This window comes from Physella acuta, unplaced genomic scaffold (genome assembly GCF_028476545.2).
Source record: "Physella acuta isolate Inbredline_101_S28 unplaced genomic scaffold, ASM2847654v3 ptg000257l, whole genome shotgun sequence".
NCBI lineage: Eukaryota > Metazoa > Mollusca > Gastropoda > Physidae > Physella > Physella acuta.
The window spans coordinates 175,769-317,907 of record NW_026731776.1 but is presented as its reverse complement, the minus strand read 5'-3'; the positions used below and the strand labels follow the sequence as shown (position 1 = coordinate 317,907).

At 36.6% G+C, this 142,139-nt stretch overlaps 13 protein-coding genes across 29 annotated transcripts in view; 9 read left to right on the top strand and 4 right to left on the bottom strand.

Annotated features, from left to right (window-relative positions):
- LOC131938821 (cilia- and flagella-associated protein 221) overlaps positions 1–808 on the top strand; it is a 21,126-nt gene extending 20,318 nt beyond the window's left edge. For both annotated transcript variants that reach the window (XM_059297019.1, XM_059297018.1), the window contains one exon: positions 1–808. This exon is cut by the window's left edge and continues 52 nt beyond it. In XM_059297019.1, coding sequence (XP_059153002.1) covers positions 1–51 — 51 coding nt within the window. In that variant the 3' untranslated portion in view covers positions 52–808.
- Positions 809–2,853: 2,045 nt separating this feature from the next.
- LOC131938759 (reelin domain-containing protein 1-like) lies at positions 2,854–8,316 on the top strand. The gene is made up of 3 exons (XM_059296910.1): positions 2,854–3,203; positions 6,195–6,426; positions 7,417–8,316. The coding sequence occupies exons 1-3, from the start codon at positions 3,017–3,019 to the stop codon at positions 7,610–7,612; spliced, it is 615 nt and encodes a 204-aa protein (XP_059152893.1). The 5' UTR covers positions 2,854–3,016; the 3' UTR covers positions 7,613–8,316.
- Positions 8,317–12,698: 4,382 nt separating this feature from the next.
- LOC131938788 (zonadhesin) lies at positions 12,699–18,198 on the top strand. Its single transcript, XM_059296976.1, has 5 exons — positions 12,699–12,922; positions 13,954–14,079; positions 15,166–15,287; positions 17,692–18,107; positions 18,187–18,198. Exons 1-5 carry the CDS (start codon positions 12,699–12,701, stop codon positions 18,196–18,198), a joined length of 900 nt encoding a protein of 299 aa, XP_059152959.1.
- LOC131938816 (adhesion G-protein coupled receptor D1) lies at positions 18,172–36,060 on the top strand. 2 transcript variants are annotated; one of them, XM_059297013.1, is made up of 20 exons: positions 18,172–18,242; positions 18,818–18,976; positions 19,305–19,373; positions 19,672–19,777; positions 19,851–19,964; positions 21,584–21,650; positions 23,424–23,538; positions 23,960–24,006; positions 27,379–27,559; positions 27,871–27,974; positions 28,125–28,227; positions 28,540–28,693; positions 29,020–29,086; positions 29,286–29,352; positions 30,875–30,954; positions 31,926–32,052; positions 32,746–32,787; positions 34,854–34,973; positions 35,320–35,437; positions 35,861–36,060. In XM_059297013.1, exons 1-19 carry the CDS (start codon positions 18,207–18,209, stop codon positions 35,410–35,412), a joined length of 1,851 nt encoding a protein of 616 aa, XP_059152996.1. In that variant the 5' UTR covers positions 18,172–18,206; the 3' UTR covers positions 35,413–35,437; positions 35,861–36,060. The 2 variants fall into 2 exon arrangements, with proteins under 2 accessions (XP_059152996.1, XP_059152995.1); XM_059297012.1 differs by having other exon boundaries at positions 35,796–36,060.
- Positions 36,061–36,376: 316 nt separating this feature from the next.
- On the bottom strand, positions 36,377–51,820 carry LOC131938834 (uncharacterized). Of its 6 annotated transcripts, none has more exons than XM_059297045.1 (4): positions 51,609–51,820; positions 49,836–50,118; positions 45,930–46,528; positions 36,377–36,608 (listed from the first exon to the last, which is right to left on the bottom strand). In XM_059297045.1, exons 2-4 carry the CDS (start codon positions 49,932–49,934, stop codon positions 36,605–36,607), a joined length of 702 nt encoding a protein of 233 aa, XP_059153028.1. In that variant the 5' UTR covers positions 49,935–50,118; positions 51,609–51,820; the 3' UTR covers positions 36,377–36,604. The 6 variants fall into 6 exon arrangements, with proteins under 6 accessions (XP_059153028.1, XP_059153032.1, XP_059153034.1 ...); XM_059297049.1 differs by having other exon boundaries at positions 49,836–50,072; XM_059297051.1 differs by having other exon boundaries at positions 49,836–49,980.
- A 20,112-nt stretch (positions 51,821–71,932) lies between these two features.
- LOC131938808 (retinol dehydrogenase 14-like) lies at positions 71,933–82,862 on the top strand. Of its 3 annotated transcripts, none has more exons than XM_059297000.1 (7): positions 71,933–72,008; positions 79,811–79,978; positions 80,144–80,383; positions 80,516–80,611; positions 80,812–80,997; positions 81,275–81,384; positions 81,592–82,862. In XM_059297000.1, the coding sequence occupies exons 1-7, from the start codon at positions 71,969–71,971 to the stop codon at positions 81,784–81,786; spliced, it is 1,035 nt and encodes a 344-aa protein (XP_059152983.1). In that variant the 5' UTR covers positions 71,933–71,968; the 3' UTR covers positions 81,787–82,862. The 3 variants fall into 3 exon arrangements, with proteins under 3 accessions (XP_059152983.1, XP_059152985.1, XP_059152984.1); XM_059297002.1 differs by lacking the exon at positions 71,933–72,008 and adding an exon at positions 72,191–72,216; XM_059297001.1 differs by lacking the exon at positions 71,933–72,008 and adding an exon at positions 72,306–72,328.
- On the top strand, positions 73,678–78,345 carry LOC131938807 (uncharacterized). The gene is made up of 4 exons (XM_059296999.1): positions 73,678–75,524; positions 75,655–75,819; positions 75,903–76,062; positions 76,214–78,345. The coding sequence occupies exons 1-4, from the start codon at positions 73,792–73,794 to the stop codon at positions 77,126–77,128; spliced, it is 2,973 nt and encodes a 990-aa protein (XP_059152982.1). The 5' UTR covers positions 73,678–73,791; the 3' UTR covers positions 77,129–78,345.
- A 570-nt stretch (positions 82,863–83,432) lies between the features above and the next one.
- On the bottom strand, positions 83,433–88,260 carry LOC131938823 (CCR4-NOT transcription complex subunit 9). The gene is made up of 9 exons (XM_059297022.1): positions 87,981–88,260; positions 86,571–86,680; positions 86,114–86,234; positions 85,831–85,918; positions 85,644–85,750; positions 85,384–85,479; positions 85,188–85,286; positions 84,975–85,066; positions 83,433–84,874 (listed from the first exon to the last, which is right to left on the bottom strand). Exons 1-9 carry the CDS (start codon positions 88,014–88,016, stop codon positions 84,715–84,717), a joined length of 909 nt encoding a protein of 302 aa, XP_059153005.1. The 5' UTR covers positions 88,017–88,260; the 3' UTR covers positions 83,433–84,714.
- A 1,467-nt stretch (positions 88,261–89,727) lies between these two features.
- Positions 89,728–102,843, top strand: LOC131938761 (autophagy-related protein 9A). Of its 3 annotated transcripts, none has more exons than XM_059296913.1 (21): positions 89,728–89,746; positions 92,214–92,395; positions 93,364–93,472; positions 94,052–94,195; positions 94,450–94,585; positions 95,259–95,361; positions 95,575–95,674; positions 95,888–95,937; positions 96,162–96,246; positions 96,384–96,483; positions 96,665–96,705; positions 96,794–96,856; positions 97,057–97,131; positions 97,405–97,517; positions 97,664–97,704; positions 97,818–97,952; positions 98,063–98,242; positions 98,524–98,613; positions 98,756–98,822; positions 99,151–99,245; positions 99,632–102,843. In XM_059296913.1, exons 2-21 carry the CDS (start codon positions 92,233–92,235, stop codon positions 100,412–100,414), a joined length of 2,673 nt encoding a protein of 890 aa, XP_059152896.1. In that variant the 5' UTR covers positions 89,728–89,746; positions 92,214–92,232; the 3' UTR covers positions 100,415–102,843. The 3 variants fall into 3 exon arrangements, with proteins under 3 accessions (XP_059152896.1, XP_059152898.1, XP_059152897.1); XM_059296915.1 differs by lacking the exon at positions 89,728–89,746 and adding an exon at positions 90,003–90,069; XM_059296914.1 differs by lacking the exon at positions 89,728–89,746 and adding an exon at positions 90,019–90,106.
- Positions 102,844–103,066: 223 nt separating this feature from the next.
- LOC131938763 (putative proline iminopeptidase) lies at positions 103,067–113,162 on the bottom strand. Of its 2 annotated transcripts, none has more exons than XM_059296917.1 (8): positions 113,045–113,162; positions 107,567–107,721; positions 107,303–107,426; positions 105,718–105,893; positions 105,391–105,478; positions 104,898–105,088; positions 103,731–103,875; positions 103,067–103,551 (listed from the first exon to the last, which is right to left on the bottom strand). In XM_059296917.1, exons 2-8 carry the CDS (start codon positions 107,710–107,712, stop codon positions 103,441–103,443), a joined length of 981 nt encoding a protein of 326 aa, XP_059152900.1. In that variant the 5' UTR covers positions 107,713–107,721; positions 113,045–113,162; the 3' UTR covers positions 103,067–103,440. The 2 variants fall into 2 exon arrangements, with proteins under 2 accessions (XP_059152900.1, XP_059152899.1); XM_059296916.1 differs by having other exon boundaries at positions 107,567–107,735; positions 113,045–113,156.
- Positions 113,163–114,192: 1,030 nt separating this feature from the next.
- On the top strand, positions 114,193–119,954 carry LOC131938802 (ATP synthase subunit beta, mitochondrial). The gene is made up of 10 exons (XM_059296991.1): positions 114,193–114,350; positions 116,599–116,778; positions 116,879–117,053; positions 117,142–117,263; positions 117,430–117,614; positions 117,751–117,909; positions 118,071–118,193; positions 118,302–118,514; positions 119,211–119,412; positions 119,584–119,954. The coding sequence occupies exons 1-10, from the start codon at positions 114,236–114,238 to the stop codon at positions 119,679–119,681; spliced, it is 1,572 nt and encodes a 523-aa protein (XP_059152974.1). The 5' UTR covers positions 114,193–114,235; the 3' UTR covers positions 119,682–119,954.
- A 3,094-nt stretch (positions 119,955–123,048) lies between these two features.
- Positions 123,049–129,290, top strand: LOC131938824 (uncharacterized). Of its 4 annotated transcripts, none has more exons than XM_059297024.1 (8): positions 123,049–123,130; positions 124,484–125,347; positions 126,646–126,830; positions 127,419–127,525; positions 128,053–128,140; positions 128,677–128,790; positions 128,884–129,022; positions 129,103–129,290. In XM_059297024.1, exons 2-8 carry the CDS (start codon positions 124,485–124,487, stop codon positions 129,284–129,286), a joined length of 1,680 nt encoding a protein of 559 aa, XP_059153007.1. In that variant the 5' UTR covers positions 123,049–123,130; position 124,484; the 3' UTR covers positions 129,287–129,290. The 4 variants fall into 4 exon arrangements, with proteins under 4 accessions (XP_059153007.1, XP_059153006.1, XP_059153009.1 ...); XM_059297023.1 differs by lacking the exon at positions 123,049–123,130 and adding an exon at positions 123,456–123,477; XM_059297026.1 differs by lacking the exon at positions 123,049–123,130 and adding an exon at positions 123,509–123,537.
- Positions 129,291–130,314: 1,024 nt separating this feature from the next.
- Positions 130,315–140,941, bottom strand: LOC131938803 (protein FAM117B). Of its 2 annotated transcripts, XM_059296993.1 has the most exons (9): positions 140,779–140,941; positions 140,123–140,456; positions 138,488–138,651; positions 137,990–138,076; positions 137,603–137,827; positions 137,425–137,502; positions 137,001–137,226; positions 134,932–135,031; positions 130,315–134,443 (listed from the first exon to the last, which is right to left on the bottom strand). In XM_059296993.1, exons 2-9 carry the CDS (start codon positions 140,436–140,438, stop codon positions 134,263–134,265), a joined length of 1,377 nt encoding a protein of 458 aa, XP_059152976.1. In that variant the 5' UTR covers positions 140,439–140,456; positions 140,779–140,941; the 3' UTR covers positions 130,315–134,262. The 2 variants fall into 2 exon arrangements, with proteins under 2 accessions (XP_059152976.1, XP_059152975.1); XM_059296992.1 differs by having other exon boundaries at positions 140,123–140,941.
- Between the last annotated feature and the right edge of the window lie 1,198 nt (positions 140,942–142,139).

The following is a 142,139-nucleotide window of genomic DNA, read 5'->3' as shown; positions in this document are numbered from 1 at the left end:
CTGAGAACAAAGATACAAGCTAAGTTAGAGGCCATTAGTGCTAAAGTTTGATTGATTGAAAGCTAATGCCTAATGTACAGTTGTAAAAAATGTTCAAGTTTAGGAGATCTCAAAATAAAACAACAGATGAGTGACCTTGTCACACAACAGACCATCATATGGGGCCCTACTGGGTGGAGTTCTGCTTGCATCATCATCTAGGGTTCATTGATTATAGGAAAACATTAACAAGTTATTAACTGTTATTTCATTCTATTACAGTGACATTTTGTATGGATTTTTGTTTATGTTACATTTTTTTCTTCAAAGATTTACTAGTTTCAACTCAACCCATGTTTTTTTTTTAAACTTTTAGCTATAGAAAAATCTCACCTAAAAAGTGGTGAAAAATTGGTGTCATTGTTTACATAATATATATAAAATGACAACATTAATTTGCAAAAATAATTTGATCTATGAACTCTGAAATGTTTTTGTAAACAAAGAAAATATAATTTATATTTATAAGCACTTAAGCCAAAAAATATATTTGCCATATTTTACACATTTTTCAGAAAATTTTTTTTTTTTATTGACGTGTGTCTTTATACGTTGTCTTCTTGTTCGTGTGTCTTTGCTGTCTCATCTGTGATATTTCATGATTGTCTTTCATTATTTTTAAACAAAGTACCATCTTTCATGCATTATTGCTCATTTTCAGGCAAAAAGTAGCAAATAATTTTTGTTATAAAAGTCATGTGTAAGTACTGCTGCAGTGAAAAAGTGAAACATCTTCAAGTTTTATTAAATGTACTTTCTTATCATAAAATCTCTGTTTTTTATTCATTTTTTTATTTATACAGTCAATGTTGCTTCTAGTATCTTCTTACTGAATCGTTCCTGGAATAACAAATTGAGATTTTTGGGTTAGCTTGTTGGCTCTACTATCAGACCCACCATATCGTCCATAATACTACATGACCATACTATAGTCTGAGTTTCTTCCAGGCATCTCTTCGGGGGAACTTATATAGAAAACATATACTTTTACCAGTGTCCGCCCACCCCACCCGGAAAATGTTGACCCCCCCCCCCCCGATAATATCAATTGCCCCCTCCCCTTAAAAATGTTGACTGCCCCCCCCCCCCCCGCGAAAAGGGTCTGGAAGAAACACTGACTATAGTTAGTGAGATTGTGTGTGCTGAGTTTCTTCCAGGCATCTCTTCAGGGGGGCTCTGCCCCCCCCCCCCCCCGAAGAAAGTCAACCCCCCCCCCCCCCCCCCCCCGAACGAGATGGAATTTATATAGTAAACATACACTTTTACTAGTGTCCGCCCCCCCCCGAAAAATGTTTGCCGATATAGTCTAGGAGTCTTATCTATTGCTGTAAAAGAGTTAGCCTGTAGAGTTTGTATTATGACCCAATCTATGTCAGCCTATAGTCTGTATTATGACCCAATCTATGTCAGCCTATAGTTTGTATTATGACCCAATCTATGTCAGCCTATAGTTTGTATTATGACCCAATCTATTGCTGTAAAAGTGTTAGCCTGTAGAGTTTGTATTATGACCCAATCTATTGCTGTAAAATGTTGCTAGTCCTACAGGGTCTGTTTGTATTATGACCCAATCTATTGCTGTAAAATGTTGCTAGTCCTACAGGGTCTGTTTGTATTATGACCCAATATTTTGCTGTAAAATGTTGCTAGACCTACAGGGTCTGCTCGTGTGGTGGTCCCAGCGCCATCTTGGTCTCCAGATAGTGTTGACGGTGTTGGAGGCGGGAGGATCCCATTTGGACTGACAACTTCCGTGTCACGTGATGGATTGGTCCCCAAACAAAGCCCGCGGCAACAACAGTGAACCGTTTGATTGAAAGCTTTCGATTGGATGGCGTCAATACAAGGCTGCCCAACGCTCTCCAAATTAAATTTCATTTATCTGTCGGTATTGTGGGGGAGGGGGTACACACCCACCTTAGCATTGGCTACCAAGAAAAAAAGTTGAAACTACAATTTCTGGTGTGCTACCTTAAAACCAGTTCATACAAAAACAAATACATATAAGCGAATAAATTCGGCAATGTTCGGTGAAACCGTAACAAAATATTGAAGTGAAGTTGTTCCATTTTTTTTTAAATATCACAAACAACATGTGTGTATGGGGGGGGGAGAGATCAGTGACTCAAGATTGTAGGAACGATTCAGACTCTGAAATCACATGTTCAAGTAAACTTTATTTAGCCCGAGGGGGAGGGGGAGCTCAGTAAATTTGTGTATATTTGACAACAGCCTAGGGAAAGTAGGGAACGGCCTTATGACGTAATTTGTGATTGGGTGGGGGTAAATAATTTTTAAGGAGAGATTATTTCTAAAATCGTTGTGGGCTCACCTGTAGGTGCTAAAGCAAAGCCCCCCCCCCCACACACACACGTATTATACTCCTTGTTAAAGTATTCTATAAATAATGTTGTCACCGTTGGATTATAAAATAAAACAAAATTCACGTGGAATTAAAATGTTTTTAAAATTTATTTGTGCATATTTCTACGTTTGTTGAAGATTGGGAAGTCCATTTGATAGAAATGAACCCAATTTGTGCTCAGCCACCAATGTTTATCGTCAAGTCTTGTAAATAATTCCTAGAGTTTGACATCTAATGGGGGGGGGGGGCGTCTTCCTGGACTGGTTGTTGGCGCCCAGGGCTAACCATGTGATCCTGGCTCATGACAGAGAGGGGAGCGACATTTGGCTCGTCACCCACGGCCTCAGGGAAATGTTCACCTCCAACTTTCGTAAGGGCGGGGGCTGGGGGGAGGGGCTGCAACTTACAGGGGGAAGATGTCTGACGTCACATACCTCCAGATCCTACCGTCTCAGTAAGATCAGTTAGCCGACCAGGCGTTACATTTGAGTTCAACCAGCAGCCATCGTTTCCTGACTTCCTGCTAGCGGCCTGCTTGTTGTGCCGGGGAGACATTCGATTGTCTGACACCAGCCCAGTTTATCAACCTAACCCAGTGGAACTATCCTCTCCATGGATCTGCCTGTCTTCGTCGTGTCTTTGTGTCTTGTCTTTCGTGTCTCGTCTTTCCCGACGGGCGGTCCGTTGTCTGCATGCAGTCACCTGATGCCCGTACACATAGACGGGGAGCTGCAGGAGGGCGCCCCGCCCTACGTGCTCATTCTCAACGACACAACATACGGGTCACACCCGCTCAAGTGTGAGTACTAGTTTACACGTTTTAAAAATGAAGTTTTGCTTTGACCTTTAAGGTTAACACAAACTGTATTAACTAACCCAAATCCTACCTTATGAGTAGGTGTTTGTTTTTTTCTTAACTAACATTAATTGAACACAATATTAGTGAACTATTGTAAGCCAACGGTGTTCGTTAAGATTGGAGCAGTTCTTTACTTAGTTTTGACGACTTCAACAAACTTGCTGTTTGATACGTCTTTTAAACACAATGTAGGCCTAGTTTCCCCAGAAACTCTATTTCACTATCATTATAAAAACAAGACTTTAATATTTATTTATCCGGAGGAAAAGTCTGAAAGAAACACTAGCATCCCTGTGTCCTCAGCCACTTGCACCAATTACAAAAGAAATATTTTGATCTTCAGCCGGTCATGTCATTAGATCCCGTACGTTCTGTTGGGTGGAAAAAATGTAATGGCTTTTACTTTCATCAAACGGGTTAGACTCTTGAAGGATCATTTAAGTATTTTTACTTTCTCGTATTTACGAAGTATAGAGAAAGTCTTGTAATCGTGCAAAAAAAAAAAATCGAGATTTTTGCAAATCTCGACGTTTTAGGGCTACCTGAGTCGGAAAAACATAGTTTTGCAATCTTGTCCGTATGTCTGTGTGTATGTGTGTCTGTGTGTGTGTGTGTGTGTGTGTGTGTGTGTGTGTGTAAACACGATAACTTGAGTACCGTTACAGCTAGGTTGATAAAATTTTATATAAAAGTATTATATCAAAATCGTAGATCCGTATCAACTTTTGAGCGATTTCCGATAACCGGATGTGGAACTTTTTCTACTTTGAGTTTTTCAAAATTATTTGAGATTATTTCAGATAGAAAAATGAAATTTCACATGTAAGTAAAAGTTCTAATTCTCTGCCTTTTATCAAATTTTGAATAATTTCCGTCGACCGGAAGTAGTAATTTACGCTATTTCCGATTTCTAAAAAAAAAACGCATGTGAGTTTATAAAGTACTTAAAATATCCAGCACTATTGTGCACATTTTATTTGGTGTGCAATTCTTTTTTTTTACGAGATTCTATTCTATTCTATTATAAAAAGTTTAAGTAATTAAAAATGGATTTAAAATATTGTCTATGTCCCGAGTTGCCATCCCCCGTAGTGTTATATTAGAATATTTGAGAAAGTTTAGGGGAGATCACTCCCGGTTTATCAAAAATGCGAATGTGTTAAAAAAATTATTTAAAAAAACAACAACAACATGATTTTGCATGGGAATCGTTGTTTTCTTTTGTACAAATTCGATAATTTGTTTAGTCATAATCCAGTTGCGCCATAGGGGTGGCAACTGGGGTGCTACCCCACCAACATTAGGGGGTAAGATTTAGGGGTGACATCAAACTGAAGAAACTCGTAAAACAGAAAAATGTTTTATCCAGTTAAAATAATAAAGGTCAAGCCTGCCCGCGTCTTCTATGCACAAGCTATGGTAGTGGTCTGCCTCGAAAGCTCTATTTTTGTAGAGCTGATTGGCAGAAGTGTTTACACGTCTGACTTGATGCTAAGACACCCGACCTAGAGACGCATTTGTCATAATCACCACAATATCTTTTTAACGGCTTTTTGTCCTTCTCGTAGCCACATTGTGTAAACAAACGGCCTTAGCCATGTCGTTTGAAAAATACTTACATAAAGAGAAGTGGGGGGGGGGGGTCTCTAGAACTAAAATATACAGGGGGGGGGGGGGAAGATGGTCTAATTAAAAAATATATTAAATTACAGTTTCTCTAGCATTTAAGATACGCCAGTGTAGTATGTGAAAGTCAATAGTAAAAATATTTTTTTTCAAGTTCTCTTTCACCTGTTGCATATTTGTTTAGTAAATATTTAGTTTAAAATTGTTTTTATTTCTATACTTTTGAAAGCAAAAGGCTACCCGTAAGTAGAAAAAAAAACAGCAGTGTCCGTGTAAACTAGATCTGTATGGTTGGGTCTCTCTCGGCCTATCTAACATACGCCATAAAAAAAAAAAAGTTTTTCTACAACAGCCCTAACGCTGACACCAACGATGAGAAGACAACTGGGTGACCTTGTCTGCAACACAAGCAACATGTAAACACGGCGGTGATACACTCTATAAACAACTCAATGTATTTTAATTATTGGATCCCGAAGATAACTGAATGGAACCGAATTTTTGAAACATAAAATGTGTATATGACAGGGGAAAAGACTCGTAAATACTGAATGTATTGACAGTAGTTTCCCATCATTGCCGTCATAACCTTATGACCTAATTACTGCTCTTGATGACGATAGAGGGTAATTTTATTTCTTTCCCATAGCCATCCAGAGTCTTGGCAACGTTTTTATGGCAGTTAGACAACCTAGTCTTGTTTTATGGCCAAAGTTATTTCATTCAGTTGCTGTATGACTACGACTAGTTCTGTTGTGAAGAATTCCAAAATAAATACTCAGGAAATAGAATTATCGTTTGGAGATCTGTCACATGTCAGCCGGGTTCCCGGGATGGTTTGGTGCCAATAGATCCTGGTGGACAGGTCACTCCATTAGCTTCAGGGTCCCCACCCTCTTTCCAATATGTGCAACAGTAAACAGTTTCATTAGTTGCTTGTTGAGAAGTTAAGTGAATGTTTTGATTAGGTAAGCTCCCGTGTCACCGTAGGCATTTGTGGCTGTAAAGTTCAGATTCTCTAACACAACATGTGTACGCAGAGGCGTAGCGACCCTTCATGGCTCCCGGGGACAAACTTTCGATTGCACCCTCACCCCCCTCGAACTTTTGATTTGCACCCCCACCCCCTCAAACTTTCGATTTGTTTTTCCAACCCATTTTGGAGCCCCCCCCCCCCTAAGTTCGGCGCCGGGGCACATATGTCCCCCCCCCCTCGCTACGCCTCTGCGTGTACTGCAACAGACAAATCCGATATATCACCCATCAAGTCTACACCTCCCATAAACCACCTGTTTTCCTCCCCAGTGACTGTGTCGGCCATTGGCCCAAGTGCCCGCGACTTTATGGCCTTCATGCTGCAGGCCCGGTCAGAGTTTGGCCAGACGGCTGGCCACTTCGCTGAGGTCCCGATGGCCTCCAAGACGATGACGTGCTATGGCGATGACGACACACTGACCCACACAGCCGCCTTCATCAGGCCATCCATGGAGGTCACGTGGTACCCGCCTCCCAAAAATATCGGGAAAATTTCTATCACGTGAGCTAAAAGATATATACGATTTAATATTATATTTACAGTATGTCTGTGTATATTATTCTGTGTACGTTATATCTCTATTGCCAGTGTTGTGTGTGCATTAAGTCTCTATTGCCAGTGTTCTGTGTGCATTAAGTTTCTATTGCCACTGTTGTGTGTGCATTAAGTCTCTATTGCCACTGTTGTGTGTGCATTAAGTCTCTATTGCCACTGTTGTGTGTGCATTAAGTCTCTATTGCCACTGTTGTGTGTGCATTAAGTCTCTATTGCCACTGTTGTGTGTGCATTAAGTCTCTATTGCCACTGTTGTGTGTGCATTAAGTCTCTATTGCCACTGTTGTGTGTGCATTAAGTCTCTATTGCCACTGTTGTGTGTGCATTAAGTTTCTATTGCCACTGTTGTGTGTGCATTAAGTCTCTATTGCCAGTGTTGTGTGTGCATTAAGTCTCTATTGCCAGTGCTCTGTGTGACCAGTATCTGTGTAGCATCTGTAACAAACGAGATCTTTTTCTAACCTAACATACGAGTCCAACTGCCAATCGCTTTAGTTCCATATAATTTTCAACTACTACAACACTGTGCTATTGCACTAACCTTCTATACCGTATCACCTGTTGAAACTTCCTAAGCCAGTGCCTAAAGCTCCTTACACTTTTAAGTAAGATACCTACCCCCACTATTACACTCATCAAGTTAGCTTGATTACACCAACTATGTAAGCTTGATTACACTAACTATGTAAGCTTGATTACAGCACCTATGTAAGCTTGATTACAGCACCTATGTAAGCTTGATAACACCACATATGTAAGCTTGATTACACCAACTATGTAAGCTTGATCACACCAACTATGTAAGCTTGATTACACCAACTATGTAAGCTTGATTACACCAACTATGTAAGCTTGATTACACCAACTATGTAAGCTTGATTACAACAACTATTAAGCTTGATTACAACAACTATGTAAGCTTCTCTCTATTACCAGCGGCTCCATAGCGGTGTCCAAGGCGAAGTTCTGGGCAGTAGAGTCGGCAGCGATTCACGGAACTGGGAAGATGGACTTGTCCGGCGCTCCTTCAAGGCCGGGGGGTGGCAACGGAAGTCCCGGACTGGCCGGGCACGTGACCGGATGGACGCTGCTAGCTGTCGTCCTGGCAACCAAATTTTTTAAACTGTTTTAAAATTTCACAAACACCAAAACTCCGGCACTTTTAGTTAGTTTTTTCTGAACTTTTCTGCTAAAACAACACTATATTTTCAGAGGGAAGAATGAAGAAAAGAAGCGAAATAATTTTCACACGTTTTACGCGAGTCATGATTAGCTGTTGAAGATACTGGCGACTACCTATATTTTTAAACAAGACAATGTAAACAATCTATGCATGTACACATCAGTTATTCCTAAAGATTTAGTTTAAAAATGCGATTTTATTTAACTTGCAAAATTGTCAGAAAATTTTCCTGAATGAAAAAAATATTGTAATCGTGTTGTTGGGTTTTTTGTTTGTTTTATTTTAGTTAATTTTGTGTGTACCGTGTACGTTCATGTTTTATGTAACCTTATAATGTATAAAATACGACTATCAATAAATTATTTTTGTAGAGTTGTCTCTCATTATTCCTTGGTGCTCTGCCGTTTTTCAAAGGTGATCTATTTTTAGTACATGGACATATTTTTCTGTCATTTAAATGACGCGTTACATTTCGCTGATTTGTCGTCAAATTGTCCATGTGATCGCAATGTATTTCTAAATGTAACTTTAACGTATGTTATTGTATGTTTTTATGTGCCCAAAACTATAACAACGATAAATTCTTCGAAACTTTTGTCATTTTTTAAAAATATTGTGTAAATTTCTTAATCTGTTACAAGAAATAAAATAACTATGCAATTTAAAGTGTGTTTATGCTTGAAAGAAATTGCACAGCACGGAAATAGAAATTATATGAAAGGGTTGTTACACGACTGTATTGGGGGCTAAAAAGCTAAAGTTTAAATCATGGTAGATCTATTTTCTTGGTATTCTCGTGGTAAACTCGTGTTATTTTTGTGGTGTTCTCGTGGTATTCTCGTGGGTTTATTAAATTTATTTTTAACTTGCCAAACAATGGAAAAGTCCATGTTGACTCTAGCCATATCTCGTGTTTACTCAAGATTTCTCGCGAGATCTCATTTATAACTGTAATGTGGTGGGCGCAATAAAAAAACAGTTGTCCTTCCAGTGACTCTCCAGGATACGGGCGTCACGTGGGTTTCACATGGCTTTCCTCGCTGACGCTAAAAGCTAAGCATCAAACTGTTTGTGTAGTTCAACCGTTGCCCAGTCACTCAATCCGTACTCACCTGTTCAATGTCCGCCAGTGATCGATATGTTACAGGGCAGGTGAGTTCCGGGATGTAAGGTGGTGGAACCAGTTTGACCACACATGATATACATTTGTTGCACCAAACTGACCACGCAGGATATAAAGCGGTTGAACCAAACTGACCACATCAGGATATAAATTTGTTGCACCAAACTGACCACAAGGATATAAAGCGAGTGCACTAGACTGACCACACAAAGGATATAAAACTATGGAACCAGATTGATCTCATAGGTCAAGGTAAAATCTTCAAATGTGTATTTTCTGTGTCTTAAAGCTCATTAGCATTAATTATAGATTAATTAGTTAATGAAAGAACTAATTAGCGTGTTACCTTCATTAAAGTATGCGTGAAGTCGTGCTGTACTTTACAGAGTTATATTTCCATTAATCTACGCATCACATAGTCGACAGCTTTTTGTTTTGTAGAGATTTTTACTTTATACGAAGCATAGTGGAAGTATTAATGTAATTGTACGAAAAAAACTTTTCTTAACCCGGTCGGACTAGAAGTGCCGTCCCCACTTCTGTTTGGTTAGAATATGCGAGAATGTTTAGGGGAGATCACTCCCGCTTTATTTTTAACTAATACGTTGAAACGGTTATTTTTATTACAAGCTATTATTTAATTCGCCACGTCTGTTTGTTTGTGGGGTTGTGGCAAATCTTGTAACTTAATTTTGACCCACTTCTAATGCAGCGATTTCGTTCAAACTTTCAAGATATTTTCCACTTCGATAACAAGTCAATTTTTTAATTTAATTAGTTTTTTAATTAGTCATTACAAATTAATTAAACAGTTTCGAAACTAAGGAAAGATAAAGCAATAAAGTCACTGCTTTCACAGGGCAGATTAACATCTTTTAGATATCGCGAAATACTGATGGTGTTTTGAAGCGAATAATACTTCTAGAGAATAGATGAGGTGAGACTCTGACGTTTTTGTGATGGAGCCACATCATGTCGTCATGGAGAAACTTTGCATTTCTTCTCTACTAAACATTCCATTTCCTACAGCACGATAACGAATATTTGATCATAAACAAGGCACCAATTACAAAGCACATCCATCACGCGTTTATCGTTCTCCTATGTCGAAGTCGGAGCTTTACAAGTAGAAAAAAATGCCGATAACTAAATACCGAAAGTTGACAAACGCGATACCCTGACAGTCCTCTCAGTGGTTGCTAGAGTCCCAGCCTCCCAGTCAGTCGCTGCTCTTCACAGCACAAATGCCGTACATAAAAAATTAAAACTAAATTTTCCGGATAAAGAAATATTTTTTGTTGGTTGTGATTTCCAAAATTGCTACTTTTATACATCTTTTCCTTCACTCTATTCATGCAGCGTTGGTAGTTTTCTTCTGTTGGCTGTTTTCGGACAGTCGGCTGTACAGGGTTTCAGGACAGTCGGCTGTACAGGGTTTCAGGACAATCGGCTGTACAGGGTTTCAGGACAGTCGGCTGTACAGGGTTTCAGGACAGTCGGCTGTACAGGGTTTAATGTAAGGTAGGAGAGTAGTGTATAGGAGCTTAAAGAACAGAAGAGTTGTAATGTGTAAGGGAATGGGACTTACCGTGTAAGGTTAATACAGCAGGGAGCTTAATGTGTGGTGGGAGCTTAATGGTTAGATTGGTGAGTCATTGAACTGCGAGAGCTTAATGTTTAGACTGGTGAGTAATTGAACTGCGAGAGCTTAATGTTCTGCTGGAGTTAAAACTACACTCCGATTTCAGAGATCGAATAAAGTCTAGTAAATTACACTGCAGTGTTAGTACATTACACTGGAGTGTTAGTACATTACACTAGAGTGTTAGTACCTTACACTGGAGTGTTAGTACATTTCATTGGAGTTTTAGTACATTACACTGGAGTGTTAGTACATTACACTGGAGTGTTAGCACATTACACTAGAGTTTTAGTACATTACACTGGAGTGTTAGTACATTACACTGGAGTGTTAGCACATTACACTGGAGTGTTATTACATTACATTGGAGTGTTAGTACATTACATTGGAGTGTTAGTACCTTACACTGGAGTGCTAGTACATTACATTGCAGTGCTAGTACATTACACTGGAGTGTTTGTACATTACACTTTTGTGTCGGGAGTTCTTGTTGGGAGTTTTTTGACGGGGGCCTCTCTGACGGGGGCCTGAACTGTTTTGTCAGGAGCCATGTTGGCGCTAGACGAGTGTGGGGAGCCACATTTAGGCTCATCATTTGTCTCTCCTGCCACATGTGGCTCATTATTTTTTCATTAGACCCTGGGATATGACCAACCTTTTTTTATTCCACGGGAGGTAATCTAGAGATAGGCAACCTCATGTCAGTTAATGCCCTTGTTATATTTTAACTACGGGAACATTTGTCAAGTTTCCCTGCCGTATGTTTGTAAAATCAAACATTTGTGTGGATTATTCTCTGATTTTCTCTCCTCAATAGAAGTCACGCACTTTTGGCGTCACGACGCTCTGAGCTATGAGAAAACAAAACAACACGTATTTTCTCGAAATAATATTCCAAATTTTAACATTAGATTTGAGAGCTATTGACGTGTTTTCCAGTCAAAGTTCTGAGACGAAACAGTCTTCATTGAATTAGGGCCCTTGTTTGAATACAAAGCCCACCACAGCACAATGCCACTGAATCAAGCATTGTTGGGTTTTGTTCTCTGTTCCATGGCCTTCAACTAAATACTTTGTTTAGTGTGGTCAGGGTGGGGAGACGGGGGGAGGCATGTATGATATTTGATCACGTGAATAATTGATGTCGGCCTGCACGTGAATCTGCGGCCGCCATCTTGCCTGGCCAAACATGGGAGCTGCTCAAGTCGGTGTTCAAATTTACACAAGCGAAACTGGAGAGTGGTGACACAATTTACACAAAACTTTAGACTGGTGACACAATTTACATAAAACTTTAGACTTGTGAAACAATTTACACAAAACTTTAGACTGGTGACACAATTTACATAAAACTTTAGACTTGTGAAACAATTTACACAAAACTTTAGACTGGTGACACAATGTATACACAACTTAACACTGGAATCAGCATTTACACAAATTTAGATTAATGACACCATTTACATAAAACTTTAGACTGGTGACACAATGTAGACACAACTTAAGACTGGAATCACCATTTACACAAATTTAGATTAATGACACCATTTACAGAAAACTTTACACTGGTGACTCGATTTACACAAAACTTAACACTGGTGACTCGATTTACACACACTTTACACTGGTGACACCATTTACACAAAAGTTTACACTGGTGACTCGATTTACACAAAACTTTACACTGGTGACATCATTTGAACAAAACTTTAGACTGGTGACACAATTTACACAAAACTTTAGACTGGTGACACAATTTACACAAAACTTTAGACTGGTGACACAATTTACACAAAACTTTAGACTGGTGACACAATTTGCACAAAACTTTAGACTGGTGACAAAATTAACGACAATCATGGTTTATAGTGACCTTCAAGTTTAGCCTCAACTCCTGCATGTACCACTTAACCTTGAGACAAATGTCACCCTCCGTCCATGTTCTGTCACCGTGCCTACAGTTACCATTCTCATCAGCCATTTATGTTAATTAGTAAATTAAAATTAATGTTAATTAGTAAATTAAAAACTCACTTTGCAGATATGTACTCTTTTCTTTTAGAGGAAATCGTCTGATAAGATGACGTCATGGCTGAGGATGTTTGTGCTGGTCACGTGGTCAACTTCCTGTTTGACTTCCGGTAAGACTCAACGGTTGCCATGTCCGTGTGTACACGTTACACAACACTTATGTTGTCCACCAATATGTGTACCATTCATTTAGTAAATGGTGATACAGACCAGTACTTGTGTCCACTCATGTGTAAACCATGACGTCATACCATGACCGACTCTTGTGTCCTGCAGCTTGTGACGTCACCTCCCAGTGGTTCCCTGCAGGCGATGACCTGTGTCTGGCACTGTCCACGGACCTGGGACAGGTGCCTGTAGCCTGGCCCCAGGCACGCCACGTCTGCTCCACGCTGCAGCCTCGCTCTGACCTAGGCTCGTTTCCTTCTGCTGAACATGACGACATCCTGGCCTTCAGAATGACGTAAGTGTTACGTCAGAGTGTTTCGTTATGCTAGGCCCTGTACTGACTAGTATTATTTTTACCTCAGACATGATTTACTGCGTCAGTTTGCCTTGCCATCAGAGCTTCTTCCAGGCATCTTAGTAAACATACACTTTAACCAGTGTTTCTTCCAGACTTTTTTCTCCGGGGGGGGGGGGGGGGGGGGCACTTGAAGTTTTCGGGGGGGGGGGGGGGGGCGGTAAACTTTCTTCGGGGGGGGGGGCGGAGAATGTTAAAAGTATATATTTTCTATGTAAATTATATAAATTTCAGATCGTTCGGGGGGGGGGGGGCGGTAAAATTTTTTCGAAGAGATTCCTGGAAGAGACTCTAACTTTAACTAGCGTCACCCCCCCCCCCCCCCCCCCGAAAAAATGTTGACCGCCTCCCCCCCCCCCCCCCCCCCCGAAAATATCAAGTGCCCCCCCCCTCCCCCGAAAATATCAAGTGCACCCCCCCCCCCCCCGGAGAAAAGGGTCTGGAAGAAACACTGCTTGCCATGTTCGCTTTAGTATTACAATTTTCATCATCGGCTTGTGAAGACTGACACACGATTTACAATAGTAATACTTCTTTCTGTACATGTACTTTCACTCATTGAAGATGGTTTACTTATACATAATACAAAACGTCTATTTTATATTTAATCCTGGACATTTAAATTTGTGATGGTGATTTAATGGTATACTATGGTGAGAAGAAAACATATGAAATTTTCTTTTTCGGTTGGATGGGTAACAATGTTTCCCAGACTATTTTCTCCATGCGGGAACTTGAGATTTTCGGGGGGGGGGGGGGGGGGGGGGGCGTGGGCGGACACTTAAAGGTATATATTTTCTATATAAATTTCATTTCATTCGGAGGTGGGGGTTTGATTTAACGAGCTTACTATCAACTGATAGTGTAACAACATTAGGTTTTAAATACCAGATAAATGCACAGAAAAATGGTTTGATATGCAATCATGTTTGTAATAACATATTAAACTGAAAATTAATTCTTTCTTACAGACCACATACGTCGTACTGGGTAGGTCTGGCAGCATTTGATGGATCAATTGTCAATATGACCTGGTTAGATGGGTCAATAGAAGGTCAAGGGTCAAAGTTTATTTTATCTTCGGAGTTATCTCCCAGGTATTTCATGTGGTCGTTTCCCTTGTTTTTTGCTTTCATGTAAAATTTATAAAATCGTCATCCTGGTTACAGGAGAGTGACTTGCATGTACCTGTCTAGGTTAGTTAAACCTGTATGTACCTGTCGACCTTTAGTTTAACCTGTATGTACCTGTCTACTTTAGTTTAACCTGTATGTACCTGTCGACCTTTAGTTTAACCTGTATGTACCTGTCTACATAAGTTAAACCTGTATGTACCTGTCTTCTTTAGTTAAACCTGTATGTACCTGTCTACTTTAGTTAAACCTGTATGTGCCTGTCTACTTTAGTTAAACCTGTATGTACCTGTCTTCTTTAGTTAAACCTGTATGTACCTGTCTATTTTAGTTAAACCTGTATGTACCTGTCTTCATTAGTTAAACCTGTATGTACCTGTCTACTTTAGTTACACCTGTATGTACCTGTCTACTTTAGTTAAACCTGTATGTACCTGTCTATTTTAGTTAAACCTGTATGTACCTGTCTACTTTAGTTAAACCTGTATGTACCTGTCTTCATTAGTTAAACCTGTATGTACCTTTCTTCTTTAGTTAAACCTGTATGCACCAGTATACATTAGTTAAACCTGTATGTGCCTTCTACTTTAGTTAAACCTGTATGCACCTGTCTACATTAGTTAAACCTGTATGTACCTGTCTACATTAGTTAAACCTATATGTACCTGTCTATTTTAGTTAAACCTGTATGTACCTGTCTTCATTAGTTAAACCTGTATGTACCTGTCTACTTTAGTTAAACCTGTATGTGCCTGTCTACTTTAGTTAAACCTATATGTACCTGTCTATTTTAGCTAAACCTGTATGTACCTGTCTACTTTAGTTAAACCTGTATGTACCTGTCTTCATTAGTTAAACCTGTATGTACCTGTCTTATTTAGTTAAACCTGTATGCACCTGTATACATTAGTTAAACCTGTATGTGCCTGTCTACTTTAGTTAAACCTGTATGCACCTGTCTACATTAGTTAAACCTGTATGTACCTGTCTTCATTAGTTAAACCTGTATGTACCTGTCTACTCTGGTTGAACCAACACGTTTGTCTCCAGCCAAGATCAGCTGTGTGGTCACGTGACCCTACAGACCTACGCCCTCCATTACGAGCTGACCTGGACCCTGGACACGTGTGAGCTCCAACTGCCCTACATCTGCAGCACCCACCCAACCTCCCGTGAGTAGCTGACCTCATAAGTTAGTTCACAACACAAATTCTGTCGGTTTGTTTCGTTCACTTGATCCTTAAACATGTTTACATCGTTCCACTTTTTATTTCCTAGGCGCACGTGAAAAATGTAAACAGCTCAGTCGCGCGCATGCAAGCGGCGCATCGAGACACGCAGAAATGGCAGCTAAAGCAAGGGAAGCAACGCTGTCACTTCTCGCTGGCCTGCTTCACACGCCTAGCGTTAACACTGCCAGAGTTGCGCACCAGAAGCCTGCAACAGCTAGCGTTGCACACCATGAACATGCAGCAACCAAAATTGCACACCAGGAACATACAGCAAATTTTCATGCAAATCCTGGCCTTGAGCAAAGATTAGGCTCTAAAAGGCCATTGACCAGAGCGCGTTCACTGTTGGGTAGCTTAAACTTTAAGCTGCTGAGTCCGGCGAAGCTGCGCAACAAAACACATCCAGACCATTGGCATCACAGTGGCAGGTCTCCTACACACGGTTATAACTTTAATTCACACGAGAAATACTACACACAATCAATGTCACACCATCCACCTCATACAACACACCACATACCCCACACGCCACACCATCCACCCCACACAACACACCACCCACCCCACACAACACACCACCCACCCCACACAACACACCACCCACCCCACATATCCCACCACACAACACACCACCCAATTCACACATCCCGGCACACACCCCATACAACACACCACATACCACACACACCACACCATCCACCCCACACATACCACATACCCCATAAATTCAACCCCACACCCCACACAAGCCACCCCACACCCCACACAGCCCATCACACACCCCACATAACCCTTCCCACACCCCACACAAGCCACCCCACACCCAACACAAGCCACCCCACACCCCACATAACCCTTCCCACACCCCACACAAGCCAAACACGAAAGCCTGGCCTCCGTCGATCACGTGACCGCCGAGAGTCAGGTCACCCTGGCCCCAAGAGCCACGAATCGGACGACAACTCCTCCAAGGAAAACGAGCACAAGGGGAGTTTAACGCCCTTAGTGACAGCTAGATCAGGTACTGGCCGTCCATAAACAGCTAGATTAGGTACTGGCCGTCCATAGATAGCTAGATCAGGTACTGGCCGTCCATAGATAGCTAGATCAGGTACTGGCCGTCCATAGATAGTCTGGCCGTCCATAGATAGCTAGATCAAGTACTGGCCGTCCATAGATAGCTAGATCAGGTACTGGCCGTCCATAGATAGCTAGATCAGGTACTGGCCGTCCATAGATAGCTAGATCAGGTACTGGCCGTCCATAGATAGCTAGATCAGGTACTGGCCGTCCATAGATAGTCTGGCCGTCCATAGATAGCTAGATCAAGTACTGGCCGTCCATAGATAGCTAGATCAGGTACTGGCCGTCCATAGATAGTCTGGCCGTCCATAGATAGCTAGATCAGGTACTGGCCGTCCATAGATAGCTAGATCAGGTACTGGCCGTCCATAGATAGCTAGATCAGGTACTGGCCGTCCATAGATAACTAGATCAGGTACTGGCCGTCCATAGATAGCTAGATCAGGTACTGGCCGTCTATAGATAGCTAGATCAGGTACTGGCAGTCCATAGATAGCTAGATCAGGTACTGGCAGTCCATAGACAGCTAGATCAGGTACTGGCCGTCCATAGATAACTAGATCAGGTACTGGCCGTCCATAGATAGCTAGATCAGGTACTGGCAGTCCATAGATAGCTAGATCAGGTACTGGCAGTCCATAGATAGCTAGATCAGGTACTGGCAGTCCATAGACAGCTAGATCAGGTACTGGCCGTCCATAAACATTATAGATAGATCAGTCATTGGCCGTCTATACAGGTAGACCTGATGGCAAGACAACTGGCCGTCTATGTAGTTTGTGCAGTTGACTAAGTACAAGAAGAGCTGGACTGCTAACCCGTAAGTCTCGAGTTCGAATCCGGTTTCAAATCAGTAGACCGTCCCTGAGTTCACCCAACTCTGATGGGTACCTAACTCATGTTAGGGAAAGTAAAGGCGGCTGGGCATAGTGCTGACCACACTATCTCTTCATACGCCGAGGTCACAGAAACAAGTGAACTCTACTTCACTTGCCCCATAGACCGTCAGGTTTGAAAGGGAAACTTAACTTCAGTACAAGAAGATTGTTTCAACAAAGAAGCTTTTAAAGATCCTAGTTTTGTAAACAAAGCGATAAGCCATCTAATCTGGACTTACATACATCTATACTTGTTTATTTTTGTTCTTTTTACTTTCATACTTTTTCTGCTAGCTCCTTCCTTTCATCTGACTATCCATTTTATGGAGTAACCCATTCCTCCCCCCCCCCCTCTCCGTGCCCCTCCCTCTACTCTTGTGTAGATGGCACACCTCACGCAGGGGAGACGACGTCAGGTCACGTGGGTGTCACTGCTGGGAGTCACGGGCATGTCACAGTCCAGCAGACGTCACCTTCAAGTCAAGCGACGGCCACACCAAGTCAAGTGACGGCCACACCAAGTCAAGTGACGGCCACACCAAGTCAAGTGACGGCCACACCAAGTCAAGTGACGGCCACACCAAGTCAAGTGACGGCCACACCAAGTCAAGTGACGGCCACACCAAGTCAAGTGACGGCCACACCAAGTCAAGTGACTGCCACACCAAGTCAAGTGACTGCCACACCAAGTCAAGCGACGGCCACACCAAGTCAAGCGACGGCCACACCAAGTCAAGTGACTGACACGTCAAGTCACGTGACTGCCACACCAAGTCAAGCGACGGCCACACCAAGTCAAGTGACTCACACGTCAAGTCAAGCGACGGCCACACCAAGTCAAGTTACTACCACATCAAGTCAAGTGACTGCCACGTTAGGTCCGACAGTGACGCAAGAGATGACGTCACCAACACTTTCCAGCGACATTGTCCAGGTACCCGCTGTGTGGTCACATGTCAAGTTCTTGGTGTGTGGCACTATGCTGTCACTATGCTGTCACTATCATGTCACTATGCTGTCACTATGCTGACACTATGCTGTCACTATGCTGTCACTATGCTGTCACTATGCTGTCACTATGCTGGCACTATGCTGTCACTATGCTGTCGCTATGCTGGCACTATGCTGGCACTATGCTGACACTATGCTGGCACTATGCTGGCACTATGCTGGCACTATGTTGTCACTATCATGTCACTATGCTGTCACTATGTTGTCACTATGCTGTTACTATGCTGTCACTATGTTGTCACTATGCTGTCACTATGCTGTCACTATGTTGTCACTATGCTGTCACTATGCTGTCACTATGTTGTCACTATGCTGTCACTATGCTGTTACTATGCTGTCACTATGCTGTCACTATGCTGGTTTTGTTGTCACTATGCTGTCACTATGCTGGCACTATGCTGGCACTATGCTGACACTATGTTAGCATTATGCTGTCACTTGCTTCTTTATATTCAAGTTTGTCTCATTTGTGACGTCACTCCATTTGATTACGTGCAGTGCATTACGACATCGCAGTGTATGATCTCATCTTCTAATATGACGTCACTGAGTCATGAACAGGAAGTGGACATGATGACGTCATCTGCATTTCTTTTAGACGAAATGTCCAACTTCGTCTCGACGAGATCTCACATGAACTTAACCAACTTACTAACGGTAAATTTAACCAACTTAACCAACTTACTAACGGTAAACTTAAACAACTTACTAACGGTAAACTTAACCAACTTAACTAACTTACTAACGGTTAACTTAACCAACCTTACCAACTTACTAACGGTAAACTTAACCAACTTAATCAACTTACTAACGGTTAAGTTAACCAAATTACTAACGGTAAATTCCACCAACTTACTAACAGTGAATCAACTTAACTAGTCTACTTTTATAAGTGACCAATCAACTAAAGCGACGTCTAATATAAATATTTCTTATAAAATTTAAACAACCAATCAAATTATTTTTTTTAAATTTCCCCGACCAGAACTTTGCTCAGATCATTGACGTCACCCTACAGGTGTGTATTGTCAACAGCAGTGCTTGTACACAGCAGGTTAGTGTGTTCTCTGTGTGTGTTATGTGTATGTTGTATGTGATTCGTGTGCTATGTGTTTGAGTGCTTATTTCCGTGTGAGTTCTGATTATTCTTTGTGTCGTGTGTGAGTTCCATCTATGTCTATGTGTTTACTTTGTCTATTCTATGAGTTTTGTGTGTGTTGATCGTGTTCAATTTATGTGTCCTGTGTGTGTTGTGTGTCCTATGTGTACTGTGTCTGTGTGCTCAACGTGTCCTGTGTCTATGTGTGTACCATACCTCAGCACCACGGGTAACCAACACCACCTGCCCACAGCAAACTCTGAGGATGATATCCAGGGCTGAACGATTCCTTGACGGCGTCATGAAGGTCAAGGGTGCTGACATACAACAGGACTTCTCGCTGACTCTAGACAACATTGGTAGGTCAAACCTTATCACAAATGTGTTGACACTCAACTTCTGTTCGCTGACTCTAGACAACATCTTTTCCAGATATTTTCGTCACCCAGTCTGTGTATGGAGAGGTGGCAGGCAGGAAGTTGGTGCTGAAGACTGGCACAGTTTCCATCGAGGACATTTCAGTAGAGGACGGTACCAACACATCAGGTCAGTTGGTGTGTAGAGTTACGTCATCAACACATCAGGTCGGTTGGTGTGTTGTTGGCAGAGTTACATCATCAACACATCAGGTCAGTTGGTGTGTAGAGTTACGTCATCAACACATCAGGTAAGTCGGTGTGTAGAGTTACGTCATCAACACATCAGGTCAGTTGGTGTGTAGAGTTACGTCAGCAACACATCAGGTTAGTTGGTGTGTAGAGTTACGTCAGCAACACATCAGGTCAGTTGGTGTGTAGAGTTACGTCATCAACACATCAGGTCAGTTGGTGTGTAGTACGTCAGCAACACATCAGGTTAGTTGGTGTGTAGAGTTACGTCATCAACACATCAGGTCAGTTGGTGTGTAGAGTTACGTCATCAACACATCAGGTCAGTTCGTGTTGTTGGCAGAGTTACGTCATCAACACATCAGGTGTGTTGGTGTGTCTTGCTATACTTGGTTAAGTTAAACTGTTGACTTGAATTAACGACGTGACGACTTCAATTAACGACGTGACGACTTCAATTAACGACGTGACGACTTCAATTAACGACGTGACGACTTCAATTAACGACGTGACGACTTCAATTAACGACGTGACGACTTCAATTAACGACGTGACGACTTCAATTAACGACGTGACGACTTCAATTAACGACGTGACGACTTCAATTAACGACGTGACGACTTCAATTAACGACGTGACGACTTCAATTAACGACGTGACGACTTCAATTAACGACGTGACGACTTCAATTAACGACGTGACGACTTCAATTAACGACGTGACGACTTCAATTAACGACGTGACGACTTCAATTAACGACGTGACGACTTCAATTAACGACGTGACGACTTCAATTAACGACGTGACGACTTCAATTAACGACGTGACGACTTCAATTAACGACGTGACGACTTCAATTAACGACGTGACGACTTCAATTAACGACGTGACGACTTCAATTAACGACGTGACGACTTCAATTAACGACGTGACGACTTCAATTAACGACGTGACGACTTCAATTAACGACGTGACGACTTCAATTAACGACGTGACGACTTCAATTAACGACGTGACGACTTCAATTAACGACGTGACGACTTCAATTAACGACGTGACGACTTCAATTAACGACGTGACGACTTCAATTAACGACGTGACGACTTCAATTAACGACGTGACGACTTCAATTAACGACGTGACGACTTCAATTAACGACGTGACGACTTCAATTAACGACGTGACGACTTCAATTAACGACGTGACGACTTCAATTAACGACGTGACGACTTCAATTAACGACGTGACGACTTCAATTAACGACGTGACGACTTCAATTAACGACGTGACGACTTCAATTAACGACGTGACGACTTCAATTAACGACGTGACGACTTCAATTAACGACGTGACGACTTCAATTAACGACGTGACGACTTCAATTAACGACGTGACGACTTCAATTAACGACGTGACGACTTCAATTAACGACGTGACGACTTCAATTAACGACGTGACGACTTCAATTAACGACGTGACGACTTCAATTAACGACGTGACGACTTCAATTAACGACGTGACGACTTGAATTAACGACGTGACGACTTTCCCATCCAGCTCCTGCCGTCGTCTCTGCTGTGATTTTAAACCTGCCCAGAACCAGCGTCTGGCTGTCACGTGATGGGTGAGTACACAACGTCTGTCACGTGATGTGTGAGTACACAAGATCTGTCACGTGATGGGTGAGTACACAAGATCTGTCACGTGATGGGTGAGTACACAACAGCTGGCTGTCACGTGATGGGTGAGTACACAACAGCTGGTTGTCACGTGATGGGTGAGTACACAAGATCTTTCACGTGATGGGTGAGTACACAAGATCTGTCACGTGATGGGTGAGTACACAACAGCTGGTTGTCACGTGATGGGTGAGAACACAAGATCTGTCACGTGATGGGTGAGTACACAACAGCTGGCTGTCACGTGATGTGTGAGTACACAAGATCTTTCACGTGATGGGTGAGTACACAAGATCTGTCACGTGATGGGTGAGTACACAACAGCTGGTTGTCACGTGATGGGTGAGTACACAAGATCTGTCACGTGATGGGTGAGTACACAACGTCTGTCACGTGATGGGTGAGTACACAAGATCTGTCACGTGATGGGTGAGTACACAAGATCTGTCACGTGATGGGTGAGTACACAACAGCTGGTTGTCACGTGATGGGTGAGTACACAAGATCTGTCACGTGATGGGTGAGTACACAAGATCTGTCACGTGATGTGTGAGTACACAAGATCTGTCACGTGATGGGTGAGTACACAAGATCTGTCACGTGATGGGTGAGTACACAACAGCTGGCTGTCACGTGATGGGTGAGTACACAACAGCTGGTTGTCACGTGATGGGTGAGTACACAACAGCTGGTTGTCACGTGATGGGTGAGTACACAAGATCTTTCACGTGATGGGTGAGTACACAAGATCTGTCACGTGATGGGTGAGTACACAACAGCTGGTTGTCACGTGATGGGTGAGTACACAAGATCTGTCACGTGATGGGTGAGTACACAACAGCTGGCTGTCACGTGATGTGTGAGTACACAAGATCTTTCACGTGATGGGTGAGTACACAAGATCTTTCACGTGATGGGTGAGTACACAACAGCTGGTTGTCACGTGATGGGTGAGTACACAAGATCTGTCACGTGATGGGTGAGTACACAACGTCTGTCACGTGATGGGTGAGTACACAAGATCTGTCACGTGATGGGTGAGTACACAAGATCTGTCACGTGATGGGTGAGTACACAACAGCTGGTTGTCACGTGATGGGTGAGTACACAAGATCTGTCACGTGATGGGTGAGTACACAAGATCTGTCACGTGATGGGTGAGTACACAAGATCTGTCACGTGATGGGTGAGTACACAACATCTGTCACGTGATGGGTGAGTACACAAGATCTGTCACGTGATGGGTGAGTACACAAGATCTGTCACGTGATGGGTTAGTACACAAGATCTGTCACGTAATGGGTGAGTACACAAGATCTGTCACGTGATGGGTGAGTACACAAGATCTGTCACGTGATGGGTGAGTAAACAAGATCTGTCACGTGATGGGTGAGTACACAAGATCTGTCACGTGATGGGTGAGTGCACAAGATCTGTCACGTGATGGGTGAGTACACAAGATCTGTCACGTGATGGGTGAGTACACAAGATCTGTCACGTGATGGGTGAGTACAAAACAGACACATTCTGTGAAGGTTTAGTACACACCTGTGACAATTTCTGGAGTTTTATAATAGTTGGCGTTATTGTTAACGGGAGCCTAATTAAATGGCTGTATAGCACCATTGTACTACGTCACCTACTTGTATTAACTTAACAGTTGACACTGTGTTAAAACTCACGTTTCTCCCCCCCCCCCCTCCCCCCCCCCCCCCCAGCGGTGAGCTAGAGGAAGCGTCACTGGTCAGTCGGGTCCTGTCCCTCTCAGCCTGTGTGGACCAGACCAAGGCCAGCATCTCACACAACTTCTCTCTGATGGCATCGGCGGACAACGTGAGTACTTCACCTCTCTCAGTTACACCTGCACACACATACATGATGGGAGAATCATACAGTTACACCTGCACACACATACATGATGGGAGAATCATACAGTTACACCTGCACACATACATGATGTGAGAATCATGCAGTTACACGTACACACACATAAATGATGGGATAATCATGCAGTTACACGTACACACATACATGGTTGGAAAATCAAATATGTTACGTAACAATACATACAGTGACCAGTTTTAAATTAAAATAAATTTGTTTCAAACTTTTTTATAAAGAAAAATATCATTTAAAGGCTCGATATTTTTCTAGAAATGTCATTTGAGTTCATGTATCGTGATGACACATGTCATCAAATGTCGAATCCTTGTGATGAGTCATCATACGTTGAACCAAGTTTTTTTCTCCCCAGTTCCAACGGCTGGAACCTGTGTGTGGCTTTCAAACAGACAACAAAAGGTATCACGTGATAAGGGTCATGGTGTGGTCAGTTAGCACATGACAGGGGTCATGTTGTGGTCAGTTAGCACATGACAGGGGTCAGTTAGTTAGCCCGTAGCCGATTGGCGATTTGTGTCCAGTTAATTACTAATTTGGTGGACATTTGTCTCAGTATGTTACACCTGTGACCTACTTAGGTCGAGTCAGGTTCCATTTTTATTTTGACATTGTATAATACCTTATATGGAATGATTGTGCAACTCCTGGGGATTTTCCACTGTCGTATTAAGGGTGTCTAAGACTAAGAAATTTTCCATTAAGATCTGATTGAATGATTCTGATCATATGACCCTCCCAACCAATGGCTACATGAGTTGAGGATGACCTCCCCTGTGGCAGAAGTCTTTAATTGTTGTCAATACGCCTGACAGAAGAAGGAAACAGACAGTGTATCATGTTAACTCACTGAAAAAGTATTATGATAATTGTAACAATGTTCATTCCACAGCTAAAATTACTTTACCTGTATGTTCAAATGTTTCTGATGATGTGATACATGATAAATTGAAACCCCCAAAATTGGTAAATTCTTCCTTTTTAGATAATTTGAATGTCCACCTTATGCATTTGTCCACAGAGGAAAGCCATAGATTGTCTCAGTTATTTGAGACATTTCCCTCTATTTTTGGGGATGTCCCCAAAGAAGCGAAGGTTCCACCTCATGATGTAGACGTAGGTGACGCAAAACCCATTAAACAACACCCCTATAGAGTTAACCCGGAAAAAGCTGCTTTGATAAAAGATGAAATTGATTATATGCTCAAGAATGATATCATTGAGCCCAGTTTCAGCAGCTGGAGTTCCCCATGTCTCCTAGTACCGAAAGACGGTGGATCTTTCAGGTTTGTGACCGACTTTAGGAAGGTAAATGCGCTCACCAAAGCTGATTCCTATCCTTTACCTCGAATAGAAGACGTTATTGATAAAGTTGGTCAGGCTAAGATAATTTCCAAAATTGATTTACTTTCAGGATACTGGCAAATCCCCTTATCTGACCGTGCAAAAGAAATATCTTCCTTTGTAACCCCTGATGGTTTTTATAGATACAAACGTATGCCTTTTGGTATGCGCAATGCTGGTCAAACTTTCCAGAGGGTCATTAACTCTGTCATTGCTGACATAAACCAATGTGAGGCCTACATAGATGATATAGTTGTATTTTCTAATACTTTTGAAGAACATATTGTTCAGTTGACTAACCTTTTTAGAAAATTATCTGAAGTGAATTTTACTGTAAACTTACATAAAAGTAATTTCTGTAAAGGTTCAATTACCTATTTGGGTTATCAAGTGGGAACGAACCAAGTTCGGCCCATTGAAGCTAAAGTAGATGCTATTGTAAGGTTACCTCCTCCCAAAAATTGTAAAGAAATCAAAAAGTTCCTTGGGATGGCTGGTTACTATAGGCGGTTCTGTCAAAACTTTTCAGCTATTGCTGAACCTCTTACTGCATTATTGAAAAAGGGTGTTGAGTTCGAATGGTCAGATAAATGTCAAGAAGCTTTTTTAACCATTAAGTCATTTTTATCTAATGCTCCTGTTATGGCGGCCCCAGATTTCAGCAAGCCCTTTAAACTTGCCATTGATGCTAGCAACTTAGCCATTGGCTCAGTCCTATTTCAAGAAGACAACATGGGAATTGACCATCCCATTGCTTTTTTTTCCAGGAAGTTAAATGAGAACCAAAAGAATTACTCTACTATTGAAAAAGAGGCTTTAGCTTTGGTTTTGTCATTACAACATTTTGAAGTCTATGTCTCTTCTTCAACCAATCCGGTCAGAGTGTTTTCTGACCATGATCCCCTGAAATTTACCTCTAAGTTAGGACAGACAAATCAAAGAATATTGAGATGGTGCTTATATTTCCAAAATTTTAATCTGGAAATTTCACACATTAAGGGTAGTGATAATGTTGTGGCTGATTGTTTGTCAAGGATGTAAAATCTTATTGTACACATTGATCATGTGACATGTTTTGTGGTTCATTGGGGCCATACTCAAGTGTTGTGTTTTAACATGGAAATGAGTGGTATGATTTTTGATTTTTTCAAAATTCCTTTCCTGTTGAATATTTTGTTTATTTTCAGGTGAACCTTAATTAAAGGTGGTTTTTGATTATATGTAATCTTTTATAATAATATGTCTCATATGACTCAGTTGATATTGTAGCTAGTCATTGAAATAAAGGTCTTACCCTGGCGGGTTTACCACTTTAATATCCACATGGAAATATTGTAATACCCTTTTCTGAGGGATTTTGATGTATAATTACTTTTTGAAGGGTTACTCCCCTTTCGCCAATTGTAAAAGGTTGAGTTACTTCCCTTTTATGTTCAGGGATATTTTCATCTGGTATTAAGATTTTGATTGACTACATTTGTAAAACATTTTTTTTATTTCATTGCCAGATTGGTTCCTTATGTATGCTTTTGTGGAACCTATCTGTCACTTCCAAAAAGGGAGGGGATGTGACCTACTTAGGTCGAGTCAGGTTCCATTTTTATTTTGACATTGTATAATACCTTATATGGAATGATTGTGCAACTCCTGGGGATTTTCCACTGTCGTATTAAGGGTGTCTAAGACTAAGAAATTTTCCATTAAGATCTGATTGAATGATTCTGATCATATGACCCTCCCAACCAATGGCTACATGAGTTGAGGATGACCTCCCCTGTGGCAGAAGTCTTTAATTGCCCCGCACACCCGCCACACGTGGCAGTTTTACCTTGATCAAGAGTCTACCTGGAACAAACGGTCCATTACGACCAAGCCGTCCATATTGTCCGGCAATAGATTCTGACCATTTGAACGTGAGAGAACTTGAGTCCTGTGTGTGCCTTGCTTTCTTAAGTTGATTTAGTCTTCTAGTATAATATTACTTGTCGCCAAGTAATTCTTGAAGCTATAGCAGTGTTGTGTGGCCTGTGGCTAGTTTTTACAGTGGTGAAATCTGTGATAGTGTTTTTTCTTACATTTTGTAAGTTGGGTTTTGATATTTTATACATTAAATATTTTATCTAGTTTAACTTTGTGTTCTGCCACAACTGTGTTCGCTTATTAAAGGTTGTATGCAGATTGGATGAGTGTTAATTTCAATAGTATCACTAGTTTTCCCTAGACATCGAATTCGAGCCCTAGTGTGCCGTTGTGTTAGTGTTCATCCATTTAGGCCGTAAGGCATTTGCATATAACCCCGAAAAAAGAATCCGGGGACGTTCTCCTTCTATCTGGCTGATAGATAGGTAAACGTTACACACCCAATAGTTATTGGTAAAGGAAATCAAACTTGAAGGTCTATTTATAGATTAGGTTTTTATGATGTTTCAGCCGAGACATCTGGGATACTTTTGGCTGTCGTCTGCTGAACCACACAGGTGACGCTGTCCAGACGACAGGATGTCACGTGGTACCAGACGGGAACAACTGCAGCCAGCCATCTCACGCGGTGGACTGTCAGTGCAACCACACGACCAACTTCGCCATCTTGATGCAGATCGTAGACTTCCAGGTAAGGCCAGAGCCATATTTCATGAAGGATTTAATTGAGTAGAATCCCTTTCTCTTTCTGCCCTGTCTGATTCACTGTCTGCCCTCTCCCATTCACTGTCTCACCTATCCCATTCACTATCTGCCCTATCCCATTCACCATCTGCCCTATCCCATTCACCATCTGCCCTATCCCACTCACCATCTGCCCTATCCCACTCACCACCATCTGCCCTATCCCATTCACCATCTGCCCTATCCCATTCACCATCTGTCCTATCCCACTCACCATCTGCCCTATCCCACTCACCATCTGCCCTATCCCATTGACAGCTGAGTGTGAGTGACGAGCTAGTGCTCAGCATCATCACCTACATAGGTTGTGGTGTGACCTTGGTGACCCAGGTCATGGCTATAACAGTTTTTACCTGCATCCGGTAAGTAGTCGGAAATATTTCTAACAACAACTATTATCATCCACATATCTACCTACCCAAAAGACGTAAACTGTCACCCCTATCCCAGGTCACTGAGTAAACTGTCACCCCTATCCCAGGTCACTGAGTAAACTGTCACCCCTATCCCAGGTCACTGAACTCGGAGCGCGTGTGTGTCCATAGAAACCTGTGTATCTCCATCATGGCCGCCCAGCTGACCTTCATATGCGGGATCAAGGCCGTCAGCAACAAGGTAGGTCCTAGACTGTTCCCTAGCAACAAGGTAGGTTCTAGACTGTTCCCTAGCAACAAGGAATTAGGTCGATGTCTAAAGGACTACAGCTAATATGATTGGAATCAATGCAGCTATTACTACAATCAATATGAATCAATATGACTGAATCAATATGACTGAATCAATATGACTGCAATCAATATGACTAAATCAATATAACTAAATCAATATGACTGAATCAATATGACTGAATCAATATGACTGAAGCACTATGAGTGAGCAGTATGAGCGAGATAGATGCAACTGATCCACATGACTGTGCCCCCACAGCTGCAGTGCGCCATTGTGGCTCTGTGCCTGCACTACTTCTACACGGCCTCCTTCGTCTGGATGCTGGTGGAGGGCATTCACCTCTACAACCAGGTCGTCACTGTCTTCGGCACCGAGAGGTCAAGGACGGTCTACTACATCGTCTTCGGCTGGGGTAACCTTTGCTCTATCACGTGATGGGGTAACCTTTACTGTCACGTGATGGGGTGACCTCAGTTACGTGATGGGGTTACATATTGTCACGTGGCGTGGTAACCTCTTCTACGTGGCTGGTAAACTTTGTCACGTGATGGGGAGGCATTTTGTCTGTCACTTGGTAGCACCTATGTATATATATATATATATATTAACATTTAGTTGTTATATTATGATGCGATGTCTTTTGAATTTAAAATATTGTGTAGTTTTATTATGAAGATGAATGATGACTGGACCTATTGTAACTTGTAAAGACATCGAAAGTTCTGGTTTGTTGTGCAGGTGTCCCTGTAATATTGGTGGCCATATCAGCTGCTGTTGACTGGGAGGGCTATGGCACGGCCTACAGGTAAGTCTTTCCTTTGGCCACATACAGGCATCAGATCTTTTATTGTACACCTGATTCACATACCTTTGTTCAATATCTGCTAAGAATAGTTTTTTAACATTAAATATTTCTTGTTATTGTTCGAGTCCATTATTTGTATCACTGTGTGTTTCTCTTGCTAACCCAACCCTCCCCCTCCCCCTCCCCCTTGTTGTACCAGCTGTTGGCTGTCTGTGCAGCGGTCAACTATCTGGGCCTTTGTCAGCCCCGCCATCGCTGTGATTATTGTAAGTATAAAGTTTACCACAGGATTATTGTAAGTAGTGAGTTGACCACAGGATTATTGTAAGTAGTGAGTTGACCACAGGATTATTGTAAGTAGTGAGTTGACCACAGGATTATTGTAAGTAGTGAGTTGACCACAGGATTATTGTAAGTAGTGAGTTGACCACAACATTATTGTAAGTATAAAGTTGACCACAGGATTATTGTAAGTAGTGAGTTGACCACAGGATTATTGTAAGTAGTGAGTTGACCACAGGATTATTGTAAGTAGTGAGTTGACCACAACATTATTGTAAGTAGTGAGTTGACCACAGGATTATTGTAAGTAGTGAGTTGACCACAGGATTATTGTAAGTATAAAGTAGACCACAGGATTATTGTAAGTATAAAGTTGACCACAACATTATTGTAAGTAGTGAGTTGACCACAGGATTATTGTAAGTAGTGAGTTGACCACAACATTATTGTAAGTATAAAGTTGACCACAGGATTATTGTAAGTAGTGAGTTGACCACAGGATTATTGTAAGTAGTGAGTTGACCACAGGATTATTGTAAGTAGTGAGTTGACCACAACATTATTGTAAGTAGTGAGTTGACCACAGGATTATTGTAAGTAGTGAGTTGACCACAGGATTATTGTAAGTATAAAGTAGACCACAGGATTATTGTAAGTATAAAGTTGACCACAACATTATTGTAAGTAGTGAGTTGACCACAGGATTATTGTAAGTAGTGAGTAGACCACAGGATTATTGTAAGTATAAAGTTGACCACAGGATTATTGTAAGTAGTGAGTTGACCACAGGATTATTGTAAGTAGCAAGTTGACCACAGGATTATTGTAAGTATAAAGTTGACCACAGGATTATTGTAAGTAGTGAGTTGACCACAGGATTATTGTAAGTAGTGAGTTGACCACAGGATTATTGTAAGTAGTGAGTAGACCACAGGATTATTGTAAGTATAAAGTTGACCACAGGATTATTGTAAGTAGAAAGTTGACCACAGGATTATTGTAAGTATAAAGTTGACCACAGGATTATTGTAAGTATAAAGTTGACCACAGGATTATTGTAAGTAGTCAGTTGACTACAGGATTATTGTAAGTAGTCAGTTGACTACAGGATTATTGTAAGTAGTGAGTTGACCACAGGATTATTGTAATTAGTGAGTAGACCACAGGATTATTGTAAGTAGTGAGTTAAAAAATGCAAGTAGTAAAACACATGTCACCACTGACAAAAGGACATGTCACCACTGACAAAAGGACATGTCACCATTGACAAAAGGACATATCACCCCTAACAAAAGGACATGTCACCACTGACAAACGGACATATCACCACTGACAAAAGGACATGTCACCACTGACAAAAGGACATCACCACTGACAAAAGGACATGTCACCACTGACAAAAGGACATCACCACTGACAAAAGGACATGTCACCACTGACAAAAGGACATCACCACTGACAAAAGGACATGTCACCACTGACAAAAGGACATGTCACCACTGACAGGTGAACCTTGTCATCCTGGTCCTGGTACTGAGGATTGTCGTCAACTCGTCCACCAAACACGAAGATTTGAATCACATCAAGTAGGTGCTGTTAGTCTGCCCAGTACATGTCACTGTTGTACGTAACTTATTACGGTTCGCAAATTACCAAATCCACTCGTTGATTCTCTCACTTTAACGATTCTTTACCCGCCCTAAAAAATACTGAATTTGCCACTAGATGGCGCTAGACATTTAATATTACCAACACTAAAGTCCCCTTTAACACCACTCAACACACACATAGTGTGTGGTTAATACTCAGTATGTCACATAGCCATATGGTGATGTTGTCGTCTTTATCCATATGGTGATGTTGTCGTCTTTAGCCATATGGTGATGTTGTCGTCTTTAGCCCTATGGTGATGTGGTCGTCTTTAGCCCTATGGTGATGTTGTCGTCTTTAGCCCTATGGTGATGTTGTCGTCTTTAGCCCTATGGTGATGTTGTCGTCTTTAGCCATATGGTGATGTTGTCGTCTTTAGTAGCCATATGGTGATGTGGTCGTCTTTAGCCCTATGGTGATGTTGTCGTCTTTAGCCATATGGTGATGTTGTCGTCTTTAGCCATATGGTGATGTTGTCGTCTTTAGCCATATGGTGATGTTGTCGTCGTTAGTAGCCATATGGTGATGTTGTCGTCTTTAGCCATATGGTGATGTTGTCGTATTTAGCCATATGGTGATGATGTCGTCTTTAGCCATATGGTGATGTTGTCGTCTTTAGTAGCCATATGGTGATGTTGTCGTCGTTAGCCATATGGTGATGTTGTCGTATTTAGCCCTATGGTGATGTTGTCATCTTTAGCCATATGGTGATGTTGTCATCTTTAGCCATATGGTAATGTTGTCATCTTTAGCCATATGGTGATGTTGTCATCTTTAGCCATATGGTAATGTTGTGAATGATAGAGGATCATGTGTACGAGTCTCCTATATAATTCTGCTCTCACACCTCACCCCACCCACCCCGTGTTTCCTCCACTATGGACTGTGCACGTGCTGCACCCACCAGAGCCGGCATCAAGGCCAGCCTCTTCCTGACACCTCTGCTAGGGTTAACTTGGACATTCGGCATCGTCGCTGTCAACAAACAACTCGTCGCTTTCCAGTACATCTTCGCCATCCTCAACTCTTTACAGGTTCAAATTTACATCTTCGCCATCCTCAACTCTTTGCAGGTTCAAATTTACATCTTCGCCATCCTCAACTCTTTACAGGTTCAAATTTACATCTTCGCCATCCTCAACTCTTTACAGGTTCAAATTTACATCTTCGCCATCCTCAACTCTTTACAGGTTCAAATTTACATCTTCGCCATCCTCAACTCTTTACAGGTTCAAATTTACATCTTCGCCATCCTCAACTCTTTACAGGTCAAAATTTACATCTTCGCCATCCTCAACTCTTTACAGGTTCAAATTTACATCTTCGCCATCCTCAACTCTTTACAGGTCCAAATTTACATCTTCCATCCTCAACTCTTTACAGGTCAAAATTTACATCTTCACCATCCTCAACTCTTTACAGGTTCAAATTTACATCTTCGCCATCCTCAACTCTTTTCAGGTTCTAATTTACATCTTCGCCATCCTCAACTCTTAACGGTTCAAATTTACATCTTCCATCCTCAACTCTTTATAGGTTCAAATTTACAGTACAGCTTCCTATTTCCTTTACACTTTCATTTAAAGCATATCTTCTTGATCCGAACCTTTTAAAAAGTTACCCCCAACTTTACTGACATAAACGCTGTTTGCTGCTTTCCAGACAAACACACACACAATTTGTTACTGTCAATGTTATACACACTTAAACTTTGTTTTCATTTACAGGGATTTTTCATCTTCTTTTTCCATTGCGCTTTAAATTCAGAGGTAAGCCATTAAAATCTTGAAGGGGAAGGGGGGGGGGGGGGGATTGAGCAGCTTTTCGTGCTGTTCTTGTATTTGTATTTGTCTCATTTAAATTTGGCCTGGACTTCTTACAATTTATCTGGCACAAAAAATTTGTCTTCAGTATTTCTCGCAGCTCCAAGGCTTGTAGCAAAATGGCGTGTTCTAGAGAACTAGTTAAATCAAATTCTCCACTTATTGCTTTTTTTTTAAACGGCTCAGATCTAAGAAAAAAAGTCTTCCGACGTACAATATATTAATGTGTTAATTTCTTATGTGAGTGCATTATTTAGGGATTGTATGTGCACAGTGGCGTAGCGAGGTCGGGTGTCCAAATTTTCGATTTGCACCCCCCCCCCCCCCGGCTCAAGTTTTTTTTTTTTGCCTTGGTGTCACCCCCTAAATGGTGTCACCCGGTACGGTCCGCACCCCCCCCCCCCCGCCTCGCTACGTGTGCACACGTATTTCCGTATTTACATTTGTTTACTACTGTTTGTTTACTTGAGTGTTTCCATTGTATTGATGTGCATTAGCATTAGGATGTAATTTGGTGTACACAGTCGTGCAGTGGCGATAATTAAACAGCAAACATTGCACGCTTTGTGCACGAGCTTCTGGCCTGTCTGATAATTTCATTAGACCCGCCCCGCCTTTCTTCCATTCCATCGCGAGATTAGCATACGACAGCCTACATCTGCTGAGGTCGTTGTGACACACATGTTGTTCTGGGCGTGTTCAAAAAAATTGTTTCTGGACGTTTTTTACACTCTAAGGCATTACACTGTGATGTTGTTCCCAATGGTAGGCCGAAATGTTGTGTAGGCCGAATTGATTTCTAGGCCGAATTGATTTCTAGGCCGAATTGATTTCTAGGCTGAATCGATTTTTAGGCCGAATTGATTTCTAGGCCGAATTGATTTCTAGGCCGAATTGATTTCTAGGCCGAATCGATTTCTAGGCTGAATTGATTTCTAGTCCGAATTGATTTCTAGGCCGAATCGATTTCTAGGCCGAATTGATTTCTTGGCCGAATTGATTTCTAGGCCGAATTGATTTCTAGGCCGATTCGATTTCTAGGCCGAATTGATTTCTAGGCCGAATTGATTTCTAGGCCGAATTGATTTCTTCCGAAATGTTAAGTAGGTGTAGTCCTAAATGCTTTAAATGCCGGAATATTTTGTATTTTGGTGTCTTTAAACCTGTATTTAACTGACGATTGTTCTAATGTCATGAACCCTGTATTACCTGACTATTGTCATGAACCCTGTATTACCTGACTATTGTCATGAACCCTGTATTACCTGACTATTGTCGTCGTGAACCCTGTATTACTTGACTATTGTCGTCGTGAACCCTGTATTACCTGACTATTGTCATGAACCCTGTATGACCTGACTATTGACATGAACCCAGTATTACCTGACTATTGTCATGAACCCTGTATGACCTGTCTATTGACATGAACCCAGTATTACCTGACTATTATTGTCATGAACCCTGTATTACCTGACTATTATTGTCATGAACCCTGTATCACCTGACTCGTCATGAACCCTGTATGACCTGACTCGTCATGAACCCTGTATGACCTGACTATTGTCATGAACCCTGTATGACCTGACTATTGACATGAACCCAGTATTACCTGACTATTATTGTCATGAACCCTGTATGACCTGACTCGTCATGAACCCTGTATGACCTGACTCGTCATGAACCCTGTATTACCTGACTATTGTCATGAACCCTGTATTACCTGACTATTGTCATGAACCCTGTATTACCTGACTCGTCATGAACCCTGTATTACCTGACTATTGTCATGAACCCTGTATTACCTGACTATTGTCATGAACCCTGTATGACCTGACTATTGCCACGAACCCTGTATGACCTGACTATTGTCATGAACCCTGTATGACCTGCCTATTGTCATGAACCCTGTATGACCTGACTATTGTCATGAACCCTGCTGACTATTGTCATGAACCCTGTATGACCTGACTATTGTCATGAACCCTGTATGACCTGCCTACCGTATCGAACAGGTCCGACAGTCCATCAAGAGACTCCGGAAGAGGCGGGCGCTGCTCAATGAAGAGTTCCGCTCGTCCGTGTCCACCCAAGGTCGCCCGTCCGTGTCCACCCAAGGTCGCCCATCCTCTGGTGTAAGTGGCTAAATATATCTGTGACGTCAGGCCACGTGAGCCTCACGTGATCTGACAGCCCTGGCTATCATGGAATATTAGTTTACCTGCTGTCATTTCCCGTTATGCCAATCTTGTGATGTCTCTTGACGTTTTGTGATGTTTGTTGACGTCTATTTTTGCCTAGTTGTCTAATGTCAGTGGTTGGTTTCTAATGTCAGTGATTGGTGTCTAATGTTAGTGGTTGGTGTCTAGTGTCAGTGGTTTGTGTCTAATGTTAGTGGTTTGTATCTAATGTCAGTGGTTGGTGTCTATTGTCAGTGGTTGATCTCTAATGTCAGTGATTTGTGTCATCTTTGTATCACAGGATTCGCGGTCGTCTGATATGACTCCAGTTACGTTCGTCCAAAATTTGGTGAAAAAACACAACAAAGTCGGCAGCTCGTTAAAAGACTGTTAGACAGGTGCATCACTGGGAGGAACAGGTAACTGAATTTTTACACTTAGACAAACAAATTAAAACGGTGACAAGCTTCAATAAACGGATGGGGTCAAAGGTTGACCCTCAACGACTTTAACATTTTTTTTTAAACTGTAACGGGAAATACGTTACGTCTCCACCGAAAGACTTTTTTGACGGGAGCCAGTTTGTCCGAATCACATTTTTCAGAGGCTTTACTGTTAGAGGCCCTTTTGATGGGACTAATTTGACTATGGACCGTTTCAGTAGGGTACAGTGCTTATACGCCGTTTGAGCTAATGTGCATAAGTACTAAGTACTTCCAGAGCTGGTCTGGTACCTTCATGTATTTATCTTTTTTTAAAAATGTGTCTACTCTTTAGAAAGCTAATTACAGACCATGTATGGGAAAGTTTTCCAGAAAATCTGTGTGGTGAAACTTTTCCAGAGATTTTGTGTGGCGGAAAGTTTTCCAGAAACTTTGTGTGGGGGAAAGTTTTCCAGAAACTTTGTGTGGAGGAAAGTTTTCCAGAAACTTTGTGTGGGGGAAAGTTCGCCTGAGACTTTGTGTGGGGAAGGGATGTGTGGGTGTGGACCACGTGACCATGCGGAGAGCCAGCACGTGGAAGCCCACGAAACGTGAACTGTTCCATACAAGGTTCCAAGATGTGCCATACAAGGTTCTAAGATGTGCAGGAGTTGTATTTGTGCACTGGATGTTTACACTTGAGACTCATAACAAAATGTCTTCTTTGTGTGCAATAAATGGTGGATCACATTCTTTGTTTTCTTTTAGTGTCGACGGGTTTTGGTGCACTAATAACACATTGTATTTATATATATATATATATATATATATATATATATATATATATATATATATATATATATATATATATATATATATATAGTAAACAGCCGACGTGAATAATTTGAAAAATATTAAAGCCATTAAATCAGTTCCAGTTCTATAAAGTCAATTTTAATAGATTTCTTTTTTCATCACAAGAATTATGAATGAAATAACTAGTCCAGTTAAATGTGAACATATTTTGAAACAATTTCACTCCCCCATTGCATTAGCAACCCCTCCCTGACTGTACCGTAAAGCCATCCGAAAAAGAAAATTCTCTACTTTGGACCACCAATATTTCTTGCTTGGTTGCTCCATAGACGGGCAGGCTGCTAGCACTCAGCTGAAAGGTAAAGGCAAAGGTTAATTTAACAAACCTAACACAACATAAACCTAACACAACATAAACCTAACACAAAATAAATCTAACACAACATGAAAATACTAACATAACATGAACACACTAACACAACATGAAAATACTAACATAACATGAAAACACTAACACAACATGAAAACACAAACACAACATGAAAATACAAACATAACATGAAAATACTAACACAACATGAAAACACAAACACAACATGAAAATACTAACATAACATGAAAATACTAACACAACATGAAAATACAAACATAACATGAAAGTACTAACACAACATGAAAACACAAACACAACATAAAAATACTAACACAACATGAAAACACAAACACAACATGAAAACACAAACACAACATGAAAATACTAACACAACATGAAAACACAACATGAAAATACTAGCATAACATAAACATACTAACACAACATGAAAACACTAACACAACATGAAAACACTAACACAACATGAAAATACTAAAATCACATGAAAATACTAACATAACATGAAAACACAAACACAACATGATAACACTAACACAACATGAAAACACAAACACAACATGATAACACTAACATAACATGAAAACACTAACACAACAGGAAAATACTAACACAACATGAAAATACTAAAATAACATAAAATATTATAGTACACATCGGGCCTAGATTCAATTACCAACACAACATTAAAACTAAAAACAATTTAGTCTAAATCTAAAAAAAATTAATTTACAATGAGGACTAAACTAAAATCAATTTAGTCTACTATGAAAGCAAAAATAAAACAAAAAACATATGTAAGGGGATTTGGCATCCAATATGTGCAGACATGTATGGAAGGGGATTTGACATCCAATATGAATAGACATGTATGGAAGTAGATTTGACATCCAATATGTGCAGACATGTATGTTGGGGGATTTGACATCTAATATGTGCAGACATATGTATGGAAGGGGATTTGACATCCAATATGAATAGACATGTATGGAAGGAGATTTGACATCCAATATGTGCAGACATATGTATGTTGGGGGATTTGACATCTAATATGTGCAGACATATGTATGGAAGAAGATTTGACATCCAATATGTGCAGACATATGTATGTATGTTGGGGGATTTGACATCTAATATGTGCAGACATATGTATGGAAGGGGATTTGACATCCAATATGAATAGACATGTATGGAAGGAGATTTGACATCCAATATGTGCAGACATATGTATGGAAGGAGATTTGACATCCAATATGTGCAGACATATGTATGGAAGGAGATTTGACATCCAATATGTGAAGACTCCTCGTGGAGTATAGGAGGTCCTATACTCCACTAGGAGTAAAGAAGTCAGTAAGTCATATGCTGGCATGGAAGGGATTTGACATACGTGAAGTCGTGTGTATGGTGGTGCTATGACATCCTGTATGTGAAATTACATTGCCATATAAAGAAATGGCAGTTTACAAAAAACACTAGCCATCGGTACCCGTAACACGGGCTATTCTGGTGAATTTTAGCTCTCTGCTCTTTACATACATATAGGCTGATAGGCTGCCCAGTTTTTTCTTATAAATATTTAACTCCGGGGAGTGGCACTTAAAACTTTCCGGTGAAGGGAGGGGGGGGGTAGCGGATACTGGTTTTTCTATATTTATGTTTAGATCTATATATTTTAATTAAATAGTTCATTTCTTCATTGGTAACCATCAATTATAGAAAATATTAAACTTGTTTGAGAAATATATTTTATATTTATTTTATAAAAAATGTACTGGTCAAAACGCAATGTGCTTTACTACACGTTGAACGATATTACTGGCAAAGCAAAGAAATAACTAAATAGCTAAACAAATCGACACATTTAAAATAGAAACTTAAAATTAAGAGATTTAAGTGATGTCGTTAAAAACCCGAGTTTTCAATGGTAGTTATGTTGTTTTTGTCTTTTAAAAACACCTATTACGGCTGAGCATGGGTCTGACCACACAATCGCTTCATATGCTGAGAAGACAGAAACAGGTGAACACTACTTCACCTGCCACGTGTACCGCCAAGTCCCGATAGGCAACTTTATCATTCACATCAAAAAAAAATATTTAAGATTAACGTAGTGTGTCTCGAACTCGTACCACCTGCATGGTAACTATTACACTGTCATCTCAGCTATTTAGGCACGAGAGCGTAAATGGTGAATAAATGGGATATTTAGGAAACCTAAGTTACGCGAATACGCCCTATTATTTCAAATGAAATTAGTCAATTCCATAGCTAAGCAAACAAAGATTTATATAAAATAATCAAGGCCTGAAATAGTTTAGTATAGAAACTCATTATCGGCGTACGTCTTGATAAGTAGATCTAAATCAAATTTGAATGAAATAGTTCATTTCTTTATATTTGAAATTGGAAGATGACGCCATTAGTTTTGTGTATTTTCCTTCGTGTGACGTCATTATTTCTTACGTTCTTGTCACGACAATAAATGCTTTAGTTAGAAATCTGATTTACATTCGAATATGCCTTACTTTTATTTTCCTTCTTTGAATAAAATCTAGTTTATATACTTATACCGTCCACCATATTATTTTCAACAATAGTCCGTATTTTTAAGTTCTCCATTTATCGCTGAACAGGCTGACGACGTTGCCAAAAATATTGCGGACAGAGAGAGAGAGAGAAGTGAGCACATGGGCTTTTATATATTAGGATAAACTTAAAAAATGTATAGGTTGTTAAAATGTGTTAGATATTTTATGAGCGAACAATGCTGTTATTTTTTTTTTTAAACTAGTTTTTTTATTTAATTTATTTTTATTTTCAGTGAATTTTAAAAGTTTATGATAAAGTCGTTTTTATTATCTGTTTACTTTCTACTTGTTAGTGATTCCTTCTTAATTGTCCACATACGACTAATATATAGTTGCTTTAGCTTGCGATCTTTTAAAGTCCATTATCTCCCCCTTCTTAGTTTGTGGTCGACTCTCCCACAAGAAACTGACCAACCGTGACCCACACTTCACTGTCGTCGGCCATCTGACCGAGCGATCGCTAGATTTTTTTCTTGTTACCTTTTTATTTTATTTCTGAGTCATTTAATATTTTACTTGAATTATACGGACTCACCTAATGTCTAATAAGATTTAAAAATAGATATGCTTGCATTGTCATCGGAAAATAATGTTTCCGGACAGCTTGAACGAAATCACAGGTTATTGTGTATAGAAATCATATATTTTTACTTTCTATTATACAAATTATAGAGGAAGTGTTACAATTTTGCAAAAAAATCGAAATCGAGATTTGTCAAAATCTCGACGTTTCGGAAATACAAAATGTAGCAATTTTGTCTGTATGTCTGTCTGTGAACAGTACACGATGACTTAAGTATTATTTCAATTTTGTTAAGTATATTTAATATATAAGTAGATCTATTTCTCAAATGTGTAGTTCTCTATCTATAACTCAAGTACCGTTAAGTAAGGGGGACAAAATTTCATTTATAAATATTAAATAGAATACGCATGTATCTATCAAACAATGTCCAATAGATTTGAAAAGCTGGTTCCAAATTTTTGTTGCTAAAAAGCATATTTTTCCACCAAAATTGAATAGTTTATAACATTTGTGTAATAAGTACAAAATAACTTCCGTTTTCATTAAGCTTAGAAAGAGGAGTCAAAGAAATAATTAGGCCTACTTGTAATATAATAGTAATTTAACAAACACTTTTATTTTTAATTTGGATTAGTAGAGTGGGTGTGTTGTGGAGATTAGGGATGTCATATTATATTATTTGATTTTAAATACAATACTACTCTTTACACCATAGATCAATACTGTGTATTTTTATCACGGAAAACAATTGTTCTGACTTTTATTGTTTTACTCTCCTTGGCCATTCCGGTTGACTTCAATGAGAGGTTGTGGGCAGTTTTTGAAAATATTTGAATTGATAAAATAAATCTAAACGGCTTTTAAACGACTTATATTCGATAAAAATGATTGTAATCGATGGTTCCCACATGGTTGCTAAACCGAAAAGACTCGAGTTCGAACCCTCGGGCAGATGAGACTCGTTAGCTGGGGACAGCCACTCTTCTAGCAGAGACAACTCCAAAATCAAACTGCTGCTGCCTTGTAGTTTGTTCTTGGTTGGACAAAGGCTATGGAAGCAAATCCAAAAAAAAAGAAAAGCAGGCTGAAATCGGAGTCAATGGCCTCAATGGCGCAAAACCAGTTGACACGTAATCCTTAATTGTGATGGAAGCATGGTCGAGTCGGCAAAGCTCATGGTTGATAAATTCGAAAAAAAAGTGTTGAGTTCAACCCTCTGGCAGATAAGGCTCGATCCCTCCCAACACTAAAAATTAAGAACGAAGAAGAAGAAGAAGATGGTTCCCAAACGGCTTTAATTTTTACAAGTCTAACTATAATTTTATCGTTTGCCATATTTAAAAATATTTTTCAAATATTTATATGCTTACATAGACTTTTCATGCCTATTAACGGAAGTGGTACTCTAATATCGTGGAAATACGATAACTTGAAAACAGTTTCATTTAGGTAAACGAAATTTCAGATACAAGTATTAAATTTAATAAACGTTTCCCTTTCAAACATGACGGTCTATGGGGTAAATGAAGTAGAGTTCACTTGTTTCTGTGACCTCTGCATATGAAGAAATATTTTTAATTAATTAATTCAATTTAATACTTGTTTTATTTTCAATTTTTCAGTGACTTCCGATCTATGGAAGTTGTACTTTAGTTGTGGTATCTAAAATATCGATAATACAAGTACCATTTCAGGTAGATGGACGAAATTTCATACAAAGGTTAAAGATCTTATTCACTGGTTTCTTTCAAATTTGGAGAGATTTCCGGTGACAGGAAGTATTCAATAACGGTAACAACAGTAGCCATGGAGGCCTTTTTTTTCACAGTGGCCGTTTAAAAAAAAAAACCCGTAATAACAGCATTGTGATAAAAAGCAAAGGAGTAGTAAACACATAGCAGTAACATAGCATTCAAAGATTTGGAATAAAGAAATAATATTACATAGCTATAGTACAAAATGAGGTAGAATGATAATATAATAGATGAATGGGAAATGTAGCAAAGAGTCAGTTAAGGAGGTCATTAAATAGTTGTTGTTTTGGTTTAGTTTAGAATATATTTTCAGATATTATAGATAGTTTTATTTTAATACTGAGATTGTTCCACAAATTACAACCAGAGTAGTCGAGGCTAGGCTTTTGGAAAAAAACGTTGTATACGGGATAGGTAAGCTAAGACGACGATTTAATTTTGTGTTTAAAATAAACCGGGAGTGATCTCCCCTAAACTTTCTCGAATATTCTTATCTATATATATAATTCTCTTCTGGGAGCCGTTAGAAAACAAGCTGCAAGCGCGCCTTTGCAGTCCCCTCTCTTCCTCTCTATCGCTCCCCCCCACCCCCCCACCCCCCCCCCCCCACCACCACCCCTACATGGCCTGGTGAGTTGTAGTTCACTCTAAATGTTTACATTTTACAATCATAGAGCCGGGTTTGGTGACGGCTATTAGGGGCAGATAATTTAGTTTGAAACGATTTTAAAATTAGAGGAGGTAACTAAGAGGAGGCTGCTTTCACGGGGGGGGGGGGTAGTGTTTTAAAGCACGTATTTTCAGTGGTAGCATTGGTACTGTCGAATTCACAAATTATGAATTACTGAAAAGTAGAACAAAAAACAACTAAATAGCGGCGTATGATATGCCGCGGGTCGGCTCGTATAAAATAACAGGGGATGGGAACTCGGGCTATAGACATGATTTTTAATCCATTTTAACACGTTTTTATTAACTCAGCTTCGCGTGTGTTTGTTGTTAAAATTGACATCGAAAATTAGCCCACTTCTGATTGCTCAATAGATCTGAAATTTGGCATGTAGGCTACTTTTGCCTAACAATTTCAGATGCAATCATAAAAACTAGCAATTAGAGACCGTAATTAGCTTAATTTAATTACGCCCCAAGGACCATAAAATTGAGGACATGATTTCTAAAGATACCGACAAGACTGGAGGCCTATTGACACAGTTACTTCGGCCCCAATCGATGTGAGCGCGCTGGCCGTGATCGTATAGTGGTTAGTACTTCGCGTTGTGGCCGCGACAACCCAGGTTCGAATCCTGGTCGCTCAAGATTTTTTTAGTCCGTGTATTTATAAACACTTAGTCAAGTCATACTTAATCAAGTCATTAGATATAGTAGAAAATAAACTATATAAAAAACTTTTTTAAAAACCACGTTTTTCATGTGTAGCAACGGACTAAAAAGGAGAAAATAAAATACTTAAAAAAAACTTTTTAAAAAACCACGTTTTTCTTGTGGACTAAAAAGTAGAAAATAAATTTTCATACATTTGATGACAAAAAACGTGGGTCGGGCAGATGGGTCGGGAAATTTGATGGTGAACGTACCCACGTTTTTTAAATACTTAAAGTTTTAAAAATAGAATAAAATCTCGTAGAAAAAAGATTGCACACCAAGTGAACGCCAAATAAAAAAGTGCATAATAGCGCGCAATATTATTAGTACTTTAAAGATTTACATTAGTTTTTTGAGAAATCGGAAGTAGCGTAAATTAGTACTTCCGGGCAACGGAAATTACTCAAAATTTGACAGAAGGTAGAGAATTAGATCTTATACTTACATGTGAAATTTCATTTATCTATCTGACAATAGTACTCAAGTTATAGGCTTTTGAAAAATTCAAAGTAGAAAAAGTACCACTTCCGGTTATCGGAAATCGCTCAAAAGTTGATACGGTTCTACGATTTTGATAAAATACTTATATATGAAATTTCATCAACCTAGCTGTAACGGTACTCAAGTTATCGTGTTTACACACGGACAGACACACACACACAGAGACATACGGACAGAATTGCAAAGCCCAGTTTTTCAGACTGGATTACGCATAAAAACCTCTTAATTTTGATAAATCTAGATTGATAATTTTTGCCCGATTAAAATAAGTCCTCTATACTTCGGATGTGATGAAGGACTGAGGTGTAATACGGTGAAAATTGTTAAAATTTCAATTGATTTTTGTGCACGATTACAATACTTTCTCTATACTTCGTATATACGAGAAAGTAAAAATAGGTTTGATAAGAAGTAGAATTTAACGTTATTTCCCTTTTATCAAAAATAATATGAACGTATTTTTATTACAAACTTTTATTTAACTTACTGTCTATGTCTATCTGTCGTCAGTCTAGATCGGAACAGCCGAGCGAAATTTCAGGCACTTCTAACTGACAGATTCGGTTTTAAGTTGGCACGTGGGTCAAAACATGAAGACAATGCGATCTGACATTAAATTTGACTTAATTGTGTCTAATTAATTTTTTATGAATTTAATAAAATTCTGTACAAATTAGTAGGCAGTCGTATCCAACTATTCCGCACTATTATAAGCGTGGGTCTATTCCTAAATATTTGTAGAGGTATCCAATAGATAATAAAGTGACCCACGCTTTTCTTTATAGATTTTAAATAGTAGTGTTTAATTTATTTTCTACTTTTTAGTGCATTATTACATAAAAGCTTGTTATTAAAACGTTTTTTATGATTTTTTTTTAGGCCTAGGGTTCTTTATTGGCGGAGTGTTGCTAGAAAAATCTGAAAGGGGAAAGCAGATTTTATTGTTTGGAAAAGTAAAACAGATATTATTGTTTAGAAGGGTAATGCAGATATTATTGATAGCAAGTAGACAAAACTGCCAACAATAAAGTTTTTTTAGCCGCCGATACCCCCACCCGCCCCCTCCACCCTCAGCCCCCTGTTTTACTGGTCAAATGAGTTGAACAGATATCGCCATAGTGTCTGACTTATGATACCATGCATGACAATATATTTAAAATTATGTGGGGGGGGGGCAGGGGGGGGGACATATGTTCCCGGACGCCAAAATGGGTTGGAAAAAGTAATCGAAAGTTTGAGGAGGGTGGAAATCAAAAGTTTGTGGGGGGTGCAAATCGAAAGCTTTAGGGGGGGGGGTGCAAATCAAAAGATTGAGGGGGGATGCAAATCAAAAGTTTGAGGGGGGTGCAAATCGAAAGTTTGAGGGGAGGGGGTGCAAATCGAAAGCTTGTCCCCGGGCACCGGGAAGGGTCTCTACGCCTCTGCGCATACTTACAAGATCTCAGTGTGCTGATCACAGGGAGACTGTTTATGTATTTTTGGAACCTCTGATTTGTTTTACAAAAGTGCATTTTATTTATTGGTGTAACCTGGTCCTTCTAGGTGCGGAATACGGTAAAGATACTTACAATTGATTTCGTAGCTTACCTTCCACGTATTAAGCTTCAGCTCTCTACACTGTCACACGATGGATGGGGAGAATGTTAAAACGCGGATTTTTATAAAATAGACAAAAAATATAATAGTAAGGGATGGAGCTTAAAACTAGTTTGGCGCCCCCACAGGTCGACTTCAGGTGCGGCTATCCCGCCCACCCACCATCACCATTTCCAAATACACATTCATTTGAAAAAGGGTTGTTGTTTTTTTTTTCTCAAATTCATATTTACTAGTAGAGTTACGATTTTTTTTTAAACACATTTAGAGGAAAAGTTATTTCTTTATTTCAATTACGCGTTCAAAAAGTCAGATTATTCCGAATTGTCTCTTATTGGAAAAAAATAGGTTATAGTGAAAAATAAATGTATCCTAAATTACCATTCTTGGGAAAATTTAAAGAGAAGATAAGATTGTCTTCATAGTTTGTTCGATTTCCCAGTTAAATAGTTTAAAAAAGAATTGTTCTATTTGACAAGCTAAAAAAGATTTGGTCTTTTGCCTAGTTTAAAAAGATTTGGTCTGCTTGGCTAGTTTAAAAATTATTTGATCTGTTTGCTTAGTTTAAAAATATGTGATCTCATTGCCTAGTTTAAAAAAAAATTGGTCTGTTTGCCTAGTTTAAAAATATATGGTCATTTAGCCTAGTTTAAAAAGATTTGGTCTGCTTGGCTAGTTTAAAAATTATTTGATCTGTTTGCTTAGTTTAAAAATATTTGATCTCATTGCCTAGTTTAAAAAAAAAGTTGGTCTGTTTGCCTAGTTTTTAAAAAGTTGGTCTGTTTGCCTAGTTTTTAAAAAGTTGGTCTGTTTGCCTAGTTTTTAAAAAGTTGGTCTGTTTGCCTAGTTTAAAAAGCTATTGTTTCCCGGAACAGATCCGGCCTAAATGTCGCCGAGTCAGACAGAGACGAGACAAGACGATGGTATTTACCTTTGCACTAACTGGTTCATATCATCCTCATAGCCGCCAGACCAGAAGCGTTTCTCTAACTGGCCACTGACGTCGTTGACTGGTGGTGGTAGGAAAGGGTTAGGGTTCGAATCTCGGACTGGACTGTTGACGGGAAGAAGGAGAATCCTCTTCCCCATATTCTGGCAGCCACCGTAGCCGTTACAGAAGAGTTTTTTAAATCTTGTCGGCAACTCCGCGTCCGACCCGTCTCTCCATGTGACGTCATCGCCCAGTTCTGAAGGGATTTCGCTAATCCTCTTGCCGCCGTTGTTACAACCGTAAGAGTTACAAAATGGACGTTTGCTGACTTTCGGGTGCTGTAACCGCTTTCTTACTTCTGCTGCATTCTTTTGGCGCCTTCTGCCCCTAAATCGACCGCCACAACCTGAGAATCCGTTGCAAAAAACTCGCTTGTCTTCCCGTAGAGCGCCGCTGTCTTGTAGACTGCCGTCTGCATCGGAGAGGAATTTGCCCTGGAGAATGGCCTCAAGGCGGTGCTGGCTGGCCTGGGGTAGGTCATCGAGTCTGGCCGGGTGGCTGGTCCGTTGTTTCACGTCCTCGTCTGTGGTCAGGTGCAGCTGAAAGGTTAAGTCAAATAACTGTCAGTGGACACGGGCAGCTAAATGTTTAAATTAAAATAACCGTCAATAGACAGGGGCAGCTAAAAGTTTAAATACTGTCACTGGACAAGTGCAGCTGAAAGGTTAAATCAAATAACTGTCAGTGGACAGGGGCAGCTAAAATTATAAATAACTGTCAATAGACAGGGGCAGCTAAATGTTGAAATAACTGTCAATGGATATGGGCAGCTAAAGGTTTAAATCCAATAACTGTCAGTTGCTAAAGCTTAGCAAAAAAAGGTCTGTCTTTAAAAAAAAATATTGAAATCGTATATACAAGCTTATAAGCTTGACTCCCGCAGTAAGAAAACAGCGTCAGATTTCAGCTTAAGCTCATCACAAACATTTGTTGCTAATGTCATGAATCGATGTAGCCTACTACATATATAAAGCAGTTTCCTACTCTTTTTTTCTGGCACTGGTACCGGTTGCTGGACCTGAAGCCTCGGCAGGGGTCCCGTGAATAGAGTACACTGAAATATGCCGAGCGGCCTCTAAGTCCTAGAGTAGGGCGGGGGTGGGGTGGTGACCGTGAGTGTCCACCGCATAATAAAATTTACCCAAAAACTGACCGCGAGTGACCAACACATCAAATATATCCAAAACTGACCGCGACTGACCAACATATCAAATCTATCCAAAACTGACCGCGACTGACCAACACATCAAATCTATCCAAAACTGACCGCGAGTGACCGCCGCATTATCAAATCTATCCAAAACTGACCGCGACTGACCAAAACATTATCAAATCTATCCAAAACTGACCGCGAGTGACCGCAGCATTATCAAATCTTTCAAAAACTGACCGCGACTGACCAACACATCAAATCTATCCAAAACTGACCGCTAGTGACTACCGCCTCTGAGAAGCCTATATAAATTTAAAAAGTTACCCACAACATCCAGTACAATTTGAGGAGGTCGAAGACTGAAGCCAAGCAATACTCTAAAAAAAACAATGTCGCATTTGTGTCGATAAATTCCGTGTTACAAGGTAACATTTTTAAAAGCTTGCACCAAAATAATTTGTTCGGCTGTGTTGTATTACTCTGGACTGTGAGATTACAACAATGTCCATTCAACAATCTATTTAACGCTTCTGTAGGTCTAAGACCAGTATTTAATCAATTTGTTTCAATCTGTTAGATGTACTATAAAAAGCTTTCAAGATCGGTGAATATTGTATAATTTTTCCACCAATTAATTCAGTTTGTCTAACAAGACCTACAGATAGACTTATCCAGCCTAAAGATGGAACAATTATTTATCTACGGGTTTATTTTCTTACTATTTTTGTATTCTACATAATATAACCTGTCAGTATTTTTTCATTGAAAATCGGTTTCAAAAAATTAATTAATTAAGGATCACGGGGGTAGGTCAGATAGAGTTTATCTGATTCCGTGACCTTGACATCCGGGGGTAAAGTGGGATATGCTAGCTTACCCAGTCGCCTTTGCTTACCTTAAGTTATGTACCCACCTGGGCTGGGTGAACACGCCCCCCCCCCCATTCACACATTCTTAATGTCTTAGCGAGTCGTGTAGTGTAGTGGGGACAGTGGCAGCAGGGACCTTAGGCCAACTTAGCATGTTTATCATAAATTTGAAATATTTAAAAATAGATTTATACTCATTTAATTGTATTGTTTATTTATTTAACGCTTTATTTGTTTGTAACGAGCAGAAACAGTGCAATATATCAAACACATGCACGTTTTACCATTAGAAGCTTTGATTTAACTAATTTGATTCATTCGTCATGGTTAAATTAGCGCGCAAGTTTTTAACGATGCGATTTTCAATTCATTATAGCAAAACCTAAGAACCACAGAAAATGTAGTATATGCAGTAAATAGGAGCAATAAAATGATTATACTTAGATATAATAATGCATTATTATTTAAATAATTTTTAATGAAAGTGTAAATTGCTCATAAAATTGTATTAATGAAATTGAGTTGTATATAAATATTACTTTTATTAATGTTAGCAGTATTTAAAAAACCGGAGCACTTATATATATGAGTTGAATAGAGTGTGTTGGCTTTTTATAGTGAGATAGGCCTACAATATTTTCAATTTTTTCCTATACACAATAGAGCACATCAGTACTCAGACACGGTCACCAAACGCAAGAATTAAAATTTATTACCAACTGAACTCCATTTCAAAACGTGTATGTGCGACCCACGCAGATATTTATTGTATGCGCGACCCACGCCTGAATGTATTGTTATAGTTGCATTATTATGTTTAAAGATCATCATTTTTACATAAAAGCTTGTTGTTAAAACGTTTTTTGTGAATTTTTTACAAGCTTTTATTACAAGCTTTTATTTAACTCAATGTCTCTGTCTAGATCGAAACGCCCGAGCGAAATTTCAGGCACTTCTAACTAACAAATTCGTCTCAAAGTTGGCACGTGGGTCAAGAAATGAAGGAAAAGCAATCTTACATTCAATTTGACTTAACTGTTTTTTTTTAATTAATTAAATTAATTATTATTTTTATGAATTAATTAAAATTTTGTCTAAATTAGTAGGCAGTCATACCCAACTATATACACGCGTTATCAAGTGTATTAGGTGCGCAATGGTTTTTAGCCATAAACTCATTGTAAATTTTTAAAATGTAAAATACTGAAAAAAATCATTAAAAAGTTTTAATAACAAGCTTTTATGTAATAATGCACTAAAAAGTAGAAAATAAATAAATGTCTAAAATATATAATAATACACTACTATTTAAATAACTATAAAGAAAAGCGTGGGTCGCTTCCTAAATTAGTAAAAGTATCCAGTGGATAAATGCTTTTCTTTATAGTTATATAAATAGTAGTGTATTATTACATATTTTAAGAAATTTATTTATTTTAGTGCATTTCTACATAAAAGCTAGTTATTAAAACGTTTTTTTATAAATTATTTTTATATTTGTGACGCATATGTAGAAACGTTTTTATATGTACTTTTTTATCTTACCACCAAACAGAGTTCTATTAATATGCCATTTCTGTATTTACTGTGTGTAAAAACCCGTTTATTTGACGATTCATACGAAAGGCATTGTGAAAATATTAAAGCATTTTAATCAAGTATGCGACATTCATTAGTGGCAGGTATGTGACTTGGTCAAACTAAGCCTAGTCCACAATTGCACCACAAGTATTCTAAATTAACTAAAGTATCTACATACATATATGTATAAAAAAATTCGTGTAAACTAAGACATACATAAATTTCGTGTAAACTAGGACTTACAGTATTGAAGAACTCGCCCGGCTCCTGTGTGAGGACTATTGGTAGCAAGATGTTGAGGGACCACATGAGAAACACGGATGTACAATAGGCTGGAGACATTTTACAAAGGTTCTACAAGAGTTGGTGGCTGACAGTCTTAGTGTGCCTGACAAACGTTCTACAAGAGTTGGTGGCTGACAGTCTTAGTGTGCCTGACAAACGTTCTACAAGAGTTGGTGGCTGACAGTCTTAGTGTGCCTGACAAACGTTCTACAAGAGTTGGTGGCTGGCAGTCTTAATGTGCCTGGATGAGAAAAATAGGAGCGTCACCAAACAGAATCCATTTCAGACATCAACAAAAAAACATGGCACATATATATTTACATACAGTTTTGAATTATTGCTTCTTTAGTTTATAAAGTGTAGAATGTGTGACGTTCAGCGGGCCATCTCATGTAGCGGGTAGCAAGCATATGTGGCCGAGTCCCCGTTAACTATGGCGGTTTCTTGTCTGAGACGCATTAGAAAACAAGTCTATATTTAACTTAATGCAGCTGCTTAGAGAAACGTTATCCTTAGTAATCTTTCCAATTGTGTGGGGGAATGGAATCAATTCGAAAAACATTTCTTCCTGAGATGGGCGAGAAAATGTCAGCACTAATTGGCAAATGCACATCTACATCGTTATAAATACAAATATTTCACACAACAAACAGAATCTTAGTTTAAAAACGATCCGACTAACTTTTACCATTGTAAAAAACATACCAAAGCTATTTGCAACCATAAACGTAAACAGTTTTTACAGCGCGAAATATACGTCTTTTGTGTAAAGTTCTTTCCACATTATACAAACACACACACTCACGCATATATATATATATATATGTATGTATATATATATATATATATATATATATATATATATATATATATATATATATATATATATATATATATATATATATATAATTGAAATATTCTTCCCTAATGTATGTCCTGATGAAACTCTACAAAGTACTCAGCTTACGTGTGAAGCACAGTTTAGCACCCGGAGCTTGATGCTAGCGGCCAGACTCGTATGGTGAAACTAGAAGGAAGTGACGTCAAAAAGCGCTCCTCTACCTACGTCAATTGATTTTTTTATCTGCGCAGCGTCGTGTATTGTTGGACAATAAGAAAATGTTTTAGCGCTGATAATTAGAAAATTACCGGTAATTAAAATTGAAAATTTACCTAAGCGGAGGTGAGAAATGTTCCAGGTGAACTTTAGGCCTGCTCCAGCGGCCGGTTATTTATGGAAATCACGTGATATTTTGCGCAATAACTGAAACAGGGTTTTTAAAAACTTGTCTAAAAGTTGTTTTCATTGTCATGGCACGCGCAAACCACGCGGTGCTGTCGTCGGATTGGACAAACGGTGTTGGCGTTGTTGTGTTATCTGTTCCTAAAGGTTACGAGGATCGCTCCCTGCTCCACTAGTTAATATTTTAGCACCTTCGCCCCAACTCGCTCGTCCAATCGCCATCTTTCTCTTCTAATCTCCGCGGAGCAGTTTTTGTACGGAGCGGCAAACAGCTAGGAAAACTATTCAAACGCTTTGTTAATTATAACTTGTCCAAACGGGCCACTATTTAGCCAACATCAAGTTTGCTTAGTTTGGCTGAACTCATAAAAACGTATCTATTTATAAACTGAGTATCTAGCGTGTGGTACATATAATGCAGGGGTATTGACGTTCGGGGCTGTACTGATATCACTAAGAGAATAAAGCGAAATAGAATGTACAGTTACCGTTCTTGATGGGTTATCTCCCTGTATGCTTGACTTGGTCTTTACAAGTTTGAAAGTCGCGTGGTGAGGTAGATTTTTTTGTTCATCACTGACTTCACATCATTCTTAACTCCATTCGTTTGTTGTCAACTAAAAATTCCTAAAAAAAACCGAAGAAATCCTTCTGGTGGCCGCTGTTCCCTCGCCGTCTCTTGGACAGGCCCTATTTATGCTGGCTCTCTATGGAGCCCCCCCCCCATGCTGACAGCCACACCCATGCGGCGAGCATGGTACCATCCACTCAAAGGCCTCCCCTCTATAGATAGACTCGGCCAGCTGTACATCCGGGCATCCTCACCAGTCACAGTTGTGGGGAACGTTCCAGATGTTTGATCAGTTGTGTGCAACTGGTTGGTGAGCTGTGCTCATTTGATTTTCAGGACTAATTCGTACTCAGCATATCATTTGTATTGACATAACTTGTACCGGCTAAACTTTTACCCAATAAAACGTGTACCCAACACTAAATTATACCCTTCATAAAACCTGTACCCAACAAAACTTGTACCCAACACAACTTGTACCCAACAAAACTTGTACCCAACAAAATTTGTACCCAATAAAACTTGTACCCAATAAAACTTGTACCCAACACAACTTGTACCCAATAAAACTTGTACCCAATAAAACTTGTACCCAATAAAACTCGTACCCAACAAAACATGTACCCAATAAAACTTGTACCCAATAAAACTTGTACCCAATAAAACTTGTACCCAACAAAACTTGTACCCAACAAAATGTGTACCCAATAAAACTTGTACCCAACAAAACATGTACCCAACAAAACTTGTACCCAACAAAATGTGTACCCAATAAAACATGTACCCAACAAAACTTGTACCCAACAAAATTTGTACCCAACACAAAACGTTTACCCGACAAAACTTGTACCCAACAAAATGTGTACCCAACAAATCTTGTACCCAACAAAATTTGTACCCAACACAAAACGTTTACCCGACAAAACTTGTACCCAACACAAAACGTGTACCCAACAAAACTCGTACCCAACAAAACGTGTACAGAACAAAACTTGCATCCAACAAAACTAGTACCTTATTTAAAAAACTTTTACTGTAACAGAGACGCACGAAGGTGGGGGGGGGGGTGGCGTGGCTGCTATTGGGGCCATTTTTCGGTCAGTCACATTTTCGGAAATTAGTTCTGATAAAATGTATAACTAATTCTAGACACAAAAAATTGTTCCCATCTTACAGAATCAACAAACTTAAAACAGTTAAAAAATATTTTTAAATGGTCCAGTTTATGTCATGTAAAAATATATTTAAATGGTCCAGTTTATGTCATGTAAAAATATTTTTTTAATAACTAGTTGAGCGCTGTTTCTTCATGAGGGTCACTTGACCATTTGTATACCCGATGTTTACGTAAATCACAGATCGACATTACTATTGTAATAATAATTATTATTATTATTGTTATTGTTATTTTTATTACTATTTCAGCAGGTTGTTAAACAATAACCTTTAAGAACGCAATCAAGAGCCGCCAGTACAAATGAGATAATGGTGTGAAATGAGATAATGTTGTGTAAAACGGAAATGTGGGGATGCAGCGTGTCAAAGTGGAGGTGTGAAACCATTTTGTAGCTTTCCAAAATCGAGGCCGATTTAGTTTCGTAGTTCGGTTATATTTTAAAGTAAATTCCATAAAGGAACTCTATACCATTTTTGGTTTATGAACATCTTTCATGATTTGAATTATAGAAATATATTAGAATTTTTTTTTTTAATTTGAAAAAAAATATTTGAAAATAAAATCCAAACTGCTTTTTCCTATATAGATCTACTAGTTAGCAAAACGAAAACTATTTTATATAATAGGATTCGAAAAGATAATTAAAATGTGGATACAGATTTACGGAACTGTACTATAAACGATATTTATTATTACTTCATCGGCGCCATTGAATCTTTTAAATATTACAATAAGTGAAAATAAAATTTACATTACAAGGATTAAAAAATCGGTTGTGTTTATCTGGTTTTGTGTTTTGACCTGTTTTCTATTGTGTTTTGCACTATATATATATATATATATATATATATATATATATATGGCGCATTTTTTGACTAGCCGATCTACTACCCCAAAAACTAGCATACACCCCCGCTTGTACACAAAACGTGTACACATCACAAAACTAGTACCTTACACAAAACTTGTACCTTAAATAAAATGTATACCCAACAAAAAAGTTGCAACTAAAAACAGAAAAGCAGAAATGAAACATTTCACAGCAAATGTGCTTACCTACAAACAAATAGTTCTATTTTAAAGTAGCTTGTCTTGTGCTACACAAAAATTATTCTCTTTTAAAGATGCAGCTAACATTTGCTCTCAATGGTAGACGTTATCGGTTTAGTAGATATAGGGAGCGGGTGGAGGTGGGGGTGGGGGGGTGACATGACGACATACTCTTGTGTTTTATTTTTCAAGTTAGTTCATTTTTTTTTTCTTCTGAGAACTCTACTATGTCCTAGGCCGATACGTCATGTTTGTTTTGTTTATTTTTTAAGTTAGTTCACTTTTTATTTCTTCTGAGAGCTCTACTATATCCTAGGCCGAAACGTCATGTTTGTTTTGTTTATTTTTTCAACGGAAGATCCGCCATGTGATGTCTAAACAAGCTAATTAAAAAACGACAAAATGATCATTAAGTCATGCGACCAGCCCTGGATGAAGAATTCATGAAATCACTTGTCCCACGACTTTCAAAATGGCGGCACGCTCATGAATGGCACATCGCGTTCATTTATTCATCGCAACATTTGCGTTTCTCTTGTTTGACTTTTTTTTTTGGTTGACGTTCTTTTCGTCTCTTTTGGTGCAGGGTATGTTGTGTTTTTAATTTATCGAATACAGAGTATAGAGAAAGTATTGTACTCGTGCAGTACAGTTAAATGAAGTTTTAATAGTTTTCGCAGTTTTACACCTCCCACACTGTATCGTATACGGAATATAAAAGATGAATTGTAATTGGGCAAAAATGTACATAGATATTATGACAATTTTTTACGTTTTATAACGTTCCAGAGCCGGAAAACTCAGTTTTGCCATCCTGTCTGTCTGTATGTGAGTCTGTAAATCAGTGGCGTAGGCAGGGGGGGTTATATATATAAAGTATGAGGGGGGTGCAAATCGAAAGTTTGACGAGGGAGGAGGTGCAAATCAAAAGTTTGAGGGGGGGTGCAAATCGAAAGTTTGGCCCCGGGTAAAAATTTGAACCCCCCCCCCCACCCATTGAGACTATCCTGGCTACGCTACTGCTGTAAATACAGTATTTTGGGTACCTTTTCAGTTATGGTGACCATATTTTATATATTGGTGTTAAATCAAATTCGTAGTTTTATTTCAGCTTTTGAGCGATTTCCCGTAACCACGAGTGATACGTACTCAACTTTCGGTCTCTCAAAAGCTGATAACATGAGTAGTATTAACGCTCGGTAGATAAAATTTAAAATATTAGTATTAGATTGTGTACGAAGGTTTCTTTTAAATTTTGTACACTTTCCAGTTACCGGAAGTGGTATGTTGTTATATTCCATTGCGAACACGATAGCTTGAAAACTTTGTCTTCAAAATAGACGAAATTTTATATTTATACTAGGCATGCTGCCCTACTTCGCTTAGGCTTTCGAAAACATTGATAATTTGAATGCTTAATCAATTCGCCCGAGGGTCGGTCTACGACCTCAGGAGTTATAAAGAGGTTCCTACGTGGAAATTATTTTTGTATTTATAGCTCATATAAGGCGCCGGTCAGCCCCTCATCGTAGACTTTTCGGCCAACCGGCCCCCGTGTTCTGTCGCCCCAAGGCAAGATCCTGTCCAAATTTGAAGCGCCTGCGGCGCCGGGAAGTACCCTATCGGGCACCCGACAACTTTGCTTTATATATTATAGAGATTAGCAAATTGCATAGATAAACAAAGATTTCAATAAGGTATTTCAGGCCTGAAATACTTTAGTATAGAAATGTATTAGTTGAATAGATTCTAGATCTAGGTAGGGTCTACATCTGTGTAAGTCTAGTTTTTCCGTAGATCTAGATCATCTAGATCTAGAATCTCTAGATCTAGAATCCTAATAGAATTTTTTTTAAGTTTAGCCCGAGCAAAATTGTATTGTATAAATTTTATAGCGTACGTAGATCTAATTCAAATTTGAATGAAATAGTTTATTTCTTTTTATTCTGAACACGGCAGATGACGTCATTAGTTAATGTATAAACATTAGTGACGTCACTGTTTTATGCATTCTTTTTCACACCTATAAACGCTTTTCCTGTTGCATAATTAAAACTGTTTCTCTACATTCGAATACAACTTTATTTTTTATTTTTCTTCTTTAAATAAAATTGTGGTTATACATTTAAAACATCTAACATATTATTTTCAACAAAAGTCCGTATAAAGGTATCCATATATCGCTGCCGATTCTGACGTGATATACGGCGAAAATATTTTGCGGACAGACAGAGAGAGAGAAGTGCGCACGTGGTCTTTTATATATTAGGATATATATATATATATATATATATATATATATATATATATATATATATATATATATATATATATATATATATATATATATATAAACATAAGCTCTAATTCTTTTTAAATTTTTTTTCAATTTTTGAGTGATTTCCAGTGGCCGTAAGTAGTACTTTAGAGTATTTCTTATTCCTCAAAACATCACTTCTACCGGACTGATTTGGTACAAACTTTCTTTGTAAAGTACTTTAAGTTTCCGCTCAATTTCGCACAAAATGAATGCATTCATTTGGTGAGTGACTCTTGTTTCTACTCGATTATATTTTTTTAAAGTAAGAATTAAAAATTAATAAAATAAAACGTTTATATAGCCATATTGTGCACTCTCCCTAATTGTTATATAAATATATAGAAAAGATAGTATTATATATACAATATATTTAAGAATATACGAGAAAACTGAGGGAAGACCACTTCCTCTTTAATTTAATATGACATTCTTTTTATGTATCTTTTGGAGCCATGTTGTTGTCTTTTTTATGTTTTTATCAGCTAACCAACTTTAATCGACCGAAACTTTTGTTTACCAAACGTCCCCAACAGTTGTCAAAATCTTTCTTTTGACGATTAACTTGTCTTCGCCCTACATATCCCCAATTAGATGTATTCTATCCCTTATTTCTATCCTTAATTGAGATGTATTCTATCTCTTATTTCTATTCCTTATTGAGATGTATTCTATTCCCCCATTGAGCCCCCACCCCCAACTCTCGCCATTTTCCAAGCCTTACCTGGACAACATGCGCCAATCCTACAGGTAAAACATGAACTAAATCAGATTTACAATAGTGTACGTTCAAATAACAGGCTATTGCTGCTCTGTGTTAGACTCTTATAGTCAGAACTCTTCTTTTGTGAACGTCGGTTGTTAAGAACATTGCAGAAAGTTAAAATAATTTTTAAAATTTCGTATTCAGTTCACCAACTTTGGCGACCAATAAATGTCAATCTGGTTATTATTGGAAAGCGATTTTTAATGTCCGTCAAAATGTTTGAGAGAAGACTCTGGAATAAATGTTTGAGTGATGCGGCGAGAAACATTTTGACAATTTCAAGCCGGTAAGTGAATGATGAGACCGGCGAGCCCAGGAGAGCATTGATCGGCCCGTTCTGGAGCCCATTAAAACAGACAGAGCCACAAGTTGCATTCAGACAAGTCGCCGGCCTTGTGTAGAGCCACTAAAATCCCGCCCTGGGCAGTCTCCGTCTGACGGCATTACACTGTCATCGTCTGCTGGGCCCGCTCGAGTGTTTGCTCCACCCGGATCCGTCCCCAATAATCGGCGGGAAACCTGGCCGCTAATTCCTTCCGTCAACAGCGCGGATTTCCTTGAGCCGAATCAAGTGAGCCGAGCAAACACGGGCTGTTGCTTGCGTGGGTTGCCCAGCGCCGCCCGTACACCGGGGGTCGAATCTTCAGACCGGATTTATCTCCCCTTTCTTTTCTTACATACAGCCAGGGGAGGCAAGGCTTGGAGAAATGGGGGATAATTTGAAAGGACAGAGGTCACGTGAACACCTCGGAGAAAGATCCGGGTAGAATGTAATTAGCAGGAACAATGGTGGGGACAAACCTCTAGAACATTCCATCGTGTGGAGAGCCCTCTCTGGTCACTTCTGGAACCAATCCTGAAACTCTGGACCCATCTACTCGTGCCGGTCATTCAGTCGAGATTACTCAGTTGCCGACTTCAATTGCCGGCTTCAATTGCCGGTGACGTCACGCTGACGTCATGACTAATTTTCTAAGCATCCTGGTGGAGTTTGATGGTTTTATTACGTCACTCAATTGCTCAGAGTAGATTAGAGTCGTGGCGTCTTCGCAGTACGCTAGTAGCATACTCTAGAAATACAGATGCTTATAACATTTTGTTATACTACGCTACAGCAACTTTAGCAACGTGTCTCGTCTCTAGTTGTCGCACATTCAGTTATTAAAGTAGGCGTCAACAGATAGTAGAGACTTGTTATACCAAAGGAGAGAAAATGCTTGTTAAACCAGAAAACAGAAAAGACTTGTTATACAAACAAATTGTAAACGACAATCTTCAACAATCCATTTCTTCAGTCGTTCAGCCGAGGGGCGCTCGAGCTAAATCCGCTCCTGGTGTCAACGGGTTCGTCCCCGCCCCCCTCATCCCCTCCTTGTAGAATAAAGACGGGAAAAAAGTTACTGGTGCTAATAGTAGCTGTGTGACGTCATAATTGTGATTAACTGAGTTACCAGCACAAATTCCAGACATGTTCTACCTGATGTAGGCCATTGATCTGGGTACCTCTTGTGTCAGTGTCACTTTGTCACTCAACGGTGTGGCACTCGACTGTCAGTCAGTTAACACCTGAATCGTGTTCGGAATGTCGCTACCCCCACACCCCACCCCCTGGGGCAACTCGAGCTATCGTCTCATTCACACCTTATCTGCTCTCGCCTCCATGTTCATACTTGTTAATGGCATCTGCATAAAATACTTTCAAACGGCTGTTTCAATATTGTGTAATCTTTTGTTATCAGAAATATTTACTATACAAGTCTTGTGTTATTTTGGTGAATTTTAAATTTTTTGTTGCTATTAATATTCTCTTGTTTTGTCGTCTTCGCTTACGTATGGTAAAAAAAATCGTTTTGACGTGTAAGTGTATAAAAACTATAGGAATTTACTGGCAATGTAGCAATGTAACGATTTTTATTTTTTATGAATTTTAAAAAAAAAAGCGTTTTAATATCAAGCTTTTATATATGCAATAAGAAGGGGGGAAAGTTTTGGGTTAAATAATGCAATTAAATAACTAAAAATAAAAAGTCGATTATGTATGGAATATCATTATTAAAATTGTATATATAATTATTTTAAAAGAGGTGCATCATTGTAGGCCTACAATTTTTTTAAATGAATATATTCTGCTTTTAGTGAATACATAAAAGCTTTATGTTTTATTTCATTTTTACTCTTTCGCATGAGGAATAAAATCGAACTATTGTAATCGTGCTAAAAAATCGAAATCGAGATTTTGATAAATTTAGTTATCAATCTTGTCCTTATCTGTCTGTCTGTTCGTGTGTGTGAACAAGAAACCTGGAATACCGTTTCAATTAGGTGGGCAAAATTTGAAATATAAGATCTTATAATTGTGACTTGTTGTTTTAATAGATCGCTGTAAATGTTATTTACTCTATTTTTACTTTCTCGTATACAACAAAGTATAGAGAAAGTATTGTAATCGTGGAGAAAAAAATCGAGATGTTTCGAAATTTCGACGTTTTACATCTCCCTAAATCAGAAAAACATAGTTTTGCAATTTTGTCCGTAAGTCTGTGTGTGTATGTGTGTATGTATGTGTGTCTGTGAACATGATAACTTGAGTACCGTTACAGCTAGGTTGATGGAATTTCATATAGAAGTATTAAATCAAATTTGTAGTTCTGTATCAAATTTTCTGGGAGGGGGCGGACACTGGAAAAAGTATATATATTTCGTTGAATGGGACGGTAGATGTGCTTTGAGGTGTGTGCGTGGCGAGGGGGGGGGGGGGGCGGCAAGTAGAGTCGCCTAAAAGAGACTCTAAATGCGACTTTTGTCATGATTGAGATTAGTTGGGGTATCTTTATTTATTTATTTATTTATTCAATAACGGTAACATTAGTATCAATGTGCAGTAACTACGTATAGATCAAGCTTAAATCCTATTAAAGTACCAATTCTGGATAAAAATCCGTTTACAATGTCATTTTTCGTTTCCAATTAAATTGAATTAAGGTGGTGATTTTGGTTTGGGTTTTAGTTTAGAGAACATAGACAGCACTATCAACCACTATCAACCTAGCGCCCGTTGTATCCTTCCTCAACGGGCCATTTTTCTCGTAATACTTATAGTTTCGCTGTCTGTCTATGTATGTATCTATGTATGTATCTATCTGACAAGAACGCTATAGAGAAAACACAAGCAAAATAAAAACTTTCATAGTAAAACGGAAACGAAATATGACGTCATATTGAGCATACAGTAGAAAAGAGCCGAAAGCCGGGAGAGTGCACAAAATAATATAACGTCATTGATTCTCGAGTAAACATTGAGTTAAAAAGCAGATTTTGTCTAATCTAAGTGGTTTGCGTGAAGAGTTTCTTTCATACAATTCTTCGAGTAGGGGCGAAGCCCCACCCTCGCGAAAGAACGTCTAAGCCGCCCCCCCCCCCCCCAACTCAAAAGAAATTTCTTCATCGATACTCTATAATAAAATTACCGCCTAATTAATGTGTCTAATCTAAAAAGTGGTTTGCTTGCAGTTTCTTTCATGTAATTCTTCGTGTAGTGGCTAAGCGCGACACCAGTGTTTATTTCAGACTTTTTCCTCCCCGGAAGGGGGAACTTTTTCTAATCTAAAAAGTGTTTAGCGTGCAGTTTTTTTTTTCAAGCATCTCTTCCGGTAGGGGCGAAGCCTCGCCCATTCTTCCTTTAGTTTGTATGATCTACAAATGCGACCAGTGTTTCTTTCAGACTTTTTCCTCCCCGGCTAGGGGTGGGGGTGTTTTTAATTTTTTGGGGGGCGGGGGTAGAATTTCTGGGAGGGGGCGGACACTGCAAAAAGTATATAATTATATTTCGTTGAATGGGACGGTAGACATGTATTGGTGTGTGTGTGTGTAGGGGGTGGGGGGCGGAGCCCCCTCCTCCCAAGTAGAGTTGCCTGAAAGAAACTCTAAATGCGACTTTTGTCATGAATGAGATTAGGTGCATGGTTTAGGGATATGCCTATGACTATATTTTGTATAAATTAAAGTACCGATTCTGGATAAAAATCCGTTTTCAATGTCATTTTTCGTTTCCGGTTAAATTGAATTAAGGTGGTGATTTTGGTTTTGGTTTTAGTTTAGAGAAAATAGACAGCACTATCAACCTACCGCCCGTTGTATCCTTCCTCAACGGGCCATGTTTCTCGTATATAATATTAATAATATAAGATTTACCACGTTTTTTATTGATATTTAAACAGTTGTGCAATATCATATATTTAAAGAAAATAGTGTTCTTTTCCTGGTTGAGTGCACATTTAAGCAGCCATCTATGCCATAGCTAGAGGACACAGACATTGATTTAAGACACTGCACAGCTCGGGTTGACCAGACATCTGTAGGCTATTTTTAGTTGTCCAACCCACACTTCTAGACAAAGACACTATTTACATGGGCTTGTGTGCTGTTTCTTTTGGCCCCACCCCCTCAACGGCTGAAATAGCTGGTTGAAATAGCAGTGTGACGTGACGTGACGTAAAATAACATGACGTTTACATCGTGACGTGACGCCCGGGGCTAGCGGGCCTTTGATAAACTGGGATGGAATTAGACGTGTCGTCGTTTATCACAATAGACCTGCTTGTTGTGTTTCCGCGGAACATTTCATTTGCATTAAAAATTGACAAGTTGTATGCCACTGCTGATAATAACCGTTTGCCCCCACCCCACACGCCCCCACCCTGTGACCACGTGGTTGAGAATCCATGGGCAAATGTCAGACGCGCTGGAGCTGCTAGCGTACTGGCATTTGCTTCGGCCAATATTGGCTTTCTGCGCATGGGAACCCAATGCCGGGAACACGGGGGAACAGGGGGGAACAGGGATTGTACTTCAATCTGCGACATTTATAGTGTTCTTTGATCTATTTATTTATAATTTTCTTCCTGCATCTGTTTATTTATCGGTCATATTTTTGACATCATTTACTTGCGTCCATAAAGTGTTACGTCATTGTTCCAAATATTCATTCACGAAGCTAGGGCCGATAGATTATGTAGCTCAGTAGATAATTTACATATCTTTAAAATCTGTCTCGGTTGATACTATTGTGTTAATTTCATATCAAATGATTTCTTTCTACTCTATCAGCTTACGTTCGACGTGAATAGTTCTCAACAGATAGATCAAAGTGAAAATCTCAACAGATAGATCAACGTGAACATCTCAACAGATAGATCAACGTGAACATCTCAAAAGATAGATCAAAGTGAACATCTCAACAGATAGATCAACGTGAACATCTCAACAGATAGATCAACGTGAACATCTCAACAGATAGATCAACGTGAACATCTCAACAGATAGATCAACGTGAACATCTCAACAGATAGATCAACGTGAACATCTCAAAAGATAGATCAAAGTGAACATCTCAACAGATAGATCAACGTGAACATCTTAACAGATAGATCAAAGTGAACATCTCAACAGATATATCAACGTGAACATCTTAACAGATAGATCAACATGAACATCTCAACAGATAGATCAACGTGAACATCTCAACAGATAGATCAACATGAACATCTCAACAGATAGATCAAAGTGAACATCTCAACAGATAGATCAACATGAACATCTCAACAGATAGATCAACGTGAACATCTCAACAGATAGATCAAATTGAACATCTCAACAGATAGATCAACGTGAACGTCTCAACAGATAGATCAACGTGAACGTCTCAACAGGTAGATCAACGTGAACATCTCAACAGATAGATCAACGTGAACATCTCAACAGATAGGGTCAACGTGAACATCTCAACAGATAGATCAACGTGAACATCTCAACAGATATATCAAAGTGAACATCCCAACAGATAGATCAACGTGAACATCTCAACAGATAGGGTCAACGTGAACATCTCAACAGATAGATCAACGTGAACATCTCAACAGATAGATCAACGTGAACATCTCAACAGATAGATCAACGTGAACATCTCAACAGATAGGGTCAACGTGAACATCTCAACAGATAAGGTCAACGTGAACATCTCAACAGATAGATCAACGTGAACATCTCAACAGATAGATCAACGTGAACATCTCAACAGATAGATCAACGTGAACATCTCAACAGATAGATCAACGTGAACATCTCAACAGATAGATCAACGTGAACATCTCAACAGATAAGGTCAACGTGAACATCTCAACAGATAGGAAATTTCTTTAGTTTTTAAGAGGCGCCGGCTAACGTTATTACGTCTGCAGCCGTCGATCAAATTAGTGTAAAAGAAATCAACACATCCTAATAATGTTTTTAAAACATTTACAAATGAGCGTAAAATAACTCAAAAGTTCCAAAAAATATATATACATATTGCAAAACATACGTATTGTAAAATAACCCAACACAAAAAAACTATATATATTGTAAAATACACGTATTGTAAAATACACGTATTGTAAAATACACGTATTGTAAAATACACGTATTGTAAAATACACGTATTGTGAAATACACGTATTGTGAAATACACGTATTGTAAAATACACGTATTGTAAAATACACGTATTGTAAAATACACGTATTGTAAAATACACGTATTGTAAAATACACGTATTGTAAAATACACGTATTGTAAAATACACGTATTGTAAAATACACGTATTGTAAAATACACGTATTACAGACGTTTAAATTAGCTAGTGTACTCACCCCACACCTCCCAAGCTAACGATGAATTAACTGCCGAGTGACAACATCATTATCTCCACTATATACTAAAACATTAAAGTCGAACTTCAACTAAATACTAAAACATTAGAGTTGATGTCGAACTTCAACTAAATACTAAAACATTAGAGTTGATGTCGAACTTCAACTAAATACTAAAACATTAAAGTTGATGTCGAACTTCAACTAAATACTAAAACATTAGAGTTGATGTCGAACTTCAACTAAATACTAAAACATTAAAGTTGATGCGAAACTTGAACTTCGGCTAAATGCTAAAACATTAAGACTTAAACTTCAACTTCAACTAAATACTAAAACACTAAAGTTGATGTCGAACTTCAACTTGAACAAATTGCTAAAACATTAAAGTTAATATGAGACTTCAACTTCAACTAAATACTAAAACATTAAAGTTAATATGAGACTTGAAGTTCAACTAAATACTAAAACATTAAAGTTAATATGAAACTTGAACTTCAAATTTGATTTGAGATGAAACATAATCACAAGTCATCTAATACCGAGTGACTTCTTTAACGCCCTAATCTTCCGGATTAACAAATCGCTCATCCAGTGCCCATTCAACTCCAAACTCCAGCTCAGCTCGAAGCGTCCATTCCACCAGCTACCCAGTCGGTTGTTGCTGGGACAGAGATCTCTTACCCGTCTCCTTAGTTGTAATGCCAGCATCTTTAGCTGTTTTCTCGCCTAAATTAGATTAGTTAGCTTTTATGTGCTTACGACCTTTACATCCGGCTCCATTTTCCCCACCCCCATGAAGAATTAGCTTGTCCTTGCTGGGAGGAGGGAAGCAACCCTACCATATGGGAGTGGTGGCCGCGGTCTGCACCTGGCCATGAGGGGGTCCAACCCCCCCCCCCCCTCGTACTGTCCCTACAAAATTCTATATTAGTAGCTCGTGTAGGTTGACGGAGTGTCGACACGAAAGTGGTCAAAAACTGTTGGCCAGGCAAATATTACGTCACTTCCTATTTAGTTACAACAGGTATTTATGGTAGCAGTTTTCCATAAGTTCAGTCATTTTTGCTGGCCTTCTGCCAGTACTCGGTCTTTCGTAGTATTTTATTTTGTCTGTTATTGTAAAAAGAAATATAATTTGATTTTAGTCCATGTAAGTGTCATTTTTTTCTCTACTGTTTTTAAAGGTTTATTAATTACAAAGGATTTATTTGTTAATTTACATTATTCACTTGGCATGTATATCTTGTAGTTATAGACTTTTTAAAGGCATTTACATGTGTGTCTGAAATCATATATATATATATATATATATATATATATATATATATATATATATATATATATATATATATAAAACAAGTGTTTAAATCGCGTGTTTTATTCACCACAGAACTCTAGCTGCAGACCCCAGGCCAACAATAGCTGCACCCCAGGCCAACAATAGCTGCACCCCAGGCCAACAATAGCTACACCCCAGGCCAACAATAGCTGCACCCCAGGCCAACAATAGCTGCACCCCAGGCCAACATTAGCTGCACCCCAGGCCCACATCTCTCACGCGAACCGACCGTGGACATACCACGAGCCGACAGCTTAATCCTTCAAGCTTGAGAGCAATTAGAAATTAAGGTCATCTTTGTGGTCAAGGCTACACAAAAGTGCAGCTGGCGACTGCCATTAGTGTCATGTCAGATGTCAGTAGGGCAATCCGAGAGTGCAACTGGTTATTGACATTAGTGACATGTCGCATGTGACACAAGGGTGCTACAGGAACATATAACTAGTGACATTGATGGCATAATATGGAAGAATGTAACTATTATCTATCTAAAGTATCTAATATATAAAGATCAATGCTGTATGTGATCGCGGGCAGCCAGAAGATCGAAAAAGTAAGACTTCTATGTCATCATAGTGTTTTTGTCTAAAGTGCTCATTGACTAAATTCATGATTTAAAAAGTTTATATTGAAGGTGTTGTAAAACAATTTTCATTTTTCAAACTTATAGTAATAATTGTCGGCATGTGCGTCATACAAATTTAAAAGAAAATGTATTATCCTTCACAAAAATTGTAATTGTGTCTTAAAATTATTTACATTTAGTCCTTCAGCACTCATTATGACCCTTGCAATGTTGTAGGTATTTTAATATTCCCTTTTATTTATTCTATACACTGAACGTACTGTTGGCTAATTATTTTGTTTTAAATCAATAACAGTTAATAAGCCAGCTCCTAAAAGTCCCATATGTTTACTTCTTTACGTTTGCGAATAAGCTTGGGGTATTATAACTGTTCACTAAATTGAAACAGGCGCGTCCGCCAGCGCCCCGGCAGGGTTCGATTTGGCGCCCTGGGCTATCCAATGAGCGCTATTGTGCATTATTTCCATTTAAACAGTGCGATAGACTATGGATAAGGTAGGTTACTAAAGTCTTTAACTGAATCAAATCCGGGCGTCCTCATGCGCCCAGACAGGGTGCTATTTGGCGCCCCGGGCCTTCTCGTGTTCGCTTTGTCGCCTACGTTCGTTTAAGTGAGTGCAAAAGACTTGTATTTGTGTCTGCGTTTGTGTTATGTTTGAGTTTTTTTTATTGGTTTTGTTTGGTTGTGGTTAGGGTGGGCAATACCGGGTATATGCTGATTACTAAACACACATGTCATGGTCCTTTACAGATAGGTTTTTCTCAGAGGCCAGTGCAGGGCCTGGCCGGGACGGCTAGTTTTTAATATAATGTGATTTCTCATATGTAATTACCACATCTACGTATTAAATCACATTAAATATTTATCTCACCTGATATCACATTACACCCGATAATTATATCAAAACTCATCTTGATATTACATACTACACGTGGGGATGGCCAGCCATTTGTGACCTGTAATAAGGGAGTTTGAGTCGCCTGAAATAAATCTCATTACTTTCGACAGTAAAAGTGGGTGTCGGGAGGTCCATAGTTGACCAATTTGTGGACCTTGTTGTTTAAAAGACCATTCCCTCTTCTCTCCATCTCCCTGTTCTCTCCATCTCCCTCCTCCAATCTGCCGCCCTCCGTGTCATTCACTTAGCACGCCGTGTTGTGGGGTGGCGTTTAAGTGGCCAGCTAAGGACTCCGTTTACTCAATTTGATCAGTGTAGAGAGAAGAAGTTAGGTGCTTCCCTCAGTGCTTTAACGGTCTATGTCTGAGTGCTCCTGTATGTGATTTAACGGTCTATGTCGGAGTGCTCATGTATGTGATGAGTCTATGTCTGAGTGCTCATGTATGTGATTTAACGGTCTATGTCTGAGTGCTCCTGTATGTGATTTAACGGTCTATGTCGGAGTGCTCATGTATGTGATTTAACGGTCTATGTCTGAGTGCTCCTGTATGTGATGAAACGGTCTATGTCTGAGTGCTCCTGTATGTGATGAAACGGTCTATGTCTGAGTGCTCCTGTATGTGATTTAACGGTCTATGTCTGAGTGCTCCTGTATGTGATGAGTCTATGTCTGAGTGCTCCTGTATGTGATTTAACTGTCTATGTCTGAGTGCTCCTGTATGTGATTTAACGGTCTATGTCGGAGTGCTCATGTATGTGATTTAACGGTCTATGTCTGAGTGCTCATGTATGTGATTTAACGGTCTATGTCTGAGTGCTCTTGTATGTGTTTTAACGGTCTATGTCTGAATGCTCATGTATGTGATGAAACGGTCTATGTCTGAGTGCTCCTGTATGTGACGAGTCTATGTCTGAGTGCCCCTGTATGTGATTTAACGGTCGTTTATTTATCACATATGTAATTTAACGGTCGTTTATTTATCCTATATGTTATTTAACTTTCCTGCTGCCAACATGTAAATCAACCCACCACTCTTTCCCTGCCCACACGCACACATGTTCTCTCACATACATAGCACCTAATTTTAAACATAAACATACAAACCGATTTTTCAGAGAGAGAGAGATCTGAGATCAACTCGTACGTTTTTATTTTGATCACTAGGCATGCTGCCCAGCTTCGCTTAGGCTTTCGAAAACATTGAGAATTTGAATGCTTAATTAATTCGCCCGAAGGTCGGTCTACGACCTCAAGAGTTATGAAGAGGTTCCTCCGTGGACATTTTTTTTCGATTTATAGCTCATATAAGGTACCGGTCAGTCGAGGTCAGTTTTGACCCCCACATCATAGACTTTTCGGCCAACCGGCCCCCGTGTTCTGTCGCACCAAGGCAAGATCATGCCAAATTTGAAGCGCCTGCGGCGCCGGGAAGTGCCCTATCGGACACCCGACAATCTAGATCTAGATCTAGATTCCTAAAAGAATTTTTTTTTAAGTTTAGCCCGAGCATAATAAAAAAGAATACATTAACCAAGTTGACTTGCTGTGTCTCGAACCCGCACCATCTGCGTGGTTTAATGTACACTAACATCTCCGCTATTTAGGCACCTTATAAAATACGGAGAATGAAACACGTATTTTAAAATCTTAACTTACGCGAATATGCCTATTCTTTCAAATTAATTTTTTATCCCAAATTAGCCAGTTCCAAACAAAGATTTTGTATAAAATAAATAAGTCTTGAAATAGTTTAGTCCTAATATAGAAATTTATTTTTGGAATTGATTTTAGAGAAGTTAGAGTCTAAATCTAGATCTTAGCGTCTACGTCTAGCTAGATCTAGTTATTGCGTAGATTTAGATTTAGATTTAGTCTAGATCTAGAATCTCTAGATCTAGAATCCAAATACATAAAATAAATTTTATGAGTTTAGGCCGGAAAAATTGTATTGTATACATTTCATAGTGTACGTAGATCTAAATCAAATTTGAATGAAATAGTTCATTTCTTTTCATTCTTAACACGGCAGATGACGTCATTAGTTAATGTATAAGCAATAGTGACGTTTAAGTGGCCATCTAAGGACTCCGTTTACTCAATTTGATCAGCGTAGAGAGAAGAAGTTAGGTGCTTCCCTCAGTGCTTTAACGGTCTATGTCTGAGTGCTCATGTATGTGATTTAACGGTCTATGTCTGAGTGCTCATGTATGTGATTTAACGGTCTATGTCGGAGTGCTCCTGTATGTGATGAGTCTATGTCTGAGTGCTCATGTATGTGATTTAACGGTCTATGTCTGAGTGCTCCTGTATGTGATTTAACGGTCTATGTCGGAGTGCTCATGTATGTGATTTAACGGTCTATGTCTGAGTGCTCCTGTATGTGATGAAACGGTCTATGTCTGAGTGCTCCTGTATGTGATGAAACGGTCTATGTCTGAGTGCTCCTGTATGTGATTTAACGGTCTATGTCTGAGTGCTCCTGTATGTGATGAGTCTATGTCTGAGTGCTCCTGTATGTGATTTAACTGTCTATGTCTGAGTGCTCCTGTATGTGATTTAACGGTCTATGTCGGAGTGCTCATGTATGTGATTTAACGGTCTATGTCTGAGTGCTCATGTATGTGATTTAACGGTCTATGTCTGAGTGCTCTTGTATGTGATTTAACGGTCTATGTCTGAATGCTCATGTATGTGATGAAACGGTCTATGTCTGAGTGCTCCTGTATGTGACGAGTCTATGTCTGAGTGCCCCTGTATGTGATTTAACGGTCGTTTATTTATCACATATGTAATTTAACGGTCGTTTATTTATCCTATATGTTATTTAACTTTCCTGCTGCCAACATGTAAATCAACCCACCACTCTTTCCCTGCCCACACGCACACATGTTCTCTCACATACATAGCACCTAATTTTAAACATAAACATACAAACCGATTTTTCAGAGAGAGAGAGATCTGAGATCAACTCGTACGTTTTTATTTTGATCACTAGGCATGCTGCCCAGCTTCGCTTAGGCTTTCGAAAACATTGAGAATTTGAATGCTTAATTAATTCGCCCGAAGGTCGGTCTACGACCTCAAGAGTTATGAAGAGGTTCCTCCGTGGACATTTTTTTTCGATTTATAGCTCATATAAGGTACCGGTCAGTCGAGGTCAGTTTTGACCCCCACATCGTAGACTTTTCGGCCAACCGGCCCCCGTGTTCTGTCGCACCAAGGCAAGATCATGCCAAATTTGAAGCGCCTGCGGCGCCGGGAAGTGCCCTATCGGACACCCGACAATCTAGATCTAGATCTAGATTCCTAAAAGAATTTTTTTTTAAGTTTAGCCCGAGCATAATAAAAAAGAATACATTAACCAAGTTGACTTGCTGTGTCTCGAACCCGCACCATCTGCGTGGTTTAATGTACACTAACATCTCCGCTATTTAGGCACCTTATAAAATACGGAGAATGAAACACGTATTTTAAAATCTTAACTTACGCGAATATGCCTATTCTTTCAAATTAATTTTTTATCCCAAATTAGCCAGTTCCAAACAAAGATTTTGTATAAAATAAATAAGTCTTGAAATAGTTTAGTCCTAATATAGAAATTTATTTTTGGAATTGATTTTAGAGAAGTTAGAGTCTAAATCTAGATCTTAGCGTCTACGTCTAGCTAGATCTAGTTATTGCGTAGATTTAGATTTAGATTTAGTCTAGATCTAGAATCTCTAGATCTAGAATCCAAATACATAAAATAAATTTTATGAGTTTAGGCCGGAAAAATTGTATTGTATACATTTCATAGTGTACGTAGATCTAAATCAAATTTGAATGAAATAGTTCATTTCTTTTCATTCTTAACACGGCAGATGACGTCATTAGTTAATGTATAAGCAATAGTGACGTCACAGTTTTATGCGTTCTTTTTCACATATATTAATGCTTTTCCGGTTGCATAAATAATACTGTTTCTCTACATTCGAATACGCCTTTAACTTTTATTTTTCTTCTTTAAGTAAAATTGTGGTTATACATTTAAAACATCTAACATATTATTTTCAACAAAAGTCCGTAAAAAGTTCTCCATATACCGCTGCCGATTCTGACGTGATGTCCGGCGAAAATTTTTTGCGGACAGAGAAAGAGAGAGAGAGAGAGAAGAGCGCACATGGCCTTTTATAAATTAGGATTCAGAAATGTGACTTTCACCATTGTGTTATCAGTGTGACTGAACAATGCTTGACTTCCATTAACTTAGCCAGCAAAAGCACTTCTTGCTCTTTTCGGTGCTTGCTTTGATAAACAACTTAAAATGTTGATTAGAGTTATCTTCAGAATCATACAATTAAAAGCCGTAACGACTTTTCTTATACAACAGTGGCGTCGCTATGTCGGCTGTCACCCGTTGCGGCATTTCGTGGTGTCACCCCCCCCCCCCAAGAAACAAAGTATATATATATATATATATATATATATATATATATATATATATATATATATATATATATATATATATATATATATATATATATATATATATATATATATATATGTATATATATATATGTATGTATATATATATATATATATATATATATATATATATATATATATATATATATATATATATATATATATATATATTTGGTGTTGTGGTGTGTTTCTATTTTGCGGGGTGTGTCTAATGGTTTGGGTTTTTTTATGTGAGGAGTTTCTAATGGTGTGGTGCGTTATTATTGGTGTGGGATGTTTCTTATGGCGCGGCGTGTTTCTAATTGTATGGGGTGTTTCTCATGGTGTGGGGTGTTTTACGCGGTGTGTGATCTGATGGTGTGGCTCTGCTTATGCTGTAGTCGATACAAATATGATATTTTTCCATGTTTTCATCGGTTTTAATTACCACCCCCCTCCGCTCCCACCCTACGATGTGTGTTGCTTGCTCATGCTAAGTTGTCCTAGTCCATGGTGACGTTATTTATAGTGGCGCTGTCTATACAGTCTGTTAAGAAAACTGTTGGATGTAGCAATGTTTTCCTTATAGTTAGCAGGTTTACGTCATGGTGTCACCCTCACCCTCTTGTAATAATTGTCGATCTGTACTAAAAAGACTATTTAACTTAAATTAATCACTAATGGATCTGGCAAAAAGGTATTTTTCTTCTGTACATTTTGCATTTTTTTGGCTTGGTGTCACCCCCCCCCCCCCCCAATGGTGTCACCTGGTACGGTCCGCACCCCCGCCCCGCCCTCGCTACGCCTATGGGTCTACTGTAGGCTGTTCGGCGTTCTGCTTGACACTGGAACTGTTTATAATAAAATAGACCCATACCATGATGATACTGTATCTCTAATTCAATTAGTAGGCCTAGTAGATAGAATTATACATAATCACGTCTAGCCTTTGAATAAATCAATTTTGGGGAGTTAATAGAAACTTCAGTCCCCTTGTGGTTTGTTAATAATTATGAACAGGCTTAGTTATGGCTGTGCTCCTGAACGTATAGGTATGTGTAGTGTGTTTTCAGATAAGAAGGTCGAATTGCAAAGGTCTCGAAACTACAATAGGCCACTAGGCCTAATTTGTAATGAATAGGCTTTAGGCCTACCTGTTGGTAGACCCCACATAGCTCAGTAAATGGAAAGGGGACAGTACTCTAAATGTGTTGGATTAAGATCTAAGTAAATACTAAAAATAAAATTGAAGGAGGCAAGGTCTCAAAAAAGTGTTTTTTTAGTGTTAATTTAAAAGTTAGACTAACTAGTAACTATTGACTACTGTTGAATCACCAATGTCGAGCTTAGTCTGCCGATGACTAGTGTAACTGTAAGCCTGCATGTTTCGACTTAAAAAAGGAAAGCAAACATAGTACATACAGTGACTAACTCACTAACACTTACTTACTAGAATCTAGACTTAGATCTAGTTTAGTAGTTGTTACTAACAGTCTAACCTACGTAACAGTAACTAAACAGTAACGTAACACTAGAATAGAAATAGAATATTCTAAGAATATAGATCTACTAGATTCTAGATCTATTATACTCTAGATCTAGATTATCTTAAATTGACTTAAATTTAGTATTAAAAGTAGCCTAAGTCTTTTTTTTTTTTATTAAATTAATTATTAATAGCGTGTATTTCGGCTTCGTAATTTCTAAGGGCAACCATTTTGGAAATGGCGCTGACTTCCCTTTTCGCTTTTTGTCCCAGGCTTCCGTCACCGCCGCGCGTGAGTCTAAAAATAGACTAACGGCTTGTTCCAACCGGCATTTCGTTGACGCTCTCTTCCTTTCGGTTTTACTTGACATATTGGAAAAATTTTTGGCGGACGATATTTATTGATTTAGTTTTTCTTTCTTCGGAATATTGCTGTCAAAAATAGAGGTAATTTCATCATTTTTTTTCTATTTGAATTAGATTCTTGTTCTTTTTAAAATTTTGGTTGTTCAACAGATTCTTGCAAATTTTATTTTTATTAAGTCTGAAAACGGCTTATTTCCCACCAACAAGTCGTTTAAGTGTACCTGCAAAGTCTGAATCGATAGCTTTGTAGCCGCCATTTTTTTAAAAAGATTTTAGAAATATTGTATGTTTATTAATTTTATTAAAAAATAGCATTAAAAAAACAATATTACGAAAAAAAAACTAATAGCAGTAACAGAGGCCTAGCTGAGTAAGACTAGTAGTAGATCTAGATCTATTCTAGATCTAGAAAAGAAGATAATCTAAAGATCGTCTAGATCTATCTAGACTCCAGATTCTGTCTAGAATTCTAGATATCTAGATCTAGCGGGCAGAGGCTAGATCAATAAATTTGTGAAACCTAGATCTAGATCTATAACTATGTATTATTGAATCTAGATCTAGATCTAGAATCTACTTTTTTTTTTCAATTTCAGTCTAGCAGCTCTTTGAATGAAATCGATCTGAGAGAGAAATCAATCAGCCATCCCTAATAGTAATTAATTACTAGATCTAGATTGTAATTACAGTTGTCTGATAAGTTAAGTGATCTTTTTTTTTACCTAATTATTGATTAGATTTTATTAGAGCCTATTTTTTTTATTTATTTAGTAATTAGTGACTAATTAGATCTAGATCTAAATTTTCTAAATCTAGATCTATTTGAATTTGTAATAGACTTTTTTCACTAATTTTTTCACACTAATTGACAATTGTTGATTTTAGTATAATTCATTAACTTACAGCTACAAACTAGAGTTATACAGGCCTACCTTAATAATTAATATTTTTCACCTTATAGTTGCTTTTAACAATAAACAATTATGGAAAGCATGAAAGCTGTTAATATAAATGGTCTAATTGAGACTTTTTCAGAACCATCAGTCCCACTTCTGAATGGATATGTGGTATACATGATGCAAGTTTACAAAAATACCTCCATCAACAAATTGAGTGAACAGTTAGCATTAGAGCAGCATCTGGCTGATGTTGGTGATGATGTAGGTTTGAGGAAAGTTTATAATGCTGTCAAGAGGTTGAAGAAAGAAGTCAGCCGCCTGAGGTGCACACCAACCCGCAACTGGAATAGAATAGTTGAGCTTTTGACACATCCATTCTTTGTTCAAGATGAGATTGCTGATAGCGGTAAGGATATTGCTGGCCCTTCAGTATCTGCTGAGGGAATTTCTAATGATTCTTTTATAACAGGTGATGATAATATGGTAGTAGGTTCAGCATGCATGGAGGAACACAACTATTGTGTGACAGATGGAAGTTCAGCTGATGTAGGTGTGTTCACAGCTACCAGTATTGACAGCACATACAGATTGAGAGCTAGCAAGTGTGCCAGGTGTGTTCTGAGAAATCAGACCATACTTCGATGTAAGTACACTATAAGTAAACTAAGAAAAGATGCTAAAACAGTTGAGGCTGTAAAAGTTAAAAGCTTAAGAAAATCATTACAGAGAAAACAGACACAGATCCAGTGTTGGAAGATAAAATATTTCACAGAAAAGAAAAAAAACCAACAGATGTCGAAGCAGGTATTGGCTGGTGCTGAAACAGCAGGAAAGGGTAAGCTATTGAGAATATCTCATATTAAATATGCTAAATTGCAGGTTAGGTTTCAGAGAACGACTAGACATCTTCAGCAAGTAATCAGAGAATTGAGAGCCAAGATTGATAGTGCTAAATGGGAAATGGATAGGCTGATTGCTGACAATGACAGATTATTGAAGGAGATAGATGCTTTAAGAGGAGAAAGGGACAAGATCTCAGCAAAGAATGATATCCTTCAAGCAGAGAATCTCAAACTGATTGAGGAGTTTGACAGGGTCATTGACGGAAACCACAATGATGATGAGGAGCCATCATGTAAGTATGGAGTGAAGGTAAGGAAAATTGCTTATAAAAGTATATTAAAGAATGTCCCTGTTAGGAATGTCAGCGGGCTTGCAGAATTTATTGCGGAAGCTGTTGGGAAAGATACGCTGAAGATGCCTCATTTCACTAGTGTGGCTAGGATGGGACACGAGCCAGGAGTCCTTGCTTTAATCCAGGTGGGTGAAGCGCTTCACAAGTGTGAATCTGCTTGTATTAGTTTTGATGCCACAACCAAAGGAAACAAGCACATTAACACTTTTTCAATTTCGACAGCACCATCTGGAGAGAAGTTGGCTGTATCGACTGCTAGGGTTCCTGGTGGCACGGCTATTGATTACGCTAGCCATATAATTTCTTCCATGAAAGAAGTGGCTTCTGTCTACAGCGACTACACTGGCCTGCCATTCATTGAAACATTCAGCCTGTTCAGGGACAAGTGCACCTGCAGTGTGACAGATAGGGCGGCTGTGAACACATGTGTGTTGGAAATGCTGCAAAATGAGTTGGATATGAAGCTGATTCAGCTCAACTGCAACATACACCCGTTAGACGCAGTGGGATCAAAAGCCAGGGAGTGTCTAGCCAGTTTAGACAGAAAGATAAAGTTGACATCTGCTTCAGGGAAAAGTGTCGCAGCTGCAGTGGGTGTAATAATGAATGTTTCAATGCTCAGGTATGTTAATTTTATTTAACAGTTAGTTTTAATTATCCTGTAATTATTTTGTTGTAATGGCCTTTCTTTTACTTTTTCTCTAGCATTAATTGATTGTAAAATTAAATACCATTTTATCTTGTTCATTTAGATACAGCCAGCATGGGAAACCTGCAGCCTTCAAAATCTACCTGAAAAGGAATAAAGTAGCTGCTGGAACCTTTGTCCGCTATGTTGGGAACAGACTGCATGTGATGTTCCACATGGCTAGCGTCATCGTCCATCATAAAAAACTACTACTGGATTTTGTGACTAGGTGATTATTAAATATATATTTCTTTACGTTTTATGTAACTGTTTATTTAAGCTGTCATTATATAAAAAAAAATTTTTTAATAGCTATGGTAATAACAACATATGCACACGGTTGAAGAAGGATCTGAACCTCAGTCAAGTTCTGGTAGAGCTGCAAGCCCTTGGACTCATTGGAAAGCTGATCACCGGACCTTGGATGAGGCTCATTTACAAGAATGCAGTTAATATGTCTAATCTTAGTTTTGTAAGGGTTAACTTGATTCAAATACTTAATAATTCTATGTATGTATATTTAAATAGAGAGCTAGAGATAGTGATAAATATATACACACACACATTGACATACCATTTTTTAATGTAAAAAAAAAAAAATTTCTTCTTATATATTTTAATAGGCACCTTTGTTCCAGAAGGCTAAACAGGAGATTAGCAGACTGAAGAATAATCCTCGGAATGTGTTATCAGTTGACTGTGATGTATTTGGTCAGCATCTAGAGGTCGACAAAACCTTGATTGCTCTTCGTAAGGTGCAAAATAAGCTATTGTTTATGAAGGTGATGAAGGCTTTGTTAACTTCTACAGAGGCTGTCCTAGTACGCCAGTTGGACAGATATCTGGTTGGAGATCTGTCTAGCCCCAGTAATGACATGTTGGCTGCCACCAGCTCTGCACCACCCAACAATATCTTTTCAGAAAGGTGTCTTGGCATGGCAGACTTCCTTATTCGGCGTACCCCGAATGTGTCAGTTGGTTTTCTGGATTCAAAATTAAAAGCAGTCACAAATCACACTATGGACTGGCTGGACAAAAAACCCATGCAAGAGCAGGTGAATCTGGTGACCTTCGCGATGCAGAGGGGTGCCCTGATAAGGAAAGCCTGCAATCTGTTACAGCATGAAATAGACTCAGACATTTTATCTCGAATGAAGCAGATGAAGAAAAAGTTGGAGGCTACGGAGCGCAGAGAGACTGAAAAGTCCATCTATGATGTGTTGTCTCGATCGAATGTCTCAGTAAACCATCCTCTATTTCGTGGTGTTGACAGAAAGCAGAAACCATTTTTGTTAAGAATTTTGGGTGGTGAAGATCTGCTTGGTGTCCAGCTGACTCACAAGTGGGAGCTAGATGATCAGAAAGTGCATCGCTATTATGGGAGGATTATTAACAGAGTACCAGCTAAAAAGAACAAATCTGCTGTCTACACTGTGAGCTACTGGGCACAGGATGAGGATGAAGCTGAGGACTTTTGCCTATCTGCTGAGTCACTAATAGCTGACTTGATTAGTAGGGATCTCTGCTTCACATCCTAATCTGCTGTTAAACCTTGAACAGCAGGATTTTTAACAATTTTGGATTTAAAAAAAATAAGTATTGTTTCATTTTAAATTTGCTTTACTCCTTTGTTAAATATTTTTATTATGTTTACAATTACATGCAAAGATTGCAATATATGCCATGCCTTTACAATATTATATAATTTGTATTTTTTCAAAAGTGTGCTAATTTTAAAAAAATATTCTTTGGCTTGATGGTGCAGCTAGTTGAGGTTTTATCACAATATATATTTTTTTAGTTTCGTAATTGCATGCAATGTTTATAATTTATTACTCATACAGTTTTTTATTTTGAAAGTTCATATGTTTTTATATTTCTGCTTGCAGCACTCTGATGGGCATTACATAATGATGTACAGTTTTTTAAAATTAGATAAGTACTATTTATAATCTACTATTTTAGTTTGTCAGTTAAGATTAATTATTGATTTATTTCCTTACTAGTACTATTTCTTATTTGGAAAGTTAATTTGTTTTGTATTTCTGCTTGCAGCACTCTGATGGGCATTACATAATGATGAACAGTTTTTTTAAAATTAGATAAGTAATATTTATAATCTAGTATTTTAGTTTGTCAGTTAAGATTAATTATTGATTTATTTCCTTACTAGTACTATTTCTTATTTGGAAAGTTAATTCGTTTTTGTATTTCTGCTTGCAGCACTCTGATGGGCATTACATAATGATGAACAGTTTTTTTAAAATTAGATAAGTAATATTTATAATCTAGTATTTTAGTTTGTCAGTTAAGATTAATTATTGATTTATTTCCTTACTAGTACTATTTCTTATTTGGAAAGTTAATTCGTTTTTGTATTTCAGCTTGCAGCACTCTGATGGACATTACATAGTGATGTACAGTTTTTAAAGAATTAGATAAGTACTATTTATAATTTTACTGTTGCTTAGTTTGTCAGTTAAGATTTTTTATAGAATATATTTTATAAAAATTGTATTGGCTATTACATTTAGGCAAATATGTAACGGCATGTTTTTATCTCTGCTTTTATATTTAGCTTATGGTGTTATAATTTGATTCACAATATTGTGTAAACAATCAAATTAATTGATTTTTTTTTTCTAATGCAGATTTTAGTATCTTTTCTTGACTGATGATTTTCATTCAACCTGATCATTCTTTAATTTTCATCAACTAAAACTTATTATATAAATCACTTTGTTGTACTCACACCTTAAACCCATTATTACCTGTTTTATGTGCTTTTCATTAATAAATTGAAATTAATGTAATTGCATCTAAATGTAATAAATACATATAATTTAGTAAGCAGACTTTTTTATCATTTTTTTTGTTTGTTATAAAATTTGTTTTACTTTAAAATAAATACTGGTGGGTCTGTCAGAGTGCCACCAAATTAACACATGTATACTAATACTATAGGCCTACATGTCTAGAAAAAAAAAAACCTTTGCAATGAGTAGGCCCTCAAAGTCATATAAATAAGCTTAGGAAGTTGTTTTTTCCTCTCGACTTGATTACATGATTAAATACACAGTACAACAAATATTGAAAGTAGCAGTCAATAGGCCATAAGAATATATATTAGTATTAGACACCAAAGTACATAATAAATATTTAGGATGAATAAATAATCCTAGTGAAAGAAAATGGTTGAGTTAATTAGTATCAATAGTTTAAATCAGATCAATTACTATAATGTGTTCAAGCCAGGTTAGTATTAATAATCTATAAGAAGCAGCTGAACAACTTTATTAAAGAGGGCCTATATACATTATAACATTTTCATTATTTCAGACACTGGTATTGTTATGAAATCCCACAAATGTTAAAATCTAATAGGCCTACTTTTATTTTTTTTTAAATTCTGCTACTACTACAGACCCTGTAGTCTAAAGGGTGGTTGTAATTCAAGTTTTTAGTAAATGTATGCCTAATAATGTATTTAATTATTATTAGGCTTAGTTGTGTATAGTAAATATAATTTTGATAAGTCAAACTCATAATAAAATACTACATTAAAAATGTATAGTAAAATGACGAAAAGTCCGAAAATATAATTTGACGCGTATGACGTCATCAAGTTGTGTACTACCGATATCGGAGACACTTTTTTTTTTAATGAAAGAGGAAAAATAATGGTGGCAGGTTAATCCAAATTTTTTATAAACACAAAAATTTTAAAATCGAAATATGATAAATAAACTTTAATTAGACACATACACAATATAAAAAGTAGTTTTAGTAAAAAATTACGCTTCGATCGGTATCTTTTGCCCCCGAAAATAACGAATTTTCAATTTTCGAAATACACGCTATTATTAAAGTCTTAGATATCTTTTATTTATCTAACTCTTCTTAATACTTCTTAACTATCTTAACTTACTCTCTTAGACTTAGTCTTAAGTTGAGTAACTTTAATTTAATAACATTGTTATTATAACTAACTAGATTTCTAGATCTAGACATAGATCTAGATCTAGAACTAGATATCTACTATCTAGAAGTAGATCTCTCTAGAATCTAACCGGTCTAACCCTAGGCTATTTCCACTTAGATCTAGATATCTATGTCTTATTCAGTGGTACTACCACTGGTAGTCTGGTAGTGTTAATGGGTTTAGTTTTAAAAATAATGAAAATTGTAATAATGAATCCACTCTCTCATTCTGTCAATAGCTGCAGAGAAAATGGCATTACTGGATATAGGCCAAGTGTTTGGCATCATATGTGTAATATTGGTTATAGCAATCTCAGCATGGCTTTACTTCCGTAAAAATGTGCCGATGTGTGTAAGCAAAACAGATTTGACAGGCAAAACTGCTTTGGTAACTGGAGCTAATAATGGTAGGTGTGCAAATCCTCAGTTTTGCTTTTTCTAGCTTTTAAAAAAAAATAGATCTAACAATTAGGCTAAAAATATTTAAATAATTTGACAAATATAATTTAAATGCAAAGTTGGTTTTTAAAGAGTTTTTTTTGTAACAATTTTTCTCTCTTTTCCCCCCACAGGTATTGGCTATTTTACTGCCTTAGATTTTGCCAAAAGAAATGCCCGTGTAGTTTTAGGATGCCGTAACTTAAACAAAGGTGAACAGGCCAGAGATTCTATAATTTCTAGCTCCGGAAACAAGAATGTCGTTGTTTATGAAGTGGATTTGTGCAGTTTGAAATCCATACGAAATTTCACTAAAAAGTTTCTAACAGAGGAGCCACGTCTAGATATACTAGTTAACAATGCTGGTGTTGTTAGTAAGTTTTAAAACCAAATTTCCTTTATAACCTTTACTATACTTGTTTGGTAGCTAATATATAGATCTTTCTATAGTGTAAATCTTGTCATACAAAAGTTTTCATATTTGTACCTTACTTGCATTGTTTTAGCTGAAGGAAAGCCTAAAACTGTCACAGATGAAGGACTGGAGACTATTTTTGCAGTTAACTATTTTGGTCCTTTTCTGCTCACAAATTTGCTCTTAGGTACATTTATTTTTTATATAGTTAAGAATTTTTTTAAAGAACACCTTAATTTATTTTAGTTTCACCATAAATTGTTGTAAATTTTCTTCAGACAAAGTAATTTAGAAAGCTACAATGTTTCATCGATATTTCCATAAATTTCAGCTATAAACTAAATTTTAAAGTTAATTCAATTGATAACATGCTAATTTTTATCAAAGATTTGATGAAAAAATCAGCTCCAAGTCGCATAGTGAATCTTTCATCAGTTGTGAATAAGTATGGAACTATAGACTTTAATAACTTAAATGCTGAGAAATCTTTCAAGCACTATGAACGTTACTTTGACAGCAAGCTGGCCATTATCATGTTTACACGAGTTTTGGCTAGGAAACTTGAAGGGTCAGGTAAAAGCAATTCATCTTTAAGCCACCTACATGGAATTATAAAATGCTGTTAATGAAGTATTAATAGAACACTTGTAACTAGTGCCAGTTTAAATATAAATTATCAAGCCCTTCTATCAAAAATTCTAATTATGTTTATGCAAAGGTTATATTAATTTTTTTGTACTAAAGAAACAAAATGTAATGTGCACCCATTTCAAATAATTCTGCATAGCAATTAAATTATAGATAACTGATTCTTTAATCTCCATTCAATGTTATTGTTTTTGTACTGTAGGAGTTACAGTAAATGTGTTACATCCTGGTAGTGTTGCTACTAAACTTCTGGATAACCTAAATTTCTTCATCCGTGTACCTGTGGCTACTTTCATCAGGGTATTTTGTAAGGTAAGAAAGTCAATTTTCTTCACTTTACTTTTTGTGTTTAAAATTGAATGAAGCTTATTCAGCCTGTAATGCATTACATTATTGTAATTTTATTAGATCTACATTGCAACCAGCTATCTTGAAAGTCTTTGCCAAATCATTAAAAAGTCAACTTCAATAATTTAAAAAATCTTTTAATGAAAATATTTTTTTTAAACGTTACTTCAGACAGGAGAAGAAGGAGCTCAGACAAGTATTTACTTATCTGTTTCGGATGATGTTAAGGACATAAGTGGAAAGTATTTTGTGGACTGTAAAATTGAAGAAAATGATGTTAATCCGATGTCACGAAACATGGAGATTGCTGATAAACTTTGGACGGTTACAGAGGAACTGACTGGTCTTAAGTCAAAGCTTCAGTGATCATTTAACTCATACATTTAAGTTAAACTCTGTACAAAAGTCAATGGAATAGTGTTAGTGTTGAAATTGACAATGTTTGCAGAAAGACAGTTTTTTTGACAATCATATTTTAGCTTTGAAAATATTAGATAAATGTTTTTATGCAAATGTATATAGCTCATTTAATCGAGATAAAATGTAAAGATCAAATTGTCAGTATTAAATGTAGCTTCAGTTATAAAGCTGCACCCACTGCCATAAGTAGATAAGTAATTTAAAATATCTTAGGATCAAGTATGAATGCAACACACAAATGCATATTATGGCATTATAATTGAAGAGCCCAGTGCTAAAAGTACTTAAGTCACATTTTTGTGAAAATCAAACCAAGCATTGATCGTTATTCCTCTAGTTTAACTTTATCTTATAAACAAATAGTGATACTGAAGAATTTATTTAATTTTCTCTTCCAAACAAACAAATAATATAAAAACGTAATGTTTCATAGTAAATTTTAATCTTTGAACTCATTTTTCTCAAAATGTTGTTTTTGTGACTTAAGTACTTTTAGCACTAAGGTCTTCAATTTTAAAAGATTCTATTGCCCTAAATTGTGAGTAAAACGTTAACTCCTTTTAGTCTTTACATGGGAAAAGAAAAGAAATTTAAAAGCAAACAGAAATTTGTGATCATGGTTAATGGTTACTTTTATAGTACATATATCATTCAAATTTTTTTAGTATAACAGCTATTTTTTTTAATAATTTTGTCACATAAGTCAGGTTAACTCTCCTAATGCTATGTAACAAGCCATAAATTATTAAGCATAAGACTGAACTTTCTTTGTTACATTCTATTAATATATCTCAGAACTCTAAATTTTAGATTGTATAAAATATTTTTACTTTTGTAGTTTTATTTAATAGCCTAAGAAAATGCTGGTTATTTCCATGTTTTTTTAATTCCATGTCCTTGTGTTTAAGTGTGGCTAACGCAAATATTTGTTGTAAACACCTGCCAATCATTTTATGTGATGTTTTTACAATTACAAATGCTGATTCCTCCACTGTTAAAGATTATTAAACTATGACATATTTCGAGAATATTGTTCAGTAATTTGTCAATTAGATAATTTAATTCTTTCTCTAATTTCACTTGGCATTAGTCCACAAATTAATTTGAGCATATATTTGTGGGATTCCATCTTCCATTTTTTAAAAACACTTTTAGATTCCAACAATCCACTGGAACAATGAGAGTAGAGCTCGCCTGATCCTGATAGTTCAGCAAGACAAGTTTCTGTGTGGTCAGAAAGATGTCACACTGTCATTACTTTCTAAAAAAAAACAACACTTTCTTCTAAATGGTGCATTAATTAAATGAAGCACAATGCCTGTTGGTTGAGTTACATGTACATCTACAATGTTTTAAGCAGACACTTGTAGTTCAGTTGTGCAAACTGTTGAAGACCTTTATCAAATCCAATACATTACCTATTTAAGTTAGTTAACTCCTCACTGTATCCATAAACTAGTCCAGACTTCCTTGTTTGAAAACGGCTGCATTAAATGCCCCTTACAGTAAATACGGATTGTAATTTTTATAAATACATTTTCACCAATCTTTTTACACACACATCCAGTTTAAAATGCCAGTAAGTTACCAAATTCAAGAATTTTAAAGTTTAATTTATCACAAGACAAACCATTAGGAATTTTAGAATTTATTCTTATCTGGTGACATCTCACAAACACTGATGACTGACAATTTTTCAACTACTTTGCAGCAATAGAATTAATGCTGACTTAAGTATTTAAGTAAAGACAAAACTTAGCACCAAGCAGCAAATAATGTTAAAAGAACCTACCATTCAGTCCCTTGATAAAACAGACACAATCATTCACCTCTTTTTCAAAATAATGTAAAAATATACATTTTATTTCAACACACAAAAGGTAACCTGAAAAAGTTACAAAAATACGAAGCAAAATGTTAAAAATGTAAATTCACTGCATTTATACCATGTGTGCACCCAGGTTAAACACTTCAAAATAATGTGTCACATGGAATGCCTTTATACCATCATAGCCTCAAGTAAACAATCTCAGTACATATTTTCTGTAATAGCATTTAAATTAAAGCATTCAAATTAATTTTTGTTAAAAACAACACCAATTTTATACACATGGAAACGTCCCATGTGGTTAGTATTTACAATGAAAGTGATATTTACATTTTTATTAACTATAATACATGCATAAAATTACACTTGCATACTATTCTATTTGGTTTTCTAATACATTTTCTAATATTTTGTAAAAGTGGTTTAATTTTATGGCAAAACAAAGTTTTGTTTCAATTGACTTACAGGTAGTGCTGCAGTTTTATACTGGAAGCGTTCACAAATAACATTTAAAGTTTATTAGCTTATTGAACCACTGGTTACTGTACTAATGTTCAGTTTAGTATTACGTCTGCACACTAATAAATAGAATTTTGACTGTTTTTAAAATAAAAGTCAGCAAGTTACTCTAAATTTTATAATGATCCACTAAAAAGTAAGCCAGACAGTTTACTGCTAAAGTGACATCCTATACTGTAATAGTGAAAATCAACAACCATAATACACATGTATACCCTCATTTGTTAAACAATTTTTTTTAAATCTTAAATCCAAATGGAAATGCATTTTATGAAAGGCTTCTTTTCAATCAACAAAATTAAAGATATGACAATGTAAAAGTAAATGTTATTAACATACTTTAACTTTAGCTTAGCCTAAGAAAATATATTAACTTCACAAAAATAAAAAAATTAGTGGCATCCAAGACTAATTCATTTTTCTTATTTCAAAACCTGTTAAAATTGGCACCACATAACACTTTCACAGAGAGCAATAAAAAGTTGCTTCCTGTTATTGTGCCCTATCAAATCAAACTAGAAAACAAATTACATTGGTCTAGGCACACTTGACTCTGTAGTATTTTCTGACAAGTTTTGCTGGAGCTGGACCAACCAGCGTTTTGTTGTGGTGTCATCTTTCAGACAATTTTGAAAAGTAAGATCTTTCAGTTGATCTGGTAGACACTGGCGCAAGGCTTCACGGGCTCTGATAATGTAATGGGAAATTATCTTTCAGTGTTTAATATCAAATAGTTCTTATAAACTACCTTCCTATAAAATTAAAATTTGTAATGTTTAATTATTACCTTGAGTTATCAGAAAGACGAAGGTAGCAGCGTACAACATGTTTAAGCAGGCGAGCAGATGGGTCTTTAGAAAGTGACAGAACCATTTTACCCTAAGAAAAGTAAGATTGTATTTAAAGTGGGATTATATAAATTAGATGCTAACTACACAACTGATATAAATAGTAAAATGATCTGACTCCATCACACTGTGATGTACACATCACAACTTACCAATATCATTGCAACATGGGAAAATCTTTCATAAGTATGACAAATATAGGATAGACCTGTCTCATCAAGAAGAATTTTTTGAAGAATAAAAGTAGCAACCTGTGATAAGTGAAAGTTTCATTACAACATGTACAGAAAATGAAACAATAACATTTGTTTGCTCTAAATACAAAGAAACAAGATGTCAATGTCTTACTGTCTTTGATAGTTCACTTCCTCCTTCCATTATTCTTAAACATAAGGGAATAATCTCTGTATTCAAAAGGAAACTTATTACCTCTTGTTCATCAGTCTAAAATTAAAATAAAAGGTATTAGAAAATACTACATACAAAGTAAGGTTATTTTTTTTATTTTAAGGAAGCAAATGTTAGGCACCTTAAAACAACTCACTTAATTTACTTACATTTTTAATTGTTTAAAATCATTTAAAATTTTGCCATCAAAATGTGTTTACCTTCACTAGAGCCCCAATCACACCCAGACTTGTAAGACGTAGATATTCAAATGGACGCGTTTTGCTTACAGTATGGAGAAATGGGTATAGAAAAAGGGGGATATGGGCTGAAAAATAATGTAAAAAGTATGTAATAAGAAGAGACACTGAAACTCCAGAACATGTTGATGAATATTATTGAAGTTACCTGAAAGAAATACTGATCTTGTTTCAGGATGGGATGCAACACATTGTAACAAGGCAAGGGCATTGCAGACTCTATTGGACTGGGATGCCTGGTAAATAAATACACTGTATGCATTACTGACATTACCTTTAAAAGTGTATATATTGAATATTACATTCTTAATGGCAAATAATAGTTTATTTGGAAGTTTAAAGAATTTTTATGTTAACACATAAAAATATCTTATGTCTAAACTGAGCAAAATTGTTATAATTATTTCTAAAATCTTTAATTATCTACATACCGTGAGAACTGGTGGCAAAATACAAGGATAAATTTGAATGATTTCTTGAAGTAGAGCTGCTATTGTTCCAAATGAATGCCACAACAATGGAGCCAGATCAGGCACAATTTCTCGTTTTTTGCTGATAATGTGGATTTCAAATAAATTTTATTAAAATTTGATTACAAGTTTTTTTTTTTAAACTAAGTACGCAGATCACCATGTTTGAGCCAGAAACAGAAAGAACACGGCTTTTTCCTTTCAGGACAGATTTGGATTTAAGTATCTTACTTAGTTCAACAAGTATTTAAGAATATTCTTTGTTCCTGGCTCAACAGGAAAAGCAAAAAAAAAACCATTTAGTAGCCTAATATGACTAATGACAATTTTATACTATATGTAAACCTATATGCAAATAAACATAAATATATAGCAATAGTCTAAAAGTAAATTACTTAAAAATTACAACTATTTTCACCTTAACTCCAGTAGTGCATTTTCACGAGTTTCAGGTGCTGAGAGATCATTTATCCACTGATAAATTCGTTCTCTATCTACTTGAAGTGGAGCTTGTGGAATCATGCCTCTCTTCAATTAAAATACAAATTTAAAAAAAAACATTAAAATGTACAACAGTGATGACTTTACATATAGGTCACAGATTTCACTGTAGTTAAAGTTAAGTCATATGGATTATTTACTATTATTAGATAAGCTACAAAAATAATAGCCTACATTTAACTTGAACTTAATTACTAAAATCACCTAGGGACATGCTATTAGTAAAATGTGTTTATGACATTGCATCACAATTTTCTTATTTTTAATTTTTCTTTGATCATTATTTATTGACTGGGGTGGGTAATCACATGATATCATGATTCCTGTAGACCCTTTGTGTGTTAAGTTGTTAGTAGTATTGTAATCTTACTTTTATGGTTAGAAATTAGGGTTAAGCGTATTGTAGGACTAAGATAGGGGTTACAGATAGAGTTAGCATTGAAATTAGAAAGCCATGTGTGTATTTTAGTAAACTACCAGTAACCTAACACCCCTTTTTTAAAGAAGGGGGCAATTTTTATACCAGTGTCCGATAATGGAATCTTCTTTAAAAAGGGGTGTTAGGTTAGGGTGTTAGGGGTGGTAGTTAACTAAACACACACATGGCCGGCTAATGTCAATTCTAACCCTATTCCTAACCCTATTTCTAACCATAAAATTAGTCGAGGTTACAATACTACTAACTCTTATGGAAGAGTCTTATCAGCATTTAAAATCATCCTTGACGGATGATTATAGATACCGGTGTCCGATAATGGAATCTTCTTTAAAAAAGGGGTGTTAGGTTGTTAGTAGTATTGTAATCTCGACTAATTTTATGGTTAGAAATTAGGGTTGTGTGTATGGTAGGACCAGGAGTGGGGTTAGGGACAGGGTTAGCATTGACATTAGCCAGCCATGTGTGTATTTAGTTAACTACCAGTAACCTAACACCCCTTTTTTAAAGAAGATTCCATTATCGGACACCGGTACAATCTCTTGCATTGACATTAGCCAGCAATGTGTGTATTTTTTTAGGTAACTACCAGTAACCTAACACCCAATTTTCAAAGAAGACTATTATAGGCCTAATTATTATTAATTAATAATTATATTATCAATTTATCATTATCAGACACTGGTATAAAAATTCCCCCAGCCCCAGTGAGTGGACTAAATAAAACTAAATTTCCACTTCAACTTTCTTGGTTGTTTTTTTTTTTAGTAGACTCTTTGCTTTTTACTTAGATCTCGATCTAATTACTTATTGTTAAGTCTTAAAACTCTTAACTAAGAGTTTAGTCGGTAGATCTAGGATCTCTACTCTACGCCTAAACCAAAAACTTACATTTACAACCTGCTGCTGCTGAGCAAGTGGATTCATGACATTGATGTTTATCCCCTCCAGCTTAATAATTTTGTTTCTATTTCATCCACAGGGTAATGTTCCTAATATTTAAGAAATATAATGAAATCAATGCTATACAATATTAAAATGGTTGCATTTAGATTATAGGTCTGGATAAATGAACAGAGATGAAGGAACAAGCAACTCTACTGTACTGTGTCTTATTTTTGGTAATAAGTTTCCAGTGCTGGTTGAAACCGAAAGCTTAAAATAATTGTAGTTCTCGAGCTTTATGTGCCAGGTAAATTTTCTGTAATAAGAAACAAAAGACAAATTTAGATTTTAGGCCTAGCTAAAAGATTTTTAAAAATAATTAATTTTTCCCCAACTAAAGCTAAAAGTAAATATAAAATTAATATGATATTAGTGAGTTTTGAAACGGACCAATGAAACACAATCTGTCTTTCTCTTAGTCTAAAATTTAAAAAAAACCTTCAACGTAGAAAACTTTAAAATGTGTCTTAAAAAACTACAGAAGGTTTACTGTTTCTTTAAAACTAGAGACTGATGACTGTAATGGCTCGGGGTATCAATATTCGAAGCATAGAAAATCGCATTCTCGATCACGATAATTATATTGCAAACCCAAATGCATATTTAATCTAGCCTTACATTATTCATGTTAGGGGAGAACCGAGGTGTTGTTATTGTTCCTTTCATCTGTGCAACCTCGTTGGAACATACGGTTTATAAAACCTGCGCAATCCAAATTAAACTATGTTATGCTAAATAAAAATATAAGTTATCGAGGTACTTTATTGATCGGTCAAAAATTGAATTCTAACAACAATGAACTAAATGAAAAGCTAACAAAAATAGGGCAGTGAATGGGATACCAGCCAACACATTATACTTCATTATAGCTATAGATCTTAACCCAAATGCTAAAAACGTGATTAACTGGACATAGTATAGGGCCTAATCATGTTACTCCCACCTCTCCACACACAACATCAACATAAGTCTGTATTCCATAAGGGATCATCCATAAATGACGTCACGATCTTTACGTACCCGCCTCCTTCCCCAGTATCACAAAAGCTAGAACCCCATCCCTAAAAATTACCTTAGCTTAAATACCATTTTCAAAAAAATACTTGGTTTTTTTAAACAAATGTTGTCTTTCTAAAAGTCATACTTTCTGTACACGTAACACCAAGTTCCAACCCCTCCGCCTCCCCATGAAGTGTCATGTTCTTTATGGATGACCCCTTAGAATCTTAGAGTCTAATTTAAAACGTGATGCATTAAGGCCCTACTTTAATTTTCTATGTATATTGTATTTATTTTATCTAACAAAACTAAACAATTCCTAAATGGCAACTCTTACTCAGTGATCCCGAGGTGAATAAAGGATAATTATATAAGCAGGTTAAAAATCAATGCAATTTTTTAAAATGCATATAGAAATATGCAACTATTTTATTGTTAGTCTTTAGAGACACAAAATGCTACAAACGTTTTTAATTATTTTAATATATATTTATTCAACAATAAGCTATAGATAGGTCTATAAGTTTTATCCAAGTACTATATTATATTAAATATAATATATTTATGTCATAGACTCCAATATTATATGCCAAGATATAGAATCTAGTAGTGGGCCTAGATTCTAGATCACTATTTATTACATAGAAATCTAGATCCTGATCTAGATTACTTTATCTGTTAACATTTTGGCGTAACATATTGCATTATTAAATGTAGGTATTTCTGCATCTTCAAAGTCATTATCCTACATTTAAATTGATATTAAAATTCGACACGAATACTATTGAATACTAGAGTCTATAATAGACCTAGTTGATTATGGCTACAAATTTGTAATAAAGATATCGATCCTAGATAGATCTAGATCTATTTATTATCTGGCTTACTCCCGGAGTTAATCGAGGCGTTTTTAATTTTAAAAGGACTTTTAAGAAATAAGGTCGCATTTGCTGCTGACTTAATGTATCTAGTATTTATATCTAGAATCTAGGTCTAGGTTTTAAGAAAATCTTTGTTTTGATCAGCTGCGAAGAAAGTCAGCTATGTTTACTGTTTAAGACTTAAAGACTTAAGTGTGTTTACTACTCTAATTGATTTTCTAGACTAGATCTAAATCTAGACTAGACCTATGACCTATAGTTTAACTTATTAACTTATCATTATTAATTATCATTCAAGAATCAAGAATCATTTATGAATTTATCAGTCACAGTGTATTAAACTGTTTATTACTAGATCTAGTTTATTTAGTAGGCCTAATTAATTATATTAAAAAAAAAATTAAAAATTATTATTTTTTCTGCTCAGGCTCTCGAATTATGGGAATTAATTATAATTTATTATAGATATTAATTATAAATAAATACAAGCTGACCCGCGGCGTATATTATTATTATACGCCGCTATTTAGTTGTTTTATTTTCTCCTTTTCAGTACTTCATAGCTAGTGAATTGGACATCCTCCCTTTCATCCCCCCCCCTCCCTGCGACTGTGAAAGCAGCCGTCTGTGTCGACGGTCGACGACAATGAAAAGATCATGCTGAACTTCTTACCTCTCCTTAGTTTCAAATCGTTAAAAAGCTAAATTATCTGCCCCTAAGTCATTACTAATTATTAATTCAACGCGGCTCTACAATAGTAAACATTCGAGGTGAACCTTAGCTCACTAGAATGGTGGGGGTGATAGCTATATGCCTACTGAGCGGGGGAGTAACGGCGTGCATTTTTGTGGTCTCGCATGGTCCCCATGAAGAGAATTATATATTAGTAGATTAGTACTTATTTAGTAGGAACTATTATTTACAATAGGTCTTAATAAATATTTTAAATAATTTTAGCTTATTTTATTTTTGGCACTAAAAATACTTCAAAGTATTAAAATTACTAAGTTGTAGTAGATATCTAAATTACTCAGTTAATACTACTTAGTAACTTAGTAGACATTGTAATAGATGTTACCAAAAATATAAATCTCTGTATTAAGGTAGCAAGGTAGGCCTACACATTACATGTTAATGAGTTAGTAATTTTGCATCATGTTTTTAGAGGTCTAGTAACTTTTTGCGGATGTCCGAATTGGGGGAGGGTCCAAAATTCTAAATTTTTGTGGACGTCATAAATGGATGACCCCATAGTGATACAATGACCAAAGGAATTGTTTATACCAGTATCTGATAATAGAATCTTCTTAAAAAAGGGGTGTAAGGTTACTGATAGTAAACTAAAATACACTTGGCTTGCTAATGTCAGTCAATGCTAACCCCAACCCTTGTCCTACCATATGCCTAACCCTAGCCTAATGTCTAACCATAAAATTAGTTGAGATTAGAATACTAATAACAACTCAACACACCTATTTTTAGGAGAGTCTATTATCTGACATCAGTATCTAAAATCATCTCAAAGACTTAGTTTTTCTTGTCATCTAAAAATGTTTGTGGTTTAAGCCTGTGTTCCCTTGATAGGACAAGGTTTAATACGATACTTAAATAGTAGATTTAAATAGGCTATTAAAAAAAAAGATTTTAAAATATTTTATATTTAACGTACAGATTAGATCTAAATCTTTTTACTTTACTAGATATACTATAACTATACCATGAACTCTCAACCCCTGATGACCCGCCCAAAGCGCAACCACTCGACCACCTGGTCCAGATAGTTTTGTTAGAAGAATAAGGATTAAAGTTTAATTTGATATATATTTATAAGGATAACTCAATGCAACAAGCCTGCTTGTTTGCTGAGACCAAGCCGGGTAAACTTTCTGCTAATAATACTAAGGGTTGACTTTAAGTGGAATATTTTGGAGACTGGGGACAGACACACTTGGATAACTTGGGTTATGAGACTCATGGGACGTCTCTGTGAGCTGGTGGCAAGCCAGATGTCTGTACTGTAGTAGACCTAGGCTAGGATAGACCATTAGGGACAAAGTAGATTAGTCGGGGTGGCGGGTTTGTGTTATTGTGGTAATAAATAGAAATCATTGATATTTGTGTTTATTTATTCTTATTTTTTTCTTATTCTTTTTTACCATTCCCTGACTAGTTCGTAACAATATTATTGTGGTGTTATTGCACTGTTATAAATTCACATTTTTTATTCTTAGGTAAATAATTTTAAAATTTCACCTAGACTGAAAAAAATGTTAAATGCATATTGATTTAAAAATACAGACCTAGTTGCAAATGAAGTATGGCCTCAGACTCAGAAGAAATTGAGTACCAAGCCTTGGGAGGTCATCCTTTAGCAACACAAGATGATCCGAGGGGAGTGGATGAGGAGGAGGATGACAGTGAAATAAGTTTGCATGAAGAGCAGGGATTTCTAGTTCACATGAGCCCTGAAGCTAATAAAAGTATGTGTAACCCAAAGTTTTTTTAATTCATAAAAGAATGCAAGTATTGTTGATGATGATGATGTTTCAGTCCTTATGTTTATTGGTGAAAATTACTGTAAAAATGTGTGGTTATAGTCAATAATTCATCATTGTCTTCTCTTTATGCACATTGTTGCAATAGGCATCTAAAAGTCAGCTTGTTGGAACACTAAATTTCAACTCTTTCTCTGTCATTTTCTCTTGTGCTGTGGTGTTCATCCCAGTACAGTCTTAGACGGTGCTCTCAATCTGATCACAAGACTGAACCATCTCCATCTTGTGTGCCTGAAGGTCAATGTTGGAATAAGTGTTCTTTTTTACCTCCTCATTGGTTGTTTTCCAACAACAGAGTTGTACTTAAAGACACAAGTCAGTACAATATATCTGACTTTTGATATCAGTATTTTAGTTACTTTCCTGTTACTGATTGTGCACATATTATTAAAATGTTACCCTATTGTGCTTTGGTAACTACAATCCTTATAAACTGGGTGGCTAGGGGATTTTCAAACAATATATGCTGCTCTTTCATACCTGCTCATTATAACATTCTATGAAACTGAAAAGACCTTGTCCATTATTCTACATTAGACTTTAATATTGATTACTGTCTTTAATGTTTATAGTAATAAACACTTTATAAAATGTGTTTTATATGGACTTTGGGGTGTCTAAGGTGAAGTGTCCAATGATTTATTTGTAAATAAAAGCCTCAGTTTTGGATATTTCAATTGTTGACAAAAAAATTAAGTTGGCACTGTACATTGAATGAGTATCTTTAATACCTAAGAGAAGAGTTGCCAGTTTTCCTCTGTAGCTGAACCTGAAAATAATTCTTAATCTTTAATCAACCAGAACACACATTTTGTTTTTGGTAAAAAAAAATATCAATCATAATTTTAATAAAATCAATGATATTTTAAAAAAACATTTGTATCAATCAACAGCTCAGTGGAATCATGTTGATGATCTTGACAAGTTTTTTACTAGTGTTTATGAGTACCATCAACGACATGGTTTTCAAAATATGGTACTGACTGAAATACTGCAAGTAGTGTAAGTATTGTTTGAGTTACTTTTCTACATTTTATATCAAGGGTTCCCAAAAATTGTGTCTCTGTGTTACCCTTAAAAAAAAACCAAACCTTGATACTTCCCCAATCCACTTGACACAAAATATATAAAAAGCTTATTGTTTTGTTAGACAAGCGTTACAACTTTTCTACAGTTGTTCTGATAAGCAGGGGATGTACATGGGTATCCTTGTGTGCTTTTTGATGAATAAGATATCTTTTGGATAACATAAGCCATTTTGTGTACACTTATTTTGGGTAATATTAAAGTATGTAGATATTTTAATGCAAAATATGTATTTAAATGCAAATACAAATATTGTAGTGTTATTGCACTGTTATAAATTCACATTTTTTATTCTTAGGTAAATAATTTAAAAATTTCACCTAGACTGAAAAAAATGTTAAATGCATATTGATTTAAAAATTCAGACCTAGTTGCAAATGAAGTATGAACTTTCTCATGTCTGCAAATCAGTTTCTTAATTCAAGCAATATTTTCCTAGTTACAAATTTTTAAAAGCTGTTAAATCCTTGTATTCTAGCTTCATTATTTTTACAGGCAATTTATTTTTGTTGTGCTCTTCATGACATATTTGAGCTGGTGTGTCAATTACCCCGAGCTATTTGATGAAATTCCTCATAATTCAACAAGCAAAAAGACATTTTCTGACATCACATATACCTCTGGAGTATGCATTGCAAGGTAATATTCTACCCTCACTTGCTTCTAGCTAACAACTACATAAATAGACAAAAAGTATACGTCAGGCTATCTTTAAAAAAGTTTGTAACTATATTTTACTCTAGAGAATAAATTTCCTGTTTAGCTTGTTAAAAAAGCTAAAATCTGAGAGTTATAATTGGTTCAGCATGCCGTATAGTGTGATAAAAAATAGAGCAACAGTATTTTCACTTAAGTTTCACCTATTGCTCATTAGATATTGCATTCTTTTACAGATTCACTTTTATAACTTGGCTACTGTTGTTCCTCTGTCTCCTGTTTCTTATTGGAAGAGCCATTAAGATTGCTTTCAACTTCAGTAATTACATAAGGACTAGGAATTTCTTTATAAGTGCTCTCAACATAGAAACAGTAAGTAGATTTATTGATATATTACATCACTGAAAGTTTTTTTTTTCATTCTTTAAAATTTTGCAGTAACAGTCATAAACAAATAAAAATGCTTAATGGTAGCTTTTTTAATTTAGTCTCTGATTTTATATATTTTTTTATAAACTTAAGATACAATCTATATATATAATTCTCTTCTGGGATCAGTTAGAAAACAAGCTGCAAGCGCGCCTTTGCAGTCCCCTCTCTTCCTCTCTATCACTATCACTTCCACCCCCACCCCACCCCCACATGATCTGGTGAGCTGTGTTCACTCTGTTTACATTTTACAATCATAGAGACGGGTTTGGTGACGGCTATTAGGGGCAGATAATTTAATTTGAAACGATTTTAAAATTAGAGGAGGTAACTAAGAGGAGGCTGCTTTCACGTGGGGGGGGGGGGGGGGGGGGGGTTAGTGTTTTTAAGCAAATATTTTCAATGGCAGCATTGGTACTGTCGAATTCACAAATTATAAATTACTGAAAAGTAGAAAAAAAAACAACTAAATAGCGGCGTATGATACGCAGCGGGTCAGCTCGTTAAATATAATAAGTTTAAGTTCATTAGTTTAAACTTTATAAAACTCTTTAAAAATGTCAGTATACTTCCTGGCCCCTTATTACATAGAAGTTGTTACATTTTCTGACACTAGCATGACCTGAGCAACATGACCTGGCATGAAGTTCAGCTGAGATTGCTGGAGGTCCAGAAAGAACAACAAATTTGTATCCACAAACAAGAACTCACACAGCTAGGTACAGTATTCAGAAATGCCTTAAGTGGTTTCTGTTTATTATATTTAAACAATATGTAAATCTTAACCCTAAGCAAACAATGCATTAAAATAGTATATACTTGTAGTATGGCAGGAAGAGCTGTCAATGTATTTTTCAACCATTATTCTGAGTTTATAACTAAAAACTTGTCTAGTTTATGTATTCACTGTATTTGTAAAATTTATTCACCAGATATCTACCACAGAATTCTACGCTTCAAGAATTATCTGGTAGCCATGGTGAATAAAGATTTATTGCCATTGAAATTTCGACTGCCATTTATTGGACAGCAGTAAGTTTTTTATTTTTTTTCTCTTACTACAAGTTGAGATATTTAAATTACATTTAATTACCCACTAGTTCTCTGCACTGTTGTATGCACCATTTCACTGTCTAATTTGTATTTTTTATATTACTATACGTTAGTATTAGATGAATTGCTGTCTTGATATTTATTTCCATGAAACTCGGCTAACCAAAAGAAATTTTTTTGTTACTCTTCCAGTGCTATACTGACTCATGGGATGAGATTTAACCTTGATGTGTTGCTCTACTGTGAGTGCATCTTTTTGTATGAACTTCTTCAACTATTCAACTCTGTTGCCTTTAATTAATCCTGCCACCCATTCATCGGTGTACTGATGTAGTTCCAAACCATACATTGTTTTAAAAGTTAAATCTGGTTACTTTACTTACTGCAGTTTTAGAAAGGTTTTTTCTATAACATCGTACTATGTCACAGAGAAGTAAGAAATGAATGTAAATTATATCTGTTCTAGGGAGCCCGTGGTCAGTTTTTATCAACAGTTACACAATGCGAGAAGAGTACAAGAGTCAACAGAAGAGAAAACTGTTGGCTGACAGGTAATTAGAGTATGGCTCTCAAGACATTTAATTAAATGGTTTTTGTTATTACTTTAAGCGACATCAATTTTAAATGTTTACATTATTATCTTGTTTTAAAAGCATGTTAAAAGTTTTTATTTTATTTTTATTCTTAGACTTTCAACCCATATAAGTGTTTTGGCTCTACTAAACCTGGTGTTGTGCCCCTTCATATTTTTTTACCAAATTATTTACTTCTTTTTTCGCTATGCAGAGGTGAGAAATTTATCTTTCAAAACTGTATCCTTAATTAGCTGTAACATAAAAATGAGATCAAAGTATCCTTAGGTAAGAATTCTGGTTAACCTTTTCATACTGCACCATGAATATAGAATAGAATACAAATTTTATAAACTGCTGTAGTCAAATATTTAAATTCTATTTTCTGTTCATATAGTTTGTGAAGCGCTCACCAAGTTTTCTAGGATCAAGACAGTGGTAAGTAATATTCTTGTTAGGTATTTTTTCTATCTTATTAGCATTATGATAAGAATTTTATTTGTAATTAGCTAATTTTCAATTCCAGGGCAAATTATGGGAGACTGTATCTCAGACACTTTAATGAGCTAGATCATGAACTTAATGCCAGGTGAGGGTATTTAGTTTCACCCCATTTGATTCTGATATTTTGGTACATTTAAGAAATCTGATATGTAATTGTAGTAAAGATGAATAGATAGGTCCTGATTTAAATGTCATTTGTTAGTTTTTTGTGATATCTCTTCATAATGTTTTTCTTTGTATCAGTCTTCAGAGATAATGAATACTTTTTTTTGTTTTATTACTTAGATTAAACAGAGCCTATGTTCCTTCTAAAATGTACATGAATAGCTTTACATCAGCCTCAATAACCATTCTGGCCAAGTAAGTGTGTGTTGTTTATCTCCCCTTTCTGATCTTACTGCCTGTTTGAAGTGATTGTATGAGGACCATTTGTAGACAGTGTATTTAATTTAATAACACATAGTTGACATTACTTTTTATTTGGGTCACTAACAAGAACTTGATGACTGATTTGATGAGAATGTTATACATAGCTCCACAGTAACCAGACAGTAACTAGACATCCACTAGATACTATACATTGACCTCTACCTAATTCCTCAAGCTACTACTACCTGTTTATCTTCTCCATAGGTATGTTGCTTTTTTTGCTGGTGCCCCTGCTGCTGTACTCTTTGTGTTAGGAATCTTAGATTTTAACGATGTCACTAAGGTGGAACACTTATTTACTGTGGCCTCTGTGTGTGGTAAGATTATTTCATACATAGTCTTCTTTGGTGATTATTATCTTCTATTATGCAAGACTATTTCCCATATTGCTTTTTGTTAGTGCACATTTATTTTATGGATCAAAACTATTTTAAAAACTCATTAAATATGTTTGTTTTTTAAGGAATGGTGGCCACAATATGCTCTTCACTTATTCCTGATGAAGTATGTATTACACCTTCTTTAATGATAAAATGTAGACATACTGCTTTAGCTATTACTTATTCACAGAAGAGCTTGTAATTAGGAAATAAATGTTGTGTTTTTTCTGTTGATAGAATGAAGTTTTCTGCCCTGAACGTTTGATGATGAGCATCCTGGCCCAGATCCATTACATGCCTGACCACTGGAAGGGCCGTGCTCATACTTCTTTTGTCAGAGATGAATTTGCTATGATGTTTCAATACAAACTGGTACACTTTTTAAACTGGCTGATTAACTTCCACATTACCACATTAGCTAGGGTTGTTAAACAAGGTTAATTACATTTTTAAAATGCTTACAATTTGAATTTTTTCTTCAGGTTTACATAATTGAAGAGCTGTTAAGCCCCTTGTTTACCCCATTCTGGTTATTCTTCTTCCTGCGTGCCAAGTCTGCCCATATTGTGGACTTCTTTAGATGTTTCACAGTGGAGGTTGCAGGTGTGGGTGACGTCTGCTCGTTTGCACAAATGGATATTAAAAAACATGGGAACCCGCTGGTTTGTTTTATTTTACTTTAGATAACCATAGAATGCATTGGTAATACTTTCTATAAATAAATCATTTTCAAGGCAACATCTAAAATGAATAGATCAAGCGATATTTAGAAAAAAGTTCAACTTTTTTAACACATCTGAAACCATGATTGATCTGTAAGCTAATTCTTTTACATTAGCTCTTGTTTTTTGGGTTGCATCACAAAAGCATCTTCTTAGTTACTAGTACTTTATGGTATTATTAATCACATATACCTTCAAATGAATTTTATTAACTTTTTAAGTGGACAAAAACAAGACCTGCAAATGAAGCAACTCACAAGTCTATGCAGGCTGAAAATGGAAAAATTGAGCTGTCACTAATGCATTTCACTGTAAGTTGTTTTTAATATTTTTGTCTTTGCTGCAAAATTGTGTGCTTTAAAAATGCTAACAAAAACCTTTGGCCTTTAAGTAAATGTCTGTAAGGAAGGAGCTCCATGTTTTTGTTCCAGTCATATCCTTCTTATTCCACAGACCACAAACCCAGAGTGGAAGCCACCACAAGAGAGCAATCTTTTTGTCACTGGTATCAAGCATGAAGGTGGGTTTGTTGGGGCATTCTTTTAATTGTCAAGTTAGTGAGATAATTTGTGCATTTGATTAGAAAATTTTTTTTAAAATGCATATAAGAATCAAAACCAATTTTTTTAACTATACCTAAACTATTTTAATAAAGTGTAATTTTAGTAGATTATCTATTTTCTGAATTAGTTACATTTAAGATTTTAACATAATAATCTAAACCAGTCAAAAAATTTCAGGTTTTTATTAATAGGCCTATCATTTGATACTGTATAGATCTAAGAACTTATAGAAATAAAAGATGTAATTATTGTAATACTTAATTAAAAATTATATCCACATTTCAGTTCATAAAGAGTTGCCTGCCTTGACAAGCATAATAGCCGACCCAATCAGCCTTCCCAGTCTTGGATATGTCAACCCAGTTGCCCCAATACTGAATGTAAGATGTTTAGGATATCCGTATGATTTATTCCTTTGGGGCTCTCTTTGTTTGCGCCCATGTAAGCCTGGCAGCCCCAGCCTCTACATTTACCGCCCTCCAGGATTTTTTTAGCCGGCCTACTTTCCTCTCTCCTGAGGATTCCAGTCGAAGGCTTGCCTTGTGATGTTATCCTCTTCTCTGGGTATGCCTGATCTATCCCATTTGCAGGCTTTAATGTCCCTGTCAATTGGCTGTTGACCAACAGTCATACCGGCTGTAAAATGTGCGCAGTATCTGTGATGATCATGATGTATATGTTGCCTGTGTCTTGAAATATCAGATGAATTTCAGGTCTTTTTTTAATAGTACAATAAGTAAAAAATTCCGTTTCAATTTTGTTACAGATGGGGTTAAGCACTCATCGGAGTTCAACATATCAACTTGACCACACCAGCACAATGAGTCGATCAACCGGTCAGACTGCCAAACTCCGAGGAGGACTCTCAAATTGTGATGGTCCTGTCAATTCAGGAACCAACCTGTCCAGCCTAACTACCTCTGATTCTTTTCACTCTGGGTCCTTCGCCATGGGGTTGGATGAGGGCCAACGTGAGCTTCTCTCTGGAAATATGAGCCTGAGTGTTCTTCACATCCATGAAACACACCATCGACAGCGCCATGGCAGGTCATCTCACCTTCCCACTGAAGCCTCAGCTGTACACCCTGACTTGCAGCTCTCTAGCAGCTTGCAGTTTTCAAAAACTCAGAGAGCACCTCACTCAAACTTTGGGTACAGCTCTAACACAGCGGGGCTTTCAAATCAAGTCTCCTCACCATTACAACCTGGTCAAAACACACAGGATGGATTTTTATTTTCTAGGACTGCGCCACAGTCTGCAGCCAGTGTCAGTTGTGATATGATTGACAACCTGACCTTTGAGGCTTCTTTCTCCCACCCACAAGACACTTATAATGATGACAACTACCCCACGTCAGAATTCTCCAGTTTGCCGCCCTTATCTCTACCACAGTTGCCATATGGGCGCCCTGCTAGTTTAATTACCAGACCAGCATCTGGACAAACTCACAGCAGTAGCATGGCATCCCGCATTCCCTCTGATCACATGCCAGAGATTAAAGAAGACAGTGTTGAGCATGAAATTGACACATCCATATCCCCCAAATAAAGATGACTGATTTTTTACTTAATAATTTTTGGTGACCATCATGTATGATCAAACATACACAAAATGAACCACAAATTTAAAATAAACCAATTTAAAAAATAAGAGATAAATTTAACTTAAAGTTAATACAAACATTAACAATGTAAATAATCATAAGAATCATCACTGTGAAAAAATATCTTGAGTTATACAATTTATAAATATTTTTGCTGGTGAAATTTTTTAATATTTATGTCCATAACTATTGAAATTGAAACCTGAGTATCTCTCATTTATGAAAAAACTTATAGATGCAATTATACTTTTTAAAAATACATTTTCTGTTATCAGCTTATTCAATAATAATATTCAATAATATTTGCAATTTTAAATTCTGAACATTCACTTTTAAAATTGTATGTTTAATAACTACAGTAATCTTCCAATTTGCACCTTTTAGTCCTATTACTTATGTAGTGACATATTAATTAATTAGTTCAATATCACATCCTTAGTGCCAAGTTTTAAGTTAAACATGTCTTTCGCCCTAATACTTTGTGAATACACTCAAAAATATAATTAACTGGATGCATAATAAATTTTGCTTTATATAAAAGGTTGTTTTACTAAACATGAAAAATTATGTCATGGGGTCAGTCAGTCTAGCAAGTTTTAAGATGTCTAGAGATGTTAAAATGTTTAAAATTGCTTGAATAATTAAAAAGCATCTTTTTAAAATTCTGATGACAATAAATACCTATTTAATATTATACTGAAAAAGTTTAGGGATAGTGTAGTTATGTTCTAGTCAAAATGTTTTAATGCAAAGTGTTAGTGATGGATTGATGTTCTTTAGTTAAAATTGCTGCAATATAACTCATTTAAAAGCACAACTAATCTATTCAATGAATGTTGTCTGATAAATGAATGAATATCTATAAGTATAATGGCTGACAGTAATGTGTGTGACTAGCTTTGACATTTATTGTATAGCTTATCAATTTTTTAGATCAGAATGAACACAAAGATTTGTGTTCATCATATTTATATATTTGGAATGAGGTAAATTTTTTCCCTTAAGTAGTCCATCAAATAATGTCTGGCCAGTTTTATTATTAGTGAGCATTTGTATGTTGTCTTCAAAAAAATTATCGCTTTCTCAGGTTGACTATCTTTGATTATTTGTAATGGAAATGTATAACTTGGTATGTACAAGTTTAAAGGCAATATAATAATTTATATAAAATCTAGGCAGATATGCCCTAGATTATTTTTAAAATATATTTTGGGAGGGGTCTTTTTTTTAATACAAAACTTTTGACAATGTTCTATTCAAGTATATCATCCTAAGATTACAGTGATTTGTGTAATTTTTGCTGAAGTACTGTGATTACTGAACAAGTGTATTGTTTATTTATTTGTTTTAAATAAAGAAACCTAATTATGTCCTTCAGTACTTAAAGTCAGGGCCTACTCTCAAATTCGTAAAACTTTTAAAAGAGTTTTGTTTTTATTTTTAACATAAAAATTTACAATTTAGTGTATTTTGTTTAAAAATACTCCAATACTAGAGTGTAGAAGCTCAATTTTAGAAAACAAAATTTGTTATGGGCAATTATCATTTATTCATGAGTTTGTTTTGGGAGTATGTGATACCTTGTGCTTTAACTTCAATTTATTTATATTTTAGACAGAGAAGCCTGTAAATAATTAAGCCTCATTTTTCATTGTTTTAGCTACGTGTACAATTTTCTTACTGCTGTAAATGAACCGCCTATTACTGTCTTATCATCTTTTAACTGTGTGGTTTTAGCTGAAATGCATGTCGAGTTAGGATTTAATACATTTTTAGTACCTACTGGTATTTCTATTTGGTTGGAATACATTACCTTAAAACAATGTAGTCAGAAGCTTTAGTTGTGAATCAAGGGAAAATTATTGCAGAATAAATACTGCATTTGCACAGGCAGTATAATTAAGTCATTAAAAAATTAGTGGGAAAATATTTATTTATTAATATTCAGTCTGCTGTATTTTCAAGGTATAAAATGATGTATTTGATGACCTAACTAAATAACAATGCACAATTTTTAGACTTTTCGCAACCTGTTCACAAAAAAAATGGGCATTCAAAATATAGTAGGAACAGCCTTTAGGCCTTATGCTTAATGACTGTAATACGCAAAATATGTAAGGGAAATTTTTTTAAAAATGGTAGTTTCTATTTAAAAAAAAACAAAGATATTGAGGCTACTTTCAGAGAATGTGTTCCATTTAAAAGTCAGTGTTTTTTTTTCTGTGAGTAATGTAAATACTCTTGTATTAGACCACTGTGATGAAATCTAGAGCTTGTGTGATTGGTCAACTCAGGTCAAGTGATTTACGACCTGGGGTTTTTGTAAAAAAAAAAAAATGCTACTTTACAATTCAATAAAATGTATGTTGCTTTGTGGGGTCTTTTTTTTTTAATTAAATTGAAATAATTTCACTGAAGCAAAATTGGATAGTCTAGTGGGTCTGGTGAGAATTTGATTGCTAACTCAAGTCCAGAGTTTAGACAGCTAACCACCTACTAGTAGTTCTTGGACGGACAAAGTCTATGGAAGCAAATATAACGGGCCATATATGGCGCATAAGAGCAATACTCAATGGTGTTGGAAGATAGACACAAGCAAAAAATTTAAAATGTTTAATGCATTGAATTAGGTTTATTAAAAAATAATCAATTTAAAGAATTAATCTGCAATTTCACACTTCTAAATATTTTGACTAGCTTTCTACATATTACAATATAAAACATTTCTCCAGCTTTTTTCTTAACGCAGATTCTGTTGTTAAAATTTGACATTAAACAGTTTTTGGAATAGCACAGGAAACTAAAAAACATGGTAAATGTATGAACAAAGGACTTAATCTCAAACACTAAATAAACATGTATTACATCTGTTATACATTTTATTTTCATGAATAAAGTTGGCTTAGTCTGATTAAATATTACTGATAACATTAAGCTTGCATTCAAAATGAGAAAAATTGGGTTCAAGACGTTACAGATTTTTGTATTTGTCTGTGGCATTCAAGAGAAATGTCCTTGTGGCAGGCTCCTGTGAATTGTGTCCACTGTCAGGGGCTATATGAAATTCAGCTTCTGGCCATTTCTAGAATCAATTTTAAAATTTGAATAGGTTTATAGATAGCCAATCAATATCTTTTGAACCTGTTTGAGACAAATTCATTTAAAGTTGGTATCTAAATCATTTTTTTTTTTTTTGCACTAGGTCTTGTTGAAATTTTTTTTATAGTAGATGTAAAATGAACATTTGGAATACAAATTTACCTTATGCAATTTCCAAGCTGTATCTAATGGGCAGACTACATCATATCTCCCTTGTACAATAGTGCCAGGAATGTGTCTGATATTTTCAGCCTTATCTAATAGCTGATTGGCTGATTTAAAAAAACCTCCATTCACAAAATAATGGCTGAAAAAGATACACATTTTTAATTGGCATTTTCATATACTTAAAAATGCCAAACAATTTTAACATGTTTCATAAGTTAAGATTTCCAGAAAAAAATTTTTTACTTGATTAGGTAACTGTACACATGAATATGAAACTTTATTAATTCAATTTAGTTACTTGGTGAGGGTAAAAATCCATATGCTAATAATATTTGTAATGAAGATTTTGAGTTTTTAATAATGATTGAGTATATCACCATCTGGGGGATTATTCATGTAAAATAGATTATTAGCCTCAGCAAACAAGAGGAAGCTAAGAGAATCTACAACAAGCTAAAAGGCTAAAAAAATTTAAAGAAATTTGAGCTTAGACAAATCTAGTTGCACACAAAATACAATATTTGTGCAACCAACTTCTTTCTTTTACTGCTCAAAGCTTATATTGTGCTGATCATTTAAAAGGTTTGTTAAAGTTGCATATTTTGTATGCATAAGTTTTTCACCAACAGACTCACAAACCTGCTGAAATTTCAAAAAGTAATTAAACAAAAACATTCAGTAATTAAAACTCAGTTAACAATGCTTACTTTTATAAAAATCAGAAAATGGGGCATTTAAGAAATGTGTTATATATTATTATTTTATTATTTATTATTCTTTAATAGGGGTAGTGGCTATATGAGTTGTTGTTTTTTTACTTGTAAAATTTGCATATAAGTGAAAGGGAAGGGGAGGGGATAATACTTCAGATTTATTTCAGATGATTTACTATGCTTTGTCTTCAAGGATTATTTTACTTGGATTTAGTTCAAGTAGTAGCATTATTATTCTGAGGGTAAGACCTAACCGTTTATAAAGTTTAAATTTTTGTATTGTGTTTTGATTAAATTTGAGTTTTATTTATAAAAAGTTTAGATCCTCAAACAGGCAAAAATATCTAGATCACATATGTATCAGAATAGGGATGACAAGTATTAAATTTTTGTTTCTCTTTTTATTTGGGAAATAATAGTAAATTTGTCTAAATGTTATGTAACTAACCATTCAATTCTTGCAAACTGGAGGGCCCATGTTGATTGATTTGCAGGTTTTGCAACTTTTTCATCATTTATAAATAGATGGGAGGTAGCCATTTCCCATTTGCTCCATCTTCTGGATGCTTCAATCCTAACAGATTCATCTTCTGACGTTAGACGTCTATAGTAGGCATTCATAAAAGAGCAATGCTCAACCTGCATAATCAGTTTCTTAAAGTGATGGTTTGCTTTTCATTTTAGGTGCAAAATTAATTCTACTGAGTATTTTTTCTATAAGTTGTTAGCAAGGGTATAGACTGGTAATATTTTATTTATAAACAATATGTTAAGAATGATTTCTAGCCTTGTTATAGTATGTGATACATAACCCAAACATTTCATGTTGGAAAATTGATAAAAATGTGTTTTTATTGAACCTGGAGAGCCCCTTAGCTCACATTTTCACAAATTCCAATAATTATTGTTTTAAATAAATGACAACACAGATTTTACATTACCTCAGGAATATAATCCACATATTCTTCCCAATAGTCAGGAAACAACATATTAGCTCCTTTACCCTCGTAAAACCATTCAAGTTCTTCTCTGCATTATTTTAGCATGATAATAAAGATAAGTGTGAGCAGCAGTAGACTAGGTACTAAAATAAACACTACATTTTTTACAATTACTCCAGAGTAAATAAATATCAGAAAAATAGTTTATCACAAATTTTAAAAGTATATATACTTTTTTCTTCATTAAACAACATTTTAATTATAGCACTAACAGAGTAATTAGAAAATGTCTATCAATTTTTAATTCATCTTTTTTTTATCTATTACCTGCGCAAAGTGAAGATTCCCCTTAGTATTATGGCTTTCACAAACTCAGGATAGGTTTCAGAATAAGCTAAAGATAAGGTAGAACCCCAGCTTCCACCAAAAACTACCCATTTATCAATCCCTAAATGTTTCCTCAATCTTTCCATGTCTTCTACCAAGTCCCATGTTGTATTTTCCTAAAAAGAGGTACAAAAATATTGAATGTGGTTATTACTTTATGATTAAAAAACATGGTTTAAAATATAGCCATTATGTTTTCTTAGCATGGTAGCAGCTGTAAAGTTACTATTAAAGCAAAATGTAACAATTCGATTGATACCTTTGAGAATCTACTGAGCATAGATCTAGTCAAAACAATAAACCTGAAAAATGGGCATGTCACACAAACCAACGGCCTATCCAAAACAATAATGCAGGGCACTGAGCCAGGAGGGAAAAGAATGGCAAGGCAAATATGTCACTGGATGGAAGACACCATCTGCGCTTTGCGGGACTATTCAGGACAGCAGAGAACCAAGAAAGATAACGGAAAATAATGAGAAAATCAACTGTGATAACCAATAAAGGTTAAAGCTTGATTGAGTTAAAATTAAAAGAAAATGAATACGTTTTTAATCAACATTCATTATTTTTAAACTCTTATATATGTCTCAAAATAGCATTTTAAAATATTCTTGACACAGATTTGGTATTTCTGAAATGTTAAAACCCATCAGAACTGCTTTTGTTTCCTAAAATTAAAAAGCATAGAGCCTGCACATGAAATACTACATACAACTTAAGTTTAGATATATAGTGGTACCGCAATATTCAAGATGTGATATTTGAGCAGTAAAGCAAGTGATTATTTGCTTTGAGTTACAAGCAAAACTTGAGATACAAGGAACCGGATCCACAGGTTACACAGTTCATGGATAAGCAACACCCCAAAAAAATTTGCAAAGGATCGTGCATCACATTATTCAATGACCATTGTCTAACTAATTTCTGAAAGGGAGGAAGAAACAAACTTCACAATACATTTTGTTTTAAATGGCTTGAATAAAGTATTGCAAAAAAAGGCAAAGACAAGTGAAGAGAAAAGCAGCCTTGAAAATTGAGTGAAAGTAATAATAAATTATCAAGTAGCATTTAAGTTGAACTATATTCAGCAATTTTTATTAAAGTTTCGGAATAAAGTGTATCATTATGAGTTTAACAAGTAAGTGAATTAAATAGACCTAAAGAGTTAAGCATTAACAGAGTAGAGAGTAAGTGAACAAAGTAAAGATCCTCAACTTTTCCCCTCCAACCTACATCTTCGCCGTCATCTTCAGTTAGCTCAAGGTGGCTGATTTCCAAAGACTATACACTTTATAAAACCAGTTTATTTCTTTACACTGTCTTTTATTATGTTTTTATACATTTGTTATTATAAATATATTTTTCTTTTTAAAAATACAAAATGAAAACAAATGGGGTGGCATTTTAGAGGTTGGAATGGATTAATGGCCTTTTATATAATTTAAATGGAGAAAATTGCTCTGAGTTACTAACAATGTGACATATGAGCAATGTTATGGAACAAATTAAATTTATAACATACCTTGAGCTCGGCAGCTGGTGTTGATTTTCCTGCTCCCCTCTGATCAAATAGAATAATACGATATGTTGAAGGATCAAAGAAACATCTGTCAGTGGGGCTTGTTCCTCCACCAGGCCCTCCATGGCTAAAATAAAAATTTAACATTTTAAATAGAGTTCTAAAAAATATAATGGTACACACCAGGGAGACCAATCTACTATTAAAAATAACAAAACAGAGCTGTTATCATCTGATAAATGATAAGACTAACTGTATATATCTTACACGAATACAACAGGATTCCCAGCCTTGTTTCCTGACTGCTCATAGTATAATGTGTGAATATCTGAAACCTTCAAAAAACCTGTGTCATAGGGCTCAATTGGAGGATACAACTCTCTGTAATTTCCTTTATGGGCGATTGTAGACATTTTAAAACTCTGTAAAAAAATACCTGAAATTTTTAAAAGATAATATTATTACTATATATATATATATATATATATATATATATATATATATATATATATATATATATATATATATACTAAACTAGTGCAGGCTGATGCAATATTTTAAGAGGATTTCATCAATGCATCACCAATGGTGCATTTTTAGATGAGTGACCTTGTTTTTGAAAGTTATTGAAATGTAATGATTGCGCTCTACTTCTTGGATATTAGTTGTTATTGGGGCAGGTTTGTCCATCCTACCGCCCAGCCAGAGGCATAGCGACCCTTCCCAGCGCCCGGGGACAAGCTTTCAATTTGGTGCCCCCCCCCCCCCTTGGGAGCAAATGTTTAATTTGCACCCTCCCCTTCAACTTTTCGATTTGCACCCCCCCCCCCCCTCAAACTGCAAAAAATGATAGCTCTCCCTAAAAGTGAGTTAGAACACACTTCAGAGACTGTTTAGGTGTCAGAGGCCTCACAGGGCACTCTCAAGAACCATTGGTTACAATAGCGCAGGGGCGCTGGATACTGCCCCTAGTTTGGTTTAATCATCAAATGTCAAGTGCCGGTGTCCCTATAGAGTCCTTGCAAACACGTGACCTAAATCACGTGATACCTACGCCCGCCGCCACAGTGGTGTACATCAGACGTAAACACAATCAGCTGTTCGCCAGCGCTGGACGTGTTCACCAGCGCTGGACGTGTTCACCGTATGTAAAGAATCGCGCCCGCGGAAAAGGAAAAATATGTTAAAAAACTTGAACTCTTAGGAATTGAAGATCCTTATACAGTTATTGACAGTTTCGTGGATAATATAAATATGTGGCCGAAATTTCTAAATAAAAATACTGTTAGTAATACCGTTTGCGTTTAGAGTTTAAGTAGACGAAGCTGATCAAATGCAGTAATATATTAGAGGTTATCTACTGTAGCAAACGTGAGACCACTTAACTCCTACAAAACCCACACTACAACGGCTAATATAATCCATGGGTAATAACCAATCTGGGTAGCATGTTATACAATTTAAGACCCTTATAATCCAGCAGGGAAGTAATCAGACACATTAATACTGACGTTCAACCCTCATGATGGCTGCCCCCACCTCTATCTAGCCCACAATAAAACCAAAGAGGAGTCTGCCCTGCCCTCCCCTGAAAATGTCTCACCTCCGTGATACCCAGCCCCACAGAGATAGTATTTCTTATATAATTTTGACCCTCAGGGCCCAGCAGGGAGAACAAAGGGGAAAGTCCCACTGCTCTCCCCTCAACACTTCTCACCTGGGTGTCATGTTATGTCATTTATAGCACACACGGCTTATCAGGGGAAAGCATTAAGGCATTAAGAATCTTAACTCTGGACAGCTACACACTAGTATACTAGCTACACACTAGGTGCCTACTGTAAACTACTAGACTGTATGCCCTATGTAGACCTGCAATTGTATCAATTGTAGACTGGGTCCATTGTTATTATTCTAAACCATCTCACTTATAATGTTTCTAGCTTGATTTGTTTCTTTTATAAACAGTGGATTTAAAAAAAAATTTAGCCTAATCATTAACCAAATAATAATAATGTGGTTATTTGTTGTTGGCTGGTATGATCTAGATTGTACTACTAGGCTACAAAAACTTAGTAGACCAATTACTAGATATGAATTTGAATTTAATTAAACTCAGTCCAGTATCAGATACATATTGCTGTAAAAAGACAACAAAGTAGGTAGGCCTTAGTAATTTATTAAAGCCTTCTACTACAATAATATCAACTACATGCTTGTATAAAGTTTTTACAATTTAATTTAAGTAGCAGATTCTAGATCTAAGTCTAGTCATATAATCTATTTCAATTTCAGAAAATTTCGTTTGCTAAAAAAATGATTAGATAATAGAGAGAGATTTTAGATCTTAGAGACAATTAAATGCTTTATTAGGCCTATTATGACTACTTTTGATTTATTATGGGTGTATTTTGAATCGAATGTAGATCTAAAGTAATTAAATTTAAGTAAAGAAGTAGATTCTAGATTCTATGTCTACCCAGCGGAGCCAGGTATTAGGCCTACTATTAGATCTTATTATTCTTATTAGCCTATTACTTTTGACTTTGTCTTTTACTATTAGTATTTGTGAAGGTCGAGCATATTTGTTTTATTAATAGTTATCTTTTATAATTAAAATGAAGTTTATTATTTTACTGTCCTTACATGAAACAAAGTATCGAGAACTGCATTTGATCAGATTCGGCTACTTTAACTCTAAACGCAAACAGTATTACTAACAGTATTTTTATTTAGAAATTTTGTCCACATATTTATTTATACGAAACTGTCAATAACAGTATAAGGATCTGCAATTCCTAAGAGTTCAAGTTTTTTAACGTATTTTTCCTTTTCCGCGGGTGCGGTTCTTTACATACAGTGAACGCGTCCAGCGCTGGTGAACACGTCCAGCGCTGGCGAACAGCTGATTGTGTTTACGTCTTGTGTACACCACTGTGGCGGCGGGCGTAGGTATCACGAACGGACGTGACGTCATATGAAAGGACTCTATTGTAGGGTTATTTAAAACAAATGTAGGCTCCTTAGTTCTCCAGGTTGCTGCAGTTCACCCAAACATAGGGCTGCTAGCAGACACGTCTGATTCAATTTAGTCAACTAATATAGTAGCTCAATGTACCTATAGTGTATTGCACTCTTTAAGACAAACGTAATCAACATTGTGCTTATAAGAAAGTTTGGGGAGCGGGGCTAAATTGATTTAGTAAACAGAGTTTATAGTAGCTGGATTTGGCACCCCCCGAGCTCCCCCGTAAGTACTATGGCGCCTCTGTTCATCTAAATAAGTGCGATGCACTATACATACATTGGTGCATGACATTCCATGGTTAAACTGAACCAGAGGTCATACCCAGCGCCCCAGAGTGTAACCTGTTGCTCACGAGAGTGTCCCATGACGCCAATAACACCTGAGTAGTCACAAAGGTGTATTATACCTCATTATGACTCAAGGCTCTGGGGTCGGCGTGGTCGAGTCGGTAAAGCTCATGGTTGCTAAACCGAAAAGTCTCGAGTTTGAACCCTCGGGCAGATGAGGCTCGTTAGCTGGGGACAGCCACCCTTCTAGGAGAGACAACTCCAAAATCAAACAACTGCTGCCTTGTAGTTTGTTCTTGGTTGGACACAGGCTATGGAAGCAAATCCAAAAAGAAAAGCAGGCTGAAATCGGAGTCAATGGCCTCAATGGCGCAAAACCAGTTGACACGTAATCCTTAATTGTGAAGGAAGCATGGTCGAGTTGGCAAAGCTCATGGTTGATAAATTCAAAAAAAGTCTTGAGTTCAAACACTCTGCAGATAAGGCTCGATCCCTCCCAACACTATAAATTAAGAACGAAGAAGAAGATAACTCAAGGCTCTTATATAGCATGCTCTGGAGCCTCTAGGCTATAGTGTCAACAAACCCATGCCCCAACAACTATGATCCAAGAAAAACCTGCTTTGTTTACATTTACTATAACTATGTTTGATAAAAGAGGTCTTGCATTTAAATATACAAAATTGGTAACGTATTGGTAACATCAGCATTTTTTTTGGGAGACTGCAGCAACACTAATAGCAGTATGTCTGTCAATAATGATGAAAACATTTATTTAATAGGCATATATTGTAGTATATACCATATAGTAATAGTATATACTATATTTAACTAAACAGGCTATAAATATACTATATTGATACTATATTTAACCATATTTTAATATGGAATCTAACAAAACAAAATCTACGATTTTAGACTCGTACATTTTATATATATACATATATATTATACACTATGGGCAGTAGGGCTATTATAATTAACTCTTTAAGACTGTAATGGCGCTCCCAGCGGTGGACAGGATGGCCTGCCATGACATAATAATCCTCCCATCGTCTGATTAAATTTCTCTATTTAATTTGTTGTCTTTCAGAATCCAAGTTTTTAATCATTTATCTAGGTAATGATAACGCTAGATGAAAAATATTATAGATGTAGGCTCTACCTTTAGTTAGTATGATCTACAAATGCGACCAGTGTTTCTTTTTCAGTTATTCCTCCCCAGAGGGGAGAGGGGGGGGGGGGGGGGGGGGGGGGGTACTTTAAATTTTCAGGGTGGACTAAATTTTTTGGAAGGGGGCGGACACTGGTAAAAATATGTTTTCTATAAAAATTATATTTCGTTGAATGGGACGGTAGATGTGCTTTATAGTGTGTGTATGTGGGGGGGGGAAGGTAATTTTCTAAACGCGACTTATGTCGTGTTTGAGATTAGGTGCAAGGTTTAGGGGTATGACTTCGATGTTTGAGATTAGGTGCAAGGTTTAGGGGTATGACTTCGATGTTTGAGATTAGGTGCAAGGTTTAGGGGTATGACTTCGATGTTTGAGATTACTCTTAGTATCAATATGCAGTAACTACACGTAGATCAAGCTTGATTCCGGTTAAAATGGTGATTCTGGTAGAAATCCGTTTTCAATGACATTTTTCGTTTACGGTTAAATTTGAAGTTAAGGTGGTGATTTCATTTTTGGTTTTGATTTAGAGAAAAAGACAACACTATCAACCAAGCACCTGTTGTATCTCTCCCTCAACGGGCCATTTATCTTGTTATTTAATATTTAACCTAATTATGCCTATTACTAATTAATTAATAATTGATTACTTAGACCTACTGATGAAGGACTAATAATAGTTATTAATTATTAATAGTCTAATTTATATTTATTAGTAATTAGTAATTATAGTATAGTTTTTTATGTAGGCAGAGCCGGCGTTAGGAATACGCGGGGCCTAGTGCCAACCGTCCGCGCAGGGCTCGTTTTCATAATTCTGTTTGGGAACGGATGAATCTTTAAGATGACAAAACATAAAAACACTTTTACTAATACTTAAGACTAATCTAATAATACTATTACTATCCTCCAAAAAATAAATAATAAATCACTCTGTTGGATTTTGGATTATTTAATTATAGTTACTAGATCTACACTTACTCTTACTTGCTTACTATAGATCTAAAAACGTTTTATTATAGTTATTAGGCCGCTAAAGATCTAGTTTTATTTATTTAATATTTATTTATTTATTTTGCTTTTCAGAACCAGGCAACGCCCCCTTTTCTTCAACCACTTGGTGACTTGACTTGATCTCTTCTTACTTCATTACATTAAATTTAGAGATGGTCACAGTCACAGTTTATTTAACACAACTTGTAGTTTCTATACTAACTTATTCTTAAATGATTTAAATGTTAACGTTTCAACTTACTTTTAAATGTAACTACTAGATCTAGATCTAGATCTAATCTAGATCTATAAACTTTAAAAGAAACTCGGGAGAAAGTCCACTTGCTCAGCAAACGAATCATTCGGTATTTATTTATTTATATAATATAATATAAATATATGGTTAGTATAAATATAAATACAGGTCTGACTCCGTACTAGTCTAGATTTTTTTTAAAAGCGTTTTTCTTTTTCAACAACAAAAACGAAAGTCGTACGGCCGTACGGATTCTACTTCGAGATCGATATGATTTTATCCATAGGCCTTCTTATTTGATGCTCTATTTAACTGTTTAATTATGCATTCACTTAAGTTGACTCATTTAGTTTAAAAAATAAGGCTAAGTTTAGCGGTCAGTCTTTTTTACCGATTGTTACCCCTTCTACTCATTGTCACACAAAAAGTTGCCCCGCCTCCACTTTAAAAACTAAAGTAACACTACCACAGTTTAATGAGTTTATCCCCCACCCCGATTGCAATTTCTTTATTTTTTAACTAGAATTTAGCAAAGTCGGTCTGAAAATAAAATATTAAACAAGCTTGGTAAAGATTATAAAAGATCAATGTTTATTACAATGTCAATTTACAAGAAGAAAAATATTAAATATGCAAAATAATTGCCAACATTACGTCAACAAAATTCACCCATTGACAAGAAATACAGCCTTCCTCCACAAGAAAGTGTAACTTCCTTTTTACTTTATGAACAATCTGTGTTTGTGGCATTTTTTGCCATATTTTTGTCCTTCTTCTTGCGGAAAAATGCCTGCCTTAAATTTAGATACAAAACTACTCAGAGTTGTTGGGGTTTTTTTTGTAAAATAAACATCACTGATTTTATCCGACATCTTCTTCCCCCCCCCCCCCCCCCCCACAGGTCATATGCCTATATTTGCCGGATTCCCACACATGTAGTACATATTCAGATGCATTTTTTTGATCTACATATTAAAAATCTTGTAGTACGTGTCAAATGTCCCGTTTCTCGGCAGCCTCGTGCAGTTGTATCGTGTAAAACGTACGGTAACTTCGTATAAGCCAGGAGCGCAGTAACTTGAAACTATATTCCTAGCTCAGTGGCTGTTTTTAAGTTTTGGAACAGTAAACACTAAGCTACCCATAGTGCTGTTGAGTCACGTGATCTTTACATTCGTCCTTCGCCGGGTCGCCATCATGCAGGCAGTAAGGCAGGCATGTTCTGGGTTCGCTAGGGCTGCAAAATGCGCCCTTGTTTCTCCAATTCCTTACCAAAATGCTACGAATTTCGTACCAGCATTGTACTCATCTCGTAAGTATTCAATTTGGTTTGAAACATCGCTTAATTCGCTTTGGATTCTAATATTTTGTATGGGCATTTTGACGAGTTGTAAATTTTCCTCTGAAACAAAAAGTCCGTCAGGACAACTTACGCCAGAAACTGTTAGATTTCGCTATCTGTATTAAAAACTTTGATAACTGTACATATTCATTACTTTTTCTATCAATGTTTCAAATATTCTTAGTCTTGGACTGATAATTTGACAGAGTACAAGTTCTGTTTGAAAAAATAAATAAATCATGAATGACAAATGGAGGTCAATATTTTTAAAGAGTAGGATTTTTTTAGTGAACTTCACCTTTGTAGATCTAGATCTAGAATTCTAGATCTGTTAATTTTTTAAACTGGAAACTGTTTTCTTTATTAAATGAAATAATCCATACAGCTTATCTTTAATAAAAATTTCACGTCTCTGGCTTATCACTGAATCTCTTGAGTCAGTTATTTTCTAGAAATAGATCTAGAGTAAAGTTCCACGCGCGGTTAAAACACCGGTGCGATCATCGCCTGTTTATCGCTTCGTACAATATTTGTTTTGATGTTTTATACGAAACTACCGATATCTGCTGTAAACCTGTCCATTTCTAAATATATCCAGGTCAAATTCTTTTGTTTTTCTCCTTCTGGAAGTCGAGTTTTTAAATTTTAAAGTTTCGAGGTATGACGTCGTAGGCGGTTCTAGTTCCCCCTATGAAAAACACTAGGTCCCGGATGAGATGAATAAAACCAACTAATCAAAGCTTTTTATAACTAGGTTAACTATAAATAGCTTCTACAATATATGCGGGACACTTTACATACGATAGATAAGGCTAATAAAGCAACCTGATAGGTAAATAGGGGTGGCCGCAGCTTGGGTGTCGATTACGGTGGTTTCACATCGCTGCGTAACCAACGACTTGAGCTAGACTAGCCTAGTTCTAGATGCTCTATATTTCAAACTAAGCCTAGAATCTGTATACTTTCTATTTTTTTCTGCTGTTTTAAATTATTTCGATCATCTACTTCTTCTAAATCTAGTTTGTGTCTCTACATACAAGCATATCTAAGCAAATGTTACGTTATGTCTTTTAGTGGTTGTTACGTCCCTTTGTTATGATTATTATAGTTGCGTCCCTTGAGTCATCACTGGGTCAACTTTTAATGTCTTTAATTAATTTAATTAACATGTTTTTAATTATTATTTTTGCAATCTATTAATTAATAATACAATCAACAACACGTTTAAGTGTGTAAAATATTTATTTCAATTATTAAAATTGGATCAAAACGTATACAATACGCTCGTTGGCAAGCAGGTTCTTGCGTACGCAGGCAAAAAAAAAAGGGAAAAAAAATATCGCAAGGAGGGACGTCACTAAAACATGAATATCTTAAATACTATGCGTAGGAATACAAAATGACTCATACATATTACAGTAGAATGGCAGCGGAGTAATACAGTGCTTTCGGTTTGTTTCTGTGTGAAACGGTTATAAAATAGCGCCCGATGAAAATCGGGAATTTGGAATTTTCCGCTATGTGTGACCGCGCGTGGAACTTTACTCTAGAATCTAGACTTGGCCTACATTTTTTAGATTAACTTTAATTTTCCAAACAATTTTTAATGGGGGGGCCCTTAGTGTTTAGTTAACTGTTTAGTGCACCATTGATCGTACCATAGTTCAATTAGTAAATATTTGATATAGCCTAGCTTATTTGGGTTAAGACTACAAACCTTTGAGTAGATACTGCTAGACAGTAAGAAACAGGAATTTAAAATGCATTCTTGGTCACTAAGTTTGAATTTCTTAAGGGCAAATTAAGTTAATCCTAGCTATTTTGTGAAAATTAAGGCTTAACCTTGACATCACCCTGCTAGTTGAAGCAAAACTGGATGTTTTTAGACATTAGCTGAGTAGCTATAATAGCAATGTCCTTAGTGACCTTAGACTTCAGAGGGGTCCAGTTAAATTAGTTTTACTTGCTTTGTTCTTGTCTGGCATACCTACTTTAATAATGAGGATGCATAAGAAAGGAGTGACTTGTAGAAAAGTGTACTAGTTGACAAAGGTAAATTTCAATTTAAGTAGCCTAATTAGCTAGCATTCATAATTCACAATCATGCCAAAATTCAGAGATTAGATCGTCTTGTATGTGAAATTGGTGTCTCAAAATACATTAACATTAATTATTGTCCTGATAGTGCGCAATTTCATTTATCAATATATATTTTCAGATCGTAATTATGCCAAAGAAGCAGCTAAACCGAAAACTGCAAATGCGACTGGTAGAGTTGTTGCAGTCATTGGTGCTGTTGTAGATGTCCAGTTTGATGACCAACTTCCATCAATTCTTAATGCCCTGGAAGTTCAAAACAGGTCACCAAGACTTATACTTGAAGTAGCCTCACATTTAGGTAAATTCCAAATTTTGTTTGTTCTATTTTTAACTTTTATTTGAAGCCCTTAGAAATTTTACGTTTTGGCACAGAATTGAAATGCCTTTGTGATTTTCAGGAGAAAATGTTGTTAGAACAATTGCTATGGATGGTACAGAAGGTCTTGTCAGAGGAGAGCCATGTATAGATATTGGGTCACCTATTAGGATCCCTGTTGGGCCCAAAACTCTTGGCAGAATAATTAATGTAATTGGAGAACCAATTGATGAAAGGGGACCGATCAACTCTGAGCAGTAAGCCATTATGATTTTGAAAATTTTCCAGTGTGCAAGTTTCTATTGGGGTAAATAAGTTTTTATGGATACATTTTTCTTTTTCCAGTTATGCTGCTATTCACCAAGAAGCACCAGAATTTTCAGAAATGAGTGTGCAGCAAGAAATTCTGGAGACTGGTATCAAAGTTGTCGATCTTTTGGCACCTTATGCCAGAGGTGGTAAAATTGGTAAGCTCTAATTGGTTCTTTGTTTTGAATGTTCTCTTCTACTAAATTTTAAACCCAATATACATGTATCTAAAAGTTCAGACCTGCTTCCATTTAGGCATACATTTTTACCACAGCCACAGAATTTTTTAAAATGTCAATGACTTATTTTATGTATTCTTGGCAGGTCTGTTTGGGGGTGCTGGTGTAGGCAAGACTGTACTCATTATGGAACTGATCAATAATGTTGCTAAAGCTCATGGTGGCTACTCAGTTTTTGCTGGTGTAGGTGAAAGAACACGTGAAGGAAATGATCTTTACCATGAAATGATTACAACTAAAGTAATCAGTCTTACTGACAACACATCAAAGGTACTAAATTATAAATGATTTTGTGCAAAGTTTTCATTAGCTTAATTGCCTGTATTCTTAGCTGCTAATTACTTTTTCTGCTCTATAAACATTCTGCTTATTAGTTTTTAAAATTGTTTTTTTTTTTTTTTTAAAGGTGTCTCTGGTATATGGACAAATGAATGAACCACCAGGTGCCCGTGCACGTGTTGCCTTGAGCGGATTAACTGTTGCTGAATTTTTCCGTGACCAGGAGGGCCAGGATGTATTGCTTTTCATTGACAACATTTTCAGATTTACACAGGCTGGTTCTGAAGTAAGTGTTGGTGGAAGCTTTTTTTTTTATGAACTTCGCTGATGTAGGGAGAAGTAAAGGTGCTTAGGACACTACCTTCATATTAAGGTCACAGAACCAATTGAGCTCTCATCTCCCATGGTCTAAAAATAACTTTAATACTGACAAATGTACCCTTTCAGGTATCCGCTTTGTTGGGTCGTATTCCATCTGCTGTAGGCTATCAGCCTACATTGGCTACTGACATGGGTAGTATGCAGGAAAGAATTACCACTACCAAGAAAGGATCTATTACATCTGTGCAAGTAGGCCTATGTTTTTGGATTTATTTTCATGCAATGCAGTTAAATGTTCTGATAGTAATGCTTTAAGGTTATTTTGCTTTTCTGTAACCCATATGGTTTTTCTTTTAGGCTATCTTCGTACCTGCTGATGACTTGACTGACCCTGCACCTGCCACTACATTTGCCCATCTTGACGCAACAACTGTGCTTTCTCGTGGTATTGCTGAGCTTGGTATCTATCCAGCTGTAGATCCCTTAGATTCAAATTCACGTATCCTAGACCCCAATGTTGTAGGTGATGAACATTACAATACAGCCAGAGCAGTACAAAAGATTCTTCAGGTAAAGTTATATTTATTTTATTTCTATACCTTGCAGTACATAAATTGCAATGATGCAAACAATGTGGTTTCCTGAGATTTTGTGAGGGTTCCTTCCTTGGACTGAGCAATCGTTGTACTGATAAATATTTGATCAAACATTGATTCTTTTAAAAATATTTTAACATCTCTTTATACAAATTGCAGTTGAGATTACTTTTTTCAGGTTCTCTAGTGTCATGGCCATTTTAGGCAAGGATCTGTGTAAATTACTCACTACCTAAACTCTTATAATACAAGAAGAAAACTAACTAAATCTGCATCACTTGATAGATTCTAAAATATTTTTTCATTTCCTTTTGACATAACAGCAAATTTCTTTTAATTTTAGTTTAACTAACTTTATATAAAATATTAATATTTTTATACATTTACTAAGATACATTGGTTGCAAATGATGTAAACATTGTGGTTTCCTGAGATTCTGTGAGGGTTCCTTCCTTGGACTGAGCAATCTGTATCATTAATAATACTGAGTTGTAGATATTAATGTAATATTTTTTATATAATCATGAAAGTGATTGCATATGATGAAGAATGTGACCACCTGATTTTTTTGAGGGTTCCTTCCTTGGACTGAGCAGTCACTTATTGGCATATTTGGTTTTTCTATTGGTTTGGTCAATTTTTAACTTAATTTGTTTCTATGCCCCTATAGGATTACAAGTCTCTTCAAGATATCATTGCCATTTTGGGTATGGATGAGTTGTCTGAAGAAGACAAATTAACTGTTGCTCGTGCACGTAAGATGATGAAGTTCCTCTCTCAGCCTTTCCAAGTAGCTGAGGTTTTTACAGGCTCTGAGGGAAAGTATGTGCCTTTGAAGGACACCATCAAGGGCTTTAAACAGATAATCAGTGGTATGTTGTAGTTTTTAAAACTAATGCTGTTTAAAATGATTGCACTGATGATAGTTTTAATAACCTTATTTTTAATGAAGGCACCTTCCTTGGACTGAGCATTCTTTATATGTATATATATTAATTTATTTGTTTCATTTTTATGTTAATTTTTGTTTTCTTACTTTTTAGGTGAACTGGATCATTTGCCTGAGGTGGCATTTTATATGGTTGGTAACATAGAAGAGGTGGTTGAAAAAGCTGCCAGATTGGCCAAGGAACAGTCATGAGCAACTAGCACCTAGTTTCTATTTTTTATGTAATAACGTGTGAATGTTAATCTTGGTTGAATGGGCAGATTTGCCTTGAAATTTAATATTGTGATATAGCAAGAATTAAAGTTGAAGGTCCAAGTTATAGCTGGTTAATTAGCTGCCAGTGAATTTAGTGTTAAGATCTCTGGCTAGCTTTGTAATTTGAAGCTATATTTTCTAAATTGTGAAGTCTGAAATGCAAGTTCATTAGATAAGTTAAATATTTTATTAAAAATGTTGATACCATTATTGCTTGTGAAAAACATTATTTGTGTGCTTGAGAAAAAGCTTGTCTGCATGAATTTAAATCATGTTTGTATGGAAGTGTAGTAAAGCATATGATCAGGTAATGATTTGGAATGCCTTGAGTACCATACTGCCATCATCATAATTGGACTATTATCTGAAATGAGAGTACATAAACCCTTAGTCCCAAGATCATTTCAGTGTGACTGCTCTTGCAATATTGTAAGCTTATGTGTCAATTCACGAGCATTTTAAACCTTTAAATGGGGAGGGGTAGTAAACACGCCACCTGGATTTTTTTTTTTATGGCAAATAGTTCGACCAAACGTATTTTGGGTCTATGAGGACGTCCACACGTTGAAAAATACATTTAAAAGTACTAACATTTATCCTGGTTTCGGCTATGCTAGTCTTTATTAAAAAAAACAAGACCTTTCAATTCACCACGTACTCTTACTACTACACTAAGGTCGTGGCCAACTTCATTAAACCATCTTTACTCTGGGTTGGTATCCATTTCTGGAATATTGACAAATGAATTTCAAAAGTGAAAAATCACTGGGTTTTGGAAGGTGGAGTTTCTACGTCCGTATTTTCTAACTAATTTTAGTGGTTTAATCAAATTTTCACAGATCTGCACGGGTCGAGACTAGAGGCTTATCCATTGTTCAGGTCGTTTGTTCTTTCACCGCTAAATGTCTTGAACGTAATGAAAGCAGATTGGGGGGGGGGGGGGCTGCACTAAGAAAGTTATAATTTGGAAAATTGTAGGCTTACGCTATTTTGTTCCACCGACCGAAACTTTTCAAAAGTCGGGACATTTCAGGTCTACTAACTAGAACTTGGCTGCCGCAATTATCAAGGTCCAATTATTTTTCAATGTAAATTTCATATTATTAAGAAAATGTGATCATTTTTTTTTTTAAATCTCGTGGATACCGTGCTTCTAAAATTATTTAGGTTAGCAAAATTTTCCCTCCCCAATTACATGGAATTTATATACTTATACCAGTCCCCACCCCCGAAAATAACAAGTGTTCCCAGGAGAAAATAGTCTGAACGAAACACTGATTGCGGGTTCTGTGCATAGGTCGGGGGGTGTCTAATAATTATAGAATAGAATCGCCAGGGGTCTCCAAACTACGGCCCGCGGGCCAGATGCGGCCCGCGAGGTCCTCTCATCCGGCCCGCGGCGATCTTTTTGTCCACGGAATAAATGTTTGTTAGAGGTGGCTGAGAAACTATGCCCAGAAAATTCAACACAATTTGAAACTCCACCTCTCAACTGCTTGTGTTCATTAGAGGTGTGGATGAAGACATAAATATGACACAAGAGCTGGCTTCCCTACATAGAATGTATGGCACTGTTACCGGAGAGAATATAGGTAGTTCAGAGACATGTTAAAAGATAGAAACACAGAATCGCAAAATTTACCATATTTCACAGCAGTAAGATGGCTAATTTGCGAGAAATTTTTCTGAGCAGAGTATTTAAGTTAAGAAAGGAAATAGATGACTTCCTTGAAAGTAAAGGCAAGCCACAAGCTGATATACTTACTGTCTGATGAAGTTTGCTGCAAACATGACTAGTCATTTAAATTTTCTGAACCTAAAACTACAAGAGATGGAAATTTAGTTTCTGATCTATACACCCACCTAAAGGCCTTCAGATCCAAACTTGTCATGTTTTTGGAACAAGTACAAGCCAACAACTTGACGCACTCTCAAGAGTGCAAGGTCTTTACGGGTGAAGCAACCACTGAGTTCCCCACGTCATTAGCATACGAGATCATCAAAGACTTCAAGCTGCAGTTTCAGTAGCGGTTTTCTGACTTGGATTCAAAGGCAGAAAAGTGAAACTGTTTCAGAACCCATTTGAAGCAAATGTGGCCGATTACAAAGATGAACTGCAGCTGGAGGTCATTAGAGACACGTTCAAAGAAGGGCGGGTGGGTTTTTATAAGTTTTTGCAAAAGGAAGATTTTCCTAATATTAAAACTTTTGCATCTAAGTACCTTTCAAATTTTGGAACAAGATACCTGTGTGAACAAATATTTTCAAGATTGAAATAGGTGAAGAATAATTTGAGAGCAAACTTGGACCTCGAGTGTGATTTTGGCCACCGACAGTGTTTCTTTCCCACTTTTTTCTCCGGGGGGGGGGGACGACACTTAAAATTTGTATATATTTCTATATAAATCATATTTTGTTAAGTGGGGGGAGGGGGGGGGGGGGGGCGGTACACGTTCTTCGGGGAGGGGGGGGGTGTTACCACTCCGAAGAGATGTCTTGAAGAAACTCTGGCCCCCGAACTGATATTTGATAGTTAATGCGGCCCTCGGACTGAAAAGTTTGGAGACCCATGGCGTAGACCAGGGGTCTCCAAACTACGGCCCGCGGGCCGGATGCGGCCCGCGAGGTCCTCTCATCCGGCCCGCGGAGTTCTTTTTGTCCACGGAAAAAACGTTTGTTGGTGATGGCTGAGGAACTTTGCCCAGAAAAATCAAAGACATGCCGGGAAGAAACTGGCCCCCGAACTGAAATTTGATAGTTAATGCGGCCCTCGGACTGAAAAGTTTGGAGACCCCTGGCGTAGACAAAAGAATTGCGCACCATGTGAACGGCAAACAAAATGTATATAATAGTGTGGGATATTATTAGTACTTTATAAATTCACATGCGTTTTTTGAGAAATCGGAAATAGCGTAAATTACTACTTCCGGTCAAAGGAAATTACTCAAAATTTGACAGAAGGCAGAGAAGGCAGTCTACTTTGTAAACGAAGGCAGTCTACTTTGTAAACGAGAAAGTAAAAAAAAATAACTTTCTTTAGTCAAAGCATTGGCCGCCCAACTGTGTTGGAGAGTTTACGAGCGATCCATGCAATGTTTCACAACGACCTTGTGACGTCACTGCACACAGCCATCGAAGTAGAATTAAGCCTACATGTGCGCGTATCGATGTCTGGTTTTATCCTATAACAAATAAGTTATTAAGTCAATGAAAACAAGATAAACCAAGGACCAGATATTGTTTCACTTGAACTCATTGGTCCGCGCGTGTTACTTATGTGATTTATCTTAAAGGAGAGATTAATCACACACCTTAGATATTCAAACAGTTGCTTCAACTTGCCACTTATCTCAAGTCATTTCGCCATTTATCTCTGCAGCAAACGGGTAGGCGTTTAATCACCTGAATATATTCGCTATACCTTGTAGGGGGTTCTAATCACTTCTTATTCCGCGGTGTATTATTTTTTTTTAATTTGTTTGGAAAGGGGGATAAACGCAATTTTTTTAAAAATGTCTCTTTAAAAATTCATTGTTCAGAATGTAATATGTTAAAATAAAGCAGATTTAGTATTTTGTAAGATTAAATGATAACAAATGCCAGGAGCTACATGTGACTTTCAAGCTTGTGAAAAGGCTCGAGGTTCTGATCGGGTGTGACGTTTTAGTTATACGCTGGAAGAACAGTAACCACCACTGTCCTCTAATGTGGATGTAAACACCACTGTCCTCAGGTGTGTGGATGTAAACACCACTGTCCTCAGGTGTGTGGATATAAACACCACTGTCCTCAGGTGTGTGGATGTAAACACCACTGTCCTCAGGTGTGTGGATGTAAACACCACTGTCCTCAGGTGTGGATGTAACCACCACTGTCCTCAGGTGTGGATGTAAACACCACTGGCCTCAGGTGTGTGGATGTAAACACCACTGTCCTCAGGTGTGTGGATGTAAACACCACTGTCCTCAGGTGTGTGGATGTAAACACCACTGTCCTCAGGTGTGTGGATGTAAACACCATTGTCCTCAGGTGTGTGGATGTAAACACCAGTGTCCTCAGGTGTGGATGTAAACACCACTGTCCTCAGGTGTGGATGTAAACACCACTGTCCTCAGGTGTGGATGTAAACACCACTGTCCTCAGGTGTGGATGTAAACACCACTGTCCTCAGGTGTGGATGTAAACACAACTGTCCTCAGGTGTGTGGATGTAAACACCACTGTCCTCAGGTGTGGATGTAAACACCACTGTCCTCAGGTGTGGATGTAAACACCAGTGTCCTCAGGTGTGTGGTTGTAAACACAACTGTCTAAGGTGTGTGGATGTAAACACCAGTGTCCTCAGGTGTGTGGATGTAAACACCACTGTCCTCAGGTGTGTGGATGTAAACACCACTGTCCTCAGGTGTGTGGATGTAAACACCACTGTCCTCAGGTGTGGATGTAAACACCACTGTCCTCAGGTGTGTGGTTGTAAACACAACTGTCTAAGGTGTGTGGATGTAAACACCAGTGTCCTCAGGTGTGTGGATGTAAACACAACTGTCCTCAGGTGTGTGGTTGTAAACACAACTGTCCTCAGGTGTGTGGATGTAAACACAACTGTCTAAGGTGTGTGGATGCAACCATCACTGCCCACATCACACATGTCTGAATGTACACGGCATTGTTGCCCTACCATCTTGAGCACCACTGGCGTTAGACCTACGAAGGTCTCTAGCTGTCTACTTTATGTTCCAGGATGGCAAGAAGAAGGCTGCCCATCAAACCCAGCTCTCCACAAGGACCAGGCCTTAAGATCAAACACGAGGCGATCCAAGCTGAAGCAGGCTCCACATCCAGTTTAAACTACACCAAGCTCATCTTTCTCGTCCTTCTACTTGTTGGAATTACTGGGGTGCTCTACTTTCCGAGGATTGTTTCGTTCGTCGGTAGATTTACTGGTGAGATCTCGACAAATCTCGCTAGCAAAGTGAAATTGCGAGAGCAGGAAACATCCAATAAAAATGGTGGAGTTCAGAACGACAATTTTATAGATGAGGACTTGGAACTTGATGGTCATCTTGAGGATGTAGGGGAATATCAGTCTAACAGAATACAAAATATTCAAAGTGAAAAAACTGATTCACGTAAAAGTGATAGAAATAAAGAAAAAATAATAACTAAAGAAACAAATAAAGTTGAAGACAAACGAATAAAACAAGCAGACAACGAACAGATTCGATCTAAAGACGAGCACTTAATAGGACGGAATGGCAAAAGTAAGCCAATCATCTTAAGTGGTGAAAACAATCAAATCGTGTTAGACCCATCGCAGATCAAGTTTGTAGACGCTCCATCTGAAGACAGTCAAAGCTCTGCTTCCCGTTCTTCCCAAAAAACGACACCAAAGGCCCAAAGTAAAATACAGAGAAAAGAGGCTAGCGAAAAGGCGCAGCCGGACACCCGTAAAGTGGAACAGGCGGGACCCGACTTGGATGAAGAACTGAAAAACTTTGTTCCCACTCTACAAACAACATTTACACCAAAGAAGATTTTTGCAGACGGCAGAAGAATACCGCCAGTTGAGTTGCTGCCAGAAAAGCCAACAAACAGTAGTGTCAAGTGAGTATTAGACAGCAGTGTCAAGTGAGTATTTAACAGTAGAGTTAAGTATCAGGCAACAGTGTCAAGTGAGTATTAGACAGCAGTGTCAAGTGAGTATTAGACAGCAGTGTCAATTGAGTATTCAAATTCAACAGCAGTGTCAAGTATCAGACTGCAGTGTCAAGTGAGAATCAACAGTAGTGTCAAGTACGCATAAATTCGATTTTTAAAAAATAGTTCGTCCTTCAACATATTTTTTGCAAGAGTGAGTATACAAACGCTGACTCCCGAATCCTATTGGCCTGCGTTATAGACGGATCTAGAGAGGGGGGGGGGGGTTGGAAGAGGGTTATGATGAAAGTCTAGAACCCAAAATGGCACAGCGCAGAATTTTGAAATGAGATCGGGTTTAAATATATTTATATATATATATATATATATATATATATATATATATATATATATATATATATATATATATATATATATATATATATATGTAACCGAGTCTAGTTGCATCTTCTGCTCGACAACGCCAAATGTAACGAGTCTATTTGCTTGTAGTGCCAAATGTTAACGAGTGTATTTACTCAGTCTACACAACATCGACCACAATATAGATACTCGAAGATGCAGGTTTACCATTGATCCTTTTATTACATGAATCAAAAAGAAATGCTTCACAATAATATAATGAATCAACTGACCCCCAACCGTCCTCACTAGTCTTCACATAACCGAATGCACATGTCTATCGTCCCTATTAACACAATACGTCTACAACGTTCAGTAACCAACTTGATACTGCCACACTTCTACTCCTCGTTCTCAGCTGTCGCCTTCCTATATATCCCTTCGTATTCGTAATCGTATTCGTCCTCATATTCATACTCGTATTCGTACTCGTATTCTAATCGTTGCATCAGAATATTAATTGCGCAGCTTCTGTCCTACAATCCGATTAATAAACCATCTGCACTGTTACGTCAGCCTGTGAACTGCGCAGCGGCTTTGTGATCGTTATCAGCCCAACATCTGCACTATTGCATCAGACTGTAATACGTTGTTAACCATAGTATGGTAACTACCCTAGTTACATATATATATATATATATATATATATATATATATATATATATATATATATATATATATATATACATACATATATATATATATATATACATATACATATACATATATATATATATATATATATATATATATATATATATATATATATATATATATATATATATATATATATATATATATATATATATATATATATATATAACGTTTGATTACTTATCCAGAGTGTTTTTATTCGACGAATTTTTATCGAACGAGGAGTGTGATGGTCTGATGAGAGCTCACGACAACCACGTGAAGGCACAAAGCAAACAGCCCCTGCTCTGCTTCGATTCTGTAGACACCCTGAGGAAACACATCTCAGACGCCAAGATGAAAGTGAAAGTAACGCCCAACGACTTCACTGCAGGTATCGCTACAACTTTATTTCTAGCATGCCGCTGGTGGTGTAAGGCAAAGTCTCACAGAGAGCGGCGTGTCCCCTCGCTTCATAGAGGAACAAATACGGCAGTCACGTGACACAAAGACTAGAGATTTTAATCCACTGAAATTCCCAACACTAACGGGAATTTCCTTTACTTTGATTACTTTGTTAAAATATCGAATCTGACACCATGGACCATGGGTAGATGACGTAGAGGTAATCTGTTTCTCAGACAACGGGATGTGAATAAATATTCTGGTCAGTATTATGTCCAGCCGTCCTTTCTTTCCCAGACCCGAGTCATAATTGGGGTGCCCCTAGGATTCCCGTGATCCGAACTTGAGACTTTGAGTTAGTAACCGAGTGCTTTACCACTAGACCTCGATGTCAGTTTTGTTTCAATTATGTAGGCCTACATTGAAAAATCTTATTTATCTGATCATGTTAATCAAATTCATATTGTGAAAAAAAATCATATTTATTAGATCACGTTATACTTATGAAATTGACATCAAGTATATACAATAATAGACGAAAGATAATTAGCGAATGGTCCCTATCTTTCACAACAAGGGACTCGTTGCATCAACTCGAGCTTCTCGGCTGAGCTTAGTTTAAAGCTGAACAGCAACTGGAGCTACAGCACAGCTTTCTACCCGGGGGAAAGCGTGTTTTCCAAGGTGAGTTACCACTTCTTGGGTCTCTCGTATTTTTGTGTGTGTTGGTAATCACTAATGGGCAAGACCTACATGTTCTACATATTCATCAGCGCTGTTTGTATAATTTATAATCTAGTGATACCCTATGCCGAACCCAAGCGGTTGAAATATCATTTTCGGGATGATATTATATTCGTCCATCTAACTATAACGGTACTTAAGTTGTCGTGTTCACACACATACTCACCACATATATAAACACACATATATAGGCTACATAGTAAAACTGGGGTTTTCCGATTCAAGAAAGTGTAAACCGTCGAGATTTCTGAAAATGTCAATGTTGATTGACTTCGTATAGAGAGAAAGTAAAAAAAAACAACAACCGCATGTTTATAAATGCAACGGAATTGTACGATAAGAATTGGGGCAATTGAGAAATTGAAACGTCATTACTCAAAAGTTGTAGGCCCATCGTTTATGTGTGTCACTACTCGCCTTAGTCAGTTATCACCAACTTAACGTCCAAGCTGTTGTCCTTCTTTCAGATTGCAAGTGAGAGAATCAATCGAGCTATGGGGCTTGATCCAAAAACTGGAGGGAAATTTCAAATCACATCTTACCCAGTTGGTAAAGGTAGGCAGTCAAGATCAAATCACATCTTACTCAGTCGGTAAAGGTAGGCAGTCAGGATCAAATCACATCTTACCCAGTCGGTAAAGGTAGGCAGTCAGGATCAAATCACATCTTACCCAGTCGGTATAGGATATTTTGTAAACATAGGCGTCAAGAATAGCTTACAGCCGTCTTCTGTTGAACCTGTCGGTTTAATTTTCCAATTCGGTAATTGCTGTCATTCGATTTGCAGTGGCGTAGCGAGGTCGGTATCCCCCGGTGCGGCACCTGATGGTGTCATTCCCCCCCCCCCCCCTCCCGTATTTTACTGTTACCTCTCACACAAGCGGTCAGCAGTTTCTTTCAGGTACCGGTATCTTCTGAACTAGTAGGCCGGATTTTATTTTCAGTTACAAGGTCTACCTAGCTATTGGGGGAGGAGGGGGGGGGGGCTTTGCCCCTAGTCAGTGTTCAAATCTTCACAGTTCGGTTTAATAGGTTAGTTTACTTTGGAAGGTTATGCTCAATATTATGCGATGTGTATCTCCCATTGCCAGCATACAAAGAACATACGGACTGTCTGATAGGAGGACAGGACAAGCGAGATCGTGTGGCCACGGTGCTCATGTACCTCAACAATGTTGAAGATGGCGGCGAGACTAAGTTTCCTGGTAAACATTTTTTCTTCTTTTTAATTTAAACGTAATATCTGAAGATTGTCAGAGGATAGAAGTTGTTTTCACAGACATGTCGAAATGTTTCAGAACTCGGCATCTGGGTCAAACCAAGGAAAGGGCGAGCACTGGTGTGGAATAACATGAGCCCTGCTGGAGACTGCGAGCCCCATTCAAAACACGTGGCCTCGATGGTCAAGACGGGAACCAAGTACATCCTCATACGATGGTAGGTATCAACCTCTGTAAACTATATGTATGATCACCATTTTGCATTTTTGGTTTATTAAAAAAATGCTTACTCCCCAGGTATTATTATACAACATTCTACTCGATTGGCCGGCGTCCTGCGCCTCCACATCTGCCAGCTCGAGACAGTGATCAGCCAATGGTGATGTGCGATACATACAATAGTGGTAGTTGCCGGTGGTACGATGAATGGTCGTATGAACCATTACTGGAGTATGAAAAAAATAAACTTACACTTATTTAACCAATTTGGCGTGTTCGCGGTTCCCCTAATTAGCTTTAAGTGAATATGTGGCGTGCATGCCTATCAGTGTTTCTTCCAGATTTTTTTCTCCGGGGGGGGGGGGGGGGGGGACATGTGTAATTAAAAGTATGTTTTCTATATATATATTCCATTTCGTTGGGGGGCGGGGGGGAGGGGTAGAGCCACCCCCGAAGAGATGCTTGGAATAAACTCTGATGCCCATTGACAGTGGCCTTAGCAAGGAGATCCTCATTCATGTTAGATCTACTTCCTTAAATTCATTTTAGAATATAATCTTTTGTAGTTGCCAAGAAGACTTAGATTCCTATCACACTTTGCCTAGCATGTATAAATTCGCTCCATCCACACACCTCCATTGAAACTCTTTATCAAGCACAAACATTTATTTTCTGACGCTAGGCAACGATTCAATAATAATATAAATGATAGCTGGAATAAGATCGCCATGGCATCGAATAATAAAGATGCGGAAACAAATCATATACCGTACAAGCAATGTCAAGTGACAAGTCTGGCCCCGAGTATGTCGCGTAGACTCGCCGTGTAATGTAAAGGCATGCACACGCCCGTTTGTGTGTGGCCGTAGAACAGCTCGCCTCGGACTACGAGAAACCGACCATCTCAAGTCGCGTGACTTGCAGTCATGCTCTGTCCGTTACCAGGTTCCTGCCAAAGCTTCCAGTAGTTTCCTTAGTTTATTTGATTGCATTATGATAAAGCCCCACGTAATATATGAAGCTTTGGTGATTACTCCTATAGAGGTGAAAACTTAGCCCAGTTAATTAACGCAGTTGGGAAAATTTAGGATGTGGGCATAGTTCTCATGCTCAACAAATCAATGCAGATTGTTGGTGTTAGACTATCTGCATTGTCTACAAGAAGAAACCATGAAACCAATGCCAATAAAACACTTTAGTTAGCACCCGCTTTTTGTATTGGATGGATCATATTACATTTCAAACGCAACCTTTAAACATAAGCACAACATACAAGCAGATAACAAACCATTTAGAAAATAATTTAAATGTATTTTTCAACTAGATTTCAAACAATTAACTTTGAACAATATAAAACAAGATATTTATGTGGGTAGCATACAAATATACCATCACTTGTGGGATTTGAGAAAACCGTGGAATTTATTTTCTCATTACCTCCTCATAACAAATGCATCCTCATTGCATATCACAAATAAAAATGCCATATGAAAGATGGGATAAAATGTATCAACTAAAATACTATGGTATATAGCAACATACAAGTATATGTGAACAAACTATTATGTGACATCAGGACATGATTTCAGCAAACCAAGTCCACTAAAGCATGCAGAAAACTACCAACACATTCAGTAGATATGGCAAAAATCTGCTTATGAAAAATAGAAAAGCAAACAGTGGCCAGAAAATTGTGGTCCAATTGATCCCAATAAGTATGTAGCTGCCAGACTATATCAAAGTGTAATTGGTCATTCATTGGTATAGAAACAGTGGTCAAAGTATACTTTTAGAAATGGTCAGAACTAAAAGTATATTTTGCTTCTTACAAAAAAAATGTTTACAGAGATCAAAGATTTGCTGTCAAATTAAAGTTTTTCAACAGTCACATGAATCATTATGATACTGCATTGAAAACAAAACCTTCAAGAAATTCTCTTACACAAAAGTTTAAACTAAAAGAATGCAATAAAGTAATCAATGAAATCACCACATTTTTGTAAAATTACTACCAGGACTATGTTAATGACTTGCCTCACATTTGCCTTTGCAGCCATTATTTCAAATTTTTTAATAACATAATAAAAATATATGCTTATACAAGAGTAAATGTACTAAGTACTATCATACTACAAGTCAAACATGTGTTAAAACAATTAGCAGTGTTCCACAACAGAATATCACATGAAAAGCCCAGCAAAATAAAACATTTGGGTCAACTGATTGCTTATGTTGTAACACTCATCACATCCAAGTTGTCAGCCGTGCAGCAGGTTATAAATGCGTGTGTATGTTAGTTACCCTCTGCTGCTGCCCCCACACACACAATGGCACCTGACAAGTCTTTGACCTAACTATTACATAAATACACTGGCCATTCATACAGTGGGGGAGGGAGTGGGGGTGGTTAAAACAGCAATGGACAAACAGTGTAGGGTCAACAATGGACGGTACTTTATGGAGGACAAATGCACTCCATAAATATTGAAAGAACTTTTAGCTGGAAAAAAGTAAACTTTGTGATGGAAAATCAACATGTCAGCACTATAACATACAATTTCATGCATCAGGATAGGTAGCGGATTTGTTTAAATAACCTGATGCCAGAATACAAATATGTTCAGAATAAGTTTGTAGAATGTTAAAATGAGAACTATATAATGTCTACATTCTAATTTATTTACAATAGATTTTCTTTAAAAAAAAACTATTCAAAGTATGTGAATACTTTTGATTAGACGTAAACAGTTGCTAAAGAAAATACAAATATTCTAACATTTAAGACTCCAAAAAATTGCTGAACAAAGCACTTATTCCTTACCGTTTAACAAATTGTTTTTTTAAATGTAAGGAACACACAAAATCTTAAAATGTAAAATAATGTACACATTTTTCCAACAACCACTTAAAATTCAAACTATTTCTAGCACTGTTAATAATTATTAATTTTTTAAAACTTCATCCAAATAGAGTAAATTGTTCCCAGAATGAATAGATTCTAGCTTACAAACAAGCAATGTGTGATATTATGCTGGTTGTTCACTGTATTATTTGATAACAAATCACTACGAATTTACTGGGGAAGACTAAAAAGTTAAGCAGAGCAATAATGTTTCCCCTTCACACGCATCAATAAACAGAAGAGTAATAAAAACTTTGGATACGAAAATATTTTTTTTAGAAAAGGTAGTGCATAAAAGTTTTCATTTCAGTTGAAATACATTAGTTGAGGAGATGGGGGGGCCGATGGCTGTTTTATCAGACCCTATTTTTTTTTGTATGAACATGAGCTAAAACTAAAGCTCATTCTAACTAATACAAAATATGAGTGAATGAAAGAGGTTTGAAAAAATAAAAATAAACATGTATTGCAATATTATGATCAATAGTTACTTGCCTATTTTAAAATTACCCCAAAGTTGCCATTTTCTTGGTAGGCTTAACTGTATATATATTATATATTCTCCATGTTTAAATGTAGTTTTTGAGAAAATAAATATTTTGTAAGTTGTTTGAGGGCCATTAAACATTTAAAAACTTCATATATTTTATTTAGGATGGAACGTTACAGATTTTGATTTATGTCCCTGATATTTAAGTCCATACAACTTTCCAGCTTTGAATATTTGCTTACAAAGTTTCTAATACATGAATTACGTCAATGGAAAAAGAAAACTTCACTCAAGATTTAATATGGGAAACACAAACATAGTTTCAAAAAGATGAAACAATGGTTTTTGAAGAATTTTTGAAATACTGTTTTGAAAAAAATAACCTTTAAAAATAAATGTTTACTGACATTGCTAGCAAATGCACTTAATTATGGGAGTTATTTCAAATACCCTAAATGATTTTGAGTTGTTATAAAATTTAGAACACATTATTACTAACCGAACACTTAAATGTTTCCATGTTTCCCTTCAATGAAATCAAATATTTAAAAAAAGTCAAATCTTAAGTGTTAACGTATTAAGGGAAAATAATTGTTCAGAAAAATCCCAATGCAAGTAATTATCCTCTACTAGGGCATGTGACATCTTTTGTTTTCACACCTGGAAGCTAGTTTATTTTAAGACCTAAGGTAAAACCACATGTGTTTGTTTTGTTAGTCTTGATAAAAAGGTTTTAATATGTTTTAGCATAGCTGACAAAATACTTACATGAATTATAATACCTGAATTTTGTTGTAGACATTAGTAATCATGTCTTGAAAGCAATTTTTGTCTCCTTCAAATAATTTCATTATTTCACTTTCAAGAGAAAATGTTAAAAAAAAAATAATTGCAGGATAAAATAGAGATTTCTAGACTCAAATCACAGACTGAAACTATCGTAATAATAAAACACTAACCATTAGCTCTTATATATTTTACATTCAAAAATTTTCAAATAGTAAATTACAATAAAGTAAAATAAGTATATCAAATGTATTAAGGAAATACGAAAGGGCAATTATTTTTTTTAATAACACTGAAAACATTGCTACTGAACAGAAAGATTGATCTAGTAACAAGACTATCACTTCTTTCACTATCTTACACACAAAGAATTGTAAAGTTTGAGGCGTTCGTAAAGTCATGTTTAAAATATGTTCATATCACTATTAGTTTACTCACTGAGGCATAAAATTAAATGAAGTTTTATTTAATGAAATATTTATTGTTAATCGAATATGAGCCTGTTTTAATTTTTTTTCAACATAAAAGAGCTAATGGTACGGACTGTATACAGAAGAAGAGGCGTAGCGACCTTTCCCGGCGCCCGGGGACAAACTTTCAATTTGCACCCCCCCCCCCCTCAAACTATTTATAATGCAAAAATGCAGCTAAAATGACATTTTAATTTGATTTTACAACCCATTTTGGCGCCCCCTAAGGTCGGCGCCCGGGGACATATGTACCCCCCCCCCCCCAATTGCTACGCCTCTGTACAGAAGTGAAAGCTACATGGAAAAATAATGTATGGCAAAATGTTATAATACAGATCTTTGATAAGCTGTAACAAATTGGAAGTTTTAAATATGGCAAGGTGAAACAGACAAAATCATCAAGTCAATCTTTAACACCCAGTTATAAAAAAACACTTTGAAAAAAAAACAGCTTGTGCTATAAATGGTAGAATGAGAATCTTTTAAAATAAAATATTTATGGAAAGAGCAAAGTCAAATCTTTGATTCAGGTAAGGCATTGAATATCAAAATATACCCATAAATTGTGTGTAACTTTGTTATGCTGAACTTCAACCATCAAAGCCAGACGACAAGACAGGAGACTGTGAGCCGGTGTAGCCGTGTGTGAACTCACTGTCCACCAGATAGCTCTTCATCAGGGGATAAAATGCTGAGCCTTGACTGGGCTTAAACACAAACTGGTTCGGCTTAACCGGAGAGAAGAGCATTGGTTCTTTGATCTGTGGTCTTCTAAGAGGTTCATAGGAAATGTATATAAAATAATTGAGAAGCTTTTTACCATATAATATACACATTATCATTGTAGTAATACCAAACATAATTTATCTTCTTCATATTTAAAGCGTAGCACATATTGGCTTTAGATCAATTTAAAAAAAAGGGATTAACTACAACTGAAGTGTGAAAAAGTTCATTATTGGGAATGTAATAGGATAGCATAGTGGACCTTTGATTAGAATTATACATGGCTACACAGTAATAAAAAATCAGCTCTTTAAATACATTTTGTTTAAAAAAAAACTTACACAAAAATTACAATTTGTGTAGAGGTATTTCATAAAAAGAGAAACTACCTTATGATTGTTTTAAATGAATGAGTAACTCTTTTAAGAAGCAATTATCAATATTTCTGTAATTGGGTGCTTACTATTTAAGAAATTGATCTGAAATGATGTGACAGCCCAATAAATTTTTCCCTAAATATAAAACTTTGTTACCTTGATTCTTCTAGTATTGTTATGTTTTCCCAGCCATCTGGTGGTTGTCTAACAAATGGACAAGAAGTCTTTGGACTAGAAATGGTGTAAGGTTCAGAATCTGCATGCAAAAACAAAATACTTTATAAAAAAAACAACAACAGAAAGCATATGTTATTAGACATGTATAACTTAGTAAAAGCATTTTTTTAAAAGTCTGAATAAGTAATACATTCTAAAACTTCTGTTACATGTAGATCTGTATTAGATTCTTAAGTTAAAAACTTACATTTTCAATTAACTTTTTCTCACACATGCTTCTAACCAAGCAATAAGATGAGAACAACTGACCAACAAAGACAATTTTTTTTTACATCTGAATTGATAAAATAATTTGTCTTATTTGTCACTAAGGCTGATCTCAAAATACTTCCCCTGCCCCTAAGCAGATACCAATTCATTTTTGAGCTAATATTTTAAAATAAAATAATCGGACAATTTAAATACAAACAAATATTAACAAAAACTAAACTAAAAAATTTGATGTTTCCAGTAAATGTATACTTTTATGTACATTTATTTAATACTAATAACACAAATAAAAAAAGTTCACTTGACACCGCTTTTCCGTAGCAAAAATAGTTTTTGAACAACTGCTTTAAATAGCAATGACCTTTGTGGAAGTGTACTTGGCACAAATGACAACCAGTTGTTGTTTCTCTGGTTGTGTCAGAGCTCTTCTTGTTACAGTCTATAGAACATTGAAAACACTTGCGTTTTTATCACAATTTGAGATCATTCTGCAAAGGAGAATCAGCAGCATCCTTTAAAATAAAACTGTTAATTTCTGCTACATGGACCAAGTACCAGAACAAGTACAGCCAGCACTTGTTGCTGGGTCGACCCACTGTACTGGTCTGACAGGTCTCCTCAAAACAAGCTGGCAATGTACCTGAATACAGGGTGTGGAATGAGCTGTTCCCTGACTCTTTTTGTTCGCATAACCACCAAATACATTTCAGGGTTAGAATTAGGTGATAAAATATTGACATGTCACTTGTCAGTCCACAGGGAACCTCTTTGCTTCAAAATACATTCCCCTGTTTTTTGTTTGCTCTTTGGGAGTGGCCATCCCTTCCTGTTGGATCTTTTGTCCCACAACTGTATGTTCCTTGAGAAAGAAGGTCCTCAGCAAATTTCAAAGAAGAAAAATTGTCAAAAAAAAATTGGTGGCCTAGACATCATAAAAAGCCTTTTCTTGTTTTCCCATGTAAACCTGGAAATTTAAAACCTATCCAGTTTTGGCCTTGGTGCAACACCCAACCTTCATGACCCAGGGTGCAGGTTTGTCTTTATGTACTTCTTGGAGTTGGACAGTTTGTGAAGCCCTAACATAAAATGTATGTAAAGAAATTTATTTTTAAGTCACCCGAGTTAACTGGCTTCCAGTAGACAACTCTGGCTCCCTTCTATGCCTGTTTTTGTTCAGCATAGCGGTTTGTTTCAAGAGCAAACATGTTGATCATGTCATCAGTTATAAACAGTTTGAAATGATCTAAAGCACGACTGTCAACAAATAAATTGTGGATTCCTCCAATCACTTCTGAAAAACGGAATCAGTTGATCTGTCCATTCTAACTCACCATCACCAACAGCAGGCACTTCATTAACACTACCATCATTAGAATAAGAGACCGAGTCTGATTCAAAATTACAAGCAAGTTCACCTACCTTAATGTCAGACACATTATTTTGACTTAAACATTCTAGAAATTGTTTATAAATAAGGAAAAATATTCCCAGCGCTATGAAATTTCAAGTTGGAAAATTGACCTAATTTTCCAAGAATGAATAAAGCAAAAACAGCAGTTTTTTAAAAATATCTTAACTTTTTCGTTATATATTTAGTTTTTCACAGTAATAGCACGTAAACCAGCTTCCTGTGTAATGATTCAATAGAGAAGAAAGGGATAGCATTGTGTCTTGTCACATCCGGTCCCATCAGCATCAAAATGGGTTAAAGAACAACATCAGCAGCTAATGAGTTAAAGAACAAACAAAGTAACAAAATTTTGAGTAAAAAAAATTACCTTTGCTAGACTTGCTGTCTGTTGATTCAGATCTGCTTCCACCTAAATACAGACCCTCTCCACTTCTTGGACGTAAAGAGGGACTTATTGAGGCAGGTCTGCTTGCTGTAGCAGCTGTTGTGGTGGATGCTGTGATGTTGTCTAAAGGAGTCTGAGTGTCTATACTTCGAGTACAACTTAAATGGGAAATTTCAGGGACTGGTGCTCGATGTCCATCTGGTATTTCCTAGTAAAAACAAATTCATATGAATGCCTCTTAGAGTTTGTTTTACAAAGAGGGAATATTCTGCACATTTTTAATTCATACAAAGGATAAGTTTGATTATTGTATCTGTTTGCTTCCACAAGATCTTAGTAGTTTTTTTAACTAACAAAGAAATAACAAAGAAATAAAACGATATTGCATAAATATTAATGTACTTACCCTAAAAACATCTGTTTCATCCCCATCAATGCCATTAATATGCACACCCCTTACACTGGAAACTAGCTTTTCAATCTCCTAAAATAATACAAATTAAAAAATAATTAAAAAAAAAAAAACAAATTAAAAACAAGAACTAGGTTAGATACAAGAAAAAAACAACAAAACAACTGATTACCATATTCAACCCCTCTACACTGTTTCTTTGATATCTGTTCATATTATGCCTAGGAATGTTTCCTGATGAGGTCAACACAGTTTTGGTTTGAAGAGAACAAAGGGCTGGTGGTGCTGTGAGTGAAAGGGCTGAATGTTTCCCTGGGATTGGACTGGAACGCTGCTTGACGTCATTCTGTTTACAGCCTTCTTTGGATTTTTGTAAATGATGTTTGATGAACTGGAGCTTGAAAAATATAATTTAAAAAATACATATAAAAATTTAAATGAGGCTAAAATTTAAAAGTAGTTCACACACATTTTCATAGAGAAGTTGAGCAAGATCTCACAGGACAGTGATGTAAAAATTAATATCATTTTCACAGAACATTATGAACAACTATCCTACCTTTAACTGATCTCCTTGACCAAATGATGCAGATCTTTTATGCACCTTTTTTTTCTTTTCAGGTTTGCCTTCCCATTCAGCTACAGTCTGTTAATTAAAAATTGTCTGATCAAATATAGTGTAAGTGCTAAAAGCAAAAAAATAAAATCTATTAAAAAATAATGAATAGAAGCAAAGAAAAGGTACTTATTATATCAATATTGAAAAACAGCACCATTTGTTGCACCAATATTAAACAATGTGAAATTATTTCCTTTATACAGAATAAGCTTTATATAGTTATGGGGTATTGTGTGTTGCTTAGGGTCTAATATTGTGTTGTGGAATAAAACAATAGAGAACCACCAATTTATTAACACTCATTTAGTGAAAACTTTTTCACTAACCAAGTCTATTTTGATGTGTTTATATTTATGGGTTCTAATAGTCATTCATAACTAATCATAAGCTTGTTTCTATTGTCACTGTCTATATTAAGTAGAAGTAGTTTGTTTTTACCTGAGTTGATTTATCAGACATAAAAACTCCATCGGAATGAGAGCAGTGATAGCTGTTGATATCCTTGGGCCACTGTCCTGTTAAGTAGGTTGGAACAACTGCATCTGCAGAACTTGCTCTCCATTTTCCAGGAACTGGGCTTTGTCTATGTCCTTTACTTCTTTCTAGATAAAATGTAATTTGTATTACGTTTAGTTTAGGCCTCAACTCAACAAAATTAAAGACACATAAAAAACTGCTCATGAGATTTGACATTTTCACAAATATAGTAAGGTTAATTTATTTCTGTCATTATACTATAGACTACAGCACACATTAATTAGAATCCAGATTATCAAAACACCAAGTTTACCCTCTAATGCTAAATTAAACATAGCTTACATTATCAGCAAAACAATACAACTTTCCAATTTTAAAGTATTTTTTTTTGTAATTATGCAAATTATTTAAATTTGTTGTTAAATTCTATAAGAATAACATGGTAAAGTACTATAAAAACAGCTAAGTTTCAGCTAGTATGACTGACTTTAAATTTTAACTTCCAAGGAACCATGAACTATAAAATACCTTAATTTACATTAGATGCTTGAGCTTATTAGATTTAAGGTAAGGTAGTTTAGGCATTATATTTTTACTTTTATATCAGTAACAAGTGAAAATGCTAATAAAATTAACTACAATACTGATAGTAGGACTAGTATCTGAACTGTGCAGGCCTACAAACAAATTATAAATAGGTTTTAAATCAATTGTCCACCAGGAGCTAAAATAAAAATTACCTGCTATTTATTGTTATTTTGGGTCAAGCATTAAATTAGTTAAATATTGGTTCCTTTCACATACAGGGATGTATAGAACCAGTTATTGACTATTTAGGCTAGTAATTAAAATATGGGGTAAAAATTTTTTTGAAGTTTCCCCTTTTGAATGAAGATTTATAGTGAAGATGAAGAAGAGTTAATCTTTTTCTTGAAAGGATGAAATGATTTAGGGCCTATGCCCAGCAGACTTACTTTTTGTATTGTCTAGAGAGGTTTTTTTAAAATGTATTCTCTAAATACAAAAATTTAATGCATATCATGATAAAGATTGACAGATTCTAATATCAAGCTTTGAAATCAAATTGAGCGCACATTCACATTGCAACTAATTGATTGCTAATTTCAGTAGCATATTATTAAAAATGATAGGCCTAATAGTAGGCTAATTAATTAGATATAGTAATTTCTAGTAGGCCTAGTACTAGTATTAATAGTCAAAATATTAAATTTAGCCTAATTAAAAATATGATAAAATAAATGTGTATGCAAGGGCCTATTTTAACCCATTCCTTTTTTTACAACTTTTTCCCTAGTTATTTATAGGGTTGCCAGATACCTTTTCCGAAAATACTGGACACCTTTTCATCCTTCCCTTCTCAGGTATGCCGCAAAGCAGAAGAAGGGGGGTAACAGAGTATTATTCATATACTTGTCAAGTAGTTATATTTATTTTATCCTGGACAGTCTGCTCAAATACTGGACTGTCCAGTTCAAAACTGGACACCTGGCAACCCTAGTTATTTATTTAGATGTCCATTATCATTAGCACTAATTGGGCCTGTCCAGAGTCTAGATCTAATTTAGTAATTATTACCTTTGATTTTAATGCTGGTTGGATTACTATGATAAAAGCTGCCTGGGCTGGTTGGAGATTGGGATTTTGCTGCAGCAGTAAGTGATAATAGAACTGATCCTGCAGGACTGGTGCCTTCTTCAGGTGAGATTCTGTTGTCAGGGGATTTGCTTGATAATAATTTTTGGCTATCTCTAGGCGATGTAGAAGTAGGCTTATGAAGAACATCGGTTCCTTGTTTCAAGGAAAATACTTTTACAGCTTTAATGGGGCCCTGCTTGGTGATGGTAGATGGAGACCCATTTCGTCTAACTCTCTGGGGCACTTGGTTCGACATTCCTCACCACAAGTAGATCTACAGGTATCTAAACTCTTAACTATCTACTAGACTAGATATCTGGAATCTACCTACCTAGACTAAGAATCTAGTCTAGACTCTATCTAGATTCTAGAACTTTAATCTCTTGACTTATTCTAGGAATCTAGACTAGGTCCAGTAGTTAGTAGACTAACTTTAAATTAAAACCGATAAAATTATAATTTAATTTTAAAGAATATTGGAAAGACTAAAAATAGTTGGCTAAAATTGTGAAATTATTAAATTAATAACAAAAACGAGTGAATTCGTCATTGTCTGGTTCATATTTTCTATTCCAGTAAAATAAATGTCAACAAACCACTTAATTATACAATATGTTTGCTTTATAATAGTCTTTTTTTTTCTCAAAAATAATCAGATAGAGATCCAGAATCTAGATTTGGAGCACAAGAGTGCGAATCTTCTTTTCAGAGTGAGTAAATCATGAATAGCTGCATACTGCATAGCCTAAGCCTAGGCTATACAATGTATCTACAAAAAATTCTGTCACGTGATTAAAACCCATGCTTTCATTGGAGGCTAGTTTTTGTTTTTTTGGCATGGGCGAGATGATTGTCTTCTTTGTATCGCATTAGATCTAGATCTAGTCTATTTCAGTTAGATATATTGGTTTAGATCTAATTTAATTTAGAAATCTCGAGTTTTTGCCCTTTTAAAAACTTTTTAATCTGTTACTTTAGCCTACTTAAAAAAAAAAAAGAAACGATTTCTAGTCTATAAAAATTTAATAACATTTCTGTATGTCTAATTATCTCCCTTTAAAATTTACTTGGCAACAGTTACGATTGATGGAAAAAAAATTTTTTATGTTATTAAAATTAAGTTGTGCAGCTACAAATTTCAGTTTATTAATAAATATAAATAACTTAGTCCAACTTTTAAAATCTTAGACTTTTTAGATCTATATTTTTACAGCTAGCTTAGTACGTTTTTAATTTTTTAAATATTATTAATTAAAGACATTAAAATTATTTTTCCGCGTACCTAACAACATGCTTAGTAAATACCAGGGAGTAATCATTATTTTTAACAAAAAGCAAAAATTACTAATACATTTTTTTTTTATCATTAGCATGATTATTGATTATGGGCTCTTTTTATGGGTGCTATCCATATAGCGATATAGGTTAGTCAAACGGCCGGGAAATAAAACGCCGTTTTCGCCCTAATTTGACAAAATATAATGCTTTTTATTTCATAGTGTCGTATAGTCAGTATAGTAGTATATAGTATTACTTATACTATATAGTAGGCTAATCCTCTATATTTTAGTACCATTAAAAAGTAATTCTGCCTAATTTTTTAAAATAGTTGTTGATATTAGTAGATCTAGTAATATTACACATAGATCTAGATCTATATCTCATTTACCACTTGAAAACTAGACTGTCACCGAGATGATTTTTCAACGGCACTACGCAACGGATTTTGACCCTCCCCCCCCCCTTTTCAACTCCCGGGCCTTTTTTTTTTTTCCATTCAGCGTATTCCTTTGCCTTTACTTTACAAATACCTATAAAATGTGAAAAATTGAATAGCTTTTAAAGGGATACTAATTTTTTTAAAATGCATAAAAGACTAAAAATTCTAAATGTAGAAAAAAACAACAACTAAGCAATAGGAAAATTAGTGTGTGATTCTGAGATTGTATAAATTTTG

What these genes read in the sequence shown, in the direction of transcription:
- LOC131938759 (XM_059296910.1), top strand. Translation starts at nt 3,017, where the DNA reads ATGGATCTGCCTGTCTTCGTCGTGTCTTTGTGTCTTGTCTTTCGTGTC. An exon ending in CGGGTCACACCCGCTCAAGT is followed by an intron (nt 3,204 to 6,194) that starts GTGAGTACTAGT and finishes TTTCCTCCCCAG; the next exon opens with TGACTGTGTCGGCCATTGGC. An exon ending in ATCGGGAAAATTTCTATCAC is followed by an intron (nt 6,427 to 7,416) that starts GTGAGCTAAAAG and finishes CTCTATTACCAG; the next exon opens with CGGCTCCATAGCGGTGTCCA.
- LOC131938788 (XM_059296976.1), top strand. Translation starts at nt 12,699, where the DNA reads ATGACGTCATACCATGACCGACTCTTGTGTCCTGCAGCTTGTGACGTC. An exon ending in ATCCTGGCCTTCAGAATGAC is followed by an intron (nt 12,923 to 13,953) that starts GTAAGTGTTACG and finishes TCTTTCTTACAG; the next exon opens with ACCACATACGTCGTACTGGG. An exon ending in TCTTCGGAGTTATCTCCCAG is followed by an intron (nt 14,080 to 15,165) that starts GTATTTCATGTG and finishes GTTTGTCTCCAG; the next exon opens with CCAAGATCAGCTGTGTGGTC.
- LOC131938816 (XM_059297013.1), top strand. Translation starts at nt 18,207, where the DNA reads ATGACGTCACCAACACTTTCCAGCGACATTGTCCAG. An exon ending in TGCAGATCGTAGACTTCCAG is followed by an intron (nt 27,560 to 27,870) that starts GTAAGGCCAGAG and finishes TCCCATTGACAG; the next exon opens with CTGAGTGTGAGTGACGAGCT. An exon ending in ATTGCGCTTTAAATTCAGAG is followed by an intron (nt 32,788 to 34,853) that starts GTAAGCCATTAA and finishes CGTATCGAACAG; the next exon opens with GTCCGACAGTCCATCAAGAG.
- LOC131938834 (XM_059297045.1), bottom strand. Translation starts at nt 49,934, where the DNA reads ATGTCTCCAGCCTATTGTACATCCGTGTTTCTCATGTGGTCCCTCAAC. An exon ending in CGGGCGAGTTCTTCAATACT is followed by an intron (nt 46,529 to 49,835) that starts GTAAGTCCTAGT and finishes TTAACCTTTCAG; the next exon opens with CTGCACCTGACCACAGACGA.
- LOC131938808 (XM_059297000.1), top strand. Translation starts at nt 71,969, where the DNA reads ATGAACAGGCTTAGTTATGGCTGTGCTCCTGAACGTATAG. An exon ending in GGTAACTGGAGCTAATAATG is followed by an intron (nt 79,979 to 80,143) that starts GTAGGTGTGCAA and finishes TTCCCCCCACAG; the next exon opens with GTATTGGCTATTTTACTGCC. An exon ending in TCATCAGGGTATTTTGTAAG is followed by an intron (nt 81,385 to 81,591) that starts GTAAGAAAGTCA and finishes ACGTTACTTCAG; the next exon opens with ACAGGAGAAGAAGGAGCTCA.
- LOC131938807 (XM_059296999.1), top strand. Translation starts at nt 73,792, where the DNA reads ATGGAAAGCATGAAAGCTGTTAATATAAATGGTCTAATTGAGACTTTT. An exon ending in CTACTGGATTTTGTGACTAG is followed by an intron (nt 75,820 to 75,902) that starts GTGATTATTAAA and finishes ATTTTTTAATAG; the next exon opens with CTATGGTAATAACAACATAT. An exon ending in ATATGTCTAATCTTAGTTTT is followed by an intron (nt 76,063 to 76,213) that starts GTAAGGGTTAAC and finishes ATATTTTAATAG; the next exon opens with GCACCTTTGTTCCAGAAGGC.
- LOC131938823 (XM_059297022.1), bottom strand. Translation starts at nt 88,016, where the DNA reads ATGAATCCACTTGCTCAGCAGCAGCAGGTTGTAAAT. An exon ending in TGATTGGGGCTCTAGTGAAG is followed by an intron (nt 85,480 to 85,643) that starts GTAAACACATTT and finishes TTTTAATTTTAG; the next exon opens with ACTGATGAACAAGAGGTAAT. An exon ending in CCCATGTTGCAATGATATTG is followed by an intron (nt 85,067 to 85,187) that starts GTAAGTTGTGAT and finishes TACTTTTCTTAG; the next exon opens with GGTAAAATGGTTCTGTCACT.
- LOC131938761 (XM_059296913.1), top strand. Translation starts at nt 92,233, where the DNA reads ATGGCCTCAGACTCAGAAGAAATTGAGTACCAAGCCTTGGGAGGTCAT. An exon ending in TCTTTTTTCGCTATGCAGAG is followed by an intron (nt 96,484 to 96,664) that starts GTGAGAAATTTA and finishes CTGTTCATATAG; the next exon opens with TTTGTGAAGCGCTCACCAAG. An exon ending in TTTCTAGGATCAAGACAGTG is followed by an intron (nt 96,706 to 96,793) that starts GTAAGTAATATT and finishes TTTCAATTCCAG; the next exon opens with GGCAAATTATGGGAGACTGT.
- LOC131938763 (XM_059296916.1), bottom strand. Translation starts at nt 113,144, where the DNA reads ATGATTCGTTTGCTGAGCAAGTGGACTTTCTCCCGAGTTTCTTTTAAA. An exon ending in GGGAATCCTGTTGTATTCGT is followed by an intron (nt 107,427 to 107,566) that starts GTAAGATATATA and finishes TTTTTATTTTAG; the next exon opens with CCATGGAGGGCCTGGTGGAG. An exon ending in CACCAGCTGCCGAGCTCAAG is followed by an intron (nt 105,894 to 107,302) that starts GTATGTTATAAA and finishes ACCTCTTTTTAG; the next exon opens with GAAAATACAACATGGGACTT.
- LOC131938802 (XM_059296991.1), top strand. Translation starts at nt 114,236, where the DNA reads ATGCAGGCAGTAAGGCAGGCATGTTCTGGGTTCGCTAGGGCTGCAAAA. An exon ending in TTACTGACAACACATCAAAG is followed by an intron (nt 117,615 to 117,750) that starts GTACTAAATTAT and finishes TTTTTTTTAAAG; the next exon opens with GTGTCTCTGGTATATGGACA. An exon ending in GATCTATTACATCTGTGCAA is followed by an intron (nt 118,194 to 118,301) that starts GTAGGCCTATGT and finishes TTTTTCTTTTAG; the next exon opens with GCTATCTTCGTACCTGCTGA.
- LOC131938824 (XM_059297024.1), top strand. Translation starts at nt 124,485, where the DNA reads ATGGCAAGAAGAAGGCTGCCCATCAAACCCAGCTCTCCACAAGGACCA. An exon ending in GGGAAAGCGTGTTTTCCAAG is followed by an intron (nt 127,526 to 128,052) that starts GTGAGTTACCAC and finishes TCCTTCTTTCAG; the next exon opens with ATTGCAAGTGAGAGAATCAA. An exon ending in ATCTTACCCAGTTGGTAAAG is followed by an intron (nt 128,141 to 128,676) that starts GTAGGCAGTCAA and finishes TCCCATTGCCAG; the next exon opens with CATACAAAGAACATACGGAC.
- LOC131938803 (XM_059296992.1), bottom strand. Translation starts at nt 140,438, where the DNA reads ATGTCGAACCAAGTGCCCCAGAGAGTTAGACGAAATGGGTCTCCATCT. An exon ending in TGTCTGATAAATCAACTCAG is followed by an intron (nt 138,077 to 138,487) that starts GTAAAAACAAAC and finishes TTTAATTAACAG; the next exon opens with ACTGTAGCTGAATGGGAAGG. An exon ending in GTCAAGGAGATCAGTTAAAG is followed by an intron (nt 137,828 to 137,989) that starts GTAGGATAGTTG and finishes ATATTTTTCAAG; the next exon opens with CTCCAGTTCATCAAACATCA.